The sequence below is a fragment of the Nerophis lumbriciformis genome, linkage group LG07 (genome assembly GCF_033978685.3).
Source record: "Nerophis lumbriciformis linkage group LG07, RoL_Nlum_v2.1, whole genome shotgun sequence".
In the NCBI taxonomy this organism is placed as follows: domain Eukaryota; kingdom Metazoa; phylum Chordata; class Actinopteri; order Syngnathiformes; family Syngnathidae; genus Nerophis; species Nerophis lumbriciformis.
In genome coordinates this window covers 44,680,127-44,815,000 of record NC_084554.2, presented here as the reverse complement: position 1 = coordinate 44,815,000, position 134,874 = coordinate 44,680,127, and the positions used below count along the sequence as shown (strand labels likewise).

Genomic DNA, 134,874 nt, shown 5'->3' with positions numbered 1-134,874 from the left:
ACTTGTATAGCGCTTTTCTACCTTCAAGGTACTCAAAGCGCTTTGACACTACTTCCACATTTACCCATTCACACACACATTCACACACTGATGGAGGGAGCTGCCATGCAAGGCGCTAACCAGCACCCATCAGGAGCAAGGGTGAAGTGTCTTGCTCAGGACACAACGGACATGACGAGGTTGGTACTAGGTGGGGATTGAACCAGGGACCCTTGGGTTGCGCACGGCCACTCTCCCACTGCGCCACGCCGTCCCCGATTAGTATTGTTTGTTGTTGTTGAAAGAAACAGAACATTGTGATGCGCGCTGTCAAATCAATGCTCCGCCGTATGCTTAAAATGAGCAAAATACATCAATATTACATACGACTGTTACTACATTACATAAATACTTACAGCGTGTATATAAAACCTTGCTGGGTTTTTTAGAATATTTTTATGGAGCGCTTTTTAGGCGGAATAGATCGAATCTCCATTACCTCCATTGCTAGCCACCTCTTGCTAGCAGTTATTTACTAGTTAGAATGCCTATAAAAAGAAAAACATATGTGTGCCTGTCTTACATAAGAATTGTGAATGATACACAAAATTCCAAAAAGTGCACTTACTCCTTTAAGGTTAAAATATGCTTTTTTCATACCTCCTTGCAAAACACACGAGGAACCATGATTCGCAAAATCTGTAGAATTCGCAAGAAGAAAATCTTGTCCACTGCAGCGCGGTCTTTTTTGCCATCCTTCTGTACGGGAGACATCATACTCAGAATTTGAACTATATTAGGATTACTTGAGACGTTTTGCTTGTTCGAAAAAAACATACCTCAAAGTTCAGCACCACGTCCGTTCCTGGTTTTGGGCTGCAGAGAAAAAACAAAAGGTGTGTGGAACAGCTGAGAATCCTCCAGATCTTGAATATTCTAGAAATGAATAACCATAAACATCGCCTTGTTGGAACTCTGCTTTTTGGAAAAAAAATGTAAAAAAAAATCTTCACTCTAGCGTGTTCATGACCGCAATAAAAAGCCAACACCTGGAACACGGGTGTCAAACTCATTTTCATTGAGGGCCACATCGCAGAGGGCGGCCGCTTAACAGAGAATAATATGTGAACTTGCCAATGCATTAGATTATTAAATATATATATTTACGTACACTGTAAAATCTTTTTTTACAGTAAAAAAAAACTGGTAAGGCAGTCAACAAAATTTTAAATATATACACATTTTTTAAATATATTTTTTTAGTGGGAAAAAAAGGCAGCTTAGTTGCAAGAATTGTACTGTACAATTTACGGTGGTTTTAATAACATATTACTGAAAAAGTAAAAACAGTACCGTATTTTTCGGAGTATAAGTCGCACCGGAGTATAAGTCGCACCTGCCGAAAATGCATAATAAAGAAGGAACAAAACATATATAAATCACACTGGAGCCCGGCCAAACTATGAAAAAAACTGCGACTTACAGTCCGGAAAATACAGTACTACTTTTTTCTTCATTCTGGCAATTTAGCTGCCAGTTTTTTTACTGTAAAAAACTAGGTCCCATTTTTCCATTTACAGTAAAATGTAAACAATTGCATGTGGAACATTTTGCTGTCGAAGTTGAAAGGACAAATACATTTAGCCACTAAGTGTTTTTTTACGTCCAGTTTTCCGCAGGGCACATAAATGGCATGGAAAAAGATATGGCTGGCTACATAAAATGATGTGGTGAGCCACATCCAAATGACGTGGCGGGCCACAAGAAAATGAAATGGCGTTCAACAAAATGATGTGGCGGGCCACTGTCAAATTATATGGTGAACCATATATAATAAAGTGGCAGCCCACAACAAAATGATGTGGCAGACCACATATAATGATTTGGTGAGCCATATAAAATTATGTGGTGGGCCACATCCAAAAGATGTGACTGGCCACGTAAAAAAGATGTGGCTGGCCACATAAAATAGATATGGTAAGCCACATAAAAAGATGCGGCGGGCCATGAGAAAATGATATGGCAGACCGTATAAAATAGAGTGGCGGTCCATGACAAAATTATGTGGCGAGCCACAATAAAAAGATGTGGACGACCACATACTGTATAATGATGTGGCTGGCCACATAAAATAGCTGTGACTGGTCACATTAAAATGGCGTGGCGGGCCTCAATAAAATGATATGGCGGACCATATTTAATAAAGTGACAGCCCAAAATAAAATGATGTGGCAGACCACATATAATAAAGCGGCGTTCCACAAAAAAATTATGTGACGGGCCATGATAAAATGGTATGGCAGACAATATATGATAAAGTGGCGGTCCATGACAAAATGATGTGGCGAACCAAAATAAAATTATGTGGACAACCACATGTAATGGATGTGGCTGGCCACATAAAATAGCAGTGGCTGGTCACATTAAAATGGCACGGCGGGCTACATTGGAAGTACATGGCTGGCCACGGTAAAATGAAATGTCAGTACACAACAAAATTATGTCGCGGGCCTCAACAAAATGATATGGCGGGCCATATTTAATAAAGTGGCGATCCACAACAAAATGACGTGGCGGGCCATGATAAAATGACTTGGCAGGCCACACAGAATTATGTGACAGTCCTCAATAAAATGATATGGCGGACCGTATGTAATAAAGTGGCGGTCCACAACAAAATGGTGTGGCAGGCCACAATAAAATGATGTGGCAGACCTTATACAATAAAGTGGCGGTCCACGACCACAACAAAATGATGTAGCAGACAACATATAATGAAGTGGAGGACCGCCACTTTATTGTATAAAGTAATAGCTCGGTTGGTAGAGTGGCCGTGCCAGCAACTTGAGGGTTGCAGGTTCGACCCCCACTTCCGCCATCCTAGTCACTACCGTTGTGTCCTTGGGCAAGACACTTTACCCACCTGCTACCAGTGCCACCCACACTGGTTTAAATGTAACTTAGATATTGGGTTTCACTATGTAAAAGCGCTAATAAATATAATTCACTTCACTTCACATAAAATGTTGTGGCAGCCAGATTTGGCCCCTGGACCTTGAATTTGACACATGTGCCATAAATGTGATGTTACACATTCGTTAACATTATGTTCATTGTCATAACTGTTCTGTTACCTTGGCTATTTGTAACTATGTGAACCCGTTTCATTTATTTCATTCTATTATTTTCTTGTTATTATCTATCACAATGGTTCTTAACCTTGTTGGAGGTATCGAACCCCACCAGTTTCATATGCGCATTCACCGAACCCTTCTTTAGTGAAAAATAAAATGTTTTGTTTTTTTCAAATTCAAGACAAAGTTATATGTTTTTGGTAACACTTTAGTATGGGGAACATATTCTAAGTAACAAAGACTTAATTTAGAGTTTTTTGGACACTAGGGGAACATATTCTAAGTAACAAAGACTTAATTTATTTATTTGGTTAGGGTTAGGGTTAGAGGGTTAGGGCCAGGGTTAGAGGGTTAGAGTTATAATAAGGCCATGCCGAATAAGGCATTAATAAGTACTTAATAATGACTAGTTAAGAGCCAATATGTTACTAATTTGCATGTTAATAAGCAACTAATTAATGGTGAATATGTTCCCCATACTAAAGTGTTACCATGTTTTTATACTGGTGCACAAAATGAACCGTGCATGAACATCACCTTGTTCAAAGAACAAAACCAACACAGTGCATTAACTCACAACAAATTACACACCTGCAAATCAGTCTGACTTTTGCTGTTGCCGTATCCGTAATACGCCGATAGGGAGAAGTTTTTATTTACAGGATGAGTCGGGTGTGTTTTGACCTCCGCCGAACCCCTGAGCCCGACTCACCGAACCCCTAGGGTTCGATCGAACCCAGGTTAAGAACCACTGATCTATCACTTTTGTATAATTGGTATTGTGTATTATACTTTAGTTCTTCTTCTTTTTTAGGGATTTTGAGAGTTGTATTTATTATCTTCTTCTTGTAATTATGCTATTGTAATCAAACAATTTCCCTTGGTAATCAATAAAGTTGGTCTAAGTTTAAGACAATGATGCCAAAACTCCAAAAGGTGTAAATAAAAGTGAATATTGCATGATGTGTTGGAGAAGTTGAAAATAGACACTTTGGTGATACTGATAATAATTTGGTGATATGAGAGCTTCGATAATGCAGCCTATGACCTTTGGCAGACAAAGAACTACAGCATGTTTGCTTAGTGTTGGATTAAAAAACTATTGCAAGTTGTCCTCCATTAAACTGGGTTTGGGTTTAGGGTGTTCACATTAGTTTCATCATAAACCACACTTATTTGTCAATGTTTTAATATAAATTCAAGCTAATATACTGTAGCTACAGGACACACTGCAAGGTAGTCAACGGTAAAGTGAATAAACACTACAAAGTGTTGTTGGTAATGTTATTTTGGGGGTATTGCAATAGGAACATTTTAGATAAGCATAATATAATATAAAAAAAAAATCAATCTCAGTTGTGGAGTTTTGATCTTACTGCTCGTTGGCACCTGTCAAAGTCGCCGAGCACCGATACTCGCTAGACAAAGACAATGTTTTCCTCTCACACTCACCAGTTCTTCGAAGGCCGTCGTCGTCTGTTCTTCAGCAGGTACAGCAGGAGCAGCAAACCACCTGCTATGGAGGAGTTCTTCGCGGTGACATATTTACTGAAGGCCGCCATCTTTCTAACAGCGCTCCGCTCCTCTGCGGCTCAGAGGACTTCCAGAGATCTTCGTAACGGAGAAGATGAGCCAATTCATTCAAAAACAGACACAGCGGACAAAAACTCGCTACAATTTAGCGTCGCTAACGTTGGTAATTCCTTTGAGTCATTCGCTCAGGCGCCGACACAATAATTGCACGTAAGACGTTATAGAAAATGTCGGTGACATAATGTTATGGTAGCAATGCTATAATAAACGTATCTTTTACATAGACCATCTCTGTTGGCCTAAAAAAATGGCATTCTGGGAGATTGAAACTTTTCTTCTTCGTCGTAAAAAAAACACATCAGATGCATTTGGCGGCATTACTGCCATCTACTGGTAGATACAAACACATTGGGATTGGGATTTTTGCTGTATGGTGTTGGGAATGCTACAAAATGGAATATATGAGTATATTAGAACATAAGGGTGTGGGAAAAAATCGATTCGAATTCCAATCGCGATTCACACGTTGTGCGATTCAGAATCGATTCTCATTTAAAAAAAATCTATTATCCATCCATCCATCCATTTTCTACCGCATCCTTCGGGGCGGCGTACACCCTGGACAAGTCGCCACCTCATCGCAGGGCCAACACAGATAGACAGACAACATTCACATTCACATTCACACACTAGGGCCAATTTAGTGTTGCCAATCAACCTATCCCCAGGTGCATGTCTTTGGAGGTGGGAGGAAGCCGGAGTACCCGGAGGGAACCCACGTAGTCACGGGGAGGACATGCAAACTCCACACAGAAAGATCCCGAGGCCGGGATTGAACTCACGACTACTCAGGACCTTCGTATTGTGAGGCAGACGCACTAACCCCTCTGCCAAAAAAAATCAATTATTTTTTATTATATTTATTTATTTAAAAAAAAAGTTTTTTATTTATTTTTTATTTTTTAAATTAATCAATCCAACAAAACAATACACAGCAATACCATAACAATGCAATCCAATTCCAAAACCAAACCCGACTCAGCAACACTCAGAGCTGCAATAAACAGAACAATTGAGAGGAGACACAAACATGACACAGAACAATCCAAATGTAGTGAAACAAAAATGAATATTATCAACAACAGTATCAATATTAGTTACAATTTCAACATAGCAGTGATTAAAAATCCCTCATTGACATTATCAATAGACATTTATTTAAAAAAAAGGGACACAGTGACTTACACTTGCATCACATCTCATAAGCTTGACAACACACTGTGTCCAATATTTTCACAAAGATAAAATAAGTCATATTTTTGGTTCATTTAATAGTTAAAACCAATTTACATTATTGCAATCAGTTGATAAAACATTGTCCTTTACAATTATAAAAGCTTTTTACAAAAATCTACTACACTGCTTGCATGTCAGCAGACTGGGGTAGATTCTGCTGAAATCCTATGTATTGAATGAATAGATAATCGCTTTGAATCGGGAAAAAAATCGTTTTTGAATCGAGAATCGTGTTGAATTGAAAAAAAAAATCGATTTTGAATCGACTCGTGACCCCAAGAATCGATAATGAATTGAATCGTGGGACACCCAAAGATTCACAGCCCTATTAATAGAACATAACCACCTCAGAATTGTAATGACTCAGTAAAGTATAAATTGTCATCAGGACCGCTTCTGGTTAGTTTGGGGCCCAAAGCGGAATTTTAATTTGAGGCCTCCCCTTCCATCCATCCATCCATTTTCTACCGCTTATTCCCTTTGGGGTCGCGGGGGGAGCTGGAGCCTATCTCAGCTACAATCGGGCGGAAGGCGGGATACACCCTGGACAAGTCGCCACCTCATCGCAGGGCCAACACAGATAGACAGACAACATTCACACTCACATTCACACACTAGGGCCAATTTAGTGTTGCCAATCAACTTATCCCCAGGTGCATGTCTTTGGAGGTGGGAGGAAGCCGGAGTACCCGGAGGGAACCCACGCAGTCACGGGGAGAACATGTAAACTCCACACAGAAAGATCCCGAGCCCGGGATTGAACCCAAGACTACTCAGGACCTTCGTATTGTGAGGCAGATGCACTAACCCCTCTGCCTTCCATTTAATTGTATTTATTTTTACACTTTTTTTATTTATATGAACCAATTATTATACTTTTTAAATCAAACTTAAACACAAGTTAATTGAAAAAAACAAAAATGAAAAAAATTCATTCTCAATCAATAGTTTGATAATTTATTTTTCAGTGCAAAATAATACATTTACATAATTGAAAAAATAATACACCTAAGTACTAATACTACGGAAGCCTGTTTCCGCCTCTAAAAAATATCCCAATGGTAAATCATGATTATGAGATAAGAAATCGAAATTATGAGGTAAAAAGTTATAATTAAAGGATAATTATGAGATTAAAACAAGTCAAAACTATGAGATATAAAGTCGTAATGATGAGATACATTCGAAATTTAAAGATAAGAAAGTCGAAACCGCTTGTCCTTAAAGTCATATTAGATTTTTAAAAAAAAAAAATAAAAATAAAAATTGTGAGACAAAAGGGCAGGTCGTAATAAAAAGTCGAAATTACGAGGTAAAAAGTCATAATTATGAGATAAGCACGTCAAAATTATGAAATCAAAAAGTTGAAATTATGAGATAAAAAAATTCGAAATTATGAAATAAAAAGCAATAATTATATAAAATGTCATAATTATGAAATAAAAAGTCATAAATATAAGAAAAAAGTAATAATTACTCGATATAAAGGTTGAAATTATGAGATAAAATGTCTTCGTTATGAGATAAAAAAGCCGAGATTACAAGATATAAAGTCATAATTCTGAGATACAAAGTCATAATGATGAGATCAATTCTAAATTATTGGAAAAGAAAGTTGAAATGATGAGATAAAAGGTCATGATTATGAAATAAAAGATGAAGTCGTAATAAAAAGTTGAAATTACGAGGTAAAACTTCATAATTATGAGATAAGCAAGTCAAAATGATGAGATAAGAAAGTCAACATTATGAGATAAAAAGCCATAAATATAAAATAAAAAGCCATAATTATGATATATAAAGTCCAAATTATGGCCTACAAACTGTGCATGTGCTACAGTGTTGCTATATGCTTATTTACCTGCCATAATCTCATATTTAGGACTTTTTATTTTAGATTTTTTTATCTCATAACTTCGACTTTCCTACCTCTAACGAGGTACCGCTCAGCTATCCTGGGTTCTGGTGTCTTTATTTAGTTAATGGTATTTTTTGAACAGATCAAATTGAACAATTTTCCAACTATGTCTTTATTCAACACACCAGGCAGGCACCCTCACACGTCTGGAGCCAACATTTGAACAATTAGCGACTTAATCGGCATTATTTGTCATTTATCATCTTTCATGGTTCCTTCTTGTAATATGCAGACGTGAGCGGCAGATATCTTGGTATTGGTGGTGTGGCTCAGCATGTAGAGCGGCTGTACGGAAAAATAAGAGTTACCGGTTCAAATCTTTGGGCATAACACTTCACCCACCTTACTCCCAGCTAACCGTGACTTAGAATGGTTGGCTGAACAACTGTAAGGTATGATGCAATCACTGGTAATGCCATGAGGTCAGCGGCAACAATTGCATTGGGTGGCCCCTTTATCCCCCTTGCTAATAGGGCCAGCGGCAACAATGGCATTCCACATTATGCAGTTAGTATTCAGCTGGTTTACATTTAACCAGCATGTGGTGTCTTCTGTCAAAACATTCATTAATACCTTTGAGAAATTCTAAAACCAATTGGTTCAAGCGACTCAACAACTCATGAGGTTTCAGCCAACCATCACTAGTAAATTATTAGCATGTTAATGTCTCTATTTTATGCTGCACCTGTTAAATATACCATAATATTGTACATGATAATTGTTATATATTGTACATATCAGTGTTTTTCAACCTTTTTTGAGCCAAGGCACATTTTTTGCGTTGAAATAATCCGGAGGCACACCACCAGCAGAAATCATCAAAAAACAAAACTAAGTTGACAGTAAAAAGTCGTTGCAATTGCTGGACATGACTTCAAACCATAACCAAGTATGCATGACTATAGCTCTTGTCTCAAAGTAGGTGTATATCATACTTGCCAACCCTCCCGGATTTTCTGGGAAACTCCCAAAATTCAGCGCCTCTCCCGAAAACCTCCCTGGACAAATTTTTTCCCGAAAATCTCCCGAAATTCAGGCGGACTTGAGTGACGTGTCGACAGCCTGTTTTCACATCCGCTTTCCCACAATATAAACAGCGTGCCTGCCCAATCACGTTATAACTGTAGAATGATCGAGGGCGAGTTCTTGGTTTCTTATGTGGGTTTATTGTTAGGCAGTTTCATTAACATCCTCCCAGCGCGGTAACAACACACAACAACAGCAGTCACCATTTCGTCTACCGTAAAGCAGTTTGTCTGCCGTAAACAGCAATGTTGTGACACTCTTAAACAGGACAATACTGCCATCTAGTGTACATGCATATGTGACAATAACATCTTCGGATTTTAGAGAGTGCAGTGCACAACTGCGCACACAACAAGGAGAAGAAGCAGAATGCATCATCAGAGAGGGTGTTCAGCATGGTTAGAAAAATAGTGACAGAGAATAGAACAAGGATGGACAATTCAACCCTTAACTCAACAATGAGTAGATGAGTGTTATGTGTGTGTATATGTGTAAATAAATGAACACTGAAATTCAAGTATTTCTCTTATTTATTTATATAGGGACGGCGTGGCGCAGTGGAAGAATGGCCGTGCGCGGCCCGAGGGTCCCTGGTTCAATCCCCACCTAGTACCAACCTCGTCATGTCCGTTGTGTCCTGAGCAAGACACTTCACCCTTGCTCCTGATGGGTGCTGGTTAGCGCCTTGCATGGCAGCTCCCTCCATCAGTGTGTGAATGTGTGTGTGAATGGGTAAATGTGGAAGTAGTGTCAAAGCGCTTTGAGTACCTTGAAGGTAGAAAAGCGCTATACAAGTACAACCCATTTAACCCATTTATATATATATATATATATATATATATATATATATATATATATATATATATATATATATATATATATATATATATATGAAATACTTGACTTGGTGAATTCTAGCTGTAAATATACTCCTCCCCTCTTAACCACGCCCCCCCCACCCACCCCACCTCCCGAAATCGGAGGTCTCAAGGTTGGCAAGTATGGTGTACTGTCACCACCTGTCACATCACGCCGTGACTTATTTGGAGTTTTTTTTTGCTGTTTTCCTGTGTGTAGTGTATTATTTCTTGTCTTGCGCTCCTATTTTGCTGGCTTTTTCTCATTTTTTGGTATTTTCCTGTAGCAGTTTCATGTCTTCCTTTGAGCCATATTTCCCGCATGTACTTTATTTTTATCCTTCTTCGTGGGGACATTGTCGATTGTCAGGTCGTGTTCGGATGTGCATTGTGGACGCCGTCTTTGCTCCACAGTAAGTCTTTGCTGTCGTCCAGCATTCTGTTTTTGTTGACTTTGTAGCCAGTTCGGTTTTAGTTTCGTTCTGCATAGCCTTCCCTAAGCTTCAATGCCTTTTCTTAGGGGCACTCACCTTTTGTTTATTTTTAGTTTAAGCATTTGATACCTTTTTACCTGCACGCTGCCTCCTGCTGTTTCCGACATCTACAAAGCACGCCGCCACCTACTGATATGGAAGAGTATTACACGGTTACTTTGTCGAGCTCGAGACAGCACCGACACTCAACAACAACACATCATTTGTCGACTATAATTACTGGTTTGCAAAAAATATTTTTTAGCCCAAATAGGTGAAATTAGATCATCTCCCACAGTGGTTGGAAAACACTGGTATATATTATATACAAATATAATATAATACAATAATATATCAGTATATATCATATACTGTATATATAACATGTAAATATTACATATGTTTTACTTTATATTGCTACTACGGTACATTTTTAGTCTACTTTATACCTGCATTATCCTTCCCATCCTTACACTTTCCATTCTTTGTAACTGAGCAACTGTGTGGAACAATTTCCCTTGTGGAGCAATAAAGTTTGTCTAAGTCTATGTCTTTTATGCTAGCATTCTAGCTAATTTCGTACTTTTTAACCTAATAATCATGGATTCCGTTACTCTGTGCCATTTTAAATGTGTGCTAGCTTAGACTGACCATACGTCCTCTTTTCCCCGGACGTGTCCTCTTTTGCGGGGCTGTCCAGGCGGAGTTTCTTAAATGCCTCAAATGTCCGGCATTTTGAGTTAGGGTTGCGTGTATTTTCAATGTACGTTCAGGGTTAAGAAGGGGTTAAAAACAAAACAAATTGTGTGCACAGCAGCATTCGTGAGGGAGTGGCAGAGACAGAGAGAGCGAGAGAGTTATGATAAATGCGCATGCGTCGCCAGGCTCTGCTATTTATCCATACATTTATCAGATTTAATGTTTTATTATCTATAGCAGTGGTGTCAAAAGTGTGCCCCGGAGGCCATTTGCGGCCCACAGCTAATGTTTTAAAGGCCCACGGCACATTCTAAAAATACTATCAAAATAACAAAAACATAACAAAAGTGAAATAAAAAAGCTTAAAGGTGAAATGTAATTTAGAAAAGGTTGCAATGTTGACTAATAAAACAAAGCTGTTTATTTTTTTCAAACTGTCATTGCTCAAAACATAATATTGTATCAAAATCAATGTTATTATGAATTATTGACCTATCCAAGGTTCCGATTACTTCACATCAAATATTCCACTAAGAAAAATATTTTTGGTAGAAGATTTTGTATATTTTGTGTGTTTGCCATTGAAAACATAGTTTTGTTTGACAAAAAAGGGCGGAAAACAAACAAACAAAAAAACAACATTAAAAAAACGAAAACATTTTGAAATGAGGGATAGATCTGAAGTTGATGTAGACTCCAGAGATTTAAGCGTTAAATATAAAATGTATGTATGCCCTGGCACACCATTATCATCATTTCATGACCCAAGCAAAACACTTTTTACACTTTTATACTGAAATAAATACACCTACAACTTATTAAATAAAAACATAGAAAAAACTACCAGCAGCGGTAAAGTTTAGATCCAAGAAGGAAAGAAGAAAGTGAATGAATGTTTATAACTGAATACATTTACATACAGTATGTATCTATCCAGGAGATCGCAAAAAGCCGCTGCCTGACCAGGGCTCAGAAAATCTGCAAAGACTCCTCCCACACCCACCAAGGACTGTTTTCACTGCTGGACTCTAGAAAGAGGTTCCGCAGCCTCCGAAGCAGAACCTCCAGGTTCTGTAACAGCTTCTTCCCTCAAGCCGTAAGACTCTTGAACGCATCATAATTAAATTATCCCCTCAACTCCCCCCAAAATGGATTAACTAGCTGGAATAAAAAAGACAACATACATCCATAAACGTGGACGCATGTGAAAAAGTGCAATATATTTATCTGTACAGTAATCTATTTATTTATTTATATGTATTTATATACAATTATTTATTTTATATATATATTTATATATTATGTATTTATATTTATTTATTTATATATGCACCTTATTGCTTTTTTATCCTGCACTACCATGAGCTTATGTAACGAAATTTCGTTCTTATCTGTACTGTAAAGTTCAAATTTGAATGACAATAAAAATGAAGTCTAAGTCTAAGAGGTGTACTTATAACAATTTTGTATACAACTAATACTGTTTGTAGTCACGGTGGGGGGAGCGAAACACATTTTCATGCTCTGAAATCATAAGTCAGGCAGATATTTATTGTATTTATTTTTATTTTGACAAAAACATGTTTGGAAAGTATGATATTTGTTGCAATATTGGATACTATTAAACGTTTACCGTAACAGCTATGCAAAGCTAACAAAGGTCTTAACTCATTCTCTTTCTATGCCACATCAATGTGGAATGCACTCCCAACAGGTGTAAAAGAAAGGGCATCTCTATCCTCCTTCAAAACCGCACTAAAAGAACACCTCCAGGCAACGTCAACCCTAAACTAACACCCTCCCTTCCTCATCATACCTCTTCGGATTGTAAATAATCAAATGTAAACAATCAAATGTAGTCACTTTTTCTTATAATTTCTGATCTCTCTCTCTGTGTCCACTACTTGCTGTCAGACCTACTCTGTTCCAATTTGTCAATTTCTCTGATGATGCAATTGTTGATGACTGAAGTGTTGATACCAACCAAACTTAACCCCCCCCCCCCCCCCCCCTCCATATCCCATACCCCGGATTGTAAATAATGCAAATAATTAAATTTATATACTGTGATGATTATTTTGTGTGATGACTGTATTATGAAAATAGTATATATCTGTATCATGAATCAATTTAAGTGGACCCCGACTTAAACAAGTTGAAAAACTTATTGGGGTGTTACCATTTAGTGGTCAATTGTGCGGAATATGTACTTCACTGTGCAATCTACTAATAAAAGTTTCAAACAATCAATCAATCAATGCAGTTTCTTGCAGTTCCTGTCAAAATGGAAAAAAAAGAATATATTTAGTAAGAAAATATAAGGTACTTTATTGACAGGCATTCGTGGGCCCTATAAAATGATGTGGTGGGCCAGGTCTGGCCCCCGGACCTTGAGTTTCATGCCTGTGTATTAGATAATATGTACCTGATTTGTACCTGAAAAAAATGTTGAGCGCATAAAAATAAGTTTTGTTGCAGATGTTGCAGCATAAAATGATCAATGCGATGGTAGTGAAAGTGACATAAATAGTGAGAGATGTGTGCAGAAGGGTTTTATTTCCAATGATGTCTAATCCTGACATCCCACCGTCCACCATCTGTCACTACTACTCACACTGCACCGGGTCGCTGGTACGGATTACCGACAGACCGATTATTTTGTATCCTACAATATATGATTGTATGATCTATTATTCCAACACAGCAGCAATATCAGCTGTGTGCGGGTGGAAGGATGCTGATGCTGCGGCTCATTGATGCTTTCTGCATCGCCTGCTCGCCCTGACTGCAGCTTCCAGTCTGCGAGCTGCACCGTGGAAGGGAGAGGCTGGGACACTCGGTATGTAAGGACTGCACGTTTCATATAAATGCATTATATATATTGTGGATTGCATGTTGTTTTATGACAGTAATAATATCTAATTTCCACCTTCGGCTGATGCGTTTTCATTCCATATGAAAGCCGTTTAGATACATACCAAAATTTTTTAATTCATCATCATCAAATTTACAACTTCGGTGTACTTGTTGTTTGTATCCATAATTCACCATGAATAAGCACACATCGCGCTAATTATCCTTAATAGTGTTGATCAATATCAATTATCGGTAAGCATTTTGACAAACGCGTTTTGGCTTTGGTTGTTTCCAGCCCGCTTAAGTTTGTCCCTGCCGAGCCACTGTCCACATGGGAGATCACGTGTCCAAGCGACTGCAGCTGATGGCGAATGGAGCGAACATGGAGGAGCGATCTTTTACGAATCCTTACCCGGACTATGATCAACATCAACAACCATCATCATCACCGCTGGACCATGAAGGACAAGTAAATAACTCAATAACATATAGTAACATATCAAGCCAACTGTAACATATATAACATATAAAAGCAACCACCACCGGACCACGAATAATAGCATATCAAACAAACTGTAACATATATAACATAAAAGCAACCACTGGACCGCGAAGGACAGGTAAACGCATGATTAAACTATAATATATGGTATAAAACAATAATCTAACACTCATTTATTTGACAATATTAAGATATAATCTCATTAGATTTTAACACGGGTGTCAAACTCAAACCGTCACATCGCGATTAATATGCATCAATAAAGTACATTATATTTTCGTACTAAAATGTAATTGTTTTTTTTACATTTTGACAAAAAAGAAATGTACTGCATGAAATTGCATACCTTATAAACTTTAATGGTATCTAATAACGCAACAAATTTTATTTTGCCGTACTTTCCAAACAAATATTTTTTGTCCAAAAAAACCTGATTTCAATGCAGGTTATCCATCAGATTGTACACTGTAAAAAGGACAATTTACAGTAAAATATAAGTATGGTTTTGACAGAATATTACCGTAAATTGAAAAAAATGTACCACTAATATTTTATGGTTAAATTATGTCAACTGAGCTGCCAGTTAGTTTGTTTTTTTTTACCGTGAAATCTATGGTTGTTTTTATTTTCACGGTGTATTGGGGTAAATGGAAAAATGGTCAAAAAAAATTTACGTTAAAAAATTGGCAGTTCAGTTGCCAAAATTAAATTAAAACAGTGGTGCAGTTTTTCCATTTACAGAGTAGTATGTTGTTAAAACCACCCTAAATTTTTGAGTAATTCTAGCAACTAAACTGACAGTTTTCGTCCTTAAAAAACAGTAGAACTGTTTTACCATACATTTACCTTAATATGTTGTAAAAACTGTAAATTTTACAGTAAAATACTGGCAACTGAGTTATCGTTTTTTTAACAGTGTATGTAAAAAAATAAAAATAATAATTTTATATATATATATATATATATATATATATAAAATTATTATTATTATATATATATATATATATATATATATATATATATATATATATATATATATATATATATATATATATATATAGATATATATATATATATAGGCTCCTGCACCCCCGCGACCCCAAACGGGACAAATTTTCAAGCGTTGACCGGTCCGCAGTTACAAAAAGGTTGGGGACCACTGCTGTAGATGACCAGAACTGCAGGTGGGAGAGAAAGGGCGGAGGAAGAACTCTCATAAGAATTCAAATAAATGGCGTGTCAGTCATCAAAACATATTTGGGGATAATTTGACTATGAGAGTAATTTGTATTCTTAAATGAATTTAGATCATTTGAATCCAGCAAAAAGGTAATGTTTCTCAAATGGGCTGATGTTTGAACGCACAATGCTTATTACTATCTACCTCCCTAATTAGTTATTTAAAAAAAAATAAAAAAAATACTGGTGTCATATGTTGTATATATTGTATCTGCTGATGTAGTTATGTTGTAAAAAACAAAAAACAAAACCGACATCCATTAAAAAACGTCAATACCGACACACGTCAAAATGCCAAATATTGGCGCCGATAATCCTGTCATTCTTTACTTCACATTTTACATGCGATTCGTTGCGTAAAATAGGATCGGGCCCTTTGCACAGTGGGAAAGGCATCAGTGTGTGAATGTGTGTGTGAATGGGTGAATGTGGAAATACTGTCAAAGCGCTTTGAGTACCTTGAAGGTAGAAAAGCGCTATACAAGTATAACCCATTTATCATTTATTTATAAAGGAGGCCCTGCACATAACAGGCACTATGAAGTTAGTTGAACATCTTCAGGCCACATTTGAGCTCTTCAGTCGAAGACTTCTATCATGTTAGCAATGGTCACAAACAAAAGGTTTCACGTTTTCAAGATGGCTGAAATGACAAACATCAGACATGTTCTTGTCTGCTAAACTTTGATGACTTAATGCGAGAGTGGTACAATATTTTTCTCTATGTGCACTTCAGGTGAGCTCAGCTTTCCAAAGGAAGGTGCAGAGTAAAATCAAAGATTTGCTTCAGCAAATGGAAGAGGGGCTAAAGACTGCTGACCCTCATGATTTCTCGACTTACACTGGTTGGACAGGTAAATATGCCAATTTCTGTCTGTCTATCATTGTATGGACAATACAATAGTAAATACATCAGACACTGTCTTCTCAGGGATTGCTTTGCTGTATCTGCAGCTGCACCGTGTGTCCAATGAGGCTTCCTATCTGCAAAGAGCACTGGACTATGTCAAGCGATCAATGAGAATTTTGAACGGGCGCAAAGTGACGTTCCTCTGCGGTGACGCCGGACCGTTAGCAGTGGGTGCAGTGGTCCATCACAAGCTGGGAAACACTGCTGACAGCAAAGACTGTCTCACCAAGTGAGTGTCTGAAGTGACGCTATCTTTATCTTGAACCTGTCCTTTGTCAAATGAAAGGGACTTCTTGTCATTCAGGCTCCTCCAGCTGCAGCAGTCAGTGCTGAGTACAGATCCTGAGATGCCGGATGAGTTGCTGTATGGACGAGCAGGGTATCTGTACGCTTTGCTATACGTTAATGACCAAATAGGAGGCGGTACTGTGGATGACGACACCATTGCACAAGTGAGTGCAGGCCCTAGGGTGACTTTTGTGCTTCGATAGAGGGCTTCGGATTTTTCTACATTTCCCACAATGCATTCCCGTTGGCCATATTAGCAGGCTTTGTTTGTAAACACGCTCCTTGTTGCTGATCATTCAATGCCGACGATGTGTGCGGTTGTCAACTGCCACAATCGAGGTGGGAGGGATAAAACTATCTTTTAGCGAATTCCTAAGCGTACGTCTGGACGGATGGAAGCGAATGAAAAGAAGAATGAATGGCGAAGGCGAGCATGGATTGCTGCACTTAACCGAGATTAGGAATGTAACGGTATCAAAATCTCACGGCACGATGTTATTGTGGTATTTGTAAAAAAAAAAAAAGACTTGTAAAATTTGTACTGTATAAAGTGGCAAGAATGTTTAGGATAAACGCTCTTACTGTAATTGAACGCAAACATAATGCTCAAATGTTCTAATCATATTATTACCACATCCAACCATTCATTTTCTACCGCTTGTCTCTCTCGGGGTGGCGGGGGTGCTGGAGCCTATCCCAGCTGCACTCGGACGTAAGGCCGGGTACACCCTAGACAAGTCCCTACCTCATCGCAGGGCCAACACAGATAGACAACATTCACACTCACATACACATACTAGGGACTATTTAGTGTTGCCAATCAATATATATATATATATATATATATATATATATATATATATATATATATATATATATATATATATATATATATATGCATTTAATTTTATAATATACTGACGGAGATATATATATATATATTTACATATATACATATTTAAGAGTTATTTCTTTCTATAGTCATATTTGAAATAGCTATTGGTTTCCATTTGTACTCTTTTTATGTTTTCTCCATCTCGTGTCCGATGGTACACTGTGAGTTACCTTGAGCTTGGAATGTGGGGAGGAGAGGTACTCCTTTTCCTTTACTCATCCTGTCTCAGGCTAAGTAAAACAATGGACTTGTGTATTCGCTCTGGAGGGTGGGGGCTATTGGCATATTGAAGAAGACAGCGCTTCCGTAAATGTTTAGATCAACTTGGCGACGCGATTGAATGTGTTGTTTTTAGGTTGGTCTCTTTCCAAAGCTTTGGAAATAAATTACAAAATACCTATTCTGTTCTGGTGATCATTCAAACTCAGCTTATACGTCATTCAAAAGAACTTGGGATTGACCAGCAACTTAAATTCCCTTGGAGGAACATCTGGTCCAACGCAACAATACTTTCAGTCAAGTGTCTTTAAACTGACAATATAAACATCCAAACGTAAAACAATAATGTTTGAGTTAGTGTCTTTCAACTTTTAACTTCAGAGAAACAGTGTCCTCCACATCTTCTATGCTGGGAAAATGCTGATTCTCAAAAAAGTTAGCTGACAATTCAATGCTTATTAATGTATATACCTCACAAATTGATGCTTGACCCAATGGCCTCCTTGGCATCAAATATATTTTCCGGGTGGTGGTCTATCAAGTTTGCTTTTTATATTACTTGCAGTGTCACCAAACTTTTTATTTGTCCACGCTGCCGCATTTCCTACCTAAAACATGGATAACAAGTCCATTCAAACCACGAGTTGATTAAATGTTATTGGGGGAGAAAAACATGGGTTAAAAGATCACAACTTCTGACCGGCTTTATGCGTCTTCTTGAAAACGGTCCAGACGAAGGCGGCCACTTTGCCTTGCAGTACGCTGACCAAAGATGTGTTTTCGCCAGGGTTTGTCTGTCTGTTAGCAACATAACTCAACAAGTTATACATAGATTTCAATAAAAACTCCAGAAAATGCCCCAAAAAACTATCCTTTCTCTCTCCTTTACGACTTCCCACACACAAACCTCGCACACTCGCTACGCAGGGAAGTTTGGGAGATGTATTTTACTTCCAGACTGGCCAATTCAAAAGTGGCAGCAAAAAAACTACATTGACCAAGGTTTCATTTTGTACCGTCATTCGTCCCGGTATTATTGTGATGATTTTGATACTGAAATACCGTGGTATTTATAATACTGTTAAACCCCTAACCAAGATGTGATGTGGTATGACAACTTTGTATTTTTTATATCATTTACTCTCTAGTAATTAAGAAAAGTTTGTAAGTAAATATGTATCTAAAATAAATGGCAGCCCCACTTTGCATTACATTTATATGCTTGGTGGAAGAACTTTGAAAGTAGTTGTACTGATAATGGATACTGTACTCACTACTCTCATCCGGACTGTAGCCTCCACATAGATCAAAACCGAAACATCACAAGAACAGCATTCTCCCAATCCTGCCTCACAGTCACAGTGTGCTGAGATGACTTTAGATTGGTTATCTGGGATTATTCAGGGTGTCAAACTTGGGTCGAATCATTCCTGAAAGTGCTTGATTCGAGCCTTGACGACACGATGTCCACTGGGTTTATACAGATAAACACAAACGTCATGAATCCATCCACAAACATAGCAGTCGTCGCTTTCTGGACTCTAATATTTTTTAAATGTCTTCAAGGTGTACATTGGGCTGTGTTGAAAATGAAGTAACTCACTGAGTCCGGGTATGAGACATCGGGGAAGACGCCGTGGTCACTGCTCCACTTAAGACTTATCGCTCTTGTATGGATCTTTGCGTCCAATTACGGCTGTTTTCTCTTTCTAACGAGTAAGGGACTTCTTATCACAGTATCTCCATCGTATCACACCAAGTGCAATGTTATTTTCCACGTTATTATCTCCGCTCGGGATGGTTTCCTGCTGGCCCCACTATGGACTGGAGTCTTACTATTATGTTGGATCCACTATGGACTGGACTCTCACAATATTATGTCAGACCCACTCGACGTCCATTGCATTCGGTCTCCCCTAGAGGGGGGGTGGTTACCCACATATGCGGTCCTCTCCAAAGTTTCTCATAGTCATTCACATCGACGTCCCACTGGGGTGAGTTTTTCCTTGGCCTTATGTGGGCTCGGTACCGAGGATGTCGTTGTGGCTTGTGCAGCTCTTTGAAACACTTGTGATTTAGGGCTATATAAATAAACATTGATTGATTGATTTATTGATTGATTGATTGATTGACGTTATAGTTTGGATGTTATTACGTGTAGCGCTATCGTGAGCGATGACGCTAGCCTTTCAATATGGCTGCCGGCAGTGCATTGTGGGATACTAACGCCAAAAATCTGAAGCCCAGTATGTGGTTTTTAAGTAATTTTTCCATAATTATATTGATCCAGCTATCACGATGCAAACAAGACTGTTGACACACCAATTATATTACGTCTGTATTGTTTAAATGGTCTCTATGGAGGTTACATTTGGGTCAAATTATGCTGACAATTTCATTAAATAAAGATTTGTGTGCAAAATCTGTCTTAAAAATTAGTTTAAAAAAAAAAATACAGGGTTTTAAATTGAGTTTGTAAAAAAAAAAAAAAAAGAAGTTCTGAAAAATTCAATGTAAAAAAAATCAGTGCAGAAATATTAATTGCTTCAAAACGAAGCACATGCAACAGATTACATGGCCTGTGGCATGTATTGCTGAAAAACCTGCCTCTGTATAAGACAGACTCATGTCACGTGCCTTCAAATTTGGCGCCTCATTGGCTGGTTCTAAGACAGGATTAATTGCTTCAGTCTTAATTTACCAGAAGCAAGTCTTTAGTTTTGACGAAATTAATAAATCTGCACTGAATTTTTTTTACACCGGATTTGTACACACCGAATTTTTAAAACACGGTGTTTTAACAAACTGGATTTTTAAGCCGACACATTTTGCTCACAAAATTGTATTCAATGAAATATACATAATTTGATATAGAAAAAGTCAGTTCACAAAAATTTCAATTAAAATTCGGTGTCCAAAAAAAAGCTTTTATGTCAAAGACACAAATGAACCTCCATATTCTCCAACTGACACATCTAATTAACAGTTGTGTATTTGTATTAGGGCTGGGCGATTACGTGATCGATGATTGTGATAGATTTCAAGTTGATTACGGCGATTGGCTATGAGCATATTATTAACTCTTAACTTGGACATGTTCGAAAATGTTTTATTGTTGAGTATATTTTAAAAAATACATATTTTTCTATGTTCATTTTATTTACAGTTATTTGCTTCATTTAATCAGAATGTTAATATATTAATCTATTTTAGTTTTTAATACAGATGCTTCAAAACTGACAGGTAACAAAAAATTAAAAAAATTGTGATAATAATTGAGATCGGATAATATGAAAATATATATATTGCGATACATTTATTTGCTATATCGTCCAGCCCTGATTAATGTCCTTGTTATTGAATTTTACTTTTGGATATGTACTCGCAAAAGGCTTCCATTTTATTTATTGCTTTTGCTTGGTTTCTTGTGACAATCACTTTGAGGTTACAACTGACCCGTTTCTTTCCTGCGCTGTACCAGGTAGTGACTGTAATCATCCAATCAGGGAAGAATCTGTCAGCGGAGCTAAAGAAGTCCGAACGCTGCCCGCTGCTTTATGAATGGCACAAGAAACAATACATCGGGGCTGCACACGGATTGGCTGGAATCTTTGACATGCTCATGCAGGTAATTTCTGACAAAACAAGATGGGGTAACATTGAAAATACATTTATTCAAAGACTTTTTACAATGCAGACTTAAAACTACTGTAATGTCCTAACTGCTCAGTGGCCTTGTGGTTAGAGTGTCCGCCCTGAGATCGGTAGGTTGTGAATTCAAACCCCGGCCGAGTCGACTATAAAAATGGGACCCATTACCTCCCTGCTTGGCACTCAGCATCAAGGGTTGGAATTGGGTGTTGAATCACTAAAAATGCTTCTCACTGCTCCTCCCACCTCCCAGGGGGTGAAGGTGATGGGTCAAATACAGAGGATAATCTCACCACACCTGGTGTGTGTGTGAGACAATCATTGGTACCGTATTTTCTAGAAAATAGAAAAATCTATTAATAAAGTTTGACTGACCTTAATAGATTACAAACTAGCGTTCTGACAACTCCGTTCACTCCCAAAATTAATAAACAGCTGTTTTATTATTTTCCCCTAGGTAAAGTCTGTGACGTGGTATTTCGTTTATCCTTTAACAACAGCAAGGTATAACATGTAGTGCAACATTTATATCACACACACTACAAAAACTGAAATCTAAGTAAGATTAAATATCTCAAATAAGGGTGATATTTGCTTATTTTGTGTCTGATAAGATAATTCTTCTCACTAAGCAGATTTTATGTTAGTGTTTTACTTGTTTTAAGGGTTTTGGTCCTAAATGATCTCAGTAAGATATTACAGCTTGTTGCTGAGATTTGATGACCTATATTGAGTAAAACATGCTTGAAACTAGAATATCAACTGTTGCCAAGCTGTGTCATCAACACTCACAAGTATAAAACTACTTTTTTAAAGTAATAATTCTTACTTCAAGCATGAAAAAAAACTCGTGATGCCAAGCGCATATCATTATGTCAAGATAATACCACATAGCTTGGAGTGAGGAATGAAGAATTATTTTGAGTTGAAACGCTATGAATAATTTAGAAGACGGAACGGCACTTATACTTCCGGTTCAAAGCTCTAAGCAGAAGAGCACTGCAGCAACTGCAGTGAGCACATTTGTCCAAAAGATGACGCCATAGCACAACACACCTTTTCAGTGTACTTTCTTGTTTTTTTTAAACTGTTTGCATTATGGTCGTCAGCAAAGAAAAATCCATGAATTAGCCGCACCGTTCTATAAGCCTTCGGGTTGAAAGCGTAGGAAAAAAGTAGCGGCTTATAGTTAGAAAAAAGTTAAAGTACCGTATTTTCCGCACTATAAGGCTCACCGGATTATAAGGTGCACCTTCAATGAATGGCCTATTTTAAAACTTTGTTCATATATAAGGCACACACCGCATTATAAGGCGCACCACATTATAAGGCGCATAGAATAGACACTACAGTAGAGGCTGGGGTTACGTTATGCATCCACTAGATGGAGCTGCGCTAAAGGGAATGTCAACAAAACAGTCAGATAGGTCATCCATCCATTTTCTACCGCTTATTCCCTTTGGGGTTGCGGGGGGCGCTGGAGCCTATCTCAGCTACAATCGGGCGGAAGGCGGGGTACACCCTGGACAAGTCGCCATCATTGATGTACTGTAACGATGATGCATGCGTACATAGTTTACTGAGTAAAAATGTCTCTTTCTGCAGCCTGGAGCAAAGGTACATTCAGACACGCTCTCAGAGTTGGTTCGCCCCAGTATAGACTACATCCGACACAAGAGATTCCGTTCTGGTAATTTCCCATCATCGCTGAGCAACGAGAGCGACCGATTGGTTCACTGGTGCCACGGAGCGCCTGGAGTCATCCACATGCTCATCATGGCTTACAAGGTGAGAAAGACGCTCAAACATCCTCTGACATGCACGGGCATTGTTGCCTTTAGTTCTCTATTCATTGTAAGAAGGAATAACATAACTTTATTGTCATTGCACTTAAAAAGTACAAGGAAATTTGTTTTTAGTGTAGCTAGCAACAACTAATCGATAAAATCGATTACAAAAATAGTTGGCGATTAATTTAGTCATCGATTCGTTGGATCTATGCTATGCGCAGAGGCAATTGTTTTTTTTTTTTTTTAAATATTAAAAAAAAACAAAAAAAACTTTATTTATAAACTGCAACATGTAAAAATAGCTGAGAAACAATAATCAAAATAAGTCTGGTGCCAGTATGCTGTTTTTTCCCCCAATAAAATACTGGAAAGGATAGAAATGTAGTTTGTCTCTTTTATCTGATTAGTAATCGATTAATCGAAGTAATAATCGACAGATTAATCGATTATCAAATTAATAGTTAGTTGCAGCCCTAAGTGTAGCTTTTATAAGCAAGAATGTATAACAGACTAAATGGTGTGAGCAACCACTCAGCATCATTTGGTGTGTTTTTGGTGCAGTTCATTTGGTCGGGTGTCAGTACGGCAAACAAACAGGTTATATTTTAGCCAAAAGTTCCCACTTAACACTAAAAACATACAGAGAATCGTAGGAACGAAACTTGTTCGTGAAGCGTGGACCTCCTGTGTTCTCAAGCATTTGAATTCGCGGCTCAGACAATGAAACGTACTTGTGTCTGCCAGGTGTTTGAAGAGGAGAAGTACCTGAAGGAAGCGGCAGACTGTGGCGAGGTCATCTGGCAGAGAGGACTCCTGAGAAAAGGCTATGGCATCTGCCACGGCACCGCTGGCAACGGCTACGCCTTCCTGTCTCTGTACAAGCTAACCAAGGAGAAGAAGTATCTGTATTGGGCCTGCAAGGTAATGATTGGCTCAAGTCGACAAGGCCTTCTGTTTTTCTCCAAGAATGTTGTTTTCCTTCCCCACATTGTTTACTTGGATGGACATGTTGCACTTGGTTGCGTCTTGAAGTTGTGTGCTTTTTTTGTCAGTGTCGGCGTTGACTTATGTCAGATGTTCATTCATTTCGTAAATTCTTCTGGCTGATACTTGACTTATTTTTGGTCCCCTGGTTTTCAGATATTTCCTTTTGATGTTCAGATATTTTGTTTGGGTGTTCAGATATCTCATTTCCTTGTTCAGATGTCTTCTCTCCTTGTTCAGATTAGGGATGATGCTCGAACCCGGTTTTCACGGTTGTTCGATAAGAAAAGAACCGAGTCCTCGGACTCAAATCCCTTTTTGAGAACCGGTACCCGTTATCGAGACCACTATAGTAAAGAAAAAGAGTTGGTTCTTTATTTGAATCCCTGGGAACAAATCCCGTCCCAACCACAAATGCCCCGTGAGACATCACAAGAAATGACGTCACATAGCTCAGTCATTTGTCACGGTGGGGTGCAGCGTTCCTGGCTTGCAAAACTGACGGCTCCAGACGAAAGCGTGCAGGTAGGAGATGATTTATTTCTCATAAATCATACACAGGGCTTCACGGTGGCAGAGGGGTTAGTGCATCTGCCTCACAATACGAAGGTCCTGAGTAGACTTGGGTTCAATCCCGGGCTCGGGATCTTTCTGTGTGGAGTTTGCATGTTCTCCCCGTGAATGCGTGGGTTCCCTCTGGGTACTCCGGCTTCCTCCCACCTCCAAAGACATGCACCTGGGGATAAGATGATTGGCAACACTAAATTGGCCCTAGTGTGTGGATGTGAGTGTGAATGTTGTCTGTCTATCTGTGTTGGCCCTGCGATGAGGTAGCGACTTGTCCAGGGTGTACGCCGCCCTCTGCCCGATTGTAGCTGAGATAGGCTCCAGCGCCCCCCACGACCCCAAAGGGAATAAGCGGTAGAAAATGGATGGATGGATGGAAATCATACACATTACAACAGACAGGAACGAAACAAAAGGAAAGCGTGCCGTTCGCACGAGAAGCTAAAGCAAAAACTTACTTAGCACAGGAATACTAGAAGCTAAGGTAACTTTAGCACAGGAATCATGAGCTCGAAAACCAGAATGCCAACGTAACTGTTGCAAATGCAAACAATGAAGCCACGACGAGTGACCGGAAAAGGCAGGCTTAAATAGAGTCTCTGATGAGCAACAGGTGCGCGTACAAGGCAGGTGAAATTCATAAGTAACCATGGTGACTAAAACAAACCCCCAAAGTGCACAAAACAACTAAGGAAGTCCAAAAGTAACAGAACATAACTAAGCAAAACATGATCCGACCACATCATAATAATCACAGTTTCATATCATTTCACTTTACAGGAGTAGGAAGAAGAAAAGCTTATTTAATTCTACCCCTTTCCCACTTGATAGCGTTTACAAATATATACATCATTTACTGACCTTTTTATAATAACATATCTGTGAATTAGTATATACAACAGTTTTGTAATATGTAATTAATTAATTCAGTCATTATTAATATACTGAGATAAGGAATATCTTATTTTCAATAAGGTTGAAAGTATTTCTCACAATTCTTCTTCTTTGTACTTTGTAAGCACTATTCATTTGAACAACCTCTTAAACTGGATCATATCAGTACAATGTTTAACTTCTTTACTTAATCCATTCCATCATTTAATTCCACATCATTTTAGCTGTTTGCAATTTTACCAAATCATCGAACTTTAATATTTTTGACTCAATAAATAAAGTGTTTATATGTTCTCTACATCCAACATTATGTATCAGTCTAATTGATCTTTTTTGTAACACGGTTAACGAATGTAGCGCACATTTGTAGTTATTTCCCCACATTTCTGCACAATAACTCAGATATGGTAATACTATAGTAGCGAGCAGTAGAGAATGTGAAGTGATTTGTTAAACCAAATATTGTGTGTTTTTTTGCATATACAACAACCTATCTGGACTCGATAAGGAATCGGTTCGATAATAGGCTCGAACTCGATAATTTCTTATCAAACATCATCCCTAGTTCAGATATCTTCTTGTGATGTTCAGATGTCTCCTTTCCTTGTTCGGATATCTCCTTTCCTTGTTCAAATATCTCCTTGTGATGTTCAGATATCTTCTTTTGATTTTCAAATATCTCCTTTCAATGTTCAGATATCTCCTTTCCTTGTTCAGATACCGTATCTCCTTGTGATGTTCAGAATCAGATATCTTCTTTCGATGTTCAAATATCTTCTTTCAATGTTCAGATATCTCGTTTGGGTGTTCAGATTTTTCCTTTCCTAGTTCAGATATCTCCTTTCCTTGTTCAGATATCTCCTTGTGATGTTCAGATATCTCCTTGTGATGTTCAGATATATCCTTTCCCAATTCAGATATCTCCATTGGATGTTCAGATATCACCTTTCCTTGTTAAGATGTATCCTTTCATTATTCAGATATCTATTTGTAATGTTTACATATCTAATTTCCTTGTGCAGACATCTCCTTTCAATACTCAGATATCTCCTTTAATTGTTCAGATATCTCCTTTCGATGTTCAGATATCTTCTTGTGATGTTCCGATATCTTCTTGTGATGTTCCGATATAGCCTTTCCTTGTTCAGAACTTCAGATATTTCCGTCCATCCATTACTTCATGGTAATTTCTTCCTGGAAGGTCTTAAGTGATTATTTTATTCTTCAGTGCCACTCCATCATGTGGTGCATCCTTGTTTACTCGGTCTCTTCTGTGGCATGGAGGGAGTGTGAAGAAGGTCTCGTCCAGACATTCAGTTTTACCTCTTCTCAGTTAGCTGGCTTGTTTCCTCGCTCGTTTCAAGTATCTAACAGCAGACAATGTTCAAGCCGAGCATGTCAGCAAAGATTCTGATGATTGTGTTGAAGATCTGTGGTCAGGAGAAGCAAGAAAGGTGGTGTAAAATGATGCAGCTCAGGCCAAATGTTGACTTATTCATGTTTTTAATCAACGACTTCATTCTTCTTCATCCAGTTTGCTGAGTGGTGTTTGGACTATGGGACCCACGGCTGCCGCATCCCAGAGAGACCCTACTCGCTTTTTGAAGGTATCATAAATGTCTTATGAAAAGTGTTGGGACTAACGCGTTACAAAGTAACGCGTTACTGTAACGCCGTTACTATCGGCGGTAACTAGTAATCTAACGCGTTATTTTTTATATATAGTAACTCAGTTACCGTTACTACATGATGCGTTACTGCGTTATTTTGCGTTATTTTTTATGTAGTATCGGCTAGAAACTGAGAAGATCTGAGTGTTGCAGCGCTACTGAAGAGGCGACAAAAAAGAGGTGCGCCGCGCGCTGTCTGTGTGTACGTGTGTGTGTGTGTGTCTGTGTGTGTGTGTGGGGGAGGGGGCGTGTCTGTGTCTACTATCAAGATGTCATGGCGAACCCCGAAGCCGAGTTTCTTAAAATGGAGATATTTTCAGTACGTTTCTTTTATCGACCAGAAAGAAAAGAACATTTTAGTTGAATGTAAGTTTCAAATATGCTGAAACAGCGACAAAAACAACATGCTTCGACGGAGCTAGTAAAGAGACACACCTCCACCTCCAACAGCGGCTGGATTTTAATGAGGCACTGCACACTGAAGTTACACACACACTGTCAATTCTCTTATATACTCTTTCATTTTAGACTTTTAGAGTGTTTGATTATCACATCACTCTAAATGTTTAGACTATAAAGTTCACAAACCTAAAGAGGGATCCTAGTGGGCCAGGCTAATATTTCCTTTTCTCTAAACTAAGTGGGGAAATGTGTAGAGTGTTCTGGGCTTCAGACATGATTTTATTTCAGAATTCCTTGAGATAAAAAAACGCCTGGTTAGGCTTTATGTATGTAGTGTGTGCCTTTCTTGTTTTACAGCTATGTTGTTATTATGCTGTTTGTTACTTATGTATGTTAAGTTGCAGCTATTTAAAATAGTTTTGTCAATTTGTTCTGGTCTGAAACAAATTGGCCCTTTAAAACATATCTTTGTCTTTGTGTGTTGTATGTAGACCACATTGCTTAGCAGTGTTCAGTGATGCAAATGCATGTCAAGTTGATCAACAGATTGTATTATTCTCCAGTGCAATAACAGTACTAAAATGAAGGCTAAAAGGGCATTAAATGGGGCCTTAAAAAAATTAAAAAAATATATATATATATAAGTAACTAAATAGTTACTTTTCACAGTAACGCATTACTTTTTGGTTTAAGTAACTGAGTTAGTAACTGAGTTACTTTTGAAATAAAGTAACTAGTAACTGTAACTAGTTACTGGTTTTCAGTAACTAACCCAACACTGCTTATGAACATATTAGGGCCCTGTGAAATCTGTTTATTTTTTTCCCAAATTCTGGTAGATGTTTTTAGTAATCCAGTTTTTACCTTTTACAATTATTTTACCACCAACAAGAGTGTGTGATTTTTGTGTTAAAATGTCCCCTATTAAATGCAAAAATCTATTTGGTGAAAATGTAACACATAATTAAAGCTGCAAGCAGCGATGGACGGGACCGACTTTGACGGCACATAAAATCCAAACCGAAACAGTAATTAAAACTCTTTGGTCAACTTTTAATTAGAAGGGTTCAATCTCTGTCCTGTGCTAGTTTGAAGCCGACACGACAAACGCGCTCAGAGGAGATAATGTTTGAAAAAAGGTGACCGGTTTTTACAAAACTTTTGTTTTGAAGGGGGAATTGCAAACTTCCTGTTGATTTTTGCTGGGGGTTGTCAATATATGAAATGTAGGTCTAAGTGAGACCTACATAGAGATTTTAGTTTCATGTCTCTATAAGACATTCCTACTGAAAGTTACAGGCAGTTTTGTCTGAGTTTTCCTCCTAGGAGCAGTTGTGTCTGTGTTTTCTTCCTAGGGGGCGCTAGAGCGCAATTTTGAGTTTTGGGGTTTTTTTGTTTTTTTTTATTAGATCGCAGTTTTTGCCAGTCCTGATGTGTGTGTCCAGTTTGGTGAGTTTTGAAGCATTTTAAGATGGTCAAATTACAGCTCAAAGAGACAAAAGTGACTGTTTTTACTAAAATTTTGTTTTGAAGGGGGAATTGCCAACTTCCTGTTGATTTTTGCTGAAGGATGTCAATGTATGAAATGTAGGTCTAAGTCAGACCTACATAGAGGTTCATGTCTCTACGACATTCCTACCGGAAGTTATAAGCAGTTTTGTCTGTGTTTTTTCCTAAGGAGCGCTAGAGCGCAATTTTGAGTTTTGGGGTTTGGTTTTTTTATTAGATGGCAATTTTCGCCAGTCCTGATGTGTCAAATATGGTGAGTTTTGAAGCATGTTAAGGGGGTCAAATTAGAGCTCAAAGAGGCGGCGGAATAATAGTAATAATAAAACGCACAAAATACAATAGGGTCCTCTGTCCCAAAGGGACATTGCGGTCCCTAATGGTAGATAATTTTGACCAGTATTTAGGTCAAAGCATGATCATTTTGTAACATAAATACACCAATCAGTAAATACAAAGTGCTTTCAGAAGATACTTTAGAAACTTTTTTTTAGCGCAATCAGACTAGATGTTGCGCACAACATTGTTATTGAGAAGGCTGAAAGTGTGTTGCTGTTCTCAAGAGCTCTCGAAGGCTGCAATGTTTTTGAGAGGAAACAAGGCTGTGTTGAAATAAAAAGAACAGTCCATGTCTTAACATTTGTAGTATTAGTATTGGAATATTGGACATCATTAGAAGCATTCAGGTTATCAGTAACTTGCCAATGATGATGTCTTAGTTTTTTTGCAGACTTAGTTTGTGTTTCAAGTTGTCGTTTGGACAATGTTTAGTTCAGGAGGAGGTCTGATTTCCCCAGCAAAAGATTCCTTCTCCTTACGATGACAGCATTTTTGTCACATTATTGTCCATTTCCAGGATATTCCGCATTTAATAGGCGATTCCGTTTTCATTAGCTTATTTTGTGATTTCATCTGCAATTCCGTCCATGCGGAAATCTAGAAATGAATTTCTCTTTGGAGATGAATAAAGTATCTATCAAATTATAGGGCCCTTCTTAGGGCTGTGAATCTTTGGGCACCACACGATTTGATCCGATTGTTGGTAACAATTTGATTCAGAATCGATTCACGATTTATAACAATTCTCTATTTAAAATCAATAACATTGGGTGCCAGTCCTATGATTAACTACATTCCTCCTTGAAAAAGACAAACAGCTTTGATACACTTCTATTGTACTTAACTTTAATAAAATTATTTTCTCATTTAAGAAAGTCGAGTACAAATAAGGCAACGAGAGCAGTTTTTAAAATTAATCGTGATTCTTATTTGTAACTATTCTTAATCAAATTTAAATTTTTTTTATTTTGAACTATCTTTTTTTTTTTTTTTTTAATGATTGTTGATTTTTTTTCAATGGATTAAGAATCCTTCCAAATAAGAATCGCTATTCATTCTAAAATCGATTTTTTTTTTTACACCCCTAGCCCTGCTCATTGAATCTTATTTATGACTTTGTACAAACTGTCTCCTTGGTTGAAAAGATGGAAGTGTCCACACTTTGTGCTAGGTAACGGCTAAAATGATAGCGATGATGAGACGCCATAAAGCATTAAAGTGATGTGTATCTGATAAAAACCATTCATTAACAATTAATGGTAATAAATAAATGAATAATTCATAATAATGTTTCTCCTATTAGGTATGGCAGGCACCATCCACTATCTGTCGGATATGGCCGCTCCTGAAGCTTCCCGCTTTCCTGCTTTTGAACTTTGACCTGCCAACTGCTGGAAAGCAGTTGAAAAGAAGAAAAGATTAGGGATGATGTTCGAAACCGGTCCTCCCGGTTGTTCGATAAGAAAAGAACCGTTCGATAAGAAAATAACCGATTCCATAGACTCGAATCCCCTTTTGAGAACCGGTTCCCGTTATCGAGGCCACTATAGTAAAGAAAAAGAGTTGGTTCTTTATTCGAATCCCATCCCACAAGAAATGCCCTGTGTGACATCACAGGAAATGACGTAGCTCAGTCATTAAACTGAGCTACGTCATTTCCTGTGATGTCACACAAGCAGCAAAAATAATGGACCGGAAAAAACGCCTCAAGGCATGGCTATTCACCTAAAGTGATCACAGAGACAGGTTGTTTTTGTGTTACTGTATATATTTGTTTTTCTGAAAAATCCCACTTAATATACTTTGCGTAACAACAGTCAATATTTATTTATTTTCTTTTCTTAGGGGGGTAACAGACAATATTTATTTCTTTATTTTATTTTTTTCTTATAAAATAAAAGTGAGCTTTTGTTCAACCAAATATTGTGTTTTTTTTCCATATACAACAAGCTATCTGGATTCAATAAGAGAATCGATAAGGAATCGGTTCAATAAGAGGATTCGATAATGGGCTCGAACTCGATCATTTCTTATCAAACATCATCCCTAGAAAAGACTAAAATCATCTTCATTTTTTTGTTGTTTGACAGAATGAAATTACAAACTACAAATATTAAGAATATTTTTGGATGAAATGACACATTGGACTGAGGTTGCTGGCAGCATTTATAAAGTGTATCCTTTGGACCAAATCAGACATGCACACTTAAGACAAGTTGAAATACATAACAGCCTATATACCGTAATGTCTGAACAAGAAATACAGTACAAGTATTGTTGGTTTTCTATGCATCTGCATGCTTGCTGTACTTTTTGTCCTGTAATTGCGAGCATATAATTATCCTTTCTACCTTTTAATAACTGAAAATGAAAATATCCCAGAATTCTAAGAAGTGATGGAAACGGCAGCAACAATGAAAGAATATCACAAACTAAAAATTGCATTTGTTGTTATGAAATGGGGTGATATCTGCATGTGTAACATAAAAGCGATCAACCCGACAGCCAAAGAATGCTCATTAAAGCCTCATTTAATGACCTACATGGTGATTATGATGTCACTTCATTCTTTTTCTTTCATATTTATTTTATATGTTACATTCGTTGTATACACTTGTGCATTGTACACTTATGTTTTATGCATGTGTATTAGGGATGTCCGATAATGGCTTTTTGCCGATATCCAATATTCCGATATTATCCAACTCTTTAATTACCGATACCGATATCAACCGATACCGATATCAACCGATATATACAGTCGTGGAATTAACACATTATTATGCCTAATTTGGACAACCAGGTATGCTGAAGATAAGGTACTTTTAAAAAATGTTTATAAAATAAAATAAGATAAATAAATTTTAAAAAAATTCTTGAATAAAAAAGAAAGTAAAACAATATAAAAAACAGTTACATAGAAACTAGTAATTAATGAAAATGAGTAAAATTAACTGTTAAAGGTTAGTACTATTAGTGGACCAGCAGCACACACAATCATGTGTGCTTACGGACTGTATCCCTTGCAGACTTTATTGATATATATTGATATATAATGTAGGAACCAGAATATTAATAACAGAAAGAAACAACCCTTTTGTGTGAATGAGTGTAAATGGGAGTTTTTTTGGGTTGGTGCACTAATTGTAAGTGTATCTTGTGTTTTTTATGTCGATTTAATTAAAAAAGAAAAAAACGATACCGATAATAAAAAAAACGATACCGATAATTTTTGATATTACATTTTAACGCATTTATCGGCCGATAATATCGGACATCTCTAATGTGTATTGTTTATTTGTTTTTACGTGTATGTGATTGAAATGTAATTGTTTGCTTTTTGGCCAGGCGATGGCATTTATGATTATCTGATGAATTCACATTTATATATATTCACTAAGAAAAAATATGAGTGGGTCAGACCTTTTTATTAAAATTAAAACATGATGAGAAAATGTTGCTGTATGACAGTGGTTCTCAACCTTTTTTCAGTGATGTACCCCCTGTGAATTTTTTTTTTTTAATTCAAATACCCCCAGAGCAAAGCATTTTTGGTTGAAAAAAAGAGATAAAGAAGTAAAATACAGCACTATGTCATCAGTTTCTGATTTATTACATTGTATAACAGTGCAAAAATATTGCTCATTTGTAGTGGTCTTTCTTGAACTATTTGGAAATAAAGATATAAAAATAACTAAAAACTTGTTGAAAAATAAACAAGCGATTCAATTATAAATACAGATTTCAACACATAGAAGTAATCATCAACTTAAAGTGCCCTCTTTGGGGATTGTAATAGAGATCCATCTGGATTCATGAACTTAATTCTAAACCTTTCTTCACAAAAAAAGAAATCTTTAACATCAATATTTATGGAACATGTCCACAAAAAAATCTAGCTGTAAACACTGAATATTGCATTGTTGCATTGTAATGAATGGAATAGCCTATTTGATTTGATGTTCAGTTTATGAACTTACATTCATATTTTGTTGAAGTATTATTCAATAAATATATTTATAAAGGATTTTTGAATTGTTGCTATTTTTAGAATATTTAAAAAAAAATCTCACGTACCCCTTGGCATACCTTCAAGTACCCCCATTTGAGAATCACTGCTGTATGAGATCTGTTACCACTTAAATACAATTATACTTCATGTATAATGTAGGAATACTATCATCTTGTCACAGTACAAATGTCACTTCCTTTATCCTTATGTTTATGATGATTTCATTTATACTCTGCATGCTATTGTTAGTATTTTTATGTCCCGGATTCAGACACTCGGCGCCATCTAATAAGTACGGCGGCTTCCGGCACAGATAGCAGCCCCATCAAAATTTCCGCGGGAATTTTCTAGTCGTATTTAATTTACCGGAAGTAAGTCTTGAGTTTTGAAGCAACAGATATTACTGTGCAAATTTTTTTTTTTTACACTGAATTTTTAAGCAACTTATTTTAACAAACTCAACTATTAAACACACGGTTTTTAAAATTCACTGTAGAAATATTTTGTTGCTTCGAAAAGTAAATCAAATGAAAATGTAATGAAATTGTGAGCATAATTCATTGTAGGATAAAAAAAAAAAGCCTTCGTAATATCCATCCATCCATCCATTTTCTACCGCTTATTCCCTTTGGGGTCGCGGGGGGCGCTGGAGCCTATCTCAGCTGCAATCGGGCGGAAGGCGGGGTACACCCTGGACAAGTCGCCACCTCATCGCAGGGCCAACACAGATAGACAGACAACATTCACACTCACATCCACACACTAAGGCCAATTTAGTGTTGCCAATCAACCTATCCCCAGGTGCATAAGACACAAATTTGTGGAAATAGCTTTGATTATTTTTCTTAACTAAACATAAATAATGCAAACTGTAGGCAGATAATTCCCCAATAATTACCGTATTTTTCGGAGTATAAGTCGCTCCGGAGTATAAGGCGCACCGGCCGAAAATGCATAATAGAGAAGGAGAAAAACATATATAAGTCGCACTGGAGTATAAGTCGCATTTCTTAGGGAAATGTATTTGATAAAAGCCAACACCAAGAATAGACATTTGAAAGGCAATTTAAAATAAATAAAGAATAGTGAACAACAGGCTGAATAAGTGTACGTTATATGAGGCATAAATAACCAACTGAGAACGTGCCTGGTATGTTAACGTAACATATTATGGTAAGAGTCATTCAAATAACTATAACATATAGAACATGCTATACGTTTACCAAACAATCTGTCACTCCTAATCGCTAAATCCCATGAAATCTTATACGTCTAGTCTCTTACGTGAATGAGATAAATAATATTATTTGATATTTTACGGTAATGTGTTAATAATTTCACACATAAGTCGCTCCTGAGTATAAGTCGGCCAAACTATGAAAAAAATTGCGACTTATAGTCCGAAAAATACGGTAATATCATGTACAGTAAATATTTGAATAATTATTTTATTTGTAGTAGTTTATTAACGTACTGTATGAATAGTTTGTCGATTCTGCCTTCATCTTATCCGCTCGTCTTAGTGTATGTATTTCACCGTGAAGACCGAGTCAACAAATTTAACCACACGCTTTCAAGCTTCGCCTTGGCGCCTGACACATGCTGTTAGCATGCTAATATTAGCATGGCTTGCTAACAGCAAATGTAACTGACGCGCACGGATGAAAAAAGTTAGCACGCCGACGTTAGCATTCTTACATGCTAACAGTCAGCATGTGTCGTGTGCCAAATGATATGACTCTGAGGTATACACTGGCAAAATTGGCTAAAAAACGTTAGCACGGTTATGTTAGCATCATACTTACCAACTTTGAGACCTCCGATTTCGGGAGGTGGGGAGTGGGGAGGCGTGGTCGGGGATGGGGCGGGGGCGTGGTTAGGGGCGTGGTTAAGGTATATTTACAGCTAGAATTCACTGAGTCATTTCATATATATATATATATATATATATATATATATATATATATATATATATATATATATATATATATATATATATATATAGCTAGAATTCACTGAAAGTCAAGTATTTATATATATATATATATATATATATATAGAAATATATATATATGAAATACTTGACTCAGTGAGTCAAGTATTTATATATATATATATATATATATATATATATATATATATATAAATACTTGACTTTCAGTGAATTCTAGCTATATATATATATATATATATATATATACATATATATATATATATATATATATATATATATATATATATATATATATACATACAGGGGCGCCGAAAAGGGGGCGTAAAGGAGATGGATTCTAGGGGCCCATGATGGAGGGGGGCCCAGAGAGGCCCCTAATGATGATGAAATTATAATACAGAAAAAATAATGACACTGTTGGGGGCCCTGTAAAGATTCTTTTCATGGGGCCCAAAATCCCTAGCGGCGCCCCTGTATGTATATATATATATATATATATATATATATATATATATATATATATATATATATATATATATATATATATATATATATATTTATATATTTTATTATATGTATATATATACACAAATAAAATAAATACTTGAATTTCAGTGTTCATTTATTTACACATATACAAACACTCATCTACTCATTGTTGAGTTAAGGGTTGAATTGTCCATCCTTGTTCTATTCTCCGTTACTATTTTTCTAACCATGCTGAACACCCTCTCTGATGATGCATTGCTGTGTGGCATGCACAAAAGAGTCTGGAATCTTCCATCTCTACCTAGCATGGCCCAAAACCAGTCAATCTTTGCTTCCTGAGGAAGATCTTCAGTGCCAAGCACTTGGTAGTCCACTACTTCTTCCCGGAGGCTATCCAGGTCCAATCGCAGCTGTGGCTTGGAACTTACAAGCTGTTATGAGAGTAGCGTATGTGCGTGTGTGGCCCTTTAAAAGGTGACAGCATGTGAGGTGAGTGACGTCAGTGAGTGTGTGTGCGAGAGAAGAGAGGGAGCGGTAGCGTGAGTGCGGGCGGGGACTAGTTTGTTTTGTGTTGGATTGGCTGTGTGCAAGCAATCAATAAAGCAAGATTTGCAACTAATCGCCGGACTCATCATTCACCCTAAAGTCGTCCGCTGTGGAGACCCACTGCCGGGTAAAGTGAAGGCTGTTGCCCCGAGCATACATCGGCTCTGGAGAAGTGTCTCCCCTGCGCTCTACGACTGCGGTCTGGGAGCAAGAAGCAGGAAAGGTGCAACAAAGCGTATTTCTTCATCTTACTCTTCGTCGGCGTCGCCATGGCTGTATCTTCCTCGTTCTTCTGCTTCGTCTCCTTGTTGTGTGCACAGTTGTGCACTGCACTCTCTAAAAACCCTAAATGTTATTGTAGTTATAGATGGCAGTATTGTTCTGTTTAAGAGTGTCACAACATTGCTGTTTACGGCAGACGAACTGCTTTACGGTAGACAAAAACGTGACTGCTGTTGTTGTGTGTTGTTACTGCGCTGGGAGGACGTTAATGAAACTGCCTGACAATTAACCCACATAAGAAACCAAGAACTCGCCCTCCATCATTCTACAGTTAGAACATGATTGGGCAGGCACGCTGTTTATATTGTGGGAAAGCGGACTCAGGTCCGCATGAAGCTGGAGGGGGCGTGGCCTCCAGCTGTGCCTGAATTTCGGGAGATTTTCGGGAGAAAATTTGTCCCGGGAGGTTTTCGGGAGAGGCGCTGAAAGTATGGTTAGCATGCTAACTACCTTAACACTATTGCTAGCCAAGATTCCTGCGAGCTAAAGACTGCACAGTATTTGTTTTAGCAAGTATTTGCATGGTAATTGTCTATCTTTACCACCAGACCTTCGTAACTTAGATTCAATATCCCTCTTCAAATCACACCTATTCCTGACTGCTTATTCATTGTAACATCTTTTCTTCTCTATCTTTGTTGTTGTTTTTTTTATCCAATTTGATTCTATTGTTTTGATTTTGTACGGTGTCCTTGAGTGCCCAGAAAGGTGCCTTATAAATAAAATGTATTATTATTATTATTATTATTATTATCGTACCGAAAGTTGTACACTCAAGTTATTCTCGCCCTGCAATTTTTTCAAAAGAGCCAAATTATGTTGTACTTTTTATTCCACAATGATGTGATACATTGTGTACTTCCACATGATTTATACATCGTGTACTTTTAAGATGATTGACGATGACAGTGAAGTGATTGGGTCAATAGAAACTCATCTTTGGTCGGAACAGAACAAAAAAAATTGGTTGTTTGCTTTGTCGATTGTTCCTCTTTTCTGGAGGACAACAAACGTTTTTTGAGGCTTTCATCGCAGACGTTACTTCTTGTCAGCGTTGTGGAAGATTTGTTCGTAGGACGGCGGCGGGTGGTTGCAGTACGAGGGCGGTGGCGGGTAGGAGGCCATCATCATGTGGGCGGAGCCAGTCTGCTGCAGGTAAGCGGGGTGTGTCGTGGTGAGCGAGGGGTCGGCACCCGCCACCCCGTTCACGCCGAAGCCCTGCATGTGTCCTGGCTGCTGGGAAACTACACACAGGATATCTGGTTTTTAATCCGCTTCTTTGACGTGATACCATACTTTTGGTCTTTTGTGTGGTCCTTTACCTGGCGAGCTGGCAGGGTGTCTGGTGAAAGAAACGTTGAAGACGGGATCGTCGGTCAGTGAGGAGGAGTACATTCTTCTACGGACGAAGAAACCCACGCCGCAGCACAACAACACTGCCATCATCAACACCACCCTGACAAACACAAGAACCCCACTTGACAACACTGGAGGAGACACAACTTGTTGACAATGTGTGTGTGTGTGTGTGTGTGTGTGCGTGCCCTGATTATTTGGTAAAATCAGCATCACTGTGATCAGCACAACTCGCTAAGATAAGCATTGCTTGCTAAAATCAGCATAATTTGCTAAAATCAGCATTCTTTGCTAAGATCAACCTTATTTGCGAAAATCAGCATCACTATGATCGGCATAATTTGCTAAACTCAGCATATTTTGCCAAGATTGGCATTGTTTGCTAAAATCAGCGTAATTTGCTGAGATCAGCATTATTTGCTAAAATCAGTATCGCTATGATCAGCATAATTTGCTGTACTCAGCATCATTTGTAAAGATTAGCATTGTTTGCTAAAATCAACAGAATTTGCTGAGATCAGCATTATTTGCTAAAATCAGTATCGCTATGATCAGTATAATTTGCAAAAATCAGCATGATTTGCTAAGATTAACATTGTTCGCTAAAATCAGGATAATTTGCTAAGATTAGCATCGTTTGCTAAAATCAGCATAATTTGCTAAAATCAGCATTCTTTGCCAAGATTAATCTTATTTGCTAAAATCAGCATTCTTTGCTAAGATTAATCTTATTTGCGAAAATCAGCATCACTATGATCAGCATACCGGTAATTTGCAAAACTCAGCATATTTTGTGAAAATTAGCATTGTTTGCTAAAATCATCATAATTTGCTAAACTCAGCATTCTTTGCTAAGATCAACCTTATTTGCGAAAATCAGCATCACTATGATCGGCATAATTTGCTAAACTCAGCATATTTTGCCAAGATTGGCATTGTTTGCTAAAATCAGCGTAATTTGCTGAGATCAGCATTATTTGCTAAAATCAGTATCGCTATGATCAGCATAATTTGCTGTACTCAGCATCATTTGTAAAGATTAGCATTGTTTGCTAAAATCAACAGAATTTGCTGAGATCAGCATTATTTGCTAAAATCAGTATCGCTATGATCAGTATAATTTGCAAAAATCAGCATGATTTGCTAAAATTAACATTGTTCGCTAAAATCAGGATAATTTGCTAAGATTAGCATCGTTTGCTAAAATCAGCATAATTTGCTAAAATCAGCATTCTTTGCTAAGATTAATCTTATTTGCTAAAATCAGCATTCTTTGCTAAGATTAATCTTATTTGCGAAAATCAGCATCACTATGATCAGCATACCGGTAATTTGCAAAACTCAGCATATTTTGCGAAAATTAGCATTGTTTGCTAAAATCATCATAATTTGCTAAACTCAGCATTCTTTGCTAAGATCAACCTTATTTGCGAAAATCAGCATCACTATGATCGGCATAATTTGCTAAACTCAGCATATTTTGCCAAGATTGGCATTGTTTGCTAAAATCAGCGTAATTTGCTGAGATCAGCATTATTTGCTAAAATCAGTATCGCTATGATCAGCATAATTTGCTGTACTCAGCATCATTTGTAAAGATTAGCATTGTTTGCTCAAATCAACAGAATTTGCTGAGATCAGCATTATTTGCTAAAATCAGTATCGCTATGATCAGTATAATTTGCAAAAATCTGCGTGATTTGCTAAGATTAACATTGTTCGCTAAAATCAGCATCATTTTCTGAGATCAGCAATATTTGCTAAAATCAGCATCGCTATGATCAGCATAATTTGCAAAAATCAGCATGATTTGCTAAAATTAGCATTGTTTGCTAAAATCACCATAATTTGCTAAACTCAGCATATTTTGCTAAAATCACCATAATTTGCTAAAATCAGCATTGTTTGCTAAAATCAATCTTATTTGCTAAGATCAGTATTGTTTTCTAAACTCAACCATATTTGCTAAAATTAGCATCACGGTGATCAGCATAATTTGCTAAACTCAGCATAATGTGCTAAAATCAGTATAATTTGTTTGCTAAAATCAACAGAATTTGCTGAGATCAGCATTATTTGCTAAAATCAGTATCGCTATGATCAGCATAATTTGCTAAAATCAGCATTGCTATGATCAGCATAATTTGCTAAAATCAACATCGCTATGATTATCATATTTTGCTATGATCAGCATAATTTACTAAACTCAGCATCATTTGCTAAAATAATCATAATTTGCTAAAATTAGCATCATTTGCTAAAATCACCATACTTTGCTAAAATCAGCATTGTTTGCTAAAATCAACCTTATTTGCAAAAATCAGCATCATTATGATCAGTATAATTTGCTAAACTCAGCATATTTTGCTAATATTAGCATTGTTTGCTAAAATCAGCATAATTTTCTGAGATCAGCATTATTTGTTAAAATCAGTATCGCTATGATCAGCATAATTTACTAAGATCAGCATCGCTATGATCAGCATAATTTGCTGAACTCAGCATAATTTGTAAAGATGATCATTGTTTGCCAAAATCAGCATCATTTGCTGAGATCAGCATTTGCTAAATTCAGTATCGCTATGATCAGCATAATTTGCAAAAAATCAGCATGATTTGCTAAAATTAGCATTGTTTGCTAAAATCACCATAATTTGCTAAAATCAGCATTGTTTGCTAAGATCAATCTTATTTACTAAGATCAGTATTGTTTTCTAAACTCAACCATATTTTCTCAAATTAGCATCATGATGATCAGCATAATTTGCTAAACTCAGCATGTGCTAAAATCAGCATAATTTGCAAAGATTAGCATTGTTAGCTAAAATCTACAGAATTTGCTGAGATCAGCATTATTTGCTAAAATCAGTATCGCTATGATCAGCATAATTTGCAAAAAAAAAATGATTTGCTAAGATTAACATCGCTTGCTAAAATCACCATTATTTGCTAAAATCAGCATTGTTTGCTAAAATCAATCTTATTTGCTAAGATCAGTATTGTTTTCTAAACTCAACCTTATTTGCTAAGATTAGCATGACGATGATCAGCATAATTTGCTAAACTCAGCACAATGTGCTAAAATCAGCATAATTTGCTAAGATTGGCATTGTTTGCTAAAATCAACAGAATTTGCTGAGATCAGCATTATTTGTTAAAATCAGTATCGCTATGATCACCATAATTTGCAAAAATCAGCATGATTTGCTAAAATTAGCATTGTTTGCTAAAATCACCATAATTAGCTAAAATCAGCATTGTTTGCTAAAATCAATCTTATTTGCTAAGATCAGTATTGTTTTCTAAACTCAACCATATTTGCTAAAATTAGCATCACGATGATCAGCATAATTTGCTAAACTCAGCATAATGTGCTAAAATCAGTATAATTTGTTTGCTAAAATCAACAGCATTTGCTGAGATCAGCATTATTTGCTAAAATCAGTATCGCTATCATCAGCATAATTTGCTAAAATCAGCATTGCTATGATCAGCATAATTTGCTAAGATCAGCATCGCTATGATCATCATATTTTGCTATGATCAGCATAATTTGCTAAAATCATAATTTGCTAAAATTAGCATAATTTGCCTAAATTACCATAATTTGCTAAAATCAGCATTGTTTGCTAAAATCAACCTTATTTGCAAAAATCAGCATCATTATGATCAGCATAATTTGCTAAACTCAGCATATTTTGCTAATATTAGCATTATTAGCTAAAATCAGGATAATATGCTGGGATCAGCATTATTTGCCAAAATCAGTATCGCTATGATCAGCATAATTTGCTAAAATCAGCATTGCTATGATCAGCATAATTTGCTAAGATCAGCATCACTATGATCATCATATTTTGCTATGATCAGCATAATTTGCTAAAATCATTATAATTTGCTAAAATTAGCATCATTTGCTAAAATTACCATAATTTGCTAAAATCAGCATTGTTTGCTAAAATCAACCTTATTTGCAAAAATCAGCATCATTATGACCAGCATAATTTGCTAAACGCAGCATATTTTGCTAATATTAGCATTGTTAGCTAAAATCAGGATAATATGCTAGGATCAGCATTATTTGCTAAAATCAGTATCGCTATGATCAGCATAATTTGCTAAAATCAGCATGATTTGCTGAGATTTGCATTGTTCGCTAAAATCAGCATAATCTGTAAGATTATCACTGCTAAAATCAACATAATTTGCTAAAATCAGCATTGTTTGCGAAAAATCATCCTAATTTGCTAAAATCAGCATCGCTATGATCAGCATGATTTGCTAAGGTCAGCATTATTTTCTATGATCAGCAATATTTGCAAAGGTCAGCAATATTCGCTATGATCACCAAAGTTTGCCTTGTCCAGCATTATTTGCAACGATAAGCAATATTTGCTCAAATTTGCAATATTTGCTAAGTTGTGTGCTGTACTGCAGTAGTACTCACCACAAGTACCACAGTCTCTGGATGGACAACGCTCTCACACAGCACCGCATCCCACAGCAGTCTTCGTAAGACCGACATCTGACAAAGTACACATCAATTACTCATTCATTATACATATAAATACTTCATTCATTATACATGTACATACTATATAAATACTTCATTCATTATACATATACATACTGTTTAAAGAATTCATTTATTATACATATAAATACTTTATAAATACTTAATTTATTATACATATAAATACTGTTTAAATAATTCATTTATTATACATATAAATACTGTATAAATACTTCATTTATTATACATATAAATACTGTATAAATATTTCATTTATTATACATATAAATACTGTATAAATACTTCATTTATTATAAATATAAATACTTTATAAATACTTCATTTATTATACACAAATACTGCACAAATAATTTATTATGCATTTACATACTGTATAAATACTTCAACAAGAATTCTACTTCCAATTAAAGTAAACATGTTGTGGATGTTTTAGTTGCAAATATGTTAACGTTAGTCCGTTTATAGCGTCATAAATGACTGTAATATATGCATCTTTTGCGTACGCACGCACGCACACACGCACACACACAAACACACACACATATACTGGTTATCATTTGGAATGGGGACCAAGTTTTTGATCATCACTTTTGGGGACCACCCTTTCTACAGGTTGTGGAGGCATAAAAAAATGTGGTAAAATTACCACTGCCCAGTTAGCTCATACACGTCTTTAAATCTCTGGATTGATGAAGTAATGTGCTGATCATTCTTACTGGGGACCCTGGGGAAAAAGAGATAATATGATTCATGGGGGCCAAATTTCAATAATTTTGCATAATTCACACACATTTGTACGTGATTACTGAGGATCATTTAAAAAATAAAAAATAAAAAGTTCAAATTAAATATGTCATGATCCTCAGAATACAGCACTACAGCTGTCCTCTTATAGGAAGTTCCATCCATCCATCCATTTTCTACCGCTTGTCCCTTTTGGGGTCACGGGGGGGTGTTGGAGCCTATCTCAGCTGCATTCAGGCGGAAGGCGGGGTACACCCTGGACATGTCGCCACCTCATCGCAGGGCCAACACAGATAGACAGACAACATTCACACTCACATTCACACACTAGGGACCAGTTAGTGTTGCCAATCAACCTATCCCCAGGTGCATGTTTTTGGCGGTGGGAGGAAGCCGGAGTACCCGGAGGGAACCCACGCAGTCACGGGGAGAACATGCAAACTCCACACAGAAAGATCCAGAGCCCGGGATTGAACTCAGGACTTATAGGAAGTTTCACCACTTAAATGTTAAATCAAATCCTGCGTCTTCTGTGACATTACTGAAAACTGCTATTTAGCAGTAATGAAGTTGTCTGCAACTCCAACTAGGGGGGGTTAATGTGTGGGGAGGGCAGGGTTTGGTGGTAGCAGGTGTGTATATTGTAGCCCGGAAGAGTTAGTGCTGCATGGGATTCTGGGTATTTGTTCTGTTGTGTTTATGTTGTGTTATGGTGCGGATGTTCTCCCGAAATGTGTTTGTCATTCTTGTTTGGTGTGGGTTCACAGTGTGGCGCATATTTGCAACAGTGATAAAGTCGTTTATATGGCCACCCTCAGTGTGACCTGTATGGCTGTTGATCAAGTATGTCTTGCAGTCACTTACGTGTATCTACAGAAGCCAAATACAACATGTGACTGTGCTGGCACGCTGTTTGTACAGGTTGTAGAGGGCGCTAAAAGGCAGTGCCATCACGGCACGCCCTTAATATTGTTGTTTGGGTGAAAATCGGCAGACATTCGTGAGAATGGTTGCCCTGTAATTCAGGAGTCTCCTGGAAAAATCGGGAGGGTTGGCAAGTATGACGCTGTCAGGCGCCATTCATATAAAACTCGCAGGCCACACTAACATTAAATTTTCATATTGAGGTGCGGGCCGCAAAATAACGTCTCGCGGGCCGTGTCTGAGACCCCTGCTTTAAGGTAATAATGTTTTATAATCATGCTGTATGAAAATATCATCATCATCATCATCAAATTAACAATACTATACACGGATTAACTATACACGGAAGAAGTGTGAGCAGAGCAGCGAGTGCAGTACCAGCTACAGCCCGATGAGGGGGCTGCTGTGCAAATGTCTCACACTCGAACAAACCAGTAAACATGTTTTATGGGCCAAAGCTTAAAAATCACTTAGGCATCTTCAGAATAGATCTGACTACCATTTAAAAAGGTTTCCCTTTAGGGGACCTGTTTTTTTGTCCCCATACCGTCAGAGGTCGCCATTAAGTAAGCATTGCCAGAACACACACACACACACACACTCACACTCACACACACTCGCACACGCACACGCACACGCACACGCACACACACGAGTACCTTCTGGTGGTACTTACATGAAGTATATTGGATATCCACCTTCAAAATACCAGCAGTACTTTTTAGCCTCTGCTGCCTGTAAACGACAAAAGTGTAAATTTAAAAAATATATCATAGAAAGGTATAAATATAAAAGGATGTGTTTTATCCTAAATGCACACCCTTTCAAACGCTACACCTTACTGATGAACATTCTAAAAAGCAACTGTAGCACTGTAGTACTGTGGTAATGTAGTACTGTAGTATACAGTGGTTTAAAGGACATACATTTAGGGATGGGTACCAAATTTGGTCGGGCACTGAGCCACGTAAAATCGAACGGTGCCATATTTTGAGACCTTTGTTGCACGCGTCCGGTTGCAGACTAAACACCGGCTAACGTAAGCAATCACTCCAGCAGCACTGAGAGCCAACCTCCATCTAAGTAATGTCGGAATTTTCAACAGCATTGGTAGAAAAAAACGCTCAAACGTGAAATAAGGTTCCACTCTTCCAAAATACTAATTTACATTGGATTTGCCCTAGACAGGCTACTATTAGCATTAGCGATTTTACATGGCGATTTTCAACACCTCCAAATTTGGTCATGAAAAACTACAACTAAGAGGAATGTTTTAATCAAACAGCTGGTGTGTAATAAGCACAATAATTACAGTACAAACACTTTGTAGGAGCACAACATAACACATTCAGCTACTTCCGAGTTGGACAACACAGTACTGCCATCTAATGTCCAGGAAGTGCAACTGCAAATCCAAATTGCAAATGAGACTCAAATGGTATAAGAAAACAAAACTGGCCAGCACCGTTATCATAATCAATTCATTTTTAAATCTTCGATTAAAAACAAAACATTATTATCAAATAATTAACATTTATTAACACACAAGTACCAAAAATTTGGTACCGGTTCAAATGTGAACAATGCCCATCCCGAGATGTAAAAAAGCAATTTCATAGCAAGCTTCTGTCAAACTGTTTTTATTTGTAACAAATCACCTCAAACAAATTTGCTGATTTAATGTCAATAAATATAGTATATATGCTGCCATTTTTTTTTTTTTTTGCTGCAGCTGTTACATATACTGTTATATTGTACATGGTAATTGGGATTTGTTATATATTGTATATATATTTTATAAAAATATAATATATCAGTATATATTATATACTGTATATATATAATATGTAAATAATACATATATGTTATATTTTATAATGCTACTATGGTACGTTTTTGTCTACTTAATACGTGCTTTATCCTTTCCATCCTTTGTAACTGAGCTACTGTGTGGAACAATTTCCCTTGTGGATTAATAAAGTTTTTCTAAGTTTAATTATATAAATAAATAAATATAGTACTTAATAATCGTACACTTGTTTGTGTTGTAAAACTGACAATTACGATGAAATGTGTTCATTTTGAACATAATTTGGTGTGCAAAATGGGTTACTGTCTCTTTAAATAAAAACGGATGGCATAAAGCCTATTCCAGGGGTCGGCAACCCAAAATGTTGAAGGAGCAATATTGGACCAAAAATACAAAAACAAATCTGTCTGGAGCCGCAAAAAATTAAAAGCCATATTACAGATAGTGTGTCATGAGATATAAACTGAATTAAGAGGACTTAAAGGAAACTAAATTACCTCAAATATAGCTACAAATGAGGCATAATGATGCAATATGTATAGAGATGTCTGTAACACAGCAGTAAAACGGCTGATTAAACAAAACAGAAGTCCTCGTCATGGACCCACTAGCTGCGAAGGCTAGCGCTCCAATTTAGCCAAACAGACTCAATAATTACAGATGCTTTTAGATTTAAATGCTTTAAAATGTAATATCGAAAATTATCGGTATCGTTTTTTTTATCGTTTGTTTTTTTTATTTTGTTTTTATTAAATCAACATAAAAAACATAATATACACTTACAATTAGAGCCCCAACCCAAAAAACCTCCTAGGGTTTTTTCTTTCTGTTATTAATATTCTGGTTCCTACATTATATATCAATATATATCAATACAGTCTACAAGGGATACAGTCCGTAAGCACACATGATTGTGCGTGCTGCTGGTCCACTAATAGTACTAACCTTTAACAGTTAATATTACTCATTTTCATTAATTACTAGTTTCTATGTAACTGTTTTTATATTGTTTTACTTTCTTTTTTATTCAAGACAATATTTTAAATGTATTTATTTTATTTTATTTTATTAATTTTTTTAAAAAGGACCTTATCTTCACCATACCTGGTTGTCCAAATCAGGCATAATAATGTGTTAATTCCACGACTGTATATATCGGTATCGGTAATTAAAGAGTTGGACAATATCGGAATATCGGCAAAAATCCATTATCGGACATCCTTTAATATGTACATATAGGTAGCCTAAATAGCATGTTAGCATCGATTAGCTTGCAGACATGCCTGCGATGAGGTGGCGACTTGTCCAGGGTGTACCCCGCCTTCCGCCCGATTGTAGCTGAGATAGGCTCCAGCGCAGAGGTGGGTAGTAACGCGCTACATTTACTCCGTTACATCTACTTGAGTAACTTTTGGGATAAATTGTACCTCTAAGAGTAGTTTTAATGCAACATACTTTTACTTTTACTTAAGTATATTTATAGAGAAGGAACGCTACTTTTACTCCGCTACTTATATCTACATTCAGCTCGCTACTCGCTACTAATTTTTATCGATCTGTTAATGCACGCTTTGTTTGTTTTGGTCTGTCAGACAGACCTTCAAAGTGCCTGCCTTACTGGTGACGTTTCAGTTCGTTCCACCAATCAGATGCAGTCACTGGTGACGTTGGACCAATCAAACAGAGCCAGGTGGTCACATGACCTGACTTAAACAAGTTGAAAAACTTATTGGGGTGTTACCATTTAGTGGTCAATTGTACGGAATATGTACTGTACTGTGCAATCTAATAATAAAAGTTCAAATCAATCAATCAAAAGTGTGAAGGAAAAAAGATACTTGTTTTATTTCAACCGTACCGTCAAGACTGACCGCACATGAGGACGTTCCTGTCTTCACAATAAAAGTGCCGCGCCATCGCGCTTGCGCTTTCAAAACAAGAGTCTCCGAAAGCCAGCGTAAACAAGCTAGCAAGCTACGGAGTTTGACACCAATATATTTCTTGTAAAGTGTATAAAAACAAATATGGAAGCTGGACAAATAGGATGCCAAAAACCCACCACTTTCATGTGGTATTAGACAGAAAGGAGGAACTTTTCTTCTCCTGCATTTGAAAACGTGGACGTTATCATCACGACTGTCTGATTACAATCAATGTAAGTCATCACAATCAGGTAATACACCAACTTATATTCTAGTCTTCATTAAAGAAAGGAATCTATATGTTAAACATGCATGTATATTCATTAAAACACCTTTAACATGTAAACAAAAACAGCAAAATAAATACTTATAAATTATATACTGTATATATCAATGTATATGTATGTATGTATGTATGTATGTATGTATGTATGTATATATATATATATATATATATATATATATATGATATGAGTGTGTATGTTACTCATCAGTTACTCAGTACTTGAGTAGTTTTTTCACAACATACTTTTTACTTTTACTCAAGTAAATATTTGGGTGACTACTCCTTACTTTTACTTGAGTAATACATCTCTAAAGTAACAGTACTCTTACTTGAGTACAATTTCTGGCTACTCTACCCACCTCTGCTCCAGCGTCCCCCGTGACCCCGAAGGGAATAAGCGGTAGAAAATGGATGGATGGATGGACATGCAGTGACCAAATATGTCTGATTAGCACTCCACACAAGTCAATAACATCAACAAAACTCACCTTTGTGCATTCATGCACAACCTTAAAAGTTTGGTGGACAAAATGAGACGGAAAAAGAAGTGGCATTAAACACGTCCTAGAAAGTCGGAGAAAGTTATGCATGTAAACAAACTATGGTGAGTTCAAGGACCGCCAAAATTAGTAGGACAAAACGGCGCTCACCAAATACTCGAATCAGTGAAGCATGTTTAATACAAACAGTGTGCTTTATAACAATTAGGGAGGTTTGTGTAATGTTTGTCCTCCTACAGAAACCGTATCAAAACAAAAAATATATATTTTCCCCCTCATCTTTTTCCATTTTTGAAAAAGCTCCAGAGAGCCACTAGGGCGGCGCTAAAGAGCCGCGGGTTGCCGACCCCTGGCCTATTCCTTGTTCAATAGAATAGGGAACAGATAATAACAAATAGAATATAACACATAATATTATTATTGCTACTAATATTATAAATATATATATAAATATATGATATTGATGACTGACCTGTACGAAGATGCAGATGATGAGAGGTGTGAGTGGATTGTTCATCTTGGCAGCTAAAAATAGCAAAAGGAAGGTCGGCGCTCCTTTACGTTCTTGGTGTAAACTGTAATGAATTATCTACGCGTCCATTTTCTACCCCGCTTTGTTGCCGTCTTCATCACGACATTAAAGACGCCAAGATCCCATCATCACACAAGATCACTTCCTAAAAAGGATCACATCGCAACAAAAGACAAGATCACTTCCTCTCGAGGCGCTTCCGAGAAAGATCTCGTCCCAGCGAACGTCATCTCGTCCCGACGGGATTTCCTTTCTTCTTCTCCCTCAGGTTCCCCGGCTGACGGGACGCATTTTAAGCGTGTTGCTGCCCTCTAGTCGCTCTTAGCGGGATTTGACGTGATCATTTTCAAAGCGTCGATTGTTTTAAAAAAAATATTAAAATGCATAGAAGAATATTAGACCATGTTGAAACATAAAATAACCAGATATTAACAGTAAATAAAAAAGTGTATAAATAATATATTTTTTACAGCTTGTCCCTCATAATTTGACAAAATTATAGATTAGTCCTAGCCATAGCCCGAGGGCACCAATGCGAGAGACGTGCCTACACGGCGGCCATCTTGGTGGGGGCCAAGTGCCCATTAAAGGAAATGCATGTGTCTTGAACATAAACCCAGACCTGCTCAGTTCTCATTGATTCTCATACATTTCACTTTTTTGTCAACGTCAAATCATATACAATATTATCATACACACATTCAGATCCCCCCCCCCCCAAAAAATATATTATTTTTACTCAAATGGGCGTGTCCCATCTTCCTAATTCATATCTATGATGAAATGTCGTTATTTTGAAAACCGTTGACGTTCAAAGCGTCGATTGTTTAAAAAAATAGTAAAATGCAAGGAAATATTAGAGTAAATGTAGCCTTAGCCCGAGAGCCCCAATGCGAGCGACGTGCCTACTTGGCGGCCATCTTGGTGGGGGCCAAGTGCTCATTAAAGGAAATGTATGTGTCTTGAACATAAACCTTAACCTGCTCAGTTCTCATTGATTCTCATACATTTCCCTTTTTTGTCAAAGTTAAATCATATACAATATTATCATTCACACATTATGATTTTTTCCCCAAATAAATTATTTTATTTTTTTGTTTAAATGGGTGTGTCCCATCTCCCTAATTCATATCTATGATGAAATGCCGTTATTTTGAAAACGGTTGACGTTTAAAGCGTCAATTGTTTAAAAAAATAGTAAAGTACATGGAAATATTAGAGTAAATGTAGCCTTAGCCCGAGAGCCCCAATGCGTGCAACGTGCCTACTTGGCGGCCATCTTGGTGGGGGCCAAGTGCCCATTAAAGGAAATGCATGTGTCTTGAACATAAACCCTAACGAGTTCGGTTCTCATTGATTCTCATACATTTCACTTTATTGTCAACGTTAAATCATATACAATAATATCATACACACATTCATATTTTTTTCCAAAAAAATATTATTTTTGCTCAAATGGGCGTGTCCCATCTTCCTAATTCATATCTATGATAAAATGCCGTTATTTTGAAAACTGTTGACGTTCAAAGCGTCGATTGTTTAAAAAAATAGCAAAATGCATGGAAATATTTGAGTAAATGTAGCCATAGCCCGGAAGCCCCAATGCGAGCGACGTGCCTATTTGGCGGCCATCTTGGTGGGGGCCAAATACCCATTAAAGGAAATGCATGTGTCTTGAACATAAACCCTAACCTGCTCAGTTCTCATTGATTCTCATACATTTCACTTTTTTGTCAACGTCAAATCATATACAATATTATCATACACACATTATGATTTTCCCCCCAAATTATTATTATATATATTTTTTCCTCAAATGGGCGTGTCCCATCTTCCTTATTCATATCTATGATTACCGTTATTTTGAAAACTGTTGACGTTTTGGCGCATGCGCAAACCAATAGGGCCTGTATTGATGAATAAAAACAGTTTTTGCACGTAAGTTTATATAAATATATATGTTCTTATAGATAGTGTCAGGGGCAATTAACTTATTTGAATACGCAAAACCAAATGAATATATAAAATAGTAATCGTTACTGTACTTTGAAATGTCAAACACCATAGCAGCAGTGACCAATAAATTGTTTTAATTGTTACAAATACTTGTAAAATAATTCAGCATATATATTTTCTTAAGTCATTTGTTTCACACTGAAAAGCAGAACAAAATGCAAGACACAATAATTAAATTAAGTACGGCAAGTCAAATGGGACATATTTCAATAACTACTTAAATGTGTAATTAATGAATCAAAATTAAAATCAAACAAATAAATGTGTCAAAAATTAGTTTAACTTGAAATTACATTATTTATTTAACTATTGAATTGTCTATATATTTAATCAATTATTGAATTAAAGTATTTAACTATTTAATTATTGGGTGGGTTTAACATAAAATATACCAATGTTCATTAAATAATTAAATGCATAATTAATGCATGACATATTTGCATTGGCATTGTTAATTCAATAATTGATTGAATGTTGAAAAATAAATAAAATAATGCAATATAATTTTACAGTGAATAAATTAATCACACTTTGAAATTGTAATTAGTTAATGACACATTTAAATAATTATTTTGTCCCATTTCACCCTCCATAATAAAGAAGTGCTGGTGGTCAATGAATACAAACTTGAAGTATTTTATGAACCAGTTTAATACTTTTGTCACATAAACACCTCTGTATAAACAAGCAGGTAACATTCAGTCAGACCAATAATACAAATAGGTACATACAATAATACTTGGAGGTTTTTTTCGTGTAGTAATACACAACAATACTGCTAAGGAGTGTGCAGTTGCCATGGCGATAGAAAAAGACACAAAATAAATGGTAAACATTCTGGCTTCAAATAACTTCACTGCTCTCTTTATGCACAAAAATAACACATATTGAAAAACAACAAGTTGACAAAAACAAGTCATTTGTCAGACACTTTTCAAACATAGAGATTCTTCTTAAATATAAAAGATATTGCCTAAAATAGACGCTGATTGTCCTTTAATTTCAGAACTTTATTGTTTCTACCAACAAGTCAAATTCCTTTTCTTACTTTAAATAGCTACTGGCCTCATTCTGAATACAATGTTTCATTAATTATTTATATTATTATTAGATTTGTACTGGCCTCACACTAAATATGACATTTCTCAGACTCCGATGTTTTAATCTTGTTGTTGACTTCTCGTATTGATCAAGCGATGATTTTATGGCCTATTTAAGGACTGCACCGCTCCACTGCCACCAGCAGAGGCGCTGCTGATTCAGTAGCAAGCAGTTAGCAATCGGAAGAAGAAAGTGACGGACGCGACCGTTGTACTCAAATCCACACCGGGATGTAAACAGGAGTTTAGTACTTTCAGAGGTTCTTCAATAAAATAAGTCGACATGGTCGAGTCCATTTTTTGTTCGCACGTAAAAACCTGAAAAATGCGACTTAAATTTCAACAATCTTGAAAAGTTTCTATAGAAATAGAAGATTTTTATTTTTATGGTTAGCCACTTCCTGTTTTCTGTTTGCCGTTTCCTGCCCAATGCTCAGTTTGCAGGCAGCTTTGTCACGTGACTGTGGGCGGAGCTACGAGACAGGCGGGCACAAATCCTTGTGTTCCATGGTTTCCTTTGTTGACCCAAGTACGGAGCTTCATTTCCGTCTTCGTTACCAAAGCTTTTTTTGGACACTAAATTTATGTCACTGAATTTTTTTCCGTTAGGTGAACTGATTTTTGTTTTTGTTTACATCCAATCATGCTGACAATTAATTTCTTTGAAAATATAATTTGTGAGCAAAATTTGTGTGTTTAATAACTCAGATTAAGAAAATTCAGTGCAGAAAAATGTTAGTCGCTTCAAAATTCAAGACTCACTTCCAGTAGTAAATAACTAAGTTTTGAAGCGACTAATATTTCTGCACTGATTGTTTTTTAAATGTTTTTTTTTACACTGAATTTTTTAACACATTTTTTTTACACTGAATTGTTTTACACTGGATTTTTAAACACACATTTTTATTCAATGAAACTGTAAGCATAATTTGACTTTAAAAAAAAATTCAGTGTAAAAAAACCCCCTTTCGTAATAAAGACAGAAATTAACCGAGTTTCCTATTCTGTGCTGCTACGTCCTTGTTTGCTTGCTACTAGCTAATATGCTAAATCTTGATTGTATTTTTTTCATGTTTAATTTGGTTTTTCACCCTTTGTTACATGAAGATTTTTTGATTACTACTCTTTTCTTGTAGTTTTTCCGGTGTATTCCGGGATTGCCCTGTTGCTCCGTTTCCTTATGAGGTCATAGTATCTACCCTACACTATTATGATTTCATTTACCGGTATCTACATTTTCTCCACAGATTTGCTCATTGTTTTTATTTGTACTTTGTTTTTGGCATTTTGTATATTGACAAATGATGTGTATATATATATATATATATATATATATATATATATATATATATATATATATATATATATATATACATATATATATATATATATATAAATATATAAAATATATATATACACATATATACATACATATACATATATGTATATACACAGACACACACACATGTATATATATATGTATATATATATACATATATACATATATATATATATATATATATACATATATATATATATATGTATATATATATATATATATATATATATATATATATATATATATATATATATATACATATATATATATATAATAAAATATTTGTGTCAACTTTTGTATATCTTCCTAATAAATGATGTTCTACAAAATGTTCACAAGTATCAAATAATAAAGAAACATTATAATAATTATGATGCATCTGCTTACAATAAAATAAAACATTAAAAAACATGAATGACCAATAGCTCCTAAACTATCTAAGCAAAGTTTCTCTATTTTTAGTTCTCAAAGTTTGCGGGTCAAAAAAAGAAGAAGCCTAAAATAGAAAAAAAATAACAAAAATAATTATATAAATGGCATAATAAATACAACACATCATATTGTTTCTATCTTCTGTACATGATTGTGTAAAACCTTCCAGATGTTTACATCCACATAATTCCCTCTCAGATTGTCTTTGGTCATAAAAAGTACAAAAAAGTACGGACACATGTATGTAAGTACTACGTATGTACAAATAATGTACTATGTATGTAGTTTACCCTTACAAAGATATGAACACTCAGTGTTTTTTTTACGCTAGATTCATTTTAACAGAGAGAGTATTGTGACCCCACAGACGTACTGTCCCTTTAAGAAACTACTCCTAATCTCAACAATCAGCCCCAGAATGAGAGGACATTACTACAACTTGTAGTAGTGTTTTGTAGTTTCTTGTACTTGTAGTCTACAACTACAATACACTATTACAACTTGTAGTAGTGTTTTGTACGTTGTCGTAGTTATAGTCTACAACTACAATACACTATTACAACTTATAGTACACCACTACAACTAGTAGTAGTGTTTTACAAGTTCTTGTAGTTGTAGTCTAGAACTAAAATACATTAGTACAACTACAATGCACTACTACAACTTGTAGTAATGTTTCCTAGTTTATTATAGTTGTAGTAGTGTATTGTAGTTGTAGACTACAACTACAACAAACTTCAATACACTACTACAACAGTAAGAAAAACACTAAACACTACTACAACTACAATACAACTACAAAAACGACAAAATACTACGACTGGTTGTAGTAATGTATTGTAGTTGTAGACAACAACTACAAGAAACTGCTAAAACTTGCAGTACTGTATTGTAGTTTCTTGTAGTTTTAGTATACAAATACACTACGTTACTACAACTACAAAACACTACTACAAATAGTAGCAGTGTATTGAAATTTCATGTAGTAGTAGTTGTGTATTGTATATGTAAAACAAGTACAATACCTACTACAACTACAAGAAACTTCAAAACACTACTACAACTTATAGTAGTGTATTGTAGTTGGAGTAACGTATTGTATTTGTAGACTACAACGACAAGAAAGTACAATACACTAGTACAACAAGAAAGACACTAAAAAACACTACTACAGCTTGTAGTAGTGTATTGTAGTTTTAGTAACATATTGTATTTGTAGACAACAACTACAAGTAACTACAAAACACTACTACAACTTGTAGTAGTTTATTTTAGTTTCTTGTAGTTGTAGTCTAAAACTACAAAACACTACTACAATTACAATACAACAACTACAAAAACGACAAAATACGACTTGTTGTAGTAATGTATTGTATCGGTAGACAACAACTATAAGAAACTACTAAAACTTGCAGTAGTGTATTGTAGTTTCTTGGCGTTGTAGTTTACAAATACACTACGTTTCTACAACTACAAAAGTTGAAATTTCATGTAGTAGTAGTTGTGTATTGTATTTGCAAAAAAAGTACAATACACTACTACAACTACAAGAAACTACAAAACACTACTACAACTTGCAGTAGTGTATTGTAGTAACGTATTGTATTTGTAGAATACAACGACAAGAAAGTACAATACACTACTGCAACAAGAAAGACACTAAGAAACACTACTACAGTTTGTAGTAGTGTATTGTAGTTTTAGTAACATATTGTATTTGTAGACAACAACGACAAGAAAGTACAATACACTACTGCAACAAGAAAGACACTAAGAAACACTACTACAGCTTGTAGTAGTGTATTGTAGTTTTAGTAACATATTGTATTTGTAGACAACAACTACAAGTAACTACAAAACACTACTACAACTTGTAGTAGTGTATTGTAGTTTCTTGTAGTTGTAGTCTACAACTACAAAACACTACCCCAACTACAACTGCAAAACACTACTACAAATAGTAGTAGTGTTTTGTAGTTTCTTTCTTGTTGTACTAGTGTATTGTAGTTGTAGTAACGTATTGTATTTGTCGACTACAACTGCAAGAAACTACAAAACACTACCACAACTTGTAGTAGTGTTTTGTAGTTTCCGGCGGTTGTAGTCGACAATTACAATACACCACTACAAAACACGGCAAGGACTACTACAACCTCAACAAACTCCAATGCACAACTACAGATACTACAAAACCACAATTAACTACTACAAATTACAATACACTACAACAGCCTCAACAAGTACTACAAGAAACATCTGAGCTCTGTGCTTGCCAACAATACTTCCTACACAAGTACTTTTTGTATCGCAAGCGAATATTTATTTCAATTAATCTGATAGTACTTCATTTATAACCTTGTTTGTGGAAGTAAAACTAAGTATGCTATATCTTTGTAAGGGTAAAAGTACTAAATCAGCACAGAACAAATACTTGTTTTTTTTTACTGTATAAGTGTACAAGAAAGTGTGTACTCAAAGCCCAAGTGGGCTGTGTGTAGTATTTAAAGTGTATACAAGTACATGACGCCTGAGATAAAGACTAACAAGTACAAGCATGAGTTGAAGAGCTTGTTGCTGGGATGTAACATGAAGTAACACCTACACAAATACTACTACTAATACTACTACAATAATAATACTGTCGATACAAAGCTTTTTCACCATCTTGATTGTTTGGCACGCGAGTGAGTCGATTGTCAAAGACGCTTTCTTTCCGAGGCGCCGACGGACACGAAGGCAGAGGAAAGGAGGTGTAGAATGAAAGGTGCATTGTGGGTATTTACAGATTCCGGGGGCCACAGAGTCCTGCGACCAGGAGGGCCCACAGGGCCACGCTGAGAGGAGACACCCGGCTGCTGCCCGAGTGGACCGAGGACGTTCTGGTCTCGGAGGCGAGGAGAGCAGAGAGAGGAACGTGGGAGATGAGCGTGGGACTTGAATAGTTAATCAGAGAATCAATCTTCTCCGCCTCCATCTTGCAGGCCTCCATCTGCACGACAAGGAAGACTTTTCACTTCACACATCTTCTCAACCTAACTCCTCATTCCTCTTCTTACTACCAACAGTCTACGCACCTCACTTTATACCAACAGTCTATGCACCTCATTTCATACCAACAGTCTACGCACCTCAATTTATACCAACAAGCTACGCACCTCACTTTATACCAACAGTCTATCCACACCACTTCATACCAACAGTCTATGCACCTCACTTTATACCAACAGTCTACGCACCTCACATTATACCAACAGTCTATGCACCTCACTTTATACCAACAGGCTATGCACCTCACTTCATACCAACAGTCTACGCACCTCACTTTATACCAACAGTCTACGCACCTCACTTTATACCAACATTATACGCACCTCACTTTATACCAACAGTCTACGCACCTCAATTTATACCAACAGTCTACGCACCTCACTTTATACCAACAGTCTACGCACCTCACTTCATACCAACAGTCTATGCACCTCACTTTATACCAACAGTCTACACACCTCACTTTATACCAACAGTCTATGCACCTCACTTTATACCAACAGTCTACGCACCTCACTTCATACCAACAGTCTACGCACCTCACTTTATACCAACAGTCTACGCACCTCACTTTATACCAACAGTGTAACGCTACGTCATCAAGTACGCACTTTACTTTATACTAAGAGTGTAACGCCATCAAGTACGCACCTCACTATGTACCAACAGTCTATGCACCTCACTTTTTACCAACAGTCTACGCACCTCACATTATACCAACAGTCTATGCACCTCACTTTATACCAACAGGCTACGCACCTCACTTCATACCAACAGTCTACGCACCTCACTTTATACCAACAGTCTACGCACCTCACTTTATACCAACATTATACGCACCTCACTTTATACCAACACTCTACGCACCTCACTTTATACCAACAGTCTACGCACCTCACTTTATACCAACAGTCTACGCACCTCACTTTATACCAACAGTCTACGCACCTCACTTTATACCAACAGTCTACGCACCTCACTTCATACCAACAGTCTACGCACCTCACTTTATACCAACAGTCTACACACCTCACTTTATACCAACAGTCTATGCACCTCACTTTATACCAACAGTCTACGCACCTCACTTCATACCAACAGTCTACGCACCTCACTTTATACCAACAGTCTACGCAGCTCACTTTATACCAACAGTGTAACGCTACGTCATCAAGTACGCACTTTACTTTATACTAAGAGTGTAATGCCATCAAGTACGCACCTCACTATATACCAACAGTCTATGCACCTCACTTTTTACCAACAGTCAACGCACCTCACTTCCCACCAACAGTCTACGCACCTCACTTTATACCAACAGTCTATGCACCTCACTTCCTACCAACAGTCTACGCACCTCACTTCCTACCAACAGTCTACCCACCTCACTTCATACCAACAATCTACGCACCTACCTTCATACCAACAGTATACGCACGTCACTTCATACCAACAGTCTACGCACCTCACTTTATACCAACAGTCTACGCATCTTACTTTATACCAACAGTGTAACGCTACGTCATCAAGTACGCACTTTACTTTATACTAAGAGTGTAACGCCATCAAATATGCATTTCACTATATACCAACAGTCTATGCACCTCACTTTTGACCAACAGTCTACACACCTCACTTCCTACCAACAGTCTATGCACTTCACTTTATACCAACAGTCAACGCACCTTACTTAATACCACCAGTCTACGCGCCTCACTTTATACCAACAGTGTAACGCTACGTCATCAAGTACGCACCTTACTTTATACGAACAGTGTATGCACCTCACTTTATACCAACAGTATACGCACCTCACTTTATACTAACAGTGTAACGCTACGTCATCAAGTACGCACCTCACTTTATAGTAACAGTGTAATGCTACATCATCAAGTACGCACCTTACTTTATACGAACAGTGTACACACCTCACTTTATACCAACAGTGTACGCAACTCACTTTATACGACCATTGTACTCACCTCACTTTATACCAACAGTGTACACACCTCACTTTATCTGAACAGTATTCGCACCTCACTTTATACGAACAGTGTATGCACCTCACTTTATACTAACAGTGTATGCACCTCACTTTATACTAACTGTACATACCTCACTTCATGCTAACAGTGTAACGCTACGTCATCAATCACGCACCTCACTTTATTTATACTAGCAGTGTAACTATGTCATCAAGTACGCACCTCACTTTATACGAACACTGTACTCACCTCACTTTATACCAACAGTGTACACACCTCACTTTATCTGAACAGTGTTCACACCTCACTTTATACGAACAGTATATGCACCTCACTTTAAACTAACAATGTACGCACCTCACTTTATACTAACATTGTACATACCTCACTTCATGCTAACAGTGTAACACTACATCATCAAACACGCACCTCACTTTATTTATACTAGCAGTGTAACTATGTCATCAAGTACGCACCTCACTTTATACGAACAGTGTACCGCTATGTCATCAAGTACGCACCTCACTTTATACTAACAGTGTAATGCTGCCTCATCAACTATGTACCTCACTTTATACTAACAATGTAACACAAGTCATCAAGTGCGTACCTGACTTTATACTAACTGTACCGCTGCGTCATCAAGTACGCACCTCACTTTATACTAACAGTGTAAGGCTGCATCATCAAGTACTCACCTCACTTTATACGAACAGCGTAACTATGTCATTAAGTAAACCCCCCACTTTATGCGAAAAGTGTAAGGCTACGTCATCAAGTACACACCTCACTTTGTACAAACAGTGAAATGCAACATTATCAAGTACGCACCTCACTTTATACAAACAGTTTTTTAGGTGTGTCATATTTTGCCTTTCAAAATATGGAACTCTCCTACAAAGTGCTACAAATATGTGATCAAAGTATCATCAATGTTATAACAATTTATGGATTTAATACGTTGTAAGGTTTCCTCGTGAGGACCCCTGAAATATCGGTTGTCAGGTTGAAGTTTATTCTGAACATCTACACAATTTCAATGTGAAACATAACTTAATTTACATATTTTGATTTCTCTTTACAACGTTTCCGAAAAGGAGTAGCTCATTTAATCCCACCTCTTTAATCTTTAATCCCACTTCATAGCAATTAATAACACAAACAACATCGGAGCACTTTTTACCTTCTGTAATTGGAACCTTTTTCTGCTCAAATTTGGACTTTTCGAGTAAATTGCTGCTTTTTCCCCTCACAAGGAAGATGTGTGTTACCTGCAGAGGTGTTGGCTGATGATCCACAGGCGCGATGAGGATCACCAGCGTGTGATCCATACTGAGGTAGCCAAAGACGTCGCACTGTGGCACGGACACATGCAGCCGCATGACTTGAAGAACGTCGTGGACTGTCACTGGCTGGTTTTTATTCAGCTGTGAATTAAAAGTACAACAAAATAATGTTACACAAATGAGATGGGTGCACGCATGAAGTGTTGTTTGTCTCACAAAGATTCACCTTTCAAAATACTGCACTGTACGTGCGGCAGGCTATAAATTATGCAAGACAAATACTTCACAAGCTTCCACACATGTAGAGCACGTATAAAGATGTTGGAACAAAGACTTGCCAATAAAAACACTTGACTGTAGTAGGGCTGCAACAACTAATCGATTAAATCGATTAAAATCGATTATAAAAATAGTTGGCGATTAATTTAGTCATCGATTCGTTGGATATATGCTATGCGCATGCGCAGAGGCAATTTTATTTCCATCCATCCATATGATTCTATGGTGTATGGCTGAAAAATTGGCAAAAAAGTTAGCATGCTAACAGTTAGCATATGTGAAGTTATATGACTTGGGTAAACGGTTACAAAATGTGCCTAAAAAGTTAGCATTTGTTGTACCAAGTTATATGATTCTAAGGTGTGTGGCTGCAAAATTAGCTGAAAAAGTGTAATATTAGCTAAAAAAAGTTAGCACACTCTGCTAGTATAATTGTAACATATGTCAAGTACTAAGTTATGACCTTGGGGCAAACAGTAACAAAATTAGCTAAAAAATTAGCATTTGACACATACCAAGTTATATGACTCTAAGGTGTACGGCTGCAAATTTAGCTGAAAATGTGTGAAATTAGCTAAAAAAAAGTTAGCACACTCTGCTAGTATAACTGTTACATATGTAAAGTACCAAGTTATGACTTTGGGGCAGACAGTAACACAATTAGCAAAAAAAGTTAGCATGTGACATATACCAAGTTATATGATTCCAAGGTGTATGGCTGCAAAATTAGCTGAAAAAGTGTAAAATTAGCTAAAGAAAAAGTTAGCACGCTCCGTTAGTATAACTATTACATATGTAAAGTATCAAGTTATATGACTTTGGGGCAGACAGCAACAAAATTAGCAAAACAAGTTAGCATGTGACACATACCAAGTTATATGATTCAAAGGTGTACGGCTGCGAAATTAGCTGAAAAAGTATAGAATTAGCTAAAAAAGTTAGCACGCTCTGTTAGTATAACTGTGACATATGTCAAGTACCAAGTTATATGACTTTGGGGCAGACAGTAACAAAATTAGCAAAACAAGTTAGCATGTGACACATACCAAGTTATATGATTCCAAGGTGTACGGCTGCGAAATTAGCTGAAAAAGTGTAGAATTAGCTAAAAAAGTTAGCACGCTCTGTTAGTATAACTGTAGCATATGTCAAGTACCAAGTTATATGACTTTGGGGCAGACAGTAACAAAATTAACAAAAAAAGTTAGCATGTGACAGATATAAAGTTATATGATTCCAAGGTGTATGGCTGCAAAATTAGCTGAAAAAGTGTAAAATTAGCTAAAAAAAAAGTTAGCACACTCTGCTAGTATAACTGTAACATATGTCAAGTACCAAGTTATATGACTTTGGGGCAGACAGTAACAAAATTAGCAAAAAAAAGTTAGCATGTGACACATATTAAGTTGTATGATTCAAAGGTGTACGGCTGCAAAATTAGCTGAAAAAGTGTAAAATTAGCTAAAAAAAAGTTAGCACACTCTGCTAGTATAACTGTAACATATGTCAAGTACCAAGTTATATGACTTTGGGGTAGACAGTAACAAAATTAGCAAAAAATTAGAATCCACGTTATAGGATTCTAAGGTGTATGGCTGCAAAATTAGCTGAAAAAGTGTAAATTAGTGCGACAAAAACTAATTAAAAGTGTTAATAAAGGATATTATAAAAGCTTGTATTATTGTTTGTATTCAGAGCAGCCATCTTTGAAGCCAATGCCCATACTCTCCGAGTAGGAAATCCGTCCTGGAAGGGTGTTCCAGTTAAAATTCCAACTTGGGACTCGACATTTCGGCTTCCCATATAATGTGTAAGGCTGCGAAATTCGCTAACAAAAATGAAAAATATGCTAAAAAAGTTAGCATGCTAGCTTGATTCGCAAGAGCTATGTGGGATATGTAGAAGTTTTCCATTCAATTAAATGGGGGAAAATTCCTGGTAATTCCGGGTAAAATGTTCTAATCTAATTATGATATAGACAATGACTTCAGATCTTGTCAACATGTTTTCTATGGCCACGACTTGTGTAGTTTTTGTCTCAAACTGCCTCACTTCTGCCTTAAAGCAACAATTGTTCAATGACTATTATTACAAAAATGTGGAAGAAAACCTTTGAGAAAGTGTTGATCAGTTCTTTGTTCCAGAGGATTTGCAGCACGCTGGCACAGACCGGACAGCAGGCACCTGGGGAACACCCAAATGTAAACAAATGTTTGTGTCCAGGGCCGACTCATGGCATAAACACTCTATACTTTTGTTTGTCTCTTGTTCCTTTTTCTTCGGTTTTCACTTTGAGGTTCTTACAATCTGTTTACAATCCGGCAAAACAAAATATACCCTAAATTACGGACTATATAGTGTGTTATGGCGCCATGTTTTAGACGAGTTCGCGCACTGCAGGTGCTGCAGTGTCCTTCCATTTGGTGCTTTCAACCAGAAGTACAAGTGCCTTTCTGTCTTCTAGCCGTCCATTGTGTTTTTACTCTTATGGATTCTTCATTAATCAATCCAAGCAACGTTTTAAGTTTTACAATATAACTAAAACAATTCTCACTTACTAAACCGCCCCATGTGTGATGTCTGTAGGAGTGTTTTCATGCATATATGTACGTGCTATCGTAATATAATGAAACTGGTGCCGTTAGCATGAGCTAATATGCTAACACAACTACAAGTGTCTTTGTTGGTATTAACTTACAATGGCATTCTTTTTGTATTGATTCAGTTTTTCACAATTCCACCAAAACGTCACTGTGGAGTTATTGAGTCTGTTTAGCTCAGGGGTACCCAAACTACGGCTCGCGGAAAGTTTCAAGTTAAAAAAATGAATAAAATATATAAATAATTTTAATTCTTATTTTTTTTAAATCGGTCCTTTCTAATCCATTTTCTACCGCTTGTTACTCTCGGTGTCTCCTAGCCACTCAGGCAAATTATGTTGTCTAAAAATGCATTTTCCCATTGATAACGTGACATAATTATCGTTCTGTCAGTCAATTAGTGCGCAAGGAATATATGGACAAGTCACCACCTCATCGCAGGGCCAACACAGATAGACAGACAACATTCACACTCACATATACAGTATGTATATATATATATATATATATATATATATATATATATATATATATATATATATATATATATATATATATATATATATATATAAAAATAATCACACCAAACATACGGCCTGGCCCCCGGCCAAATTGTTTAAACCCAATGCGATCCCCGAGTCAAAAAGTTTGGAGACCCCTGGTTTAGCTGATTGGAGAGCTAGCTTTGGCAGCTAGTGGGTCCATGACGATGACTTCTGTTTTGTCTGATCGGCCGTTTTACTGCCGTGTTACAGACAAGTCAGTTATTAAGGTGTGTAAATAAACATTTACAGAATATTTCTGTGTAAATAACTAGAGATGTCCGACAATGGCTTTTTTGCCGATATCCGATATTGTCCAACACTTACTTACCGATTCCGATATTAACCAATACCGATATACACAGTCGTGGAATTAACACATTATTATGCCTAATTTTGTTGTGATGCCCCGCTGGATGCATTAAACAATGTAACAAGGTTTTCCAAAATAAATCAACTCAAGTTATGGAAAAAAATGCCAACATGGCACTGCCATATTTATTATTGAAGTCACAAAGTGCATTATTTTTTTAAACATGCCTCAAAACAGCAGCTTGGAATTTGGTACATGCTGGGGCGGGGTTGAGGTGGGGGGGGGGGCGTAGGGGGTAGCGGGGGGTGTATATTGTAGTGTCCCGGAAGAGTGTTAGTGCTGCAAGGGGTTCTGGGTATTTGTTCTGTTGTGTTTATGTTGTGTTACGGTGCCGATGTTCTCCCGAAATGTGTTTGTCATTCTTGTTTGATGTGGGTTCACAGTGTGGCGCATATTTGTAACAGTGTTAACGTTGTTTATATGGCCACCCTTAGTGTGACCTGTATGGCTGTTGACCAAGTATGATTGCATTCACTTGTGTGTGTGAAAAGTCGTAGATATTATGTGATTGGGCCGTCACGCAAAACAAGTGCATTTAAGGTTTATTGGCGCTCTGTACTTCTCCCTACGTCCGTGTACACAGCGGCGTTTTAAAAAGTCAAAAATTTAACTTTTTGAAACCGATACCGATAATTTTGAAATCGATACCGATAATTTCCGATATTACATTTTAAAGCATTTATCGGCCGATAATATCGGCAGTCCGAAATTATCGGACATCCCTATAAATAACTCATTTCACAAAGTATTTATCTGTGGCTTATAGTCCGGTGAAGCTTATATATGGGTAAATATTTTTTCTTTCTAAAATTTAGTGGCTGCGGCTTATATATCGGTGTGTTCTATAGTGCGGAAAAGTTTTCTAGCAGCATGGCACGTATTTATAGAACAAATATATCGCATATAGATGTGGCACAAATATATAGCACATATTTGCATTTGTGAACAGCTGCTGTGTGCTTTGGCGATCCGGGTGTTGTATGACTCACCTGGCGGCGTGACGGGCAGGCAGCCAGCAGGTGAGGGATGTGGACAAGAAACGAGACTGCAGGCAGAGTCGGTCACCATCTCAGACACGGCCCCCGCAGCCTGGCAGTGGCCCTCGTAGTCGACGCCCACGCGGTCAGAGTAGGCGTCGCACAGCGTGTTGTAGGTCTCGCCATTGTGGCCGCACACTTGCTGCCGCCTCCTACAGGCCTCCTAGAAACAACAAGCTCAGAAATACTCACTGGACAAAACCCAAGTTTTACCTCTGCCAAGGTTTTTTTTTTTTTTTAATCGCCACGCGTTCATACAAGAGAAGTCCCGATATTCTGGTAGAACAGAATAGATAATTGCCTGCTGTTCAGTTTAGGGTCATAAAACTTGCTACTTGACCATGCTAACTGTTAGCATGCTAACGTTAGAATTCTAACTAGTTTAATCTAATTTCACAGCCGTTCACCTCAAAATCATATAACTTGGTACTTGACAGATGCTAACTGTTAGCATGCGAACATTAGCATTCTAAACGTTTGAATCTAATTTTTCAGCCTATTTATTATTGACTGTCTGGAATGGACTTACGATTTTTTTGCGACATGTAGAGACCACAAAAATTCATCAAGTTAAGGTCATGACACTGTAAGTTGAATAATGCGAACCCTTTTCTTACTGGATACTTTTCATTCTGCCTTGGAGACTTTGTATGTGTAAGTGATTTGCAACTATAATCATTTGATGCTTGTTTATATTTACAAATGTGCTGTTTTATTGTTCAATGATTATTACGTACGTCTGGCTTGTGTGCTATTGTGTGCTTAGCTGTTGTGTAGCTGTTAGCTCCTTGTAGCCTATAGCCTAGCATGTTTACCATTTGTAAATGGTAATAATAAAATAATAGAATAAATTGTGTGCTTATTGGAGGACGTTTAGATGTTAACTGGCTGTCCAGTACACGTAAACACGCTGCAGGACTGCGTGTATCGCACATGATATCACAAACAAGTAAACACGCTACATGACTGCTTGTATCGCACATGATATCACACACAAATAAAGACGCTGCAGGACTGCTTGTATCGCACGTGGTATCACACACAAGTAAACACGCTGCAGGACTGCTTGTATTGCACATGATATCTTACACGAGTAAACACACTGCAATACTGTGTGTATTGCACAAGATATCACACACAAGCAAACACACTGCAGGACTGCTGCTATCGCACATGATATCACACACAAGTAAACCTGCTGCAGGACTGCTTGTATCGCTCATGATATGACACCCAAGTAAACACTCTGCAAGACTGCTTGTATCGCACGTGATATCACACACAAGTAAACTTGCTGCAGGACTGCTTGTATCGGATATGATATCGCACACAAGTAAGCACGCTGCAGGACTGCTTGTATTGCACATGATATCTCACACAAGTAAACATACTGCAAGACTGCGTGTCTTGCACATGATATCACACACACAAGTAAACACACTGAAGGGTGCTTATATAGCACATGATATCCCACACAAGTAAACACACTGCAGGACTGCTGGTATCGCACATGATATCACACACAAGTAAACCTGCTGAAGGACTGCTTGTATCACACGTGATATCACACACAAGTAAACTTGCTGCAGGACTGCTTGTATCGGATATGATATCACACACAAGTAAACACGCTGCAGGACTGCTTGTATTGCACATGATATCTCACACAAGTAAACATACTGCAAGACTGCGTGTTTTGCACATGATATCACACACAAGTAAACACACTGCAGGGTGCTTGTATAGCACATGATATCCCACACAAGTAAACACACTGCAGGACTGCTGGTATCACACATGATATCACACACAAGTAAACCTGCTGCAGGACTGCTTGTATCACACATGATATCACACACAAGTAAACACTGCAGGACTGCTTGTATCGCACGTGATATCACACACAAGTAAACCTGCTGCAGGACTGCTTGTATCGCTCATGATATGACACCCAAGTAAACACTCTGCAAGACTGCTTGTATTGCACGTGATATCACACACAAGTAAACTTGCTGCAGGACTGCTTGTATCGGATATGATATCGCACACAAGTAAGCACGCTGCAGGACTGCTTGTATCGGATATGATATCGCACATAAGTAAGCACGCTGCAGGACTGCTTGTATTGCACATGATATCTCACACAAGTAAACATACTGCAAGACTGCGTGTTTTGCACATGATATCACACACACAAGTAAACACACTGAAGAGTGCTTGTATAGCACATGATATCCCACACAAGTAAACACACTGCAGGACTGCTGGTATCGCACATGATATCACACACAAGTAAACCTGCTGCAGGACTGCTTGTATCGCACGTGATATCACACACAAGTAAACTTGCTGCAGGACTGCTTGTATCGGATATGATATCGCACACAAGTAAGCACGCTGCAGGACTGCTTGTATTGCACATGATATCTCACACAAGTAAACATACTGCAAGACTGCGTGTTTTGCACATGATATCACACACAAGTAAACACACTGCAGGGTGCTTGTATAGCACATGATATCCCACACAAGTAAACACACTGCAGGACTGCTGGTATCGCACATGATATCACACACAAGTAAACCTGCTGCAGGACTGCTTGTATCACACATGATATCACACACAAGTAAACTTGCTGCAGGACTGCTTGTATCAGATATGATATCGCACACAAGTAAGCACGCTGCAGGACTGCTTGTATTGCACATAATATCTCACACAAGTAAACATACTGCAAGACTGCGTGTTTTGCACATGATATCACACACAAATAAACACACTGCAGGGTGCTTGTATAGCACATGATATCCCACACAAGTAAACACACTGCAGGACTGCTGGTATCGCACATGATATCACACACAAGTAAACCTGCTGCAGGACTGCTTGTATCACACATGATATCACACACAAGTAAACACTGCAGAACTGCTTGTATCGCACGTGATATCACACACAAGTAAACTTGCTGCAGGACTGCTTGTATCAGATATGATATCACACACAAGTAAACACGCTGCAGGACTGCTTGTATGGCACATGATATCTCACACAAGTAAACCCACTGCAAGACTGCATGTATTGCACATGATATTACACACAAGTAAACACACTGCATGGTGCTTGTATCGCACATGATATCATACACAAGTAAAGATGCTGCAGGACTGCTTGTATCACACATGATATCACACACAAGTAAACACACTGCAGGACTGCTTGTATCGCACATGATATCACACACAAGTAAACACTGCAGGACTACTTGTATTGCACATGATATCACACACAACTATACACACACACTGCAGGACTGATTGTATCGCACATTTGTCATGCAAGCCGATATCATCCCATATTTGTTTTTTTACTGATATTGGGCCGATATCAATATAAGATCAGGACATCTCTAGTTCATATCTTGCTAAATTTGGATTGGCATACAAAAGAAAAGGGTGTACCGGTCTTGTACTTTTCAAAGTAAAATACCTCCTACTTTCCAGCCTGAGAGCATGTGGATGTTGTGAAGAGTTCAAAGGTGGTTTAACTCACCTGACAGTGTCCCATGTAGGCCAGGCTTTTCCCAGCCTGCTGCAGTTGGCACAGGCTGGCATGGATGAGACCGTCGGTGTCGCAGACCGGCTCCACGCTGTTCTTATCGCAGGACAGCTGTCGCCCCGCGCATTCGTACTGCGGGCAGTCCGACGAGTCACTTAGGCACACTCGGTATTTTGGAATGCACCTAGAAACAACACGCAATTCTATTTTTGCAACTTACAAAAAACACAAGAAGGCAAGTGAACGCTTTGGAATAAAAGTAGTGCAGTTGAAGGAAATCAGCGTCAACTTTGACAGTCAAGCACAAAAAGCTGCTGGAATGTGAAAGTCAAAGTGCACGTTGGTGGGTAGAACAACCCACCGTCTTGACAGAGAAACCACCGACCAGCATGAAACATAAGTAGTGAGGAAAACACCGCAGACATCTAAATAAGAGCTTGATATTTTGGTCACGGCAGCTGTGCCCACCTCTGGTTTCTCTGGCAGGGCTTGCTGGCACACGGGTTGGTCAGGCGACACTGGCCAAAGACAAACTGATGGTCCTTGAAACCCACGCAGCGAGCCACGCAAGCACTGGGGTACGTGCGGCCGTTGGAGGCGCACACGGGGATGAAGTGGTCTGGACAGCTGCATGGGAGACCTGACAAGGTGGTGTAAGGAGGGGTTTGTTTCAGCAGCTGCTAGAAATTATATATTTATTTTACATATTTTCTTAAAGAACACATCATATAGCATTCGAAGTAAAAGGCACTGGTTTTAGTGATATTTACTAAAGGTAAACATGGTAGGCAATAGGCGAGCAGCTATGCATCAGCTAAGCACACAATAGCGCACAAGCTAAACATACGTGATAATAATCATTTAACAATATTGCAGCCTAAAACATAATTATTGTCAATATAAACAAGTATCAAATAGTTAGAGTTGCATATTATTTACACATACAAAGTCTCCAAGGCAGTGTTAAAAAGTTTCCAGTAACAAAGGTGTCCGCATCAGTCAACTTACTGCATTACTCGCTAAATTCAGTGAACTACTGTGACCACCAGGTGTTGCCTTTATACAAATCATCAATTCACTTCAATTTAAAGACAGCATTTATCTACATATTACTTATGTAGTTACTTGACATAATCAACAAATATTTATCCACATATTACTTCTTTAGTTACTTGATGTAATCAATATTTATCGACATATACCTCTGTAGTTACTTGATGTAATCTATAAAGATTTATTTACAAATTACTTCTGCAGTTACTTGATGTAATCAATATTTATCGACATATTACCTCTGTAGTTACTTGATGTAATCTATTACTTCTACAGTTACTTGATGTAATCAATAAACATTTATCCAATAAATATGTATTTACATATAACTTCTGTAGTTACTTGATGTAATTAAGAAATATTTATTCGCATATTACTTTTGTAGTTACTTGATGTAATCAGTAAAGATTTATCCACATGTTACTTCTGTAGTTACAAGCTGTAATCAATAAAGATATATCCACATATTACTTCTGTAGTTACTTGATGTAATCAATAAAGATATATCCACATATTACTTCTGTAGTAACTTGATGCAATCAATAAATATTTATCCACATATTACTTCTGTAGTTACTTGTAATCAATAAATATTTTAAAAAGGAAGACTGTAATCAATGAACAACGTTTTGCTTAGAAATCGTGTGGGAGGTGCACACAAGACTTAATATAACGTCCTAAAACAGCGAAAGACCTTGATTCACGACATTATTTATGGAATCTCGTCACATTTATAAAGCATACAGACCAGTAAAATGTTGACGGTCTTCGTCGGGGCCTTCAATGTCGGAACATTCTCTGTCTGAGCAGACGACGTCACCGGCAAAGCAGAAGCAGTTGCCACAGTCCAGTTTGAAAGATGTCCCGTGATCTGGAGGAAACACACACACACACACATTTACAATTAATTACATCAATTTACAAACACCTCTATTTACAACCTTTAAAAGTTTATTATTGTAGCAATATGGTTGTTAAAGTTAGGGATTTTTGAGATTTCTGATTAATTGTGAGCACACCAAAGGGACTTATGTGTGTGTGCGCGTAGCCTAGGGAAGACAGCAGCTTTTAAAAATGAGAAAACAATTATTCCATGCTATTAGATTCACATATCGTCGTGAAAATCGATGGAGACGTCTATTGTAAGAGGACGTGTGTAGAAGTCTCAAGAACCCATGTTTAGTCGGACATCTTGGTTTTCGTCGAACATTTTTAGGATTAAAAACATGGGGCGTACTTTAAAGAACTCCTTCAAGAGAGGTTGACCGAATGAGCCTCAGTTAAAATGAAAGATACTACACAAGTAGTGTAGTATCACTTTCTGCTCTGCCGCTCCCAGTCTGTGGAACGCTCTCCCTGACCACCTGAGGGCACCACAGACTGTGGATGCTTTTAAAAAAGGCTTAAAAGCCCTTCTTTTAAAAAAAAAACTTCTTCTTTTTTTAGATATATGCATACTAGTTATAGCTATTTGGCTGTTCTAGTTTTTATTTTTTATTTTTTAATTTATTATCTTTTTATTTTATTTTATTTAATTTTTTAATACACTGTAGCACTTTGAGATTGTTTACTCAATATAAAGTGCTTTTTACAAATAAAATCTACTACTACAAGTGGACGATGATAAATTGCAAAGGAAATTTGCCCACACCATAGGATGTGGGCGGGGCATAGAGACAAACTTTGATCTGATGCATCACCACAAAATTTTAAACATGAAACCTAAATAATTTGGCTCCACAAATTTACATAATCGGTACAAATGATGACAATGGCACCCAGAAATACTCGATTGGTCAGTAACCATTTTGACCTATTCATAGTGGGCGGAGCTTAGCGGCAAAAACCGTCCTGCTATCCCCAATAAACTGTCATTACTGTCACCGCCTGCTGCCACCTTGTGGTTTGTATGCTCAGTTTTCCCTTGTTGGTGCAGCAGACCTGGTTCTTACTTTTTGTCTTCCTCAGAGTTCCTGTGTTTTCCTGTGGGCGGAGCTGCAAGACGTGCACAGCTGTCTCTAATCTCACCAGCACTACTTAAGCAGCACCTGGTCGGCTGGATGGCACTCGGCTATTCCACTCCTTGACTCTGGTCGTATGAAGACTCCTATGCTCCTTGTATTTTTGCTACGTATCATCTTGGCTATTTCCAGTGCCATCCAGCTTGGTATGTACGTTGATAGTTTGCACGTCTTGCAACTCCGACCCAAGTTTAGTTAGTTTGTATATTAGCTTTTGTTCTTTTTGTCACGGTGCTCTTTTTGTGTTCTCTTTTTTTCGCACCGTCGCTTTTTGTTATATTCTATTTTTGGATCATTGTTGTGATCGCTTCTTTTGTTAAGTAAAGAACTATTTACTCACAAATCCATCTGCATCCTTGGATTCCTCTGTTCCATATTTAATTGAACTGTGACAATTACGTCACTTGATCAGTGCTTCTCAATTACTTTCTGTTACGGCCCCCCCAGGAAGAAGAAAACATTTCGTCGTCCAACGAGACTATAAATAGTATAATTTGTTTATAAAATTGTTTTAAGTACACCTCTGCATTAAATCGTATCCTTATTAAAACTAAAAAGACAAAGAAATATAGATCAACTTGCAAGAATAACTTTAACATTGTTTTTAAGACTGTAACAGAAACGATTTTAAAGTGCCTGAAATTTAAAAATAAATGAAATACTTATTTAAACTATAAACATTGCTTAACACTTTGGATCACCTTGGATGCGCTGCAGTATCAAGCATCTCCCTGAAACACGGCTAGTCATTTTATGGTGGTCGCCACTTATTCATATTTTAAGTGCGGCCATTGAGTGGAACTTTTAAATTCTTGTGCCGCACGTAAAGGCCGTTAAAACACAGACGTACAGCGACAGTACACCTGTAAAAATGAATGAAATGCAATGTTTTAATGTTGAGGCCGACTCAACTGTGGGAGATCATATTAATGATTGAACAACTCCAAAAGGAATGGAGAGACAATTTTGTACAGGTAAGCAAATTAAAGACAAAAATCTCAAAAAGAACAAAAAAATGTATTTGTTGTTCAACGTGATCTAAAAAGGTTCAAACAAATATGCAAAATGCTTTTCAGTGCTATAACACATTGCCCACTGAATATTCTCTCCCAGAGCAGGAGAAAAGAAGATAGGAAACATGTTTTTTATGGTGGACCAAATAGGACAAAATAAAAAAAACACATCTTCAAATAAATACTTAAACGTGTCTAATTAATTATAATTGGTATTAAATAAATAAATGTGTCATTATTTAATGTACATTTATGTTTAATTATTTTACAATTTAACTATTTAATGATTTATTTAATTAATCATTTATAATTTAATGATAATTTTTACAATTTCATGATTTAATGATGTGTTACTATTACATGAAGAAATGTACATTCCATGAATTCTGTCATACTCAAACATTAAAGTCAGTGGCAGTTTCTAACATCTGACTGGTTCCACAAGGACCTGAGAAGCAATGATTGCACTAAATATCTGTTGGCTGACTAAAATAATATGGCATTTCTTTTCTGTGATCGGTCACGCATGTGCATGCAAATAAAATACAATCTTACGACTTACTCTTCTTCTGTCCGCCTACGACGCAAGGCTTGTTGATGTCCACGCAAGGTACCTCCGCACAGTTCTCCAGGCGCCCGCTGGCACCGCAAGTGCAGACCTCGTAGCACCCGGTCGGACCAGTGCGAGTTGGCACCTGAACGCGAGCGTCCTGCGGCACCAGGAAATCTGAGGCCTCGCCTAATTTACAGCCTGGGAAATACACAAAAAGTCATTGCTTTCTATCTAATATGCACCATTTCTTTAAAAAATTATGGTATCAGCCGACTTGGAGGATGTTCATTCAAGTAATTAATTTTGTAAAAAATAAAAAAATAAAAAATCAGATAACAGACTAAACAAAACTATAGTCATTTCAAATGGCAACTTTCTGCCTTAAGTAACACAAAAAAACAATAAAATAAATTGCGGTAGGTCGTAACAGTTTTATCTTTAAATCAAGCAGAAAAAATATAGGAATCACTCAATTCTGAGGAAAAAAGGATGGAATCGTGAAAGATAAACAAAAAAACAACAACACTAGTACTATGTTGCACCACCTCTGGCTTTAATAACACCTTGCAGTCTCTGAGGCATGGACTTAACGAGTGACAACAGAACTCTTCATCAATCTTGCGCCAACTTTCTCTGATTGCTGTTGTCAGATCAGCTTGTCATCCACCATTTTCTTCTGTTTCTACCACACATTTTACTAAGTGAGATCCGCACTATTTGCAGGTGTTTACATTTTTTGCTCTATAGCAAGTTACATTATCATTTATGATTGTTTATCAAAATATAACTATAGATGTCAACATTGTGTGTGTGCTGAAAGATTCGTTTATGATTGTTTTCTTTGGTAAAAGCTTAACTCTTAAATTTTGCTCACATTTGATTTATTTTAATCAGCTTCGCTGAGTTGGTGCTTTACGAAACACTCGTAGCAAACATGTGTTTAAGAAATACAAATATCAAGATAACACTTCAATGGGAAATAATAAACGTTAAAATGATATCAAACAAATCTTTAACGAAGTGATCACTGCAAACTCGTGCATTCTTCGACTCTGGTTCCTTGGACTAGAGTGTGAGCTGCTTTTCTCGTCGTCGTTTCGTAAAATCTTGCACTTTTCTGCCCTTCTTGATTACCTCTCGAGGAAGTCTGAAGATACGTTTATCCTTTTTGCGATTTGAACAGTTCGTACAGCCGAAAACAACACAAGCATGGGGCATTTTTTCTTCGAAAAAGACTAAATGGCGTCTAGTACCCATAGAGAACAGAACTAGCTTGACCACAACGTGTATTTTTTTGGGCCGGACGTGACGTCAGTAAAATCCAAGCAATTGACATCTCCATGATTTATGTCTATTCACCTGCTGCAACAGCTTTACAAGGTGTCAACACTCTTTTTTGACTGCAGACTAATGAAGAGATTTAATCTGACACGGGTGTTAGCTTTGGACATGAACATTTACAGGGTGATTACATCATTCTTTCCTCAGTATTAACTGATTCCATATTTTTTACTCTGCTTGATCAAAAAATTACACTCTTACTACCACCATTTATTTTCTCGAGTTATTTTAGTGTTTCTTAAACCCAGAACGTTGACATTTGAAATGACTATAGTTTTGTGTCATGTCTGTTATCTTCTTTCTTTTTTTTTTTTTAACAAAATTGAACATCCTCCATTTCGGGTGATGCCAGGTTGTATATGTGATTAACTTTTGAAAGGTACCTGGCACACAGAGGAAGGGTTGACAGCTGAGCTCATCCAGGCAGCCCCTCCGGTTCACCTGGCATACGTGGCTACTCGGGCAAGGGTTAGGGTTGCAGGGATGGATGACCTCGTCAACAATGCTGTTTCCCAGGGAACTGGCGGCTGGCGGGAGGAGAGAATAAGATAAAATGTCATTAAAGTCACTCCTAATTAGACTAATTGACATATAAGAGTAATGCTATTGTGCTAACAAGATTCATACTTGAATCTAAGCGGTCAAGTGGTTGTGAGTGTTTTTGTAAAAGCCCAAGCGTATTTAGATTGGTTCAACGTCATCACTCACTGAGGTATCTATGCAGCGGGATACAGCGTTCAGCATCGTCGATGGGCGACAGCAGCTCACATATCCTCTCGGGTGTTTGTCCCTCATGGAAACGTTTCCTGTCCCCACACTGGGTCAGGATCTCCACACAATCCGACCTGAACCCAGCAGAAAAATACTATAAATTAACCCTTGCAAATTGTGATTGGAAGGAGTATTCGGGATGTTCCGATAAGGCCGATACCAATACCGATACAGCATGTTTTAACTGTACATTTTTCAATAATGGTGGTTGCTATTAACAGTGTGACAATATTAAGTTACAGCGGAACTTTGATTTACGAGCCCCTCTATTTGGTTTAGGAACTCTTTGATCACGGCAAACACGACTATGTGCCAACTGTTTAAGGGTTGTCCCGATACCAATATTTTGGTACCGGTAACAAATCAAACGAAAGTAATAAGTCAAGGGTGTCCAAACTACGGCCCGCAGGCATCTTAAGTTTGGCCCGCGAGCCAAGGAAACTGGCTGCAGGGGTGTTTCCAAATTAATTTAAAATATCTTACAATATTACTGCTGACAATTCACCGCCACGTTCTGGATACAGTAAAAAAAAAATCAGATCAATGACCGCGAATTGTGATCTGAAGGAAAACCGCACAGTATTTACCTGTATGACCCAATCCAAACAACCTTCCCTACTAAATTGCAAAAAAAAAAAAATCCAACCAACACAAAAAGTCAACACACATGGTCACTCACACATAACACAACCCTTGCCCCCAGTGCCGCTCACACTGGTGAATGAATGATAGATGGCGGTCGGAGGGGCCGTAGGCGCAAATTGGCAGCCATGCTTCCGTCAGTCTACCCCAGGGCAGCTGTGGCTACAAATGTAGCTTACCACCATCAAGTGTGAATGTGGAGTGAATGAATGATGGGTTCTCACTTCTCTGTGAGCGCTTTGAGTATCTAGTTGATAGAAAAGTGCTATATAAAACTAATCCATCATTATTATTACCTGCTCACTGAACTTGGTGGATATTCTAAAAAAACGTCCAAGCGCCATAACAAATTCGAAATTACACCCATTTAAATCCATTACAATGCATGATGGGAAAAAAGCAAGACACTCTCTCTACAGTTATCCATGTTTGGCACATTTTTAACTGCTTTATATTTCTGATTGATTACAAAACTTTAAGGAATTGAACTTTCACATACTCTTAATATCCAATTATATTAATTATACATCCATTATATTAATATAATACGTTAGAGCTGTGAATCTTTGGGAACTACACGATTCGATTCGATTCGATTCTTGGGGGTAATAAGTCGATTCAGAATCAATTCTCGATTCAAAATGATTCTTGATTCAAAATCGATACTTTTTTTTTTTTAAAGAACACTGGGTGTCAGCTAACTACATTGCCCCATAAAAGAGATAAACAGCTCCGATACTTTTTTTGATATCACTTAAAAGAAAACTGGTTTTGTTTAATAAAATTCTACCCAAACATTTAATAAAGTCAAACACAAATAAGGCAACAAGAGAAATATCCGACACTTCTCTTTTCTAAAGTAAATCTGTACAGCAGATATGATCATCTACATCAAGAATATGATTTGTCTGAGTGGCTGGACAGGACAGATAAAAAAATAAAATACAAAATAAAATAAATTAAATAGATTTTTGATTTTTTTAATCGATTAAGAATCATTACAAATAAGAATTGCGATTCATTCAAAAATATTTGTCTCAATATATGTACACATATATTTGTATGGGCTTTATATATATATATATAGTATATATATATATATGGGTACTTGGAGTGGAGCACGGCCAAGCAGGATGTTTTGAGTGGGCTCTTACTTGCAAATGACGCTCCCTCTGGACTTGCTGTGGCAGGGTTTGATCTGCAAGGAACAAGCCACCGCCTTCCACATGTCTGGCAGACACTTCCTGATGTCGAGCACAGGAATGTTCATGAAGGGCATCTTGATTGTTCCGTTGGACCACAGCTTGATGTCATTCATAGCTCCTTGGTCGGACTGCATGTTGCAGCTGCGGAACAGTTCTGTGGGCCTGCGGAGAGACATGACCATTGAGGAGGACAACCTCTCATCCAAAGCGAGAAGCTTCTATTCATCAAGATTATTGTTGGTGCTATTTGAAATGGATCCCAAACTCTGAAGACTAAGTACACACGTTGAATTGTGCAAGTGTAACCATATATCACTATTATCTGTTTGACGTCACCTCAATCCTTAGCGGAGGGTAGGTACGAGAGATGGGACGTTTGTGAACGAATTGAGGCTTTTGAACGGCTTTTTGAGGTGAACGATGAGAGTCCATTCTCTGTTATGTGCCTTTCGTTTGGGGGCCGTGTTTTTATGCACACCCGACTGGCAACTGGACTAGAAAATTAGTCAGAGTTAAAGGAGACTTAGCGGTATTTGGATTACCCTTATTAAAAAAATAAATAAATATACATATTTTTACATATAAAAACATACAAATATACATGTTTTTAAAAATTGTTTTTTCTTAATTTAATGTATTTATTTTGGATTCACTTTTCAGGTTCATTATTCTAAAGGGTAGTACTGTAGTTCCAGCATGCATACACCAGTTATAATAGTATTATTTTGTACTCACATTTTTTTTAATGTCCTAAATGTATACTTTTTACATCCATTAATGCAGGGGTTCTTAAACTTTCTGACCCCACTACAGAGGAGCCCGGGGCCCACTCAAATAGTCACACTGAGTTAGTAATCTTACTCTTGATTTTAATCATATTCATTAATTATGTCTAACCTACTTACAGTTTACACTCTTGTCAGACGATATGAAAGCATGTGTTAATCGCAAAAAATATTATTTTTTAACACATTAACCTTAGGCTTCGGTCAGGCTGATTAGAAAAATAAATACTCATCAAATACACTGCATAAGAAGAGATTAATAAATAACTGATAAAAAATAAATTGACATACAATTACGTCCTGCAAAAATAAATAAACTAAATTAATAATGAATGTTTTTTTAACTCAATAAAATTAAAGTGCAAGTGAAAATAAGAGCACCACACGATTCGATTTGACTCTTGGGGGTAACGATTCGACTCAGAATCAATTCTCGATTCAAAACGATTCTCAATTCAAAATCAATACTTTTTTAATAACATGGGGTGCAAGGTTTATGATTAACTACATTCATATATATATATATACTACATTCATATATATATATATATATATATATATATATATATATATATATATATATACATATACATATATACATACACGCATATATATATATATATATATAAATATATGTCAAACTTTTGCTTTAAAGAAACTTCTCAATGACTTTAGGTCCAGACTTCTTCTGTTTGTTTAATCTTGTCATTACTGCCGCAAGTGGTGGAAAAGTGCATAACAACTGAGTACCGCTGCGACCCCTACGGATCACAGCTGAGAAACACATACTTTTTGGCGACCCAACAAACACTTCATTAATGCATTTTATTCTTACATATTTTTTGTGTATTTTTTTCTATATTGCAACACATTTTTAGCTGACAAAGCATGGAAATATGGACTGCTGTTTGGAATGTTTACAATGAAAACACAACAAAATATAAACTTATTGCCAACATTTCAGAATAATTCCTACCAATAGTGTAATATTTGTGTAAATTAAATTAGTCTAATCTACATATTACCTTATAACTGTCAAGTGATTGTTTCCTTGATAAAAAAAACAGGTAAAAAAAACAACTATCCATAATAACGAGCCAGTCTTTTGAAAGGAACATCTCCTTGAGATCCCTTCAAAGAACCATAAATAGTAGATACTGTATGCTGAAGCTCTTTGATATGTTTGATATTTTTCGTGTAAATCATAACCCTTTAAGAAGACTATGTGCAGTAGGGACAATCGCGTCATCATTGAAGTACTTGAGCAGTACAAAGAGCCAGAGTTGGAACCTGTTGTTGAAGTTGGTGCAGTAGGTGAGGTCCTTGCAGCCCAGCTGGCAGGGTTCTCGGACGTCCGCCAGGCAGTTGATCAGCTCGCTTTCCACTGGGTTGTACTCGCACAGCTGGTCAAAGTCCTGCCATGTCTGACTGCCCCAGTTGGTGCTGATCTCCTGACACATGTCCCTGTCAGGACAAACTGCGGGTTAGAACCAGAACCAGAACACTGACTGCTACTGCGCCTTAGAAGCAAAACAGCACACCGTCTTGTGGAAACATGTAAAGTGTATTTGTTTGGACATTATCTACAGAAACATAACCTTGTACAATAGGTTTGTATTGATAATCCCATGTTGGCAGGCACGTGCACACATAGGGCCCTATGGGTGCTTGAGCCCCTGCCCTTTTTTGCCTCGTCTTAAAAAGTGCCCTCTGCCTGTGTGTGTGTGTGTGTGTGTGTGTTTTTTCTTTAAATAACATTAATAAATTCCTGTCAGGGATGTAAAAAAAACAGCGGTACAAGAACTCCACGTTTTCTTGTAATACCGGGTTGTTTGAGCCTGCCGCTTCCGCCAGAGAGGGAGAGAGAGGGCGAGTGAGTGAGTAAGTGAGAGGAGAGAGAGCCAACTGCGCCCCTGAGGAGACGTGACAGTGGAGCAACTTGAACCTGTGAGTTATGGTCTAGTCGCCCTCCACTTATTCAGCATCTAATATGGGTAATATTTCAGAAAAACGCTGTATTATTCTATTATTCAATGTGTCAGTTTCTGTTTTTGCCGGACGTCGGAGCACGGCGCATCAATTGAGCACGGCACATCAATTCCGCACAGAGCAGAGCGGATCGTGCGGGACAGGAAGTAGTGTACAAAATACAAAATAAAACACCAGGTTAATTTTCAAAATAAAATACACTGTCTTTACGGCGGATCACATTTCTCTCACAGTAGAGGTTTAGATATAAAGTTTATTGTGACTTTGCTATTACTGTGTGGGTTAACAAAATAATAATAATAATAATAATAATAATGATAATAATAACAATAATAATAATAATAAGAATGATAATGATAATAATAATAATAATAATAATAATTATTATTATTATTATTATTATTAATAATAATAATAATTTCAGCATTCTGGGGATATAAGATGTAGGTTATCTGTTAGGAATATTACCATCTGTATTTAAACTTGATTCATGTTGATTATGCCTGCAGCACAATGCCAAAAAAAGAAAGGATACAGAAAAGGAAGGAGAAGGAGCGCCAGGAAGCAGCTAAGGGTAGCAGACCTCTTAATGCATGGCTAAAACCAAGTACTAGCATCATGGAAGCCCTGAATTTACATTGAGGAGCATATTTGGGTATGGGTGGCCTCCATCCTACAGCCCTCTACTGGCCCCTGGTCCATATTTTTGGCCCTGTATTGCGTTTCAGTTGTTTAGTCTGAGCATTAAGTGAGAAAGACCATAAGTTACAACTTGATGGTGTTTTCATCAAGTTAAGGGAAGAAGGACAGATTTTCTCATTTAATTTTTTTCCATTTGAGTATTTATTTTTGTATTTTTTTTCAAAGTTCATGTTGCACTGTTCAATGTTCAATATTAAAGTGCTTATCTTTAACAATAAATAGCCTAATAATAAACCAGTGTTTTGTTGCTTTTCATGTCTTCCAAGCCTATGATAATGTGAATTAACTCATTATGACAATAATTTGTTGACACAAAAGAAATGGCAATCACTTTTACCTACAAATGACACACAGCTAAGTAGTTAGCTTCCTATTAGCAAATTTAATTTTACATCAATTTCCATATTGTGCAAAGGACCAAAAAAAAAATGTCCTGCCCTTTTCTGACATTGAGCCCCTGCCCCTCTATAATCATGTGCACGTCCCTGCATGTTGGTATAGGTCTGTGATCAGCTTCAATTTCAGTGAATATCGTTCAAAAATTAATATCTTTATATGTATATTTTCACCAAAAAAATATCGAGATACTGTATGTATCGAATATCGAGTTTAAGCAAAAATATATTGAGATATACTTTTTCGTCCCTATCGCCCAGCCCTAGTACAGGCTAACCCTTTCTGGTTTGCGATGGTGACCTGGCATGGCTTCTCTTAAAAACACTTGTATTCACTATTATTTAATAGGCATATATAGATTGATTGTAGCGATGTAATTAAGAGTTTATGGTAAATAATAAATGATAAATGGGTTGTACTTGTATAGCGCTTTTCTACCTTCAAGGTACTCAAAGCGCTTTGACACTACTTCCACATTTACCCATTCACACACACATTCACACACTGATGGCGGGAGCTGCCATGCAAGGCGCTAACCAGCAGCCATCAGGAGCAAGGGTGAAGTGTCTTGCTCAGGACACAACGGACATGACGAGTTTGGTACTAGGTGGGGATTGAACCAGGGACCCTCGGGTTGCGCACGGCCACTCTCCCACTGCGCCACGCCGTCGGCTGTCCGCATGACATGGGCAGACCCCCCAGGGACTAGGTCAGGGGTCGGCAACCCGCGGCTCTAGAGCCGCATGCGGCTCTTTCGCGCCGCCCTGGTGGCTCTCTGGAGCTTTTTCAAAAATGTATGAAAAATGGAAAAAGATGAGGGGGAAAAAATATATTTTTTGTGTTAATATGGTTTCTGTAGAAGGACAAACATTACACAAACCTCCCTAATTGTTATAAAGCACACTGTTTGTATTAAACATGCTTCACTGATTCGAGTATTTGGCGAGCGTCGTTTTGTCCTACTAATTTTGGCGGTTCTTGAACTGACCGTAGTTTGTTTACATGCATAACTTTCTCCGACTTTCTAGGACGTGTTTTATGCCACTTCTTTTTCTGTCTCATTTTGTCCACCAAACTTTTAAGGTTGTGCATGAATGCACAAAGGTGAGTTTTGTTGATGTTATTGACTTGTGTGGAGTGCTAATCAGACATATTTGGTCACTGCATGACTGCAAGCTAATCGATGCTAACATGCTATTTAGGCTAGCTATATGTACATATTTAGGGATGTTCGATAATGGCTTTTTGCCGATATCCGATATTCCGATATTGTCCAACTCTTAATTACCGATTCCGATATCAACCGATACCGATATATACAGTCGTGGAATCAACACATTATTATGTCTAATTTGGACAACCAGGTATGGTGAAGATAAGGTCCTTTAAAAAAAATAAAAATAAAATAAGATAAATTAATTAAAAACATTTTCTTGAATAAAAAAGAAAGTAAAACAATATAAAAACAGTTACATAGAAACTAGTAATTAATGAAAATGAGTAAAATTAACTGTTAAAGGTTAGTACTATTAGTGGACCAGCAGCACGCACAATCATGTGTGCTTACGGACTGTATCCCTTGCAGACTGTATTGATATATATTGATATATAATGTAGGAACCAGAATATTAATAACAGAAAGAAACAACCCTTTTGTGTGAATGAGTGTAAATGGGGGAGGGAGTTTTTTTGGGTTGGTGCACTAATTGTAAGTGTATATTGTGTTTTTTATGTTGATTTAATTAAAAAAAAAAAAAAAAACATACCGATAATAAAAAAAACGATACTGATAATTTTCGATATTATATTTTAAAGCATTTATAGGCCGATAATATCTCTATAAATATTGCATCATTATGCCTCATTTGTAGCTATATTTGAGGTAATTTAGTTTCCTTTAAGTCCTCTTAATTCAGTTTATATCTCGTGACACAATATATGTATGTAATATGGCTTTTAATTTTTTGCGGCTCCAGACAGATTTGTTTTTGTATTTTTGGTCCAATATGGCTCCTTCAACATTTTGCGTTGCCGACCCCTGGACTAGGTATAGCCCTGGTTCTAACCCTCTCTTAATAGGTGGATCAAGGTGGTACGTGCTTAGAGAAATAAACACCTTAGATGACAAATTCAGTGTTAATATTTGAGTGGGCCCCGGGTCCCTCTGTCGTGGAAACTTTGGGCCCTGAGGTCAAAAAGGTTAAGAAGCCCTGATATAGAGTACATGTTCATATGCAGTACCTGCAAAATGACGTGTTGGCCTTGGAGCAGCAGTGCAGTTTGGCACAGTCCATTTTGGCAGGATGGGGGACTTCTTTCTCAGTTGGGGATGGGGGATGAGCACTGCCCAGGAAACACTGCCACATTGGGTCTTGGGGGAGGGGCTGCGAGCCACACTCGTCAATCAGACCCTCCATGATCTCATGCTCGGTGCTTAAGGTACGAAGGATTCGCCGGCAAGCCACCTGGCAGTGTGTTGCCTCCGCTCGGTCGCAGCAGTACAGACCTGAAGGTTTACAAAACAGACGATAAACTCACCATCGATGATCAGATCAGGGTTAGGGTGGGGGTTGGGGTTAGCGCGACTAACTAACTTACTGTCTATTGGGCTACGTATCGGGTAGGACTTGGTGAAATTGCTGACGCAGCCGAGCAGCTGGGGGCTGTGGCTCTGGCAGTACTCTGTGACGGCGTTGATCTGAGACACGGTGGGGGTGGAGTCGGTCCTGAAGATGGCCTGACAGTACTCCCTGCAGGTGGTGTGGCGCCCTGCGTAGCTGCAGCAGGTGGAGCCCACTAGAGGAGCACAGGCGCAAACACATCATTCACAGAAGGGGTCACAACTCGCAATGTGTGATCACAGATGATGGCGACGTACCCCACCAGGCATCTACTTGACTCTACTTTGACTGAACAAAATACATGTACTGCATGCAGTTGCATATACTTTTATTTAATACAATCTAACAGGGCTGTGACTCTTTGGGCACCACACGATTTGATTCAACTCGATTCTTGGGTATAAACGATTCAGTTCAGAATCGATTCTCGATTCAAAATTATTCTTAATTCAAAATCAAAACTATTTTTAATAACCGTGGGTGCCAGTTTAATGATTAACTATGGGGGTGTAAAAAAAAAAGTTTTTCGGATTAATCGCGATTCTTATTTGTAACGATTCTTAATCGATTAAAAAAATTCATTTTCCATCAATTTTCCAATCTGTCCAGTCCAGCCACTTAGACAAATCATATTGTTGATGTAGATGATCATATCTTCTGTACACATATACTTTAGAAAAGAGAAGTTTGGAATACTTTTCCTGTTGCCTTACTTGTATTTCACTTTATTAAAAGTTTGGGTAGTTTTTTATTAAACAAAACCAGTTTTCTTTTAAGTAATATACAAAGCTGTTTATCTATTTTTGGAGGAATGTAGTTAAAAAAGTGTGGATTTTCAATCAAGAAACGTTTTGTATCAAGAATCGATTCTGAATCGAGTCTTGTGGCACCAAAAGATTCACAACCCTAATTAACTACATTACTCCATCAAAATAGATAAAACAGCTCAGATGAATTTCTGTATTAATTGTGTTAAAGAGCTGTAGGTTTTTATAAACAAACAAGAATGTGCACCCGTTATTCCTTTTGTGTTATTTGTGTGGTATTTTAAGATGAAAGTGTATATAATACCTTGTATAAAAACTTACTTTCATTTTTGCTGATGCAGCTGTATAGAGGATTCTGCAGCAAGGAGAAAACAAATAGTCAAAGAATTATTGCACAGAAAAAATATCTGGTATTTGTGTGAACTACTACATTAGTTGGATTTCCTGCCTCCTTAAATCAAACTATCCACTTCCCCCTCGTGTGTAATCAGATAAAAACACGGTAAAAATGTAAAACCAGAAAACCAACAGTAAACCCATAAAATTGGACTTTTCTGCAGAACTTTGTCATGTAAAGTTTCATTCTCTGTCCCTCTTCATCACACACTCTTTTGTTGACGGAACCCCACTCTGCTTATATCTAAAGACGCGATGCAGACCCTCTTCAGGGGAAGAGCAGGGAAACCTGCAAAATAGGCTTGTAGGGATGAAATAGCCTCTGTGTTTTTTCCTGACCTAACGTATATTCCGCTCTACCCTGGTATTGAGCACTGTATAACGGATAAACCGCAAAAACCTCAACCATATATATTTGTATATTTTGTTTTTGTATATATATATATATATATATATACATACATACATAAATAAGTATATATACACATATATATATAAAAATAAGAAAATATTTACACATATTTATATATACATATATATTTTGTTTTTGTATATATATATACAAAAACAAAACAATAATATACATATACACACACACACACACATATATATGTGTATACATATATATATATATATATATATATATATATATATATATATATATATATATAGACTATATCATCCCTACAAGCCTGCTCGTCAGGGGATTTTATTGAATAAAGAAATAAATAAAATAAATAAAGGGAAACCTGCGAAATAGGCTTGTAGGGATGATATAACCTCTTGTGTTTTTTCCTGACCTAACGTATATTCTGCTCTACCCCGGTATTGAGCACTGTATAATGGATAAACCACAGAAACCTTGACCATATATATATATATATATATATATATATATATATATATATATATATATATATATATATATATATATATATATATATATATATATATATATATATATATATATAATATATATATATATATATACATATACACACATACATACATATATATACTGGACTCTTACTATTATGTTGGATCCACTATGGACTAGACTCTCACAATATTATGTCAGACCCACTCGACATTCATTGCATTCGGTCTCCCCTAGAGGGGGGGGATTACCCACATATGCGGTCCTCTCCAAGGTTTCTCATAGTCATTCACATCGACGTCCCACTGGGGTGAGTTTTTCCTTGCCCTTATGTGGGCTTTGTACCGAGGATGTCGTTGTGGCTTGTGCAGCCCTTTGAGACACTTGTGATTTAGGGCTATATAAATAAACATTGATTGATTGATTGATTGATATATATTAGGACTGTCAATTAAAATACTTCATCACATTTTGTTCATTGTTAACTAATAAGTAATTGACATTAATCACAAATAGAAGGTTTTATATTTAACACGTGTATCTTGTCAAACATGGGATTGGACTACCAAAAAATACAAAATAAATTGCTCAAATGTACAAATATTAAAAATAAAATACTTCTATCTATCTGCCATTAATCACAATTAATTATAAATTAACTACAGACAAATGTGATTAATCACGATTCACATTTTAATCATCATGTGACCCCGACAGGGACACATGGTAGAAAATGGATGGGTCTTACATTTTATACCGGTACTATATATTTTAAATATTTGTAACACCAAAGCTATCAACATGAAATTATATTGCGTGGGCTGTCGTTTGCCCATCCCGGATCTAGACCAATTTTCTTGATGGATCATCATTTCTGGCCAGTAATTTCACTGTGTGCAATACTTAAAGTACGTTAACAAAGACAGTTAATAATAACGTGACAGATTTAATAGTACTATAACATGACCTGCACCTTTGTCCTGGACTTACCTCTGTGACTTTTTTGCATACTTTAGTCAGGTCATTTCTGGATGATGCCTGTGGGACGTACATCGAATCACAGGTGGAATATTAACCAAAACAATAAGTTACACACTGAAAAAATGTATGTTATTCATTTTCAATGATTAAATACCTGTCTGCATTCCCTGCGGCACTCAGATGAGATAGCAAGCTCACAGCAGCCCAGACCCACCCAGCTGTCCAACTTCCTGGACACCCCTGGGCACAAACACATTATGTTTCTCTTCCAACAATCTTAAATGAACTGTTATTTAATCATATATATTCAATTAGGAATACAAAATGTACAAAAACCAACCAACTGGCAGGACGAGCTAGCATTAGCTTATGGACATAACTTTTTTTTCCAAGCAAGGGAAGGGAGAAAGTGAGTGTGAAGGACAGTGCTGAGAAGTGAAAGTGGATGATATTCATGGAATTAAGGAAATAAATCATCAAATACATGACAGAGTGTGTAGCGAGGTAACTTGGCGAAGCAGTTGGAGCATAGCACTGCGAGTCTGCACTATAGGGACGCAGAATGAGCTGATAACGCCAGTTATGGACTTTAAAATAGAAACTAAAGTGCGGACTACGGAAATATGCAGCTGCTGATGGTGTGTTTGACGAAGAAGCAGCTGGAAGGCGATACCGTAGAAGTAAAACTACCGTAGTTGCTTGTACTAGGTTTTTCACACAATATGTACCACCTATATGTTTTGCTTGCATGTTAAAATTGTGATGTTTTGGGGGGGGGGGGGAGCACCGATTGAATTGATTTTAATTATTTCAATGTTTCCCAACACAAGATTTTCGGGGTACGAGCTGCATCACAGAACAAAATCAAATAATCTCCCGAGGTACCACTGTATTTTACTCAACGTGAACTGCTCATTTAAGATGCATTTGACACTTCTGTCCCTACTAAATCGTTACGTGAAAGCATTTAAACAGAATTCACTTGGCCAGACGGAAAACTACAGTTCATCACATCCATCCATCCATCCATTTTCTACCGCTTGTCCCTTTTTGGGGTCGCGGGGGGTCGCTGGAGCCTATCTCAGCTGCATTAGGGCGGTAGGCGGGGTACACCCTGGACAAGTCGCCACCTCATCGCAGGGCCAACACAGATAGACAGACAACATTCACACTCACATTCACACAATAGGGCCAATTTAGTGTTGCCAATCAACTTATCCCCAGGTACATGTTTTTGGAGGTGGGAGGAAGCCGGAGTACCTGGAGGGAACCCACGCAGTCACGGGGAGAACATGCAAACTCCACACAGAAAGATCCCGAGCCCGGGATTGAACTCAGGACTACTCAGGACCTTCGTATTGTGAGGCAGATGCACTAACCCCTCTATCACCGTGCTGCCACAGTTCATCACATGTCTTAATTTTAGTAGGGGTGTCCAAAGTGCAGCCCGGGGGCCATTTGCGACCCGCAGCTCGAGTTTTGTTTGCCTACACCATATTGTTGGGAAAAAAAATTTAAATGCAAGAAAAAAAGAGCAAAAATATATAATGTAATGAAAATATTAGAAGCTCTCAAAATAAAAATAAATACAATAAAAATATAAGCTAATGAGTCAGGTAACAAATAAAACACACAAAAAAACAATACTATTAACTAATGCATTTGAAAAATTACAACAACAACAATAATAAACATTGGTATGACTAAACATTAATATTTTTATACGGGCCAAAATTTTAACTCGCCAGGTTGTACAGTTACACAATTTTATTTTTATTATTACTATTACTATTACTATTATAATTATTATATTCTTACAGGGAAAGGTCCACAACATATTGTTTGGAATAAACGTAAGAAAAAAGAGCAAAAAGATGAAATATGAAAAAGATTAAATGTGGATACTTATTAATAATGAAAACATACCTTGTCACCTATAACACAAATATATATGTAATGTCTGTTTTTAGCATTTAAAAAAAATCAATACTTTGACTTTTCTGTATGCAGCCCTGAGTGGAAAAGGTTTGGACATCCCTGATTTGAAGTATTTACAGCAATCACACCATCACTCGTGTATACATGCATTGTTCTCTTAAACACTGTTTTGACTGGTTGTTGACTTCTCACCTGGAAGTGTTGAGTTGACGCAAACCCAGAGCTCATTCTATGGGAGGTGGAAATAAGATATCATTCATCTTGTATACTGTATATACCAACAGCTTTCAATTTTCTTCATACAACCCTGTGAGGATGTCTTAGCATGTGAATAAAAATGTCCCTTCAGTGGGTTTATGAGATATCTATCAAGTATTTGCAGGCAGCTTAAACATGATTTATGATGAACAAATGCCAATAACAGTACTTTCCTGTTTTGTCTTCAGTGCACTCTTTGCATTTTAGCCTAAAACCAAAAGTCTATTAACTTGTGTGATCATGATTTTGTATACATTTAGAAATGAATTATACTAATTAAACTATTTCAAGGAGTAATGTGTCTAATTCTCCATCAAAAATGTTGTTTTGGTGCAACAAAGATGTTTTGTGTGTACCCACCATTGATTCTGGACAATAACTGGGCAACCTCTGCAGGAGATGCTTCAGGCGAGACTCGCTCTTTATGGTGGCCAGCTGCAATAAAGGAGTAAGAGTATAATTGTTGATAAATTCATGTCAAGTATGAACGCAAAACGTTTTGAACGCCACGGTCTGCATCCCTACAAATCCGTAAATCATTCGCTCAATTGCTTTTTCAATTGGAACAAAACAAAAAAAATGTTACGGCTCAAGCACCTGCCGCCGCTCATTCTCCAGTGGGCTCCTCTGAGCGCGCCTCTGGACACGCCCACGGGCGTTCCTCTCCAGCCGCAGCCGCACACTATTTAGACCAGCGCGTCTTGCGTTCCAGTGCAAGAACGTAGCTACTTGTATTGTACAGTAAGCCCACACGTCTCTAGCTCTCCTTCCATGTGCCTACTTGCTCTCCGTGTTTCCCCTCCATTGTGCTCATTGTGTTGTGTCCGGTTTCGTCGTTCTGCAGCTTATCTCTGTTCCCTGGATTTGAGCTGTGCGTCTCGTCTCCCCGGACTCCCCCTGGACTTCTTGCTGCCTCCCCGGACCTCGACCTGTCGCCTGCCCACGGACCTTGACGCCTCTCTCCTGCTCTCGACTTCTCGCCTGCCCACGGACTTCCGAGCCTGCCTCGCCCTCTCTGGACTTTAACGCACACGCCACACTCTTGTGTTAATAAACACGTCTAGGGCTAATTGACGTCCGTGTCTCAGTGCCGTCTTCTCCTCCACTGTACCACTACAAATAATAAATTTTTTGAAGTAAAACAAAAAAATTAAGGTTTTGTTTCGCCAAATATGCCTCTGTGTGAAAACGCTTCATTCATTCAGTCGTTTTGTGTCACACTTGCAGGCAAAAAGCAGGGCGCATCATTTTTGGGGAGGCAGAGCCCTCCAGGTCACTTGCTGCAGAGTGCACTACACTAATACAGCTCACCGCTTTTTCTGTTGTTTTCACCTTTTCACAAGTTTTGTCCATTTTGCTCGCTCAATATGAGCCCCAAAAAGACGACAGACAGGAATCGCTGTGGAGTTAAAAAAAAAAAGAAAAAAGACTATTTGCAAGGAATGGCGCTCACAAGTATGAAAGAATCGACAAAGCAGGCTTCATACCACAGCAAGTTTTAGTTGTGATGAGACCTGACTTTTCTGGAAAAATATGCCAAAGTAGACTTGCTTCACAGCGGAGAAGAAGAGCTCTCCCTCGTTCAGCACCGCCTCTTTCAAGCACACACACACACACGCATGCACGCAGGCCCCTTCACCCAATCCCCCAATCCCTCCCTCTGTTTGTCTGCTCCTTTCTCGTTAGCTCCTCCTTTTCCAATGTTAATGGAAGTGGATTTTACTTTTTAAAATGTTTATTATTGTAGCAATATGTTTTTTTTTCGTGATTTCTGATCATTTGTGAAGGCACCAAAGGGACATCTGTGTGTGTGTGCGCATACAGAGGACAGCCAGTTGTTTTTGTTTCAGTTTGTTACTAGAGAGACAGCTGATCCATCACCTTATGTTTGTTTGATATACAGTACTGTATGGCACTTTATGTTGTGTTCACTAAAAGATGGACTTTTGTCGAGGCTGGAACCCATTACTCATTTTTACGTTGTTTGTTATAGATGTATTTATGTCACCGCCTGCTGCCACCTTGTGGTTTGTATTTTTCAGTTTTCCTCTTTTAGTGCAGTTGACCCTGTACTTACTACATTTCTCGTTCCTTCTAGAGTTCCTGTGTTCCCCTTGTGGGCAGAGTTGTGAGACGTGCACAGCTGCTTCCAATTTTCCCTGGTGCTACTTAAGCAGCACCTTGACAGCTGGATGGCACTCGGCAATTCAGCTCCTCGGCTCTCCACGCCTGACGATTTCTTAGCTTCGAGTATTTTGCTACCTGCTATCTTGGCCATTCTCAGTGCCATCCAGCTTGGTGTTGTTTTTGTAGTTTGCACGTCTTGCAACTCCAACCCAAGTTTAGTTTATTTTTGTATATAGTAGTTTTTGTTCTTTTTCCACAGTGCACATTTTGTTTTTTGTTTTTTTGCAGTAAAAGAACTGTTTCACTTATCGTCCGTCTGCATCCTTGGGTTCCTCTCTACTGTGTTGCACAGCATTGTAACAATTTGCTTCACTTTACGAACTTTTCGATTTACAAACCCTGTTCAAGAACCAATTAAGATCGTAAATCGAGGTTCCACTCATATATGAAGGAAGAAAACAGAGGAGGACTGTACTCCGATCTAAGTTGAAGTTATCCAGGATCTCTAATGAGTTGTCTCACTTCACCACAACAAACATCGGAGATGTGGAATATGCATTACTACCAAGCTGCATGGATAACAACTTTATTAGTTCATAACTTCATTAGGTCTCAACATCATTTTCAGACACAACTGATTGGTCAGTGGGCGAGGTACTTACTGTCTCTGACCTCTTATTGGTCAGTGACCGACTGGTACTGGTTATTGGCTGTAATCTTGTATCCCCAAACCTGTCCTGCTAAGAAGTTATCCATGCAGCTTGGTAGTAACACACATTCCACATGTCCATTTTCGCTACGGATAAGACAGAAAACAAATAAAAGATCCTGGATAACTTCAACTTAAATTGTAGTATAGTCATCCTCTGTCTTCTACATTTGTTTATCTGCAAGCCCAAATCCACGTAAAACTGCTTCCGCTTGTTATCCATCTTCTTCATATTTGATCTAATTAATAAATGGTCGATTACTACAGACTCTTATTTTGGTAATTTCCCGTTTTCAAAAGTCCTATTTGCAATGAACTTAAGTGTGTGTGTGTGTGTGTGTGTGTGTGTGTGTGTGTGTGTGTGTGTGTGTGTGTGTGTGTTCATACCTGGTCACAAGCTTCTTTACAAGGGGAGAATTCTGCAGCATGGTGGCAACAGGAGGGATCTACAAACATACACACTCACTTAGCATTGTATAACATTAACATTCACAACCACGTTAGCATTTACAATAATATTAGCATTTACAATAACATTGGGTTTCCAATAATATTAACATTTACAATATCAACATTAGCATTTACAATAACATTAGCATTTACAATAATAACATTAGCATTTACAATAACAACATTAGCATTTACAATAACAACGTTAGCATTTACAACAACATTAGCATTTACAATAACAAAATTATCGTTTACAATAACAACACTGAATTCAGATGGTTTTCCGGATCACCCCCAAATAAAGTCACTTGTTCCTGATTCAATTTCTGATATTTTGATGAGTGTTTCATCAAACAGACAAACAACCCCAAACAAATATACAACTAAAACACATTGCTATAACTACTACAACTACAAGAAACTACAATACCAAACAAAACGTTACAATACTTCAAAGATTTTTTAGTGTCAATTTTACAATTTTCAAACTACTACGACAAAAAAATACAATACACTCCTATATCTACTGCAACTGCAAGAAACTAAAAATACACTTCCACAAGTACTACAACAACAAGAAACTACAATACAACTACAACATGTATACTACTACTACAGGTACACTAATATAAGTACTACAACTATGAAAAACTACAAGTACACCACTAGAAGTACTACAACTAGTAGAAACTACAAGTATACTACTACATGTACGACAACAACGAGAATACTACTACAACGACAAGAAACTATCATACACAACTACAATTACTATACTACTATAAGTACGAGAACTGCAAGTATACTACTACAACTACCGGTACAAGAAACTACAAATACACTATTACAAGTACTACTACAAGAAACTACAAGTACACTAATAAAAGCACTAATATGCCATTAAACTACAATACACTACTACAACTATTACAACTACAAAAAACTACTACAACTACAATAAGCAACAATTCACGACTACAAATACTATTAGTATAAAAAACTATAATACACCACTATAACCACAAAAAACTACGATACACTACTTAAACTATTAAAACTACAAAAAAAAATAGAATGCACCACATCTACAACAAACTAAAACAAACAATTACAATGACTATACTACTATAAGTATGAGAACTACAAGTATACTACTACAACTACTGGTACAAGAAACTAAAAATACTCTTATCTTATATTACAAGTACTACAACAAGGAAGTACAAGTACACTAATACAAGCACTAATACGCCAAGAAACTACAATACACCACTGTAACCACATAAACTACAATACACTACTAAAACTATTAAAACTACAAACAATTACAATGCACTATAACCATAAGAAACTACAAAACACTACTACAACTTACTCTTAAAACATAATAAACTACCACAACAAGCTACAAATCACAACTACAAGTACTATGAACCCAAAAGACTACAATACACCACTATAACCACAATAAACTACATTACACCACTATAACCACAAGAAACTACAATACACTACTAAAACTATTAAAACTACACACAACTAAAATACACTACTATTACCATAAGAAACTATAACACACTACAACAACTTACTACTAAAACTATAATAAACTACTACAACTACAATAAGCTGCATTTCACTACTACAAGTACTATTACTATAAAAAACTACAATATACCACTATAGCCACAATAAACTACAATACACTACTAAAACTATTAATACTACAAAAAACTATAATACACTACAACATCTACAAACAATACTACTAAAAGTAGTATCCGACAACTACAAGTACATGACTACAAGTAGTGTATTGTACTACAAGAAACTACAATACCACATGTAACACAAATACAATAAACTGCATGTACACTATAACACGTACTACAACTACAAGAAACTTCAATATAACTACTACAAGTACAAAACAGCTACAGGTACTCTAATATAAGTACTACATATACACTACTACAACTACATTATTACAAGTAATATAACTATACTACTACAAGTACTAAATGTTTTGCATTTTACATATTTCCCTCAATCATATAAAAAGTCATTTAAAAGCTTTATTCATGTTATCAGGGTTTCTTTGTTCCAATAAATCTTCAGTAAAAACAATGTACTTTTTATTTTCTTGTACAGGTCACCTAACGATTCCATCCGACTCCGATTCCTAGGCTGACGATTCGATTCAACACCAGTCTCGATTCAAACCTATTCTGGCAATGTATTATTTGGTTCAATAATTATAATACAACTTTTTTGAAAAAAGTTAGAAAAGCTCCTTCTGGTTTCATGGAGATGGCCTAAACACGTCTTTTTAAAAATGTATTCTTATATACAGTATTTTTCAGACTATAAGGCGCACTTAAAATCCTTTCATTTTCTCGAAACTCGACAGTGCGCCTTATAACCCGGTGCGCCTAATGTACGGAATAATTTTGGTTGTGCTTACCGACCTCAAAGCTATTTTATTTGGTACATGGTGAAATGATAAGTGTGACTAGTAGATGGCAGTCACACATAAGAGATATGTGTAGACTGTAATATGACACAAGTAAACAACACCAAAATGTTACATGTTCATTTGAAAATATAGAACATTACACACGGCGCTCAAAAATCTATCAAAATGTTTTAGTACGACTTTGGTAAGCTATGAAGCCGCACCGCTTGATGGTAGGAACTGTGTTTTAACATACGAGTATTAAATATAGTGTGTGTATAAGGTAAGACATATTATCTGTTTCGCAATAATATGCAAAAGCAACTTTTCTTACCTTATGGTAACAGCTGATATGTATTTGGGATTTGCATACGTCCTGAAAATTTGCGCGCATCCGCCTTTGTAGTCCGTGAGACACCGTAGTCGATATGTTTCTTCTTTTTCTCTATCTTCTTGTTATGGGACATTCATCCTCCGCTGTTGCCATTTCTAATATAAAGTAGTGTAAAGTTCTTACTTATATCTGTCAGTAAACTCGCCATGAAAGCGCTAAAACATACCGGTGTAGTGAGTTTACATTATTCACCAAATGAACTTTAGTTATTGGAGAATTCCGGACGGACGTTTTTCCACGGGACACATTTCCGGTGTTGTTGTTGCACTGGTGAGCCACGGATAAGGAGATGCTGCTCCGTTATTGATTGAAGTAAAGTCGGAATGTCATTAAAACAGTTATCTTAATCTTTTGACACTTCTTCCACCCCCGTCCTTGCACGCTACACCGCTACAACAAAGATGACGGCGAAAAGACGCTGCCAAAGGTGAACCACGGAAATAAGACCGCTCACAAAACGGCGCTTCCTGAGGCGACTGTCAGAAAGCGGCTTGAAGATGATCTGTAAAACATCATCTATGCAACATTTTGACCAAAGAACCACCATTACATGTTATGTAGACCAGTGTTTTTCAACCGTGCCGTGAGATACAGTCTGGTGTGCCGTGGGAGATTATCTAATTTCACCTATTTGGGGTAAAAAATATTTTTTGCAAACCAGTAATTATAGTCTGCAAATGATGTGTTGTTGTTGAGTGTCGGCAGAGTAATTGTGTAATACTCTTCCATATCAGTAGGTGGCAGCAGGTAGCTAATTGTGATCACAATATGCAGACGACAGCGGGAGGCAGTGTGCAGGTAAAAAGGTATCTAATGCTTAAACTGAAAAACAAACAAAAGGTGAGTGCCCCTAAAAAGGCATTGAAGCTTAGGGAAGGCTATGCAGAACGAAACTACAACTGAACTGGCTACAAAGTAAACAAAAACAGAATGCTGGACGACAGCAAAGACTTACTGTGGAGCAAAGACGGCGTCCACAAAGTACATTCGTACATGACATGACGATCAACAATGTCCCAACAAAGGATAAAAACAACTGAAATATTCTTGTTTGCTAAAACAAAGCAGGTGCGGGGGAATATCGCTTAAAGGAAGACATGAAACTGCTGCAGGAAAATACCAACAAAACAGGAAAAGCCACCAAAATAGGAGCGCAAGACAAGAACTAAAATACGACACAGGAAAACAGCAAAAAAGTCCAAATAAGTCAGGGTGTGATGTGACAGGTGGTGACAGTACACCTACTTTGAGACAAGAGCTATAGTGTTGCATGCTTAGCAGTGTTTCCCACAGGACAGGCATCTATTTGTGGTGGTGTGGTTGGGGGGTGGCGGCGGCAGCGTCGATGACCAAGAAGAACGCGGAGTTGGAATATAATTACAACATTTTATGTACATATTTATATACAGATTTGAACAATTAGTGATTCACGGAAATATATTTATTAATTGTGGTTCTTACAAAAAATATATCTTATAAAATATAAAAGCTAAAATGTCTCTTAAAGCTCTGCCCCTTTAATTAGTGAATACTAAATAATTTAACTTTAGCCTACTACTACAACCATATTATTTACCAGCAACATGAAGTAAAACAGAGGCAGAGGTGTCCTGCCACAGTCAATCAACCTCCTCCTCCTCCTCCTGCTGCTGCTGAACAGGTCGCACCTGTGGTCCGGACTGTAGGCCTACCTCCTCTCCAAGTCGAGCCCTTTTTGGCCGTTGAAAATATTTTTCTATACTCATCTGTGTGAAGGAGTGAACATCCAACATTAGAATTTATTACTAACGAGCAGAAGCGCTCTATGTACAGTGCCGTCTAACCTTAAGCGGCAGCAGCTCAACACATGCAGGGTTCAACGTTAAGGTTTTTTTCTACTTGCCCGACTTCTCAAATCTACTTGCCCCAATATTTTTACTTGTCCTGCCTACGTTTTTTTCTGGCTGTGTAGTGCTCATGGCTTATATCTTACTAAAATCCTCCCCGTTGACTATTTACAACACTACACAGTATTTATTATTATTATCTATAATTACATTTAAATGGCATTGCATTCATGTAAAATTAAATGCTATTTCACATTATTTGACCAGTAGCAGTTATACCCATCTGAACAGGTCAGCCACCTGTTTAAAGCCCGATCACAGTTGAAATCTTGAAATGAAGGGCCTTTAATGGCCAAAACATTAACCTGGACAACATTTTAACAGCTGGTTGGCTCAGATTGTATTATTTTCATTGCATTCACATGCTGCAGTGGACAGTGGACAATTTAGCTTCAGTCCATGTGTGTTTATTGACAACAGGGTTATAACCTGGACACGTTAGCTCGTCGGTATGAAAACAGGTGATTGTTACTACGTGCGTCTGCCCGGACCTCGAGTCAAACAGCGGCGGTGTTAATGAAGCAGCGTCAGGCTGCTCACCGTCAGTGAAACGCTCGGTGAAATCGCGGATTAACGTTAAATATATGACGAGCCGCGAGCGATGCAGCTATAACCTATCTACCTTTCACTTATATTACCCTCGTATTTTGATTCCGTCCGTCCGTCCGTCCGTCCCTCTTCTTCTTCTTCTTCTTCTGGCCCACCAGGTGCATTAAGTGCTATTGGCGGAGTTACAATGCATAGTAGGCTACCGCCACCTACTGCACCGGAGTTGTAACTACAAGCAACATTCACAGACAGTCCCATTGCTTTTATGAGTGGTCGAGCGAGTCAAAAGCCGAAAAATCCATTTGTGGCGGACGTAATTCTTTCGTGGCGGGCCGCCACAAATAAATGAATGTGTGGGAAACACTGCTTAGTTATGCTTTAAAGTCATATCGACGACTTTTTATTGTCAATATCGAGTTTCATATTTTAATGATTTCTGCTGGTGGTGTGCCTCGGCTCAAAAAAGGTTGAAAAACACTGATGTAGACCACAAGGAAGTGTTACATTTAGAAAAAAATATATTAACATGACCCCTTGAATGCGCCCTATAATGCGGTGCGTCTTTTGTATGAAAATAGATCTGACTAGACAGTGCACTTTATAATCCGTTGCACTCTATGGTCCGGAAAATACGGTATATATAACATTTTTAAATTGATTTAGAATTAGGATGAATAAGAATCCCGATTTGGATGTGAATCAACTTTTTTTTAATTACAGTAAAAGGACTGGTGTATTTCGCACTTGAAGCAAGCAGACTTAAAAAAAAAAAAAGCCAAGCATGTGTTTGATGAAAAGCATCACACGTTGTATTTCGCACTTGAAGCAAGCAGACTTAAAAAAAAAAAAAGCCAAGCATGTGTTTGATGAAAAGCATCACACGTCCTTATCAGGGAGTCTGTGCGGATAAGAACACTTGTGTGCTTGAAATGCGGCTTTCTGGAGTCCATCAGCAGGTCCGGTCTTTGATGCCGTGAGGAGGAGCAGACGTCCACTCGACGTGATTTGCGTCCACAGAGAACGAGCACACTGGCCTCTTTCAGGAGATGTTTCTAATACAACTATTGTACAGCGAGAATGTGGTCGAATCAGGCATCCCAGAAATGTGGGAGGCAATGAAAGTGTGCGTTTTGCTTTTCAATCTGTTGAATACTGCAAAAACTGCAGTACAAGTACAAGGATGGACTTTATTTACCCCAACAATGGTGTCACTGTGAATATTTAAAAAGTCCACAAAAATAAGGTAAAAAGACAAACAATTAGAGGGAAATAATAAAGAACACACAGGAGGATATAAACAAGTACAGGGTTGCTGCAACCAGCTGCCACTTCAGTGGCACCGTTTTTACATACAGCTACAATTATTTATTTGTGACAACAAAAAAATATATGATAATAATAATAATGAAAATATATGACTTGTTGTTGTTTGTTATGCAATACGTATGTCAGGAATACGGAAAAAATTGCCAAAATGGTCTCCTGAGTTGAACAACAACTGTGTGAAGATGGGGCAGATATTACAAGTTTGTACTTCTTTCTGCTCCTTTTCATTCATGTTTTTTTAATTACTTATCTTAATGTTGTGTTTATTTGTTTGTTGCCCTTAAAACAATTAAATAAAACAATACAAATAAAAAAATAGGAGCAAAAACAGGATAATATAGTACAAATATGCTAATAATGTTTGAAAATGACATCATTGCCTGAAAACAAATCTTGAATAAGTCAAAAAGTATTGTTTAAACGGCAAAATCCAGCACTAACGACATTGAATAAAAAGTATTTTGGTTTGGATTGGAGCATTTATGACATGGTTTATTTCACTGTATGATTGTACAATCTATGCAGGGTCAAATAGGACAGAAATGCATCTTCAAATAATTACTAATAGTCAATAATTAATTACAATTTGAATAAAATATATACAATAAATGTGTCATCAATCAATTTAATACAAAATAATGTTTACTTATTTAACTAATCAATTAATTATTTCACAATTTAATTATTTATTTCACAATTTATTTAGTTATTCTATGTCTTGATTGATTATTTCACAATTTATTTTACTTTTTATTTCCTATTCAGTTTTTTATTATTTCATGATTTAATTAATTAATAACTTAATTATTTAATTACCCGACCATTGACTTTGAAAGATAAAATCAATTCATGAAGCTGCCACAGAGGTTCATTAATTAAATAATAAATAAAAATAAAAATAAATGTAATAAAAATAATTAAATGTTGAAATAATACATTTTGTGAAATAGTTAATTAAAACATTAACTAATTAATTAGAACATTAAATAATTAATGAAATTGTTGTATAAATAAATAAAATGTGAAAAAAAGAATTAATTAAACAGTGAACTAAATAAATATAACTTTACATAAAATGAATGACACATTTAATAACAGATTTATTTATTTAATAAATGTTTTTATTACGTAATGACTAATGACAAGGGTTGTACGGTATACGGATACTAGTATAGTATCGCGGTACTAATGAATCAAAAACGGTACTATACTCTATTTGACAAGTACCGGTACCCCTTTTTTTTTTTTTACGGGCATGATGGCACGTCTTCATGTCATGACATTGCTGGTTTTACGAGCAGAGGAGCATGTTTGGCAGCGCACAATCAAGGAGTACTTAAAAGCAGACACAGTGTGTAGACAGAAAAGGCAGAACCGACGCGTTTTGGCCTAAAAACCAAAGATAAAGGTGAAGTTATAACACTGAAACGCCCTGCGAGGTGCTTTAAGACATGGCTAGCTAGCTCGCGCCTAAAATCCATCTGCAGTCGGCAGTGTTTTAGCTACTTCTAAATCACTAATCCTCGCCTCAATGGCGGCAAATAAAGTAAGTTTCTTACAAGTATCATCCCTGCAGGACGAGGAATAGCTAAACATGCTTCACTACACACCGTAGCTCACCGGCGTCAGCGCTAATGACGCCGTTCCTGAATGTAAACAAATGCCATGGGTAGACCTACACCTGACATCTACTGTAATGATATCAAGTACAAGAGCGTATCGAGTCGATACTATGATTACATCGATATTTTTTATCATCACAAAATCTTTTTTCCTTTTTTTAAAATTCATACTATGTTTATAAACTCAGGAAATACGTCCCTGGACACATAAGGACTTTGAATATGACCAATGTATGATCGGATTGATACCTAAATTTGTGGTATCATCCAAAACTAATGTAAAGTATCCAAACAACAGAAGAATAAGTGATTATTACATTTTAACAGAAGTGTAGATAGAACATGTTGAAACAGAAAATAAGCAAATATTAACAGTAAATGAACAAGTGGATTAATAATCCATTTTTACAGCTTGTCCTTTATAATTTGGACAAAATAATAGAATAAGAAATGACACAATATGTTACTGCATACGTCAGCAGACAAATTAGAAGCCTTTGTTTGCTTACTTACTACTAAAAGACAAGTTGTTTAGTATGTTCACTATTTTATTTATTGCAATAAGAAACATATATGGCCCTCTTTCTGGGGCAAACCAGGCTTGCTGATGAGGGACGGCCTTCACCCTAACCAGGAAGGCGCCATCATCCTGTCTAAGAATATAGACTACTGTTTAAGTCACATTTGACTAACTACACTAGAGCAAGCCCGGTCACAGGCAATTACAGAGCCTGCTAGTCCGGGTGAGGAGTCAGTTAAGCTAGAACTAGCCAGCGCCAGGCTGGATAATTCCTGTACGCATAGCAATTTTCTTAGAATAACACACAACTCACATAATGTGTTTTCTGTTGTGAATGTGTCCGGGGTAGATATGCATTCTACTGAGGTGGCAAATCATGATGCGTTTAGTCGATCGCAGCATCAAGCAAACAATCTGAAAATTCCCGTCGTATCAATTCCTAGATATGGTCGAAACTATTTAAAGTGCACTACGTATAATAAACGCAACATTATTAATATTTCTACTACGGATAATTTAAACAAAAACTCGTCAAAACAGCCCAATACTTATAATATGGGTTTTTTAAACATAAGATCATTGTCTCCCAAAACGTTATTAGTTAATGAGGTCATTAGAGACAACAATCTTAACGTCATTGGTCTTAGCGAAACCTGGCTCAAACCAGACGAATTTTTTGCGCTAAATGAGGCATCTCCTCCTAACTATACGAATGCGCATATTGCCCGTCCCCTTAAAAGGGGTGGGGGGGTCGCATTAATATACAATGAAAACTTTAACCTTACCCCTAACCTAAATAATAAATACAAATCGTTTGAGGTGCTTACTATGAGGTCTGTCGCACCGCTGCCTCTCGATATGGCTGTTATCTACCGCCCCCCAGGGCCCTACTCGGACTTTATTAATGAATTCTCAGAGTTCGTTGCTGATCTAGTGACGCACGCAGACAATATAATCATAATGGGGGACTTTAATATCCATATGAATACCCCATCGGACCCTCAGTGCGTGGCGCTCCAGACTATAATTGATAGCTGTGGTCTTACACAAATAATAAATGAACCTACGCATCGCAACGGCAATACGATAGATCTAGTGCTGGTCAGGGGTGTCACCACCTCCAAAGTTATGGTACTCCCGTATACTAAAGTAATGTCCGATCATTACCTTATAAAATTCGAAGTTCTGACTCATTGTCAACAAACTAATAATAATAATAACTGCTATAGCAGCCGCAACATTAATGCCGCCACAACGATGACTCTTGCTGACCTACTGCCTTCGGTAATGGCACCATTCCCAAATTATGTCGGCTCTATTGATAACCTCACTAACAACTTTGACAATGCCCTGCGCAAAACCATTGATAGTATAGCACCGCTAAAACAAAAAAGGGCCCCTAAAAGGCGCACCCCATGGTTTACAGAGGAAACCAGAGCTCATAAATTATCATGTAGAAAGTTGGAACGCAAATGGCGCGCGACCAAGCTTGAGGTTTTCCATCAAGCATGGAGTGATAGTTTAATATCGTATAAACGCATGCTTACCTTAGCTAAAGCTAAATATTACTCAAATCTCATCCGCCTCAACAAAAACGACCCTAAATTTTTGTTTAGTACAGTAGCATCGCTAACCCAACAAGGGACTCCTCCCAATAGCTCCACCCACTCGGCAGATGACTTTATGAATTTCTTTAATAAGAAAATTGAACTCATTAAAAAGGAGATTAAAGACAACGCATCCCAGCTACAACTGGGTTCTATGAACACAGATACAACTGTATCTACGACGGATACTGCAATACAAAATAGTCTCTCTCTTTTTGATGAAATAACATTAGAGGAACTATTACAGCGTGTAAGTGGGATAAAACAAACAACATGTTTACTTGACCCACTTCCTGGGAAACTTATCAAGGAGCTTTTTGTATTATTAGGTCCATCAGTGCTAAATATTATAAACTTATCACTTTCCTCTGGCACTGTTCCCCTAGCATTCAAGAAAGCGGTTATTCATCCTCTGCTCAAAAGACCTAACCTTGATCCTGACCTCATGGTAAACTACCGACCGGTGTCCCACCTTCCCTTTATTTCGAAAATCCTCGAAAAAATTGTCGCACAGCAGCTAAATGAACACTTAGTGTCTAACAATCTCTGTGAACCTTTTCAATCCGGTTTCAGGGCAAATCACTCTACGGAGACAGCCCTCGCAAAAATGACTAATGATCTACTGCTGACGATGGATTCTGATGCGTCATCTATGTTGCTGCTTCTTGATCTTAGCGCTGCTTTCGATACCGTCGATCATAATATTTTATTAGAGCGTATCAAAACACGTATTGGTATGTCAGACTTAGCCTTGTCGTGGTTTAACTCTTATCTTACTGACAGGATGCAATGCGTCTCCCATAATAATGTGACCTCTGACTATGTTAAGGTAACGTGCGGAGTTCCTCAGAGTTCGGTTCTTGGCCCTGCACTCTGTAGTATTTACATGCTGCCGCTAGGCGACATCATACGCAAATACGGTGTTAGCTTTCATTGCTATGCTGATGACACCCAACTCTACATGCCCCTAAGGCTGACCAACACGCCGGATTGTAGTCAGCTGGAGGCGTGTCTTAATGAAATTAAACATTGGATGTCCGCTAACTTCTTGCAACTCAACGCCAAGAAAACGGAAATGCTGATTATCGGTCCTGCTAAACACCGACATTTATTTAATAATACCACCTTAACATTTGACAACCAAACAATTACACAAGGCGAATCAGTAAAGAATCTGGGTATTATCTTCGACCCAACTCTCTCGTTTGAATCACACATTAAGAGTGTTACTAAAACGGCCTTCTTTCATCTCCGTAATATCGCTAAAATTCGTTCTATTTTATCCACTAGCGACGCTGAGATCATTATTCATGCGTTCGTTACGTCTCGTCTCGACTACTGTAACGTATTATTTTCGGGTCTCCCTATGTCTAGCATTAAAAAATTACAGTTGGTACAAAATGCGGCTGCTAGACTTTTGACAAGAACAAGAAAGTTTGATCATATTACGCCTATACTGGCTCACCTGCACTGGCTTCCTGTGCACTTAAGAAGTGACTTTAAGGTTTTACTACTTACGTATAAAATACTACACGGTCTAGCTCCGTCCTATCTTGTCGATTGTATTGTACCATATGTCCCGGCAAGAAATCTGCGTTCAAAGAACTCCGGCTTATTAGTGATTCCCAGAGCCCAAAAAAAGTCTGCGGGCTATAGAGCGTTTTCTATTCGGGCTCCAGTACTATGGAATGCCCTCCCGGTAACAATTAGAGATGCTACCTCAGTAGAAGCATTTAAGTCCCATCTTAAAACTCATTTGTATACTCTAGCCTTTAAATAGCCCCCCTGTTGGACCAGTTGATCTGCCGTTTCTTTTCTTTTCTCCTCTGCTCCCCTTTTCCTTGAGGGGGGGGGGGCACAGGTCCGGTGGCCATGGATGAAGTGCTGGCTGTCCAGAGTCGGGACCCGGGGTGGACCGCTCGCCTGTGCATCGGCTGGGAACATCTCTACGCTGCTGACCCGTCTCCGCTCGGGATGGTGTCCTGCTGGCCCCACTATGGACTGGACTCTTACTATTATGTTGGATCCACTATGGACTGGACTCTCACAATATTATGTCAGACCCACTCGACATCCATTGCTTTCGGTCTCCCCTAGAGGGGGGGGGTTACCCACATATGCGGTCCTCTCCAAGGTTTCTCATAGTCATTCACATCGACGTCCCACTGGGGTGAGTTTTTCCTTGCCCGTATGTGGGCTTTGTACCGAGGATGTCGTTGTGGCTTGTGCAGCCCTTTGAGACACTTGTGATTTAGGGCTATATAAATAAAGATTGATTGATTGATTGATTGATATATGTAATGTACTGTAAGATTTTTGGTTAAAAAGAAAAGCCAATAATGCAATTTGTCCGGTCCCCTTTATTTAGAAAAGTATCGAAATACATTTTGGTACCGGTACCGGTACCAAAATATTGGTATCGGGACAACCCTAGTACATTTAAGTAATTTTTACTTCATTCAGTCCCAATTGACCCTGCATGGAAGGCATCAAATTACTCAAAATACTTTTATACTACTTGTACATTATAGATGCAGAGCAGCATACAATTCTAATAGCTGGGATATATCACTTTATGTTTTCTGATTCATTATAATAACATGTCTTTGAGGTGTTGCTTTGTCGATCTACAGAATGTAAACACGCCACTCAACAATGCTAAAGCCTCACTTTTGTTTAAAACTAAAGGAACTGCTTGCTCAAACAACTGAAGGTGACATAAATATTTGACGATGGGGGGGGGGAGGGGGGGGGCATTCAGTCACGTACAATTACGAGTGCTCTAACGAGGCTGTTAATGAGCTCATTGTGCTCGAGCGTACACAAGAGCAAGTAATGAGCACCGGGCTCATTGTGCTTGAGCGTACACAAGCGAAGCCCTTCAGTGGCGGCGTTTCATTCACAGTCCGTGGAATGAAGGCCGACCTCACACTGCAAGGCTGCCTGCCTTTCATTCCTTGAATCAAATAGGAAACAGTCACTTTTCTTCTTCCACATCAGGGACTTCATTTTTAAAGGCTGTGCTTGGATGTTTCTCTGTGCGGAATATGTTTACAATTAACTCCTTCAAGTGTATTAATAATAGCTGCAAAACATTCACCTTCATCCCAGCATATGAGATTGAACATTTATCATGTTACCATGCACGCTATATTCCTATTTTAACTGAGCATATATTCATGCAGTATGAACAAGAATGTTTTAATGTAGACACATAGAATCATCATACTGCTGTGATTATATGCATCAAGTGTTCATTCAAGGCTAAGGCAAAATATCGCGATATATATCGTGTATCGTGACATGGCCTAAAAATATCGAGATATTAAAAAAAGGCCATATCGCCCAGCCCTAGTTCAAACCTCGACCGAGTCATACCAAAGACTATAAAAATGGGACCCATTACCTCCCTGCTTGGCACTCAGCATCAAGGGTTGGAATTGGGGGTTAAATCACCAAAAATGATTCCCGGGCGCAGCCACCGCTACTGCTCACTGCTCCCCTCACCTCCCAGGGGGTGATCAAGGGTGATGGGTCAAATGCAGAGAATCATTTCGCCACACCTGTGTGACAATCATGGGTACTTTAACTTAAACATACAGGTTACGGAACGTAAATTAAGTTTTGTTGATGTTTTTTGAATGCATTTTTAATGTGATTTATTAATTTATTTATTTTTGTCCTGTCCAGCTTCTCAGGCAAATCATATAGTTGATGTAGATGCCCATATCGGCTGTTCAGATTTACTTTACAAAAGAGAAGTGTAGGATACTTCTCTTGTTGTAGGATACTTCTCTTGTATGTAATGTGATTTAGAGGTAGAATTGATTAGCTGCATTGCCAGCTACCTAGAACGAGCCGATTTTTATGTTAGAAAGCGAAAAAAAAAAAAAACTTTTGTCTTCTTGTCTCTCATAATGATTGTGATAGGTACAATTCCCCAAAAAAGTGCAGTTGCCCTTTAAACATCACTAGTATATATTAGTAAACAGCTGGACAAGATTTAAGTTTTTTTTTTTTTTTTTTATAGGAAATGTGGTACGAGTAGTGACATAATGGGACGGGCGTGGCCCAGTGGTAGAGTGGCCGTGCGCGACCCGAGGGTCCCTGGTTCAATCCCCACCTAGTACCAACCTCGTCATGTCCGTTGTGTCCTGAGCAAGACACTTCACCCTTGCTCCTGATGGGTGCTGGTTAGCGCCTTGCATGGCAGCTCCCTCCATCAGTGTGTGAATGTGTGTGTGAATGGGTAAATGTGGAAGTAGTGTCAAAGCGCTTTGAGTACCTTGAAGGTAGAAAAGCGCTATACAAGTACAACCCATTTATTTATCATTTATAATGTTTTATGCGGCGCTAATGTTGTGGTTAATTTAGCAGCAAACGACATCGGGGGATTTCACCAACACCTCTATTAAGTGTGTCTAAGAGAAGCATTAACATTTATGTTTAAAAATATGAGCAATCTCCTGGGAAAATTGGTAAAAATATAAAATGTCTCTACATCACAATAACTCGCCATCTACTCACTCAATACTGGTATCGTATGTGTATCTATTGTATCTGCTGATGGAGTTCTGATAGAGTAGGGCGATACCAAAATACGTCAAAATGCCAAAGATCGACGCCAATAATCTGTGATTTATAATATTAACTAAAATATAATACTACTATAGAGCGCACCCGAATATAAGCCGGGCCTACTAAATTTTAGAAGAAGAAAAACAATTTCCAGTAAAAGTCACAGATACAGTATATACGTTGTGAAACGAGTTATTTACACAGAATTTTAGAATTTTAGTAAATGTACCATAATTGTTTCCTAACAGTGTCTGTAACACGGCAGTAAAACGGCCGAACCAACAAAACAGGAGTCATCGTAATGGACCCACCAGCTGCAGAAGCTAGCTCTCCAATCAGCTAAACAGACTCAATAACTCCACGGTGACGTTTTGGTGAATTTACTGAGGAATTGGTGAAACTAGAACAATACAAAAAGAATGCCGTTGAAAGTTAATAATACTCGCACAGACACTCATAAACGTGTTAACATATTAGCTAATGCTAACAACGCTAGCTTGATTACATTACGATAGCACGTACAAATATGCATGAAAACACTACTAGTAACTAAAAATTGTTTTAGTTATGCTGTAAAACTTACAAACATTGCTTGGAGTGATGAATGAAGAATCCATACGAGTAGAAACGCTATTGACGACTGGAAGACGGAACGGTTTAAAGCACTGCACCTGCACTGAGTAAACTCGTCCAAAAGATGGCGCCATAGCACAAACAATCAATCAATCAATCAATCAATGTTTATTTATATAGCCCTAAATCACAAGTGTCTCAAAGGGCTGCACAAGCCACAACGACATCCTCGGTATAGCCCACATAAGGGCAAGGAAAAACTCACCCCAGTGGGACGTCGATGTGAATGACTATGAGAAACCTTGGAGAGGACCGCATATGTGGGTAACCCCCCCCCTCTAGGGAGACCGAATGCAATGGATGTCGAGTGGGTCTAACATAATATTGTGAGAGTCCAGTCCATAGTGGATCCAGCATAACAGTAAGAGTCCAGTCCACAGTGGGGTCAGCAGGAAACCATCCCGAGCGGAGACGGGTCAGCAGCGCAGAGATGTTCCCAACCAATATACAGGCGAGCGGTCCACCCCGGGTCCCGACCCCGGACAACAATAACACACCTTTTCAACGTCTCTGCTTGTGTTCAATGAAAACTATTTGCTTTTGTGGCCGATAGCAACGAAAAATCCATAAATTAGCCGCACCGCTTCATAAGCTGCAGGGTGCAAAGCATAAGAAAAAAGTAGCGGCTTATAGTCTGGAATTTACGGATAATATTGTGTTTCTAAACATGTAAACACCTTCTTCAGATTGGGGTTGATAAAAAGTGAAATGGGACCTCTGAAATATGTATTAATCCAATATTAGCTGATATAAAGGTATACATGAAGCAGTTATTCTGCATGATCACTGCTCATATGGCAAAGCATTGTGGGATTTGTTTACTCCAACATGGCATACTGTAAATATTTACATTTGTTTGGTGAGGAGGAAACAAATGAATATCCTTTAATAATTTAATATTATGATGGACATGTTATCTATCAATACTAAATTCTTCATCATGTGAAAAAGTTCAACAAGACGCTTTTGTACGCACGATATTTGACAATATGTACACACGCAATGCTTTTCACGTCACAAACAGACAAACCTTGGGATTAAGCGGACTACCATGTAAACAGAAATATTCTCACACCCAGGTCTGATCAGCCTATGGTGGGCCAACCTCGGCAGAGGGTGTCTTGTGATAAATGGCCGAAACGCCCAATGACGTCGGGGAACACAACTGAAGATGTGTTGTACTGGTGGCACCACATTGTTATTATTATTATTATTATTATTATTGCCAAACTCCACCCCACCCAAGAGGACATCTCCAACCCCATTTAATTGTTGTGCTGAATATTTAGGGATCTTTAACAACTAGTCCTATTAAGAATCCTTGGTGATACAGACACATTTTGAATATCAATATTCATATTGTACACATGGAAACGTGGTCAATAACATTTTAATGTGGAATTGAATTGTAAATTGATTCACTGTAAACAGCAAACATGAGTGAGTGTCATTTCAGCTATTATATTTATAATTTACAGTTTATGAATTAAATGTATAAAAAAAGCATTTTATACATCAATCACTTTCTTTGTTGACATCGGGGCTGTTAAAATTAAATGACAAAAAATAGGAAAATATTTAAAAACTGTTTTTGAGGGTGGTCATAATTTCAAACATGGACCGTTTTCTAAAAAAATATGTGATTTTATCCATATGGCAAAACACAAACACACACACACACACACACACACACACACACACACACACACACACACACACACACACACACACACACACACACACACACACACACACACACACACGCGCGTGGACCCAAAGAAGCACCAGAGAAGCTACGCTAACACGCCACTTCCTGCATTCCTCATATACGCTACAGACTCTCGGGGGGGCTCACTTCCTGTGCATTAATGAATTCATTATTTACATAATGCACATTAATGACTAGATGGACTTTATCATGAAGAAGTTCATTAGTGGATGGTCTTAATGAATTTACGCAGTTAAAATCACTAAATGCGGGCTTTTGTTCACATTGAGATTAACTGATTATTCATGTAATGTTTTAGATCTTTTAGATGTTTTAAATCTTTTGTATATGTATGTAATCTAAGTATTTTTAGGTTTAGTTTTAAGTGTTTCAATGCTTTAGAGCATTTAGATAATTTAAACGTTTTAGACCTTTTAGTTGTTTGGATCATTAAGATGTTATAGATCAGGAGTGTCAAACTTATTTGAGCTCAGGGGCCACGTGGAGGAAGGTCTATTCCCAAATGGGTCGGACTGGCAAAATCATGGCATGATAACCTAAAAATAACAGACTTCAGATTGTTTAAAAATAGACCAAGCACAATCTGAAAATGTACAAATCATAATGTTTTTTTTTGTTTTTTTACAACTACATGTTCCGGTTAATATAGTATTTTATCTTTATTTGTCGTTATTTATACTTTCTAAATAAATTATGTGATAATGTTCATCATAATGATAGGCGGATTTGAGTCCGTTACAGTTTTAAAATGCTCCCATTAGTGTTCATTTTTAATCTATTAGAAGATTAAATTATTATTTATATTGAAATCAAATTACTGGATGTTATTAATGTAATTTACTCGTTTTTCTCCACTGATGTACTAACATCATGTGGTTTATTCTGTACATATGCAGCATCATCTACAACAAAACTTGTGAATTTGGACTAATTTCATTAATCACACGAGAAATTACAAGTGGATACATAATATTTCAGCATATTTATGTGCGCCCAGAAAATGTGTCCCCATGCAGTCATAAGTACAACAAGAAATGTACAGATTATCAAGGGGTGGGGGGCGTCCAAACACGGAAGTGTTACCTCTATCTTAACATGGCATGTAGCTCCGCCCCCTCTGAAGTCATGCATGTGCTCACGGCAGGGGATACAAAAAATTGCTAATGTGACGTCCGGTGGACACATTTAGAATAGCAGTTTCTGTCATTAAAAAATTTCAGCTCATTTTTATACATAGGAAACTTATCTAGCGAACCGAATAAAACCTGTTCGCGAGCCTGATCCGTACGTTTGATATCCCTGTTCTAGATCATTTAGGTGTTTTAGGTCATTTAGATGCCTGAGTAATAATTACAAACACATAACCCACATAAACAAATCATACAAATTCCTGGGCCCTTTGTATTGTTTTTTTGTAGACAATGCATCAGGTTGTCTCTTTTTATTTTTTGAGAAGTGCCTGTAGTCCATCCTAAGTATAAAGTTCATGGTAGATCTTGAGCCAATCTTCTTGAGCATGTCATGTCAAGTCTAGGACAGAGGTTACCAGCACATGTCCTAAGTGAGTCAACACTCACATCGAGTCTAAGTCAAACAAGTCAAAACAACCTTCAGGACTGTGGAGACTCCTGAAGAAGACAGATTTTGGTCACAGATCTGCTGAGGGTGCTTGTCAGGGTCTGCCGTACTTGTCCCCTTTTCTCTGGAACTGCTTGAGTCAATCAAACAATCAAAGTTTATTTATATAGCCCTTAATCACAAGTGTCTCAAAGGGCTGCACAAGCCACAACGACATCCTCAGCTCAGATCCCACATCAGGGCAAGAAAAAACTCAACCCAATGGGATACAATGAGAAACCTTAAATATACTCCTTCCAACCCTTCCAACCCTTTGAGGTGCAGAATCATCCATTATTAGCACCATGTTTCCAGGTCCTCCTGACCTTTGTCCACTTCTGGTGTTCATAACTGTCCGCCTTGTGAAACAGACCAGATGGTAAACAGGGCTGGGTTTTGAGAAACAGAAGATGGTTGGGTGTTTAGACTCCTCTGGTTTACTAAGCCGACCTACGACTCTCAAAAAAACATCTTCCAGTAGATATGACTGTTTACTTTTACATTATCTCCTCTTTGGAGGCAAAAAAAAACTTTTCTGAGTACTTCTGTCTCTGACAGAACTTGATATTTTCCAGGTCACTGTCATTGATTTCTTCTAATAAGAGGTAACTTTGGCAAATCTTAACATTTGTGCTTTTCTCCATTTGATGCAGACTGAGAAACATGGGCATTGACTTGCTTCTCTTGCCTGAAACGCAATGGCAAAGCCTTAAGCCTTAGTATCCAGGCCATCACTCTTAAAAGACGTGTCCATGATGCACTGCGCTTTATCAGACTTGTCACAGCCTCGTCTTTCTCTTGTTCCACGGAAACAATAGCGGAAACCTTGGCTTCTGGGTCTCCAGACGGTAACTCTACAAAGTCATCCGGATCAACAGGCCAAGCATCCTTTGGTTGCAGGAGAATAGTGGGACTACACGTGCACATTTCATTCTTTAGAAAATATTCCACACACACACCTCTGGAGGCAAGATCTGCCGGATTATGTGTGGTAGGCACATACCTCCACTGAGATGGATTAGACATCCTGAGGTTCTCGGTGACTCTGTTCAGGTGCGAAACCTTGACGTTTCATGTTTGATATATTTCGGAGCAGAGGTACTGTCTGACCAGATAACAGAGTCTTGCAGCTTTATCCTCATCTTATCCATTCGACCTTCCACCACAGCTGCTGTCAATTCCATAGGTGTGATTGTCACAGGCTTTAAAGGTGCGATCCTGGACTTTCCCATGATGAAAGCACTGTGTCCCAGACCTTGGTGATTGGGCAACAGCATGTAGGTGACGGTCCCATATCCCTCCTTACTTGCATCCGCAAGATGATGTAACTGATCTGCAGTTATGTCTCTAAAGCCGGGAGGTTTCAAACATCTGCTGGTGTTGAAGCCATCCAATGTTTGTAGCTCTTACTTGTTTAAAGCACTCGTTTGAAACACAAAAACAAAGGAACTTCTACTCTTTTGAAGCGAGCGCGCTGACTGCGCTCATTCAACTCACATCACATTCGACCTCCTGTGATGTCATCCTTGCGCCAACACACTGAGATAACTCGTCAACAAATAGTCAAACATGTGCACGACTCTCATTTGCATAAACAGCGTTGCAGTAATATTTAACAAGTGAAACCAAATCTTACTTCGTGTTGCTTCAGTGCTTCTCCATGAACACTGCTTTAACGGTGTGGTCGGCGTAAAGTTTACGTGTTAATTCATTTAAAAATGCTAAAAACAACTTTAAATGAAGTCTGCCGTTCTTAAAGTCAATGTTTCCTTTTCTAGTATCGATAAAATCAATGAATTACTTTTTAAATCGCTGTTACATCGATACTCATGGAAGGCCAACCGGCAGAGTACAGATCAATGTAATTGAATTCGAGGAATATAAATCAATCTATGGATATATAGATCACTCGTTACTATAGCTGTGAATCTTTGGGCACCACAGGTAACGATTCGATTCAGAATCGATTCTCGATTCAAAATCAATACTTTTTTTTAACAACATTGGTTGCCAGTTCTATGATTAACTACATTCCTCCATAAAACAGATAACAGCTCTGATAAATTTCTGTATTACTTCAAAGTAAACAGTTTCTTTTTTGGATGGAATTCTACCCAAACATTTAATAAAGTCAACAAGAGAAGTATCCAACACTTCTCTTTTCGAAAGTAAATCTGTACAGCAGATATGATCATCTACATCAACAATATAATTTGCGTTTGAGTGGCTGGACAGGACAGATTGAGAAAAAATTAATAAATAAAAAAAAAATTCAAAAATCGATTTGTGATTTGTTTGAATCGATTAAGAATCGTTACAAGTAAGAATAGCGATTCGTTCAAAAAGATTTTTGACACCCTTACTAGTTTTACACCCCTATTTGTCCACTCTTTGGCAGCAGATGTTGGTATAGTGTCATCCTATCCCAACCCTTTGCGACACAAATCTTGAAGGATTCTTGTAATAATACGAAATGTTCTTATCATTGCATCCCTAAATCGGATGTTATAAAAGTTAGGGCTGGACGATAAAACGATATCTATATATATCGCGATAGGCACGTAATCCATATCAATTAAAAATGTGTTTGATAAAACTTTCGATATGTACATTTTTCTTCATCTGAAGAAACAGGAAGTGGTTGCATGAGCAAAAGCACTCGCTGACTGAGCTATCGAGTTTGGTTGCGTCATCTTGTTGGCTCACTGTTGATTCTTTGCATGACGTGAGAAGAGAAAGTAAATATGGAGAAATTGTGGATAAAACGGGGAAAGTCACCGGAATGGCAGTTTTTTTTTTTTTTCCCCCAAAGGGTTCGTAGTCAGACCAAGGTGCTTGTAATCAGTAATACCACACCACCTTTGTTGCGCTCACCCTTTAGAGCACAGTCGTAACTTCCTGGCAGTTAACCTGCAGAAAATAGTTCTTCTCAGGTTCTCCTCTATGTTTACATTTTCACACTTTGCACTATTTTCTTACACTTTATGAAGTATTTCTTACACATTATTTTTGAACCTTCATTTTAAGAGCTTATTGTTAAAAGTTCAATGTGATTTTAACATTTTGTTTACATTGTTTGAGTGTTTTCCGTGTTTGTGTTGGCATTTCTGAGATGATTATACTCAGAGGAAGGTTATATTTGTAATAACATTTTTTACATTTCAAATATTTTTCTCCTATGCCAAATATTTTCAAAAGTAATAAAAAATGTTAATATTACCTATATCGACCGATACAAAACAATTGTATGGTGACACAGTTTTCAGCCATATCGCCCAGCCCTACTAGAAGTACACTTCATTTTGGAGCCAGGGTGCTTATTTTTCTATGTTCCTTGGCTTCAACGTTGCCGTGGACATATTTAGCTTCGACACCGGCTGGCAAAAAACAACATTTCATATTCAACAATCGATAAGAGGGGAGAAATGTAAGAGCAAAGCTCCAACACTATCATTAGTGGACTGGGACGTCTTGATCACTGCGCCCACGGAAAGAAAACGCCGTTGACTCTCCTCCCCCCACTTCTTCCATCTCTGCCGTCTCCTCCCCTCCTGCTTTGAGGAGTCAAATTGTTTCCAGATGCTTTCTCTCACAGCTCGCCTCTACAACAACATCATAACATGGAAGACGGGAGGCAGACCAAGTACCATCAAAAAAAGTCATTTCTTGGCATTAATTACATCTTTTGAACACAGGGGTTGACACTTTGTCCTCCGAGGGCCTCAGAAGAACCACTGAAGATATCCTTCACATTGATTACTAATAAACACGCTAAAACCAATATAAATTACAGATAATATTTCAGCAATAAAACCACTGTTACTTATTTACTTACAGCACATGCATGCTATGCTAGTTTTTTTCTCTTAATAATTTGTATTCTTTGCATTAAGAGATGTCCAGATTCACGGTTGAAGAGATTACATTTGGCATAATTATGAAAAACAGCAATCTAGAAATTATTATTAATATTATTATTTTGGAAGCAACATTTTTAATACATAAAGGTTGATTTCTTAAAGTGAAACCCAAATCCTTCCATTATTTTATTAATAAAATCTTGGAAAATGGTAAAAAAAAATTGAAAAGATACAAGAATCTAGAAATTACTAATAATATTATGTTGAAAGTAATTTTCATACATAAAGGTGGATTTCTTTAAGTGAAACCCAAATTATTCCATGATTTTAAATCATTAATAAAATCTTGCAAAATGGTAAAAAATAGAAAAGATACATCAATCTAGAAATGACTATTAATAATAGTCAAGCAAATTTTTTCATACATAAAAGGTTGATTTCTTAAAGTGAAATCCAAATGTTTCCATGATTTTAAATTATTAACAAAATCTTGGAAAATCGTAAATAAGAGTAAAGATACAACAATAAAGAAATTATTATTTATTTTATGTTGACAGTAAATTTCATGCATAAAGGTGGATTTCTTTAAGTGAAACCCAAATTCTTCCATGATTTTAAATCATTAATAAAATCTTGCAAAATGGTAAAAAATAGAAAAGATACATCAATCTAGAAATGAATATTAATATTATTAAGTTGCTAGAAAAAAAATGTCATACATAAAGGTCGATTTCTTAAAGTGAAACCCAAATTCTCCAATGATTATTAAATTATTAATACAATTTTAGAAATTAGTAAAAAAAAACAAAAACAAAAAAAATAAAAAAATTATTGGCTTTATTTGAGGTATTTAAGTTGTTTTAAATAAGCCCATTTTTAAAATATATTTGTATTGTCTCTTATTTTACTTTTTCCGACATTTTTGTTTGTGCAAGGATGTTATTGCTCAACCTGGTGGATATTTGTAAATATTGAAATGTATAGAAAGCGCCTTAAATATATATTGGTTGTAAGTTCAATTGTTCAACAATAACAATTTAAAACATTTAATTTTATATTTAGAAAAAGTCACGGGCCAATAAAAAAACAAGCCTGACTTTGGATCCGGACTGTACAGTGCGAGCATTTTAGTCGCAATTGCGACTAAAAATAGGTTGTACGAGTATTGAAACAAAAAAAAAAGTAGCACACGTGCATCTGGTAGTGGACAAATGTGGCCATGAACCGAGAGGCTGGTCGACTTTCACAAAACCTACTTTTATCCCTAATCAAGGCATGGTGGAGATATTTCGTGACGTCAAAGGATATTTCCATACATGGCTTAGTTTATGGGCCAAACTATATCGAGATATGAGTTTTGGTCCATTTGGCCCAACCCTAGACTGGTGTTAGCGACAATGCTAGCACAGTTTAGGGATATCCTCTGTCTTTAATTGAGCGTTACAGTAGGCCTTGTAATGTGTTTATATGTATGTACATGTGTACCTTGTTTGAGTGTTAGTAATGAAACTGTGACACTTAAGAACATTTATAGTGCTCCTAATTTTTTTCTGTTACTAATTTTTGTCATTTAGTAACATTGATACTACTTGTGAAAAAGCAAAGCGTACAGCCCTGCTTAGGATACCCCTGAGACGGAGAGTTTTTTTCTGCAAACGGAGACAATGTGCAGCCCAAATGAGGATCTAAGCGCCGTGTTACGTCCACCTTTCAGGCAGATGTGGACACGTAAAAGTGATATCCTCACAAAATCCACATCCTGAACCCATGTGGACTTAGACTGGCTCATGTAGACTTTGTTCGGCCAACATTTTGACATCAACAACGAAACCACCAAAAGGTCTTCAGGAGGCCAAAAGGCTTCAAAGTTGAAAACAAAGTGTTGTTGTTGACACCGCCTCTGAGGGGGGGTGGGAAAAAATATCGAAATGGCAAAATATTGCAATACTTTGTCTAACATTACAATATCAACTTTTAATGATTTGATGTTTTTTAAGTCACGTTTGGGCCGACAGAAACTCGAGGGTGATTTCCGCCCCATGTTGGCTGTATTGTACTGTACCTGTGCGGGGTTACCGGTGAACAAGACAGTAGGAAGTAGAGGGAAATATTTTATATTTAAGTGATCACTGAACTATGTAGTTCAGGGATGTCAAAGTCAAGGCCAGCGGGCGAGATCCGGGATGATATTTGATTAGTATTAGTACCGGCCTGCAGGCCACAGCCGCCTGCTGCTGTTTTGCAAGCACCAATACTCCATCAGTGTTGGGACCCCATCAAGTAAAAAAATTGGGGTCCCACAGTAAATGTTTGGGGTCCCAATGCTTTGTAAACGTTTTGAAAACAAATGATAAATGTATGCATTATCCTGTTATATCTCACATTCTATATTGTGCTTTGGAAAAAGGTTGTCATAAACGTTACTTAATTCATTAAAAAAAATAATACAAAAGAAAACAAATTTTTATGCATATGTAACTTTATTCAGTTATAAACATTTATTCACTTTCTTCTTTCCTTCATGGATCTAAACTTTACCGCTGCCGGTATTTTTTTCTATATTTTTATTGTAATATTTTCATAATGTGTTTTTTTTTCTATTTTGGGCCAAAGTAAGACAAAGAAAACAATCTAAAGTCGTCTTTATTTTTTAATTTTAATGCCATGATTTTAATAGTCCGGCCCGCGTGTGCACAGATGTTCCTCCATGCGGGCCCTGAGCTAAAATGAGTTTGACACCCCTGAAAATATTGCAAAATATCGCCCTATCACCATACTGTATTGCACAGCTCTCAAACTCAAGGCCCGGGGGCCAGATGTGACCCGCCACATAGAAATGGATACAGAACAAGGTACTTTTTTTGGCAACGACCAAATCCCACCGATCCTACCGGGCATCGATTCACATAAAATCCGTTACCGTTCCTGGATGCTGCTTGATGTCCCGCACCGATTGCCGAGTCAGCCGGCTCTTCGCACTTGGGCGATTACTCCAGCAGCACTGAGAGCGAACTCGGTCAAACTACCTCTAGGTAACCTTGGAATAATCACTGACTCAAAAAACCCCCTCCAAAGTAAGTAAAGTAAGGGTCCACTTTTTCAAAAAATGCACTAGCTTGATGCTAATATACATTGGCTTTGCTATTGACATGCTACTGAGTAGCATTAGCGATTTTACATGGCGATTTCAACCCCCCCCAAATGTGAGATTCACGTTACAATCAAACAGCTGGTGCGTAATAGGTACAATACTTAAAGTATTAAAACTTTTCAGGGCGCAATAAAAAAAAATCACAACATAAACTATACACTACTGCCATCTCACGCCTTGGGCTTACAACTTAATGTCATACTTACAAATGATAATAAAACAAGACATAAGAACGAGACGGAAGTTGTCATAATCAGCTCATTTATAAATGTTGCAATAAAAATGAGATTTTATCATCTAAAACAATTATATTTATCAACACACACAAAAGTACAGATTTAGTACCAGTACCGATTACCAGGTACGGAGAAATGTTCGATATTTTTTTTTTTCTTCTTTGTCGGAAAAAAACGGAAGTTGCGAAGCAAGGTTGCTTGCATAAACAAAGGCACTCGCTCTCTGGTTACCGAGCAATGGTAACGGTGTTTGGTTGTCTGGCGGTTGATTCTTTGCATGGAGTGAGAAGAGAAAGTCCACCAATCTATCCATTTTCTATCGCTTGTCCCTTTCGGGTCAAAATGAGGAAATTGTGGATAAAAGAGGAAAAGTCACCTGGACAGCTTGGCACTTTTTGGGGATTTTTGTAAAGGGACTGTAGTCACACCACCTCAGCCGCGCTCACCCTTTAGAGCACAGCTGTAACTTCCTGGCACAAATCGTGCAGAAAATATTTCTTCTCAGGTTTCTCTATGTTTACATTTTCAAGCTTTGCACTGTTTTCTTACACTTAATTAAACAATTTACTTTATATATTCCTTATTTTTGCACCTTCACTTTAACAGCTTATTGTTAAGTGATTCCCGAGCACGGCCACCGCTGCTGCTCACTGCTACCCTCACCTCCCAGGGGGTGAACATGGGGATGGGTCAAATGCAGAGGATAATTCCACCACACCTAGTGTGTGTGTGACAATCGTTGGGACTTTAACTTAACTTAAGTGTTCAATGTGATTTTACAATTTTGTTTACATTGTTTTACATGCCTGTATTGATATTTTAAATTAAGAAAAATGTTGAACTATTGACCAAAATATCCCACTAACAATTAATATTAAAATATATATACAAGTTTAGCATCACTTGACTTACACTGAAGTGCGTTCAAAGTGTTAAAATAAATAAATTCAGGTTAAAAAATGTCACTACTGTTACTCAGAAACCTTTATATTTCACATTTTATAGTCCAATGTGAATCCATAAAGCCTAAAAAAAATAACAATAAAGCTACAGGCTGCAAAAGGCCACATTTTGGCCAAATCTGCCTGAACACATGGTGACATTAGATATTGGTTATATTTGTATGAGAGATAAATACATGATTTAATCACAATAAAGTACATTTTTAAGAGAGAATAATTAAATAAGTAATGCATCTATTGGAGCTTGAAATGTACATTCAAGAGTGCTCATATAAAGTTTGCTTTCACTTTCTTAACCAAAAGTTGCTAACTTTAACTATTAAAAACAACAACAATAAACAAGTTATTCAACGACCATATTGTTTTTCAAGACAATAATACATTGTCAATTGTTGTGTCATTAAAACTGAACAGTCATGTTGTCAAGGCACTCCGTTTCGGATGTTTATAGTGTAAAAATAATCCCACTTAGTGGACAATAAAATATTATTTAACGTGTTCCATCGTCGCGATACAAAACTAATAAAAACTCGATTTCGACACTCCCGTTTTTTTTCCCACTTTCTGGAAGTACTTAAACGCAACACGTTTAAAACGTTACTTTTTCACTTCCGACGATGAACTTTCTTTCTTTTTAGTCACCATATGAAGACCATTTGACGACTTTTTTACTTTTTAGTCGCGATATTATGACTTCGTATGGCTTGACGGTGAAGTTTGGCAGTAAAAAAAAAAAAAAAAAAAAAAGCCAGACAGGGCGCCAGCTGTCACTGAATCAACAAATAACTTTTAAACAAGTCTAACACAATAAAAACGATTTTTTTCTCTCCATCTAATTAAGCTGGTTGGGATGGGTCATGACAAATGAAAATATTAATAATGGGTATTTGTAAATATTCACGGTTGTATACGCCTTAAATGTAACATCTACATCCATGCTAGCATACATGTAACACTAATAGTGGACATATATCTCCATGCCTGGGATAATGTAACAATGATAGTGACTAACTATTCATAATTATATAAATGTAACATTAACAGTGAGTAAATACTCAAAATGACATAACTGTATCACTTACCCTGAGCAAGCAGCGGCGGGAAGACAAAGTTGAGGGCGAAGAGAACAGCAACGATTTGCAAACACTCCAACATCTTATTGAAGTCCTAAAGTGCATTGTGGAGCAGAAGACATGAAGACACGTAGACAGCAGAAGACATGAAGAATGAAGACACGGGAGAAATAAAGGAAGAGGACATGTGGACAGAAGACATGAAAGACATGGTCCATTTAACGTCCCTCTGCTCATGTCTTCCTGCGCACATGCGCACAAGGGGCCACACTGTCCACTAACAGAACCTGACAAAGATTGTTCACGTGAGAAGAGACCAAACTTTTTCAAATCAAAGAAAAATGAATTTTAATATTTGCAATAGTTGTAAAAATGTTTTAACCCTATATGCAAATAAGTTATACACAGTACATACACAATATCTGTAAAATACTCCCAACGCTTCACATCTTACATAACATTTCGATTAAATACTATCATGTTTTTTTTCTAAAAATAGAATGTGGACACCCAACAACCCATCATGACAACATTAAAAAGTCTGTCTTGTAAGTGTTTGCAAATGTACAAATGAAAAAGTAACACACGAATTTACCTGGACATAAGTATTGATAGCAATTTCTCAATACAGCATCACGTCTGTTAGAATGTGGCACCACGGATGTGTGACAAGAGACAACCCTGTATTATTATTATGCATCCATACATCAATTTTCTACCGTTTGTCTCTCTCGAGGTCGCGAGGGTGCTGGACCCTATCCCAGCTGCACTCGGGCGGAAGGCAGGGTACAGTCTATTATTATTATTATTGTTAGTGTTATTATCATTGCTAATACTACATTATCACATGATCATTATATTGTTGCTATTGTATTATTATTTATTATTATTATTATTATTATTGCATCATTTAATATTGTCAATGTTATCATCATCACTATTAGTTTTTTATATTTATCATTATTATTATTATGATTATTGGCATTATTATTATTATTATTACTACTACTACTATTATTACATTATCATTATGTTATTATTGTTAGTATTATCATAATTATTATTACATCATTTAATATTTTCATTATTTTCATCATTATCAATATTATTTCTATTATTTGTATTTTTATTATTATCACCATCATTATTATAATGATTTTTATTATCATCATTGTTATTTTGATCATCATCATCATCGTCATCATTATTAATATTATTATCCTTATCATCATCATTATTATTATTAATATTATTATCCTTATCGTCATTTATTATTGTTATTATCAACATCAACATCATCATTGTCATTGTATTATTTTAAAATAAATATTGTTATCATTTACTACTATTATTACATTCTCATTATATAATTATTAGTATTTTATCATTATTATCATTATTATTAATATTATTATTATTATTACATAATTGATTATTTTCGTTGTATCATCATCAATATTATTTTTATTATTCGTATTTTTATCATCATTATTATTATTGTTATTATTCTTCTTATAATTATTATTATTATCATCATCTTTACAATTGTTTTTTTCATCATTTTTTATTATCATCATTATCATTATCATTATAATGATCATCATCATTAGCATTATTATTATATAATTAGTACATCATTTATTATCATCATTATCATTATAATTCTTATTTTACTATAATTAATTATTATTATTATTATTATCATCATCATCATCATCTTCATTATTATTATTGTCATCGCCATCATCATTTATAATTATTCTTATCAACATCATCATTATCATTTTGTTGTTATATTAATTATTATCATCATTGTTTTCATAATTCTTATTTTATAATTATTGTTATTATTAGTAGTATTTACTACAATTATTACATTATCATTATATAATTATTGTTCTATCATTATTATGATTATTATTAATATTATTATTATTACATCATTACTTTTGTTATTTTAATCATCAATATTATTTTTATCATTCGTATTTTATCATGATTATTGTTATTATTGTTATTCTCCATCCATCCATCCATCCATCCAGCCATCTTCTTCCGCTTAGCCGAGGTCAGGTCACGGGGGCAGCAGCCTAAGCAGGGAAGCCCAGACTTTCCTCTCCCGAGCCACTTCGTCCAGCTCCTCCAGGGGAATCCCGAAGCGTTCCCAGGCCAGCCGGGAGACATGATCTTCCCAACGTGTCCTGGGTCTTCCCCGTGGCCTCCTACCGGTCAGACGTGCCCTAAACACCTCCCGAGGGAGGCGATCGGGTGGCATCCTGACCAGATGCCCAAACCACCTCATATGGCTGCTCTCGATGTGGAGGAGCAGCGGCTTTACTTTGAGCTCCTCCCGGATGGCAGAGCTTCTCACCCGAAACCCTTTTCGGCTGCTTGTACCCGTGATCTTGTCCTTTCGGTCATAACCCAAAGCTCATGACCATAGGTGAGGATGGGAACGTAGATCGACTGGTAAATTGAGAGCTTTGCCTTCCGGCTCAGCTCCTTCTTCACCACAATGGATCGATACAGCGTTCGCATTATTGAAGACGCCGCACCGATCCGCCTGTCGATCTCATGATTCACTCTTCCCTCACTCGTGAACAAAATCTCCGAGGTACTTGAACTCCTCCACTTGGGGCAGGGTCTCCTCCACAACCTGGAGATGGCACTCCACCCTTTTCCGGGCGAGAACCATGGACTTGGACTTGGAGGTGCTGATTCTCATCCCAGTCGCTTCACACTCGGCTGCGAACCGATCCAGTGAGAGCTGAAGATCCTGGCCAGATGAAGCCATCGGGACCACATCATCTGCAACAAGCAGAGACCTAATCCTGCAGCAACCAAACCGGATCCCCTCAAGGCACTGACTGCGCCTAGAAATTCTGTCCATAAAAGTTATGAACAGAATCGGTGACAAAGGGCAGCCTTGGCGGAGTCCAACCCCCACTGGAAACGTGTCCGACTTACTGCCGGCAATACGGACCAAGCTCTGACACTGATCGTACAGGGAGCGGACCGCCACAATCAGACAGTCCGATACCCCATACTCTCTGAGCACTCCCCACTGGACTTCCCGAGGGACACAGTCAAATGCCTTCTCCAAGTCTACAAAGCACATGTAGACTGGTTGGGCAAACTCCCATGCACCCTCAAGGACCCTGCCGAGAGTATAGAGCTGGTCCACAGTTCCACGACCAGGACGAAAACCACACTGTTCCTCCTGAATCCGAGGTTCGACTATCTGGCGTAGCCTCCTCTCCAGTACACCTGAATAGACCTTACCGGGAAGACTGAGGAGTGTGATACAACGACAGTTGGAACACACCCCTTCTAAAAGAGAGGAACCACCACCCCGGTCTGCTGATCCAGAGGTACCGCCCCCTATGTCCACGCGATGTTGCAGAGTCTTGTCAACCAAGACAGCCCCACAGCATCCAGAGCCTTAAGGAACTCCGGGCGGATCTTATCCGCCCCCGGGGCCTTGCCACCGAAGAGCTTTTTAACTACCTCAGCAACCTCAGCCCCAGAAATAGGAGAGCCCACCACAGATTCCCCAGGCACTGCTTCCTCATAGGAAGACGTGTTGGTGGGAATGAGGAGGTATTCGAAGTATTCCCTCCACCAATCCACAACATCTGCAGTCGAGGTCAGCAGAACACCATTCTCACCATACACGGTGTTGACAGTTGTTATTCTTCTTCTTCTTATTTTTACCATCTTTACAATTATTTTTTTTCATCATTATTTTATCATTCATCCATCAATTTTGTACCGCTTGTCCCTTTCGGGGTCGCGGGGGATGCTGGAGCCTATCTCAGCTGCTTTCGGGCGGAAGGCGGGGTACACCCTGGACAAGTCGCCACCTCACCGCAGGGCCAACACAGATAGACAGACAACATTCACGTCATCATTATTATTATCATTTTAATTATCATCATCGTTAGCATTATTATCATATAATTAGTATATCATTTATCATCATCATTATCGTTATAATTCTTATTTTACTATTATTATTATTATTATTATTATTATCGTCATCATCTTCATTATTATTATCATTATTATTGTCATTAATGTTATCATCGTCTAATGACGATGACATTATTATCATCCTCATCATCATCCTCATCTCATCATGATCCTCATTATCATGATCATCATTATTATTATTATTACTAATATGATTATATAATAATTAATATTATTAGTATTATTATTGTTAATATTATGTTATTATTATTAATATAATTAATATTCCAGTAAATGCTCTGAAAACGTACATGTGATTGATTTGCCAAAAAAAAAAAAAAAAAAAAAAAATTCTATTGTATTTTGTCATTATGGGCTATTTTTTTTTAATAGAATACACTTTTTTTTACATTTCGAGGTCAGTTGTGTGAAACGAGTAAAGCGCTGTGACTTTATAATATTATTGTCACATCGCGTGCTCTATGAACTCGAAAAGTGCTAATAAAGATCATGTATTTCAAAGATATTTTGTAGGACGAGTGAGACAGGAAGAGGGGGCGGGGGGTGTCCAAGTGTGCCCCTCATTGTCCTCCTAATTCGCGCGTCCACTCAGCCAAAGGGCTTTTTGTGCCGCAGCGTTTAACAGCTGGGAAATCCTTATCCAATGAGACGCCCCTCTTTGTTCGGGGTCAAAGGCCGTGGCGAGGAGGATGTGGGGGGCGGGAGTCAGCACTCGTGACAGCATGATTTGTCGATTCGTGTTCTCACCCTTCATTTGACTTGAGACATTTAAACAAATATAATAAATGTATAGGCAACTGACAAGTGTGTACAAATGGCTCAACACAAGTCAGAACATTCTTAAATGCCTTGTGGCGTTCCACAGGGCTCCGTGTTGACTCCCACATTGTTTACTGTGTACTGTGTACACAAGTGTCAGATACTTTTAAGTTTGTACTTTTTGCTGATGTGACACAAACCTTTTTTGGTTCTGGGAAAGACTTGGAGCGAGTGTTGACAAAAATACATTCCTAAATCAATTTAATCATCTTAAATTTTTAACAACCTCTACTTTTGAACAAAACTGATTTCATGCTGTAAAGCAGTGGTCCCCAACCTTTTTGTAACTGCGAACCGGTCAACGCTTGAAAATTTGTCCCACGGACCGGGGGAGTTATGGTATTTTTTTTTTTTTTTTTTTTTTTTTTTGTTGTCATAAAAATCCCTGCAGACTGTATTGATCTATATTGATACATAGTGTAGGAACCAGAAATATTAATAACCGAAAGAAACAACCTTTTGTGCGAATGAGTGTGAATGAGTATAAATGGGGGAGGGAGGTTTTTTGGGTTGGTGCATCTATTAAATGTATCTTGTGTTTTTATGTTGATTTAATTTTTAAAAAAATTAGAAAAAATTATTATATATTTTTTTTAATTTCTTGTGCGGCCCGATACCAATCGATCCACGGACCGGAACCGGGGTGCGGCCCGGTGGTTGGGGAACACTGCTGTAAAGTACAGATTCATGGACAATTGGAAATTGATAACACAAATTGAAAGAACATAGGTAAGCAGTTTTAATTCTGGAAACCTCACATCAAATATTTGTGTGGCGAAATATTCAAATCTTGGGAAAAACAAAACACATCCTGAAACGCAAAACCTATATTGTACACCAGAGGCCTTCAACAGGGGGTGGCGACCCCGAGAGGGCCTGAGAGGTACTGCAGGGGGGCTTTTTTAAATAGTTTTATTTATATAATTTTTCATATTTCTCCCAGTAACTTTTTGACAAATGTAAATGTCTTTAAATACACATGTTGTAGTTGTATGTGGATAGATAAGAACACATAACGTGAATAACAATTTGTATTAATATATTCACAGTAAGTAAATGGTAAATGGGTTATACTTGCATGTATAGCGCTTTTCTAGGTGGGGATTGAACCAGGAACCCTCAGGTTGCTGGCACGGCCGTCCCCAGTAATTATATTGGTATATTCATTCAGCATTTAAAATAGCTAGGGATTAGCACTCTACTTGTCAGATTGCGATTAACGCCCTAGTTGTCTGCTAGTGATTAGCACTCCAGCTGTCAGCTAGCGATTAACGTCTTGCTGTCAGTTATCGATTGGCGCTTTAGGTGCCAGCTAGCGATAAGCGCACTAGTTCTCAGCTAGCGATTAATGCACTGGTTGTCAGCTAGCATTTAGCGCAGTAATTTTCAGCTAGCCGTTAGCTCCAGTTGCCAACTAGCGATCAGCGCAGCAGTTGTCAGCAAGGGATTAGTGACTATCTGTCAGCCAACGATTTCCGCTCTGGATGCCAGCTAGCAATCAGCGCACTGGGTGTCAGCTAGGGATTAGTCAACTAGTTGTCAGCTAGCGATTACCGCTCTAGATGCCAGTTAGCAATTAGTGCACTAGTTGTCAGATAGGGATTAGTGAACGAGTTGTCAGCTAGTGATTAGCTCTAGTTGCCGGCTAGCTATCAGCGCACTAGTTGTTGGCTAGCGATTACCGCTCTAGATGCCAGCTAGAGATCAGCGCACTGGGTGTCAGCTAGGGATTAGTGAAAAAGTTGTCAGCTAGCGATTACCGCTCTAGATGGCAGTTAGCAATTAGTGCACTAGTTGTCAGATAGGGATTAGTGAACTAGTTGTCAGCTAGTGATTAGCTCTAGTTGCCAGCTAGCTATCAGCGCACTAGTTGTCGGCTAGCTATTACCACTCTAGATGCCAGCTAGCAATCAATGCATTAGTTGTCAGCTATTGATTAACACTCTAGATCCCAGATAGCGATCAGCGCACTAGTTGTCAGCTAGCAATTAGCTCTAGTTGCCCGCTAGCGATTAGCACACGAGTTGCCAGCTAGTGATTAGCATGCTAGTTTGTGTGTGACTTAATTAGACGAGGCAATCAAACAAAGCAATAATGTCAATGATGTAGTATTATACAGTAATTTTGGTTTGTTGTGTCCACAATAAATAAATAAGCTAAATAAATATGTTTTGTCACATCTGTTATGATTTATGCAAATTAAGCAAAGAAAAGAAAGGATAAAGAAAAAGTGTTTGAAAGTAAAAAATGGATAAGTGATGAATGAGAGTACGGTACATGTGAAATATACATCATATACTGTTAAATTAAATAATACATTTAAAAAAATAATAATAACAAAATATAAAATAAGATATATTAAAGCGAGTAAAGCAGCATGAATAAGAAAACCGTAAAAATATAGTATGATGGACATTTAAAGTGACTTGAATTTTCTCGTGCTTTCATGTCTTGTCTCATAGGAACTCGCTCTCCATGACGTATCTTCTCCACGACATGTCAGCGCACAACACGTTCCATTCCTGCCTTCATGCTGGATTTCAGCGACTGCAGTCTTTGTCTCTCTGCTCCCAGGAGAAGGACTTTGTGTCCTTTCAGCGCCTGTCACCGCGCAGACAAAGTCCAAGGCGCAGACAAAGTCCAAGGCGCAAACCTGAGGTCAGAAGTAGGTGACTTTGACAACGTGCCGTTACCAAAAACAAACACCTGTCTTCCTCTCACCAGCTGTACAGTTGTGTTCAGACTACACACACACACACACACACACACACACACACACACACACACACACACACACACACACACACACACACACACACACACACACACACACACACACACACACACACACACACATTCTTGTATTTGTTACCTTCTTGAGACCTCCGAAAAAATGCCTACCTATTTAGGGCCACCCTTTCTAGATATATAAAGATTTGTATTTACAACATTAATAATATATACAAACTATGCAAATATGAAAAAGCTTGTTGTGAAGAATGAGTTGGAATTTTACGAGAAAAAGGTCACAATTTCACAAGAAAAACTTAGAATTTTGGCAGTTTTAATAAAAGTCGTAATTTTACTCAACGCAAGTCAACATTTTATAAGGGAACCTGAACATTTGTGCAATATTATGATAAAAGTTGGAATTTTACTCAATAACAGTAGCAATTTTACAAGAAAAGCTTAACATTTTGGCAATTTTATGAAAAGAGTCATAATTTTATGAAAAGAGTCATAATTTTATGAAAAGAGTCATAATTTTATGAAAAGAGTCATAATTTTATGAAAAGAGTCATAATTTTACTCAAGAAAAGTCACAATTTTATAAGAAAACTTTAACATTATGGCAATATTATAATAATAATCGGAATTTTACTTGGCAAAATGATGACAAAAGTCATAATTTTACTCACAAAATTTCACTGTTTTACAAGAGCAAAAAAAAAAGAAGGCAATATTGTGATAAAAGTCATAATTCTATATGAAAAATGTCACCATTTTGCATTAAAAAAGTAATAATTTTATATAAAAAAGTAATAATTTTACGAGAAAAGATTGCAATATTACAGAAACAGAAAGAATATGAGAAATTATTCCCAATTTTATACGAAAACACATTGTGAGAAAAAGACTGCTTTTAGTTAATTTATTTTTCTTCATTATTTACTTCAAGTTATTACAGTATGTACATATAACATATGTTGGTCAGAAGGGGAGCACTTCAAATTTTTACACACACTAATTATTTCATATGTTGATCAGAGGGGGAACACTTCAAATGTTTACACACACTTGTTATTTCATATGTTGACAGGAGGGGGAGCACTTTTGAAACCGACACACAGCCCATTTTGAAAAATCTCTCCTTTTTGGGACCACTCTAATTTTGATAGATTTCCCCACCAGGGGTGCAAATGAGACATTCTCTATTAGATGCAATGGTTTTCTGTATTGGGACCATGATTTATGTCCTAACTTGTTCACACCTCCTCATATGGAAGGTACTTTTCCTTGTGGATGTCTCAAGAAGGGTAGAAATACAAGAACACACACACACACACACACACACACACACACACACACACACACACACACACACACACACACACACACACACACACACACACACACACACACACACACACACACACACACACACACGCACACACACGTCAAGTTGCCTATTGAGAAGGTGAGTATGTGGCTGCCAAGTAAGATGGATGACAAACATGTGTTGTTGTTTCATGCTAAATTCTTCTTTTTTCCAAGTGTTTGTGTTGACGTTGTTGAGACATGTTTGTCTCCGCATGGAGAACAAAAGAAGAATGACCCCAGCCACCTGTCACCTGCTGTGTGCTGCCATCACTGTCTTTCCACCAGGACTTCAACCTTTTCAAAATGTACTAACCCAGTCCTAACCCCAGTGTTGAGTTAGTTACTGCAGAGCAGTAACTAGTTACAGTTACTAGTTACTTCATTTCAAAAGTAACTCAGTTACTAACTCAGTTACTTACACCAAAAAGTAATGCGTTACTGTGAAAAGTAACTATTTAGTTACTTTTTTAAAAAAAATTTAAGCTCCCATTAATGCCCTTTTAGCCTTCATTTCAGTACTGTTATTGCACTGGAGAATAATACAATCTGTTGATCAACTTGACATGCATTTGCATCACTGAACTCTGCTAAGCAATGTGGTCTACATACAACACACAAAGACAAAGATATGTTACAAAAGCCAATTTGTTTCTGGCCAGAAAAAATTGACAAAACTATTTTAAATAGCTGCAACATAACGTACATAAGTAACAAACAGCATAATAACAGCATAGATGTAAACCAAAAAAGGCACACAATACATACACAAAGCCTAACCAGGCATTTTCTTTACTGAGCAAAACTCTTTATTGTCGGCGATAAACACATCACCAAAACATTAGTAAAAAAAATGATATCTAGCAAAAGTGGTCATTTTCTGCAGTACAAACCAGACCAAAAGCTACTTTGTTATATCAACAGCAGCCACTCGCTCTTTCTCACGTGTGCCAACACTTGCACATATGGCACTTAGCCAGTGATGCGTTTACAGCCACACAAAAAGTCAGACAACTCCAACACCACACATAAAGTGTAATTCCAGGTCGTTACACTATGATTTACCAATCAAATGTGTGCTTATTCTAGTGTCATTTATTAGGAATCTTAATTTATAAATATTAATTATTAAATGCTGTTAGTATATTAAATAAATACTAATAAAAATATATTTTTTACAAACAGGAAGTTGCAGGAATGTACACATGATCCCCTGCTTACATCTCATTGTGCAACATGTGAATGTTTTAATGGGAACTAAATGAAAGGGGTACAAACTATTTCCAAAGCAGGACCTCCACCCAGACAAACAATACAAGTACACAGTTCATGAAAAACAATATTTGTTGTTATTGTCATTGTAAGTGGGCCTAAACACTTATATTAGAAATGGAAATGACTGCTGTCATTTGATTATAATAATAAGAGAATGTTGTCTGTGTATCTGTGTTGGCCCTGTGATGAGGGGGGGACTTGTCCAGGGTGTACCCTGCCTTCCGCCCGAATGCAGCTGAGATAGGCTCCTGCGACCCCGAAAGAGACAAGCGGTAGAAAATGGATGGATGGATGGAGATTGAACTTGTTATTTAGTGAGGTTTGGGACAGGTGTGCTGCTGGTGTAGCCACAGTGTGCACGTGTGATGTTGCTCACATGGGCTCCACTGAATGCTCAGGGAGTTTTTGCGTTTGCTCACACACATGAACAATTAGAGGGAACATTGATTGACAGAGTGTGTACCTTCAGCGGTGAATGATGAGAAGAGGCAAAGTTAATCCTTAAATGGTGGAGGTGAAGTGGCATCAGAGTCTCTGTCTCTCTTTACTAGCTTTGTCGAAGCATGTTGCTTATGTAGCTTGTTTCAGCAGATTTAAATTGCTGTTTTGGGCAGTAGATGGGATCTTTGATCCAAAGCACAATTTACATTTAACTAAAATGTTCTTTTCTTTGTGCTCGACAAAAGAAAAGTAGTGAAAATATCTCCATGTTAGCAAACTCGACTTCTGGCTCCGCCATGATCAGACACGCCCCCCTCCCCTCCCTCCCTCTCCTCCCTCTCCTCCCTCTCCTCCCTCCCCACACTCACACACAGAGCGCACGTCTCTCTTCTCCGGCTCCGGAATCAGAACGATGACACAGCAGCGCTCCGATAAAACACACTTTATACTACATAAAAAGTAACGTAAAATAACGCAGTAACGCATCATGTAGTAACGGTAACTGAGTTACTGAATATAAAAAATAACGCGTTAGATTACTAGTTACCGCCGAAACTAACGGCGTTACAGTAACAGTAACGCGTTAGTCCCAACACTGCCTAACCCAGTGCTAAAGTTAAAGTTAAAGTACCAATGACAGTCACACACACACTAGGTGTGGTGAAATGTGTCCTCTGCATTTGACTCATCCCCTTGTTCACCCCCTGGGAGGTGAGGGGAGCGGTGGGCAGCAGCAGTGGCCGCGCCCGGGAATCATTTTTGGTGATTCAACCCCCAATTCCAACCCTTGATGCTGAGTGCCAAGCAGGGAGGTAATGGGTCCCATTTTTATAGTCTTTGGTATGACTCGGTCGGGGTTTGAACTCATAACCTACCGATCTCAGAGCGGACACTCTAACCACTAGGGCACTGAGTAGGTTGTACCGGGGTTAGTACTGTAGTTAGTAAAGTGGTTAGTACTGGGGTTAGTACGGTGGTTAGTACTGCGGTTAGTACTGTGATTAGTACTGTACTAACCGCAGTACCAACCACAATATTAACCACAGTGCTAACAACACAACTAACCCCAGTACTAACCACAATACTAACCGCAGTACTAAACGCAGTACTAACCCCAGTAGTAACCACATACTAACTACAGTACTAACCCTAGTCCTAAACACAATACTAACTACAGTACTAACCACAGTACCAACCACAGTACTAACACCAGTACGAACCACATTACTAACCACAGTACTAACTACAGTACTAATCACAATACTAACAACAGTACTAACCACTTTACTAACTACATTAATAATCATGGTACTAACCACAGTACTAACAACTTTACTAACTACAGTACTAATCACAATTAAAAACACTTGACTAACTACAGTACTAACCACAGTACTAACCACCGTATTAACCCCAGTACTAACCACTTTACTAACTACAGTACTAATCACGATACTAACCACAGTACTAACCACTTTACTAACTACAGTACTAACCCTAGTACAAACCTTTGTACTAACCCCAGTACTAACCACATTACTAACCATAGTACTAACTACAGTAATAACCCCAGTACTAAACACAGTACTAACTACAATACTAATTACAATACTAACCACAGTACTAATTACAGCACTAACCCCAGCACTAGCTACAGTAGTAACTACAGTACTAATCACAGTACTAACTACAGTACTAACCATAGTACTAACCCAGTACTAATCACATTACTGACCACCGTACTAACCCAGTACTAACCACAGTACTAATTACAGTACTAACTCCAGTACTAATTAGTTTACTAACTACAGCCCTAACTACAGTACTAATCACAGTACTAACCACAGTACTAACTATATAACTAACTACAGTACTAATCACAGTACTAACCCCAGTACTAACTACAGCACTAACTGCAGTACTAATCACAGTACTAACCACAGTACTAACCACAGTACTAACTACATTACTAACCACACTACTAATCACAGTACTAACCACAGTACTAACTACAGTAATAATCACAGTACTAACCACAGTACTAACTACATTACTTACTACATTACTTACTACAGTACTAACTACATTACTAACTACATTACTATCTACAGCACTAATTACATTACAGCGTACAGTTTTGTGGCTTTACCCTGTTACGTTTAAAATATATATATTTATTGAATAATATCACAGTTCCTTGCGATTTGGCTCTTGACTACAGCCTTTAATTGGGCAAAATTATGCATATTTAAAAAAACGTTTAAAAATATTTTTGGCCTGAATTAATCATTTGTAAGCAAAAAAATGTGGCTAAATAAACTGAAAATAACATTTTGAATTGTGTGTGTGGGAAATACAAAATTGTTTTTGTTAAAAAAAAAATGTATTAATGAATTATTAATTATAGATAATACAGGCAATAAAAAAACAGACACTTGTTCTTTTTTTCCTACACCTTTTTTTCTTTAACAACTGGTACACATCGATACGGTACACACTGTTTTGTAATGATGTCTATTTATTGAGTGTATAGTTGACAATATGTTATTTGATGCCTAGGGGTGTAATATTGTCCCAAGCCGTATTCTGATCATGGCAAACCGTTTTTTTATGCTACAACTTTGAGAATAGTAGGTTTTTACATAAGAATTCGTAGAAATACACCTATCGCAGTTGGGTCTGGAACCAATTAACCGCGATAAACGAGGGGACGACTGTAGGCGCGTGTGTGTTGCTATGGTAACTGCTACGTGACGTAACGCTCGCACTAATATTACACAGGCTATTCCACGTAACCGGAAAAACGTCAGCTAAAAGCGGAATCACACCCATTTATAAAAACAGAAGGCAGTAAGGCATCACAAAGTTATTTAACAAGTGGATATGACGTTCTGGTTACGTCATTGAATGCTAAGTTGCTAACGGTAGCAGTGCTACGGCAACTCACTTTGGACAATCGCTTTCCTGTGTAAGTGACGTCAGTGACGGCGGCTCGGCATAAAAATCTACGGCTTCAAGGTTATTTTACCATAATATATACTTGTTACAAAACATTCTCGTGTTGTGTGAGGGTATTACATTGATCACGAAAGCTTCACCGCCGGGGAACCTGTAATAGAAAACCGATGGACAAATAATTAATGGAAGCATGTAGCAGAAATACTAAAATATAATACTAATTATACAAAAATAATAAGATGTGAGTGCAATTATACGCAATATATATATATATAATTTTGTGTTCACTGTTTATATTGATTAACCTCATACGCAAAGTTGACATTTATTTTGTCGTTAACGGCGTACCGTAAATATGTGTCCAAGATGGCGGCCAATGCACG

General features: G+C 37.4%; 5 protein-coding genes across 7 annotated transcripts in view; 2 read left to right on the top strand and 3 right to left on the bottom strand.

Annotated features, from left to right (window-relative positions):
* The window catches only part of abcd3a (ATP-binding cassette, sub-family D (ALD), member 3a), a 45,583-nt gene extending 40,770 nt beyond the window's left edge, over positions 1-4,813 (bottom strand). Inside the window, exons 1-3 of the mRNA XM_061965090.1 lie at positions 4,566-4,813; positions 819-855; positions 640-738 (exon numbers count right to left, since the gene is read on the bottom strand). Of these exons, the coding sequence (XP_061821074.1) occupies positions 640-738; positions 819-855; positions 4,566-4,675 (246 nt within the window). The 5' untranslated portion in view covers positions 4,676-4,813. The remainder of the gene's footprint in view (positions 1-639; positions 739-818; positions 856-4,565) is intronic.
* Positions 4,814-13,600: 8,787 nt separating this feature from the next.
* On the top strand, positions 13,601-31,242 carry lancl2 (LanC lantibiotic synthetase component C-like 2 (bacterial)). The gene is made up of 10 exons (XM_061965091.2): positions 13,601-13,754; positions 14,067-14,240; positions 16,249-16,366; positions 16,444-16,651; positions 16,727-16,874; positions 21,306-21,452; positions 23,081-23,263; positions 24,010-24,186; positions 27,245-27,317; positions 30,931-31,242. The coding sequence occupies exons 2-10, from the start codon at positions 14,103-14,105 to the stop codon at positions 31,005-31,007; spliced, it is 1,269 nt and encodes a 422-aa protein (XP_061821075.1). The 5' UTR covers positions 13,601-13,754; positions 14,067-14,102; the 3' UTR covers positions 31,008-31,242.
* Positions 31,243-37,724: 6,482 nt separating this feature from the next.
* Positions 37,725-49,769, bottom strand: vopp1b (VOPP1 WW domain binding protein b). Its single transcript, XM_061965092.1, has 5 exons — positions 49,459-49,769; positions 45,145-45,203; positions 42,714-42,791; positions 38,233-38,366; positions 37,725-38,154 (listed from the first exon to the last, which is right to left on the bottom strand). The coding sequence occupies exons 1-5, from the start codon at positions 49,501-49,503 to the stop codon at positions 37,949-37,951; spliced, it is 522 nt and encodes a 173-aa protein (XP_061821076.1). The 5' UTR covers positions 49,504-49,769; the 3' UTR covers positions 37,725-37,948.
* A 5,643-nt stretch (positions 49,770-55,412) lies between these two features.
* On the bottom strand, positions 55,413-121,110 carry reck (reversion-inducing-cysteine-rich protein with kazal motifs). The gene is made up of 21 exons (XM_061965093.2): positions 120,917-121,110; positions 92,647-92,705; positions 89,784-89,858; positions 89,358-89,394; positions 87,382-87,467; positions 87,237-87,284; positions 85,295-85,328; positions 84,184-84,381; positions 83,827-84,091; positions 79,789-79,962; positions 77,663-77,875; positions 75,804-75,940; positions 75,479-75,622; positions 73,764-73,952; positions 70,916-71,038; positions 69,583-69,754; positions 69,109-69,298; positions 65,508-65,718; positions 63,114-63,187; positions 60,710-60,865; positions 55,413-57,394 (listed from the first exon to the last, which is right to left on the bottom strand). The coding sequence occupies exons 1-21, from the start codon at positions 120,987-120,989 to the stop codon at positions 57,185-57,187; spliced, it is 2,868 nt and encodes a 955-aa protein (XP_061821077.1). The 5' UTR covers positions 120,990-121,110; the 3' UTR covers positions 55,413-57,184.
* Positions 121,111-134,437: 13,327 nt separating this feature from the next.
* hccsb (holocytochrome c synthase b) overlaps positions 134,438-134,874 on the top strand; it is an 11,415-nt gene continuing 10,978 nt past the window's right edge. The window contains exons 1-2 of one of the 3 annotated variants that reach the window (XM_072913523.1): positions 134,534-134,551; positions 134,835-134,874. The exon at positions 134,835-134,874 is cut by the window's right edge and continues 81 nt beyond it. In XM_072913523.1, coding sequence (XP_072769624.1) covers positions 134,858-134,874 — 17 coding nt within the window. In that variant the 5' untranslated portion in view covers positions 134,534-134,551; positions 134,835-134,857. Of the gene's footprint in view, positions 134,552-134,833 lie in introns of those variants that run through there. The other 2 variants (XM_061965097.1, XM_061965095.1) reach the window with 2 other exon arrangements.

Bases quoted from the DNA above. Each gene is read 5' to 3' on its own strand.
- vopp1b (XM_061965092.1), bottom strand. From the start codon at position 49,503: ATGAACAATCCACTCACACCTCTCATCATCTGCATCTTCGTACAG. The intron at 42,792-45,144 runs GTAAGTACCACC...GTACTTTGTCAG, and splicing joins GGATATCCAATATACTTCAT to ATGTCGGTCTTACGAAGACT. The intron at 38,367-42,713 runs GTGAGTACTACT...TGTGTTTGTCAG, and splicing joins CAGAGACTGTGGTACTTGTG to GGTGGTGTTGATGATGGCAG.
- reck (XM_061965093.2), bottom strand. From the start codon at position 120,989: ATGTTGGAGTGTTTGCAAATCGTTGCTGTTCTCTTCGCCCTCAACTTT. The intron at 89,859-92,646 runs GTATGAACACAC...CCTTTATTGCAG, and splicing joins GTAAAGAAGCTTGTGACCAG to CTGGCCACCATAAAGAGCGA. The intron at 85,329-87,236 runs GTAAGTCCAGGA...TCCTTGCTGCAG, and splicing joins TATGCAAAAAAGTCACAGAG to AATCCTCTATACAGCTGCAT.
- lancl2 (XM_061965091.2), top strand. From the start codon at position 14,103: ATGGGAGATCACGTGTCCAAGCGACTGCAGCTGATGGCGAATGGAGCG. The intron at 16,652-16,726 runs GTGAGTGTCTGA...CTTGTCATTCAG, and splicing joins AGCAAAGACTGTCTCACCAA to GCTCCTCCAGCTGCAGCAGT. The intron at 23,264-24,009 runs GTGAGAAAGACG...TGTGTCTGCCAG, and splicing joins TGCTCATCATGGCTTACAAG to GTGTTTGAAGAGGAGAAGTA.